The sequence below is a fragment of the Pantherophis guttatus genome, chromosome 8, assembly GCF_059756535.1.
Source record: "Pantherophis guttatus breed Tessera chromosome 8, ASM5975653v1, whole genome shotgun sequence".
NCBI classification, from domain to species: domain Eukaryota; kingdom Metazoa; phylum Chordata; class Lepidosauria; order Squamata; family Colubridae; genus Pantherophis; species Pantherophis guttatus.
This window is the reverse complement of record NC_142070.1, coordinates 73,183,983-73,304,637: the sequence shown is the minus strand read 5'-3', so window position 1 is coordinate 73,304,637 and position 120,655 is coordinate 73,183,983. Positions and strand designations below refer to the sequence as shown.

The following is a 120,655-nucleotide window of genomic DNA, read 5'->3' as shown; positions in this document are numbered from 1 at the left end:
AATCCCCATGCCCACCCCACTTCAGGGAAAGGATACTGCAAAATCCGTATTCCCACCCCACTTCAGGGAAAGGATACTGCAAAATCCACATTCCCACCCCACTCCAGGCAAAGGATACTGCAAAATCCCCATGCCCACCCCACTCCAGGGAAAGGATGCTGCAAAATCACCATTCCCTCCCCACTCCAGGGGAAGGATACTGCAAAATCCCCATGCCCACCCTACTTCAGGGAAAGGATACTGCAAAATCCCCATTCTCTCCCCACTCCAGGGAAAGGATACTGCAAAATCCCCATGCCCACCCCACTCCAGGGAAAGGATACTGCAAAATCCCCATGTCCACCCCACTCCAGGGAAAGGATACTGCAAAATCCCCATGCCCACCCCACTCCAGGGAAAGGATACTGCAAAATCCGTATTCCCACCCCACTCCAGGGAAAGGATACTGCAAAATCCCCATTCTCTCCCCACTCCAGGGAAAGGATGCTGCAAAATCCCCACCCTTTGAATGGTGTGGGAGTAGTAATGTATTTCCAGAGAAAAATTGCATCATTCAGGTGATCCTGAGAACCAGGGGTGGGTTCTAAAAATTTTCTGTGGGTCTGTGGGTGTGGCTTATTTTGTGGGCGTGGCTTGATGGTCATGTGACAATTATTTAGGATTTAGCAGAGGTACTGGTCTACCAGGCTTTTAACTGCTTGCAGAGCTGTACCAATCTACCCATTTATTTTTGCAGGCACTGGTCTACCCATTTATTTTTGCAGGCACTGGTCTACTCATTTGTTTTCTTTTAACACTGATCAGCTGTAGGACAGCCCTTTGAAGCCCCACAGCAAGAGTTTAAACAGTTTTTTTCCCTCTAGCCATCAGCTGGGACTCAGGAGGCAGCAATAGATTGGGGGTGGGGCCAAATAAAAGGTAAGAATAACGCGGGGGCGGGGGGGCGGGGGGAGAACCGGTTCGGTGACGTCATATTGTCATCGCTACCAGTTCAGCAGAACCGGGCCGAACCGGGAGGAACCCACCACTGCTGAGGACACAGATAAACCTCCAAGTGCTTCAAGGATCCTCTAAAAGGATGCAAATGACCAGCTATCTGCAAGGAATATAAATCCTTCCATTCCCCACCATCCTGTCAGAGCTGAAGAAGCTTCTTGGATGAGAAGCGAAACGTCTTCAAAAGAAAAAACGAAGAAAATCCAGTTGCCTCCTGAAAAAAGGACAACCAAAATCTTTCGGACAACCATGACCTGAATGACTGAGAATCTCTTACACTCTTTTATATAAATATTAACGTCAAAACATTTCCCTGGAATATAGATGGACGGCCCAGCGTTTGGGAATTTGGTGCCTCAGTCTATTAGGAGAACGTCCTCAACTCGTTAACATCCAAGCTGAAAAAAAGTATCTTCGAGTGACATCCTGTGCAGGCAGTCCTCGAATTATGGCCATTCATTTAGTGACCGTTCCAAGTTACGACAGCACTGAAAAAAGTGACTTACTGCCGTTTTTCCGAGTTGCAGCATCCTTCCCCGCTCCCCACCCCGCCCCCTGGTCATGATCAGAATTCAGACGCTTGGCAACTGATTCATATTTATGACGTTTGCAGGCTCCTGTGATCCCCTTTTTATGACCGCCTGAAAAAATCAAAGTCAACAGGGGAAAGCAGATTTGCTCAACAACCCTGTTGCTTAACTTAGCAGTGATTCCCTTAAGAGCTGTGGCAAACAAACAAAAAAAGTCGTAAAATGGAGCAAACTCAACAACTGTCTGGTTTAGCAAAACAGCAGTTTTGGGCTCCGTTGTGGTCGTACGTCGAGGATCGTCCCTGACGTAGGAAGTAGCGACTGTGCATTGCCTCTGTGCATACATGGAGGGATTCTCTCCTTTATTAATCACTCAGACTTAAATAGTGCTGTTTTCAAAACAGGATCTCCGCAACTCCTGGCAAGCTATGAATGAGAAGACCTGAGGCCAAATTACACATTCTGTGCAAATTCTATGGGCTCAGGAGGAAATAACTGGTTGTGCAACGAAGAAAGAGGCTAGCCGAGTGGCAGCACATTTAATCCTTCCTTTGTCTTCTCTTTCAACTCCGAAGACCAGTTCTTTCCCTAACGCAGAATATTAAAATTGTTCGTCTTTTGTTTCCTTTGAGCACTGAGTCCTAGCTGCAAGTATTTGCAGGCAGGTAAATTACAGGTAACGTCCACTTAACGTCCACAATTGAGTCCAACATTTATATTGCTAAGGGAGACGTTTGTTCAGTGAGTTTTGCTCTAGTTTACAATGGTCGTTAAGTGAGTCGCTGCAGTTGACAGGCTAGTAGCAACGGCCATTAAGTGAAGCTGGCCTCCCCGTTGACTTTCCTTGTCAGAAAGTGGCAAAAGAGGGACGCTGCAACCGTCATAAATATGAACCAGTTGCCAAGCATCTGAATTTTGATCCCATGAACATGGGGATGCTGGAACGGTCCTAAGTGTGAAAAAAACAGTCGTAAGCAGGGATGGGATTCAGCCGGTTCAGACCGGTTCGGGGGAACCAGATGTTAATTTTAATCTGGTTCGCTGAACCGGTTGTTCCAAGGACTGGCTGACCCCACCCACCACACCACACCCCTCCCAGGAGTCTCCACGCGGCCCGTTTTAGATGGCAGGTAAATGCAGGACGCGTGTGGAGGCTCTGGGAGGGGGAAAAACGGGCCTACCAGAAGTTCAGAAACAGGCCTGTTTCTGGCCTTGAGGGCCTCCGGAGCCCAGGGGAGGCTGTTTTCGCCCTCCTGGAGGCTCCAACAAAGCCTCTAGAGCTTGGGGTGGGCAAAAAACGGGCCTACCGGAAGTACCAGAAGTCCGGAAATGGGCCCATTTTTGGCCTCCGGAGGGGCTCCGGTGCCTGGGGGAGGCCATTTTCACCCTCCTGGAGGCTCCAAGAAAGCATCCAGAGCCTGGGGAGGGCGAAAAACGGGCCTACCGGAAGTACCAAAAGTCCGGAAATGGGCCCATTTTTGGCCTCTGGAGGGGCTCCGGTGCCTGGGGGAGGCCGTTTTTGCCCTCCTGGAGGCTCCAAGAAAGCCTCTGGAGCCTGGGGAAGGCGAAAAACGGGCCTACTGGAAGTACCAGAAGTCCGGAAACGGGCCCGTTTCTGGCCTCCGGAGGGGCTCCAGTGCCCAAGGGAGGCCGTTTTCACCCTCCTGGAGGCTTGAGGAAAGCCTCCATAGCCTGAGGAGGGTGAATACGCCTCCCCCCCGTGGTGCAGGAGGCTGAATAGGCCCTTTCCCCTTATATTATCTTGCACAAAGTGTTGTTGAATCTTTTCTTGAAAACCCGTATTGCTTCTCTTCTTTTTCTATTTTTTGTTTGCTTAATTTAATCGTCATTACAGAAATTAATAGTGGTGCCCCCACCCCACCCCAGTACCTAATTTCTCCTCATCTCCCCTTGACTGTGGACAGCTGTTACTTCATCACAGAAGAAACAAATCAAACTAGCAATTTTGATAAAGGTTTGCAATTGACTTTTAAAAAGAAGAAGGAGGAGTTGTCGAAAATAAGAAGGTGAAGATCTTGTGGGACTTTCGAATACAGACAGATCGTCATTTGGCACACAATACACCAGATATCACAGTTGTCGAAAACTGAAACATACAATTTATTGATATCGCGGTACCAGAGTCGAAGACAAAGAACTGGAAAAAAATAACGAAATATCGCGACCTGGCCATGATATTTTGTGATTTTTTCCAGTTCTTTTTCTTTGACTCTGTCATCTCCTTGGTACCACAATGTCAATAAATTGTACGTTTCGGTTTTCGACAACTGTGATATCTGGCGTGTTGTGTTCCAAGTGACGATCCGTCTGTATTCGAAAGTCCCACAAGATCTTCACCTTCTCATTTTCTATAACTTTTTCCACTTTTTGGATACAGGAAAGTCATATTTTTTACATAATGACCAGTGGATTAATTTAGCAACTCGGTCGTGTCTAGCTTTGTAATCAGTTTGTGCGATTTTGCTGCATTCACATATTAAATGTGAAACAGTTTCGACTTTGTTGTTGCAAAGTCGGCAGTTTGGATTGTCGGTGGATTTTTGTATATCATTATTATTATTGTTATTATTGTTATTGTTATTCAGACAATTTAAGAGCATCAAACATCCACATCTGCCTAGTCCAGATCCTTGAGAAGGACTTAATAAGTGTACAAAAAGGCAAAATCCAGTCTAAACCTCTGGCTGAATCATAAATTCAAACATAGGAACAAAAACAAGCTTTTGTTTTAAATATTTGTCATAACTCACCGAGGATTAGAAACCCAAAGCACATTTGTCTAAAGACAGGCACCTTTTTCACCTATTTCAGTTTAAATTCGCATTGTGAGGTAACAACAGGCTGTAGTATTTAGGTTGCAAATGGGATTCAGTCATGTGCATTCAAATCCTTTCTTAGGCATAAAAGCTAAGTAAATTTGGACATTCTCTGCCCGGGCAACCTAACTGGTGGAACTGTTATTTTAGGAGGAACATTGTGTACTCCCTTTTGTGTTATATAAAATAAAGGAGAGAAGGGAATAAATCCAATAAATAAACAACTTCAGTGGTTAAGTGGAAGATTGTACTGTAGTATCTTTTATACGAGTTGAGATGTTTGTAGATCATAAACAGATGCATAGATTCATGACATTCCGACTTGTTTTTCATGTTTTAAATGAATGTTATTAGTATTTGCGATACAGTATTTGCCTTTTTAAAAGGGCACAGAAAGAACAAATTTCGGCCTTGTTTGAGATTATGATTCCAACTCACAAAGCTGTAACAATCTTCGTGATTTAGAACTCAAAACAACTTTTTTTTTTGAAGTCCTCTCGATGCCTTTCATGGTTTAATAAGATCCACGTTGGGATAAAATTCTCTTACACCCATGCACAATTTTTCAGTCCCGATGGAAGTGCATTCCATTCCACGAGCACAAATGTTATAAAATTATCCTTGCCTCTTATGTTTGATACTGTCGGAGGAAATACCCTTCTGGGTTCAGTTCCAAGTGGGGGGAAAAGACACTGGATTCATGGAAGTTGCTTGGAAAGAAGGTTTATTGATGAACAGGATCACATGGCTTGAGATCCTGGGTGGAAAAGGAGAGATATGCTGAGAGTGCCTGGGTTTTATGCCCTCTGTTGGGCTTTGAATTTGAGCTTGTGCTCTGACTCCCATGGGGCCATGCAGGGGTAACTTTGTAGGTTGCCTGTGTCCCAGGCTTGGTTGAGCCTTGCTGGGTGATGTAATCTTCCCAGGTGCCATGTGGTAAAATGGGTAGAGGGTTAATCCTATCACGTCCTGAGAGCCATGTCTTAATCCCATCATCCTGGAGCTGAAGGTCTTTTGTGTTGTAGATAAAATGTCTTTTGTCTTTCTGGGGCTATTAACAAAGGTGGGGGCTGCTTTCCAAGAACATGTTTCTCCTTTTCTCATCCAGGAAGGTATAATACAGTGGTGGGTTGCTCCCGGTTCGCACTGGTTCGCAAGAACCGGTAGTAAAAAAATTTAGTAGTTTGGAGAACTGGTAATAACATTGGCTGGTCCCCAGCCCAGTCGTTGCTTGCTTACCCCGCCCACCTCATCAGAGGCTTTTTTTTTTTAACTTTTAAAAGCATTTTGTCTACAACCTCTTTGGCTGAAAAAATGCTTTTAAAAATTAAAAAAAAAGCCTCTGATGATCGCGCGGCTCAGCTGGGATCTTCAGAGGCTTCTAAAAGCATGTTTTCCTGCAACCTCTCCAGCTGAGGAGGTTGTAGGAAAAAAAATCCCTTTAAAATACAAATTTAATAAAAATCGCCTCTGGCAATCCCAGCAGATTTGCCTGATCGTCAGAAGCTTCTAAAAGCATGTTTTCCTGCAACCTCTCCAGCCGAGGAAGTTGTAGGGGGGAAAAATCCCTTTAAAAGCCTCTGGCAATCCCAGCAAATTTGCCTGATCGTCACAGGCTTCTAAAAGCATTTTTTTTTCTGCAACCTCTTAAGGTTGTAGAAATAATGCTTTTAAAAGTAAAAAAAAAAAAAAAAAAAGTTGGCCACACTCACCCAGTCACATTACTCCCACAAAATAAGCCACGCCCACAGAACCGGTAGTAAAAATATTTAGAACCCACCCCTGGTATAATACTCTTCCTTTTTAACATTTCCTAGAATATTTCATTTTTCTAGGAGAGGAGTGGGTGCTAACTTCCTACAATACCTTACCTCGTATTCTGGAGTAAGATTTAAGAATGCCTATCATAGAAAGGGGCAGTGGTGAAATCCAAATTATTTTACTACCGGTTCTGTGGGCGTGGCTTGGTGGGCGTGGTGTGGCTTGGTGGGCGTGGCTTGGTGGGCATGGCAGGGGAAGGATACTGCAAAATCTCCATTCCCACCCCACTCCAGGGGAAGGATACTGCAAAATCCCCATTCCCTCCCCACTCCTGGGGGAAGGATATTGCAAAATCTCCTTTCCATCTCACTCTGGGGTCAGCCAGAGGTGATATTTGCCGGTTCTCCAAACTACTTAAAATTTCCGCTACCGGTTCTCCTGAACCTGTCAGAACCTGCTGGATTTCACCCCTGAAAGGGGCTCTATGTTGTGCTCCTAAGGAACATCTTCTAAGCTTCTTGAATTACAAATGAAGATGTAATGGCCCTGAAGCTGAATGCTGACCTTAAAAGGGGGGGGGGAATCCCACTGTAGAAAGTAGAAAAGTAGAAAGTAGAAAATGGGGGGGGAGAGAGAATTATTTATTTTATTTATTTTATTTTATTCAATTTATATCCCGCCCTTCTCCAAGTGGAGTCAGGGCGGTGCACAGCCAGAACTAAAACACGTATCAATACAAAATTTAAAATTATTAAAAGAATTAAATAACTGTGGCCCAAAAATTTAAAACATTGAAACTAAAACCCCTTTGACAATTATAGTTTCCTGGGAAAGCCACTGCCAGACCTGTTTTTCCACCGGCTCACTTTCACTTCAAAATTCATAAACCAATGTTTTCATGTGTGCAGAAAGTTTAATCCTTCGGTATTTATGAACAAACAAGGAGATACGAAGCCTTGTACTGAACGAAAGCTTGTCAAGCGACTCATGAAAAATGACAGGTAAATGACAAATCCTGAATCCGAAACCACTGGAAGGATCGGACGCCTCCCAGCATCTTTCTAAATCTTTCCTCCGTTGTAATATAGAGTTATCTCATGCTTGTAGTCATTGAATGCATTACCAACATCAGGATCGGGGTGGGTTCTACTTACTTTTACTACCGGTTCGCAACAGGAGCGCACGCACATACATGCACAGATCGTCTATAACAGCGGTCAGCAACCTGCGGCTCTGGAGCCGCATGTGGCTCTTTCATCCCTCTGCTGCAGCTCCCTGTCGCTGGTTGGCGCCACAATTTGGAGAAGAGCTTCCGGTTAAGGGGAGGAAAGCATGGCGTCCCAGGAGACTCTATGGCAAGGGGCGGGTTTTCTGGTCGGCTCCACAATTGATAGGGCTTTTGGTTAGGACAGGTAGAGGAAAAAGGATGCCGCGCTAGGAGGAGACTCTATGGTGGGGGAACCGGACTTCTGGCCGGCTCCAGAATTGAACTGGGGGGGGCGTGGCTTCCCGTTAGGACCTTTGTGGCTCTTTGAGGGTTTAAGGTTCTCCCGTTTTAAAATTCTTTTAAATTGAAATTTTAATCTGTTTTAAATTATTGGGATTTTTAATTGTCTCGGGCTAAATTATTTAATCTGGTTTTAATTATGTTTCTAACTTTCGTATCTATGTATTTTATTTTGTGCCTGTTCACCGCCCTGAGTCCTTCGGGAGTAGGGCGGTATACAAATTTAATAAAAACAAAAACAAAAACAAACAAACAAGGTTGCCGACCCCTGGTCTATAATGACATCCGGGCTGGTGGGCGGAGCCTCCTGCTGGTTTTACTACCGGTTCGCAAGAACCGGACCGAACCGGGGGCAACCCACCACCGATCAGGATCAATTATCTTGCCTGTCACTCCTGTATACTAACAAAACATGTTCTTACTGGTCTGTGTCTCTGTATTTGGGAGGTGTTGAATGGCCAGTTCATGATACGTTCTACCCTTACTTACTTGGATGTTGACACTTTCCTCTTGACATTCTCTCTCTAGGATCTACCCGGCAATCAAGGTGTTGCAAAGTTTGACTCTACTGGGTGGTTTCTACGATGATGCAATTCCATACATTACATACTTTCCTTCACTTGTGCAAACAACTTCCAAAAATAGAAACCAGAAGCTAAAAACTCTTGTTCTTCCCTCACATCCATTTGGTAGAAGACCTCGTGTTCTCTCCCATTACTGTATTGGCCATCACATAATTCAGCTAGTTTCGTTTTAAGCTAGCTGAACGATTGGACGATCTCCAGCCCTGGTGTTGTTCAGGATTTATTAGGTCATGTGAAGCCATGCGTGGCAAATTATGTGAAGCCAGGCATGGCTCTTGGGACTCTACTACAGCCAAGCCTGCTTTGATTTTGCAACTGCTTCTTTGCCTAGCGATAAAATCGACTGATAGGTGGGAAGCGGGGGAGAAGTACGGTGTCCTCACTCAAGGAAGTGAAACCCATAGGCAATCGACAGCAATATCATTGCTTCCCTGAAACCACAGTCCTGATTTTATTTATTTATTTTATTTATTTTATTTATTTGTCGAGTATATGTGTGTGTGTGTGTGTGTGTGTGTGTGTGTGTATACACACACACACACACACACACACACAAAGATCTTGAGCTACATAGGAAAAAACCCTGACAAGAAAAGTATTATGCATTTGAACCTATGAATTAAAAAGAACAAAATAAAAATAAATATTTGACCTTTACAGGGAGGAGTCATAAAATATGGGTGTGGCTGGCTGAAGAAGTCTCATAAAACAGAAATAGTACTATCCCAGTCTCCCATAAGTCTCAGAACAGACAACACAAAATGTCTGATAAAGCCTGAAAGTGGTGATTTGAGATATCACCCCACTATGGCTACACAAAGATCTTGAGCTACATAGGAAAAAACCCTGACAAGAAAAGTATTATACATTTCAACCTATGAATTAAAAAGAACAATATATATATTTATGTATTGAATACATAAAATGAATACAATTTTTTAAAAAATAATAATAATTATTATTATTTATTGAATTTGTATACCGCCCTACTCCCGAAGGACTCAGGGCGGTGAACCGCCAAATAAAATACATATAATACAAATGTTAAAAAAACCATTAAAATACAATTAAATAATTGGCCCAGAAAACGAAATTTAAAACACCCCAAATTCATAAGACAAATTTAAAATTTTAAAAATTTTAAAAAACAGTTTAAAAGAGAGGTTAGGCCAGGCCGGCCTGCTGGAAAAGAAATGTTTTGATGGCACAGCGGAAAGCGCGCAGGTCCGGGATCCTCCGTATCTCTGGGGGGAGCTCGTTCCAGATGGCGGATGCCCCCACAGAGAAGGCTCTCCCCCTGGGGGCCGCCAGTCAACACTGTTTGGCTGACGGCACCCTGAGGAGCCCCTCTCTATGGGAGTGTACTGGTCGGTGAGAGGCTACTGGTGGCAGAAGGCGGTCTCGTAGATACCCCAGTCCTAAGCCATGGAGCGCTCTAAAGGTGGTAACCAAAACCTTGAAGCGCACCCGGAAGACCACCGGGAGCCAGTGCAGCTCGCACAGGAGAGGTGGACTGGCTCCCAGGAGTGGGAGCTTCACGTCGCTCCCATAACCATCCGCGCGGCCGCACTCTGGACCAGCTGGAGCCTCCGGGTGCTCCTCAAGGGGAGCCCCATGTAGAGATCATTGCAGTAGTCCAGGCAGGAAGTGACGAGGGCATGAGTGACCGTATTTAACGAGTCCTGATCCAGAAAGGGACGCAACTGGTGAAACAGGCGATATCAAATAATAATATGATGTTTAATAAATGTATTATCATGGTTATATTGTCCAAACCAAGTTCAGTTTAAAAATTGGTTACTCAAAATGGAAGAGAAAAATCAACTTTCAACCTCATCTAAATGCATGCATCCTTCTCTAATCTATATTTTTTTTTTAAAGTTTTTTATTTTTTTTAAACAAACAAACATTTAATATATCAGTCATTCCTTCCGTGTGACATCTCGGTGTTGTCTCCAATCGTTTTTCTTTTTGCTATTTCTTCTGTCTTCATTCTCATCAAATCAATTACAATTCATCAACTCTCTTATTCTGTCTGTCTGAAACTTAACCCGTCAAAGCAAAGAATCCTTAACATGCCTCAAGCCCTGAAAAGCTCATATATAATCAGATATCTACCCATATCTGTCCTATATGATATATCATGTTATACCTACTTATCATATGTATATGTGCATGTGTGATGGTATCATGTATCTTAGGATAGACTCAAGATTACATGAAGGCTAATGCCTCCTACTAAGGCAGCATTTAGCTTCCAGCTGCCTGCAATTACTGCGAGTTCAATTCTCACCAGGCTCAAGGTCGACTCAGCCTTCCATCCTTTCTAAGGTGGGTAAAATGAGGACCCGGTTTGTGGGGGCAATAAGCTGACTTTGTATAAAATATACAAAAGTATGAAGGCTATTGCTTAACGCATTGTAAACCGCCCTGAGTCTCCGGAGAAGGGCGGCATATAAAAATAAATTTTAAAAAGTGTTAATACATTATAATGCCTTGGTAAGACCACACCTGGAATATTGCATCCAGTTTTAGTTGCCACAATATAAAAAAGATGTTGAGGCTCTGGAAAGAAGAGCAACAAAGATGATTAGAGGATTGGAGGCTAAAACATATAAAGAACAGTTGCTGGAACTGGGTACGTCTAGTCTGATGAAAAGAAGGATTAGGGGAAACATGATAGTGTTTCAGTATCTCAGGGGCTGCCACAAAGAAGAGGGAGTGAAGCTATTCTCCAAAGCACCTGGGGGCAGGACAAGAAGCAATGGATGGAAACTCATCAAGGAGAGAAGCAATTTAGAACTAAGGAGAAATTTCCTGACAGTGAGAACCATTAACCAGTGGAACAACTTGCCTCCAGAAGTTGTGAATGCTCCAACACAATTTCTAAGAAGAGACTGGACTGCCATTTGTCAGAAATGGTGTAGGGTCTCCTGCTTGGGTAGGGAGTTGGACTGGATGGCCTCCAAGGTTCCTTCCAACTCTGTTAATCTGTAATCCTTTTCTCTTCCTTTAGGTTTATGTATTTAGAGGAAAAATGCAGATCAATTTTGGGAAGGAAAGGTGTTCTTCATAAATACTTGGGAGCCTATGAACCTCCTCCGGCCCTCTAACACTCTGTATTCTGTTATGCAGACTTGACTTCCTCCAAATGAAAAGTTGGCAACGTGAATACAAAACACTGGTTGAGGTTTTGGACACTCTGCCGCTCCTTTTTGTTTTAGTCTTTTTGCAGGCAAAAATTAGGAAGAGCTGTGCCAGTAAAGTTACAGTATTCTTACAATGACGTTATCAGTGGAATCGCTAGAGAACTTTGGAATTTTTCCCCCTTTTTTGGCATTAACGTTCTCCATCACAAGCCTTTTTTTTTTTTTAAATGCTGCGATACTGAAAGGTTTGTTTCATCAACAATACATTTTAATTATTTTATTTGGCCTAATTCCTGAGTTTGCTTTAGTCAGTATCTTCCTTTTTAAAAATAAATATATATACATGTCTGTATCTATCTATCTGCCTGCCTGCCTCTATCTATCTATCTATCTATCTATCTATCTATCTATCTATCTATCTATCTATCTATCTATCTATCTATCTATCTCTATCTATCTATCTATCTATCTATCTATCTATCTATCTATCTATCTATCTATCTATCTATCTATCTATCTATCTATCTAATCTATCTACCAAGTTTCCAGAAAAATAAGACCCAGCTGGAAAATTAGCCCTGGCATGATTTTTCAGGATGCTTGTAATGTATGCCGTACCCTAGAAATAAGCCCCCCATTAAGATCTCCTTAGTTTGAGGTTGGATCTCTCTTTTAAGATCTTCCACCCATTACTTCTTATCTTAGCCTCTGGGGCTTTGGGCAATAAGTCAACCTTGAAGTATCTCTCAAGTACCAGAAGACAGCTATCGTGTCATCTGTAGTTCTTAAATGAGAATATATGTGAGGGTAAATGCTTAAGAGTACAAAAGTTGTTCAACCTTGAAGAGCACAATGTATAAACTGGAACCGACCAAGCTACCTCAGCTTAGAAACAATGTACGTAAAGCAAGATATGCAGATGATACCACTCTAATGGCAGAAAGCGAAGAGGAACTTTTTTTTTTTAAATTTGATTTATATGCCGCTCTTCTCCGGAGACTCAGGGCGGCTTACAATGCGTTAAGCAATAGCCTTCATACTTTTGTATATTTATACAAAATCAGCTTATTGCCTCCACAAACTGGGTCCTCATTTTATCTACCTTAGAAAGGATGGAAGGCTGAGTCAACCTTGAGCCTGGTGAGATTCGAACCTACAGTAATTGCAGACAGCTGGTGTTAATCACAATGCTTTTAGTCTGCTGAGCCACCAGGCAACTAAAGAGCCTCTTGATGCGGGTGAAGGAGGAGAGTGCAAAAGTTAGCTTGAAACTCAACATTAAGAAAACTAAGATCATGGCTCCCGGCCCTCTCAATTCCTGGCAAATAGATGGGGAAGAAATGAGGTAGTGCAGATTTTATCTTCCTGGGCTCCAAGATCACCGCAGATAGGGACTGCAGCCAAGAAATTAAAAGACGCTTGTTCCTGGGGAGGAAAGCGATGGCAAATGTAGACAGGATACTCAAAAGCAGAGACATCACCCTCTCTGACAACAAAAGTGCGTATAGTCAAGGCTATGGTTTTCCCAGTTGCAATGTATGGCTGGGAAAGTTGGACCATAAGAAAGACTGAGCGGCCAAAGAATTGAGGCCTTTGAACTCTGGTGCTGGAGAAGACTCCTGTGAGTCCCTTGGACTGCAAGGCGATCAAACCGGTCAGTCCTAGAGGAGATCAACCCTGACTGCTCTTTAGAAGGCCAGAATCTGACGATGAATCTCAAATACTTTGGCCACCTAATGAGAAGGAAGGACTCACTGGAGAAGAGCCTAATGCTGGGAGCAGTTGAGGGCAAAAGAAGAAGGGGACAACAGAGAATGAGGTGGCTGGATGGAGTCACTGAAGCAGTCGGCGTGAGCTTAAATGGACTCCGGGAAATGGTAGAGGACAGGAAGGCCTGGAGGAACATTGTCCATGGGGTCGCGATGGGTTGGACACGACTTCGCAACTAACAACAACAACAACACGTAAAGCAATAAGCTAATTAGATAAACAAAAATGCAAAAAAAACCCCCCACTGTTGTTCATTACTTTCTCCCAAATGACAATAGAACTTCCAATCTTCTTCTTCTTGTGCCATATCCATCATCGGACATCGGGAATCATGTTGGCAATCCTATTTTCATCAATAGCCGCATGAAAAAGTGCTGCTGAGTTTTCTCCATCACACGTCCGAAATATTCAAACTTTTGCTTTTTTATGGTTCCCTTGATTTTCCCAGGCGGCTTATCCCCCTCCTCATTTCTGATTTTGTCAACCCAGCTTATATGTAACAGCCGTCTGTAAATCCACATTTCAAATGCTTCTAGTCTCTTCAAGTGACTTTCTGTCAGAACTTCCAATAAAGGGGGGAAATGCATTGTCTGGTTACAATTGTTTAGATAACCAATAAACCGTACTTTTCTGAGAATAAGACACACTCCCCACACACACACACACACACAAAAGTGGGTGAAAATTGTGTTGCGTCTGATACACCGAATGTTGCCGAAGCCCCAGTGATTCACTTAACAATCAGGTTACTGACTCATCAACTGCAGTGATTCACTTAACAACTGCGGGAAGAAAAGCCGTAAAATGGGGCAAAGCTCAATTAACAAACGTCTCACTTTAACCACAGAAATTTTGGCCTCAATTGTGGTCGCAAGTCGAGGATTCCTGGATTGGACACATGCATGAAGCTTCATTACTGCTAAGCACAGAGTCTTGAAGGCATTTTTACGGATGGCTATCCAATGAGTATATAACAGAGGAATGTCTCCCGAATGTTTGAGATGGTCACATTGAGGCTAGGAAAACACTTGAAAGGATGAAAGGATAGTAGGAATAACAAAAAACAAAGTTCAATCGATGAAGAACACAGGAGAGACCCAGCCCTTTAAAAATATCAACAAACTGTGATTTAAGGTCTATCCTAAACATTAGCTCTCAATTCGAGCTCCTGAACAAGGCAAAAACCAATTATATGCAAGAGGAAGTCAGCATGAGGCCTTTGTCGGCAGATACCAACCTATGGGATGGGCAAAATAAACAAAGAACCACCTCAGAATGTAGTGAAAATAACAAGATAGTTAAAATAAAACAAGGTAGTAAGAATTCTTAAGGAGTCCTGAAGGCCCACCTAACAATCGGGACTGAGCACGGTATCTTCCTAGCAAAACAACCGATGATAGGAAAGTCCTTCAAGGGTCAACGGGCATCAAATGCAAAACCCACAAACATTTGTGGAAAGTGAGTAACAAGAAAAGGAATCTACATTCGAATGGATATCAGAAGGCCCTCCACCTTTTTCCCTCAAAAGGCCATCTTGGCTGCATTTGTCCATCAAGATCTCGTGGATCTTTTAAGAGTAAGGGGGAAGAAGGAACATCTGTGTGACATTTCTGTGGAGAAATGTTTCATGTTAAGCCATTTTCTACTTGATAACAGGTAAACAGACTTGCAGTCTACTAGTTGGGTTCAAAACTCTCAATAAAACCCTGTTTAATCAACCTGCTTTTTTTCGCAGAATGAAGTCAGTTGTATGGTTTGTTCTTTGAGTTTATCTGAATCCGAATCATGAAATTTGTAGTCACCCAGCTGTTTACTCTTTGGTATCTCCAACTGAAAGTAGTGCAAGTATCCAACTTAAAAGTTCTTTTTATCGCGTTTAGCTTAAATTTGGAACGCAAGACAGATCTTCATTATATTTAGGAAACCGAGGATGCAAAATTTGTTCTAAAGTTTCCCACAATTGCTTATAACAGAATAACAGAGTTGGAAAGATCCTTTGAGGTCATCTAGTCCAACCCCCTGCTCAAGCAGGAGACCCTAGACCAGTGGTGAAATGTAAAATTTGTTACTACCGGTTCTGTGGGCGTGGCTTGGTGGGGGTGGTGGTAACATGACTGAGTGGGCGTGGCCAACTTTTTTTTTAAAAAAAAAACTTTTAAAACCATTTTTTCTATAACCTCTTCGGCCGAAGAGGTTGTAGAAAAAATGGTTTTAAAAGCTTCTGACGATCCCAGCTGAGCCGCGCGATCATCAGAGGCTTTTTTTTTTACTTTTAAAAGCATTTTTTCAGCCGAAGAGGTTGTAGAAAAAATGCTTTTAAAAACCTCTGACGATCCCAGCTGAGCCACGCTATCATCAGAGGCTTTTTTTTTTTACTTTTAAAAGCATTTTTTCCGCTGAAGAGGTTGTAGAAAAAATGCTTTTAAAAATTAAAAAAAAAGCCTCTGATGAGTGCGCAGCTCAGCTGGGCATGGGTGGGGGGGCAGGGATTTTTGCTACCGGTTCTCCGAACCACCTGCCCCCATTGCTACCAGATCGGGCGATCCGGTCCGAACCGGGAGCATTTCACCCCTGCCCTACACCATTTTTGACAGATGGCAGTCCATTCTCTTCTTGAAAGCTTCCAGTGGTGAAGCTCCCACCACTTCCGAAGGCAACGTCAATTCCATTGGTTGATTGTTCTCACTGTCAGAAAAGTTTTCCTTATTTCCAGGTTGAATCTCTCCTTGATCAGTTTCCATCCATTATTCCTTGTCTGGCCTTTGGATGCTTTGGAAAACAGGTTGAAACCCCCCCCCTCCTCTCTGTGACAGCAATTCACTTTTCTGCTCAACATCTCACCCAAGATACAGGCCAATAAGGCGAAGGCAAGCACCATCCACACGTTCCACATTATTCCCGCGTTGCAGCTCTCGCTGCGGCCCGCAATGAAAGGAGAGGCGTGAAGAAGTGCCCCGCAGATTCCTCGTTTTGCTCTCCTGCTTGTCCGTGACAGTCCGTAATCAGCTAGCTATTGCTTTCATACATTTATAAATCATGAAATTTGTAGTCATCCAAGTACAATTGCTGTGCATTGAAATGTATCTGTGCATTTCAGAAAAACACAGGAACAAGGAACATGAATGGATGGATGCATAAAATATACAGTTAGAAACAGACAAGGTAACTTGGGCTAGGATTGTTAGATGTTCCCCTTTCAGAAAGTATATGATAGCTTGGAATGTATGTTTTGCTTTTATTTTTTGTTATTGTTTTGTTTTGTTATTATTTTTGGTTATTGCAAGTTGGGCAGCCATATAAATTGAATAAACAAATGTAAATATCTTTTTTTTTAAAAAAGAAAATGACCCTCTCCCCCTCCGGAGGACCTCTGGAGGCCAGAAACGGCCTGTTTTCCGACTTCCAGTCCTAGAAAGGCTCTGGAAGTTGGCAAATGGGCCATTTCCGGCCTCCGGTGGCCTCCTGTGGGGGGAAAGGCCGTTTTCACCCTCCCCAAGCTCCTAGAAAGGCTCTGGAGCCTGGAGAGAGAGAAAAATGGGCCTTCCCCACCACCACCCTGAAGCCCTCCGGAGGCAGGAAACAGCCCATTTCCCTACTTCCGGTGGGCTCAGAAGGCCCGAAAATGAGCTGGCGGAGCTGAGCTCGCATGCCCACCGATATGGCTATGTGTGCCATCTTATATATCATGAGAATACACATGAATGTTTAAAGTAACACGTAGTGGCAAAAAAAAAATGTACAAAACTTCAGAAAAATCCGAATGGGGTGACTATTTGAGAATCTTCCTAAGCTTGCAAGATTCTCTTAAGTTCAGCGAAATTTTATTTTAAGGAGAAGTTCTACCTATCTACCATATTCTATTGTTTTTCACGGGCATTTGCCTTCCCGCCTTGAATGTTGTTTGAGGGTGTCCTCTACTTTGGTTTTGGCTGCACGGAGTAATTCAGAAGAAAAAAGAGGTGATTCACGAGACAGGAAGCTTTTTGAGTGGGTGTTCCATTGTCTCCCATCTGGTAAGGGAGAACATTACCAGTAAGGGGGGACCGGGGTGAGCTCCATTCCATGCCAAGCACGCACTACAGAATTTCAGACTACATGAATAATTTGGCAAAATACGACACACCAGTTGCAAGGGAAAAACTTCAAACAAAACTGCTGGAATCATAGCCAAGTGATTAGGAGGATTGTTTCTCAAATTCTTTTCCTAGGAACAACAGCCCCCAGTGGACAAATTAATTCAATGGACAATGGCAAGCATCCAGAAATGAGCACGGCAAGTTCACACAGCCAGCAGGACATCTTCGGACTTAACAGTCCTTTCTTTCACGCAGAATCTGTCTCTTCCTTTTCTCATCCACGTAGAACAGGGGTGTCAAACTCGATTTCATTGACTGAGGGCCACCTCAGGGTTGTGTTTGACCTCAGGGAGCCGGGGTAGGCGTGCCAGGGTGGGCATGGCCAGCTTGACATCATTTGTGTCGGGGGCACCTGTGGTGGCCCAAGCCCTCTGCCAGCGGAAACAGGCTCCTGAGCTTTGTTTCCGGCTGCAATGGCCTCCTGCAACCTCTGCCAGCGAAAATGGAGCTGGGGGAGGCTGTATGGAGCCCTCCCAAGCTCCATTTTCGCTGGCAGAAGCACAACAGGCCAGTCCTTTGCTGTTTCCAGGCCGGCCCTGGGGGCCAGATCTAAGCACCCTATGGGTCAGATCCGGCCCCCGGACCTTTTGTTTGACACCCCTGATGTAGAATGTCACATTAAAAGTAAAGGTTCCCCTCGCACATATGTGTTAGTCGTTCCTGATTCTAGGGGGTGGTGCTAATCTCCATGTCAAAGCCTGTGCTCTCTGAAGACGTCTCCGTGGTCAGGTGACCATTACGCGGCACTAGAGATTCGAACCACTGAACTGCCGACCTTTCGATTGAAAAATTCAGCATCTTAACCACTGAGCCACCAGGTCCCCAATTCACATTACTTTGAAAAAATTGTTTGCAGTCTCCCATTTCTTTGTGGGTTCACCATCTTCCATTTTCTACCCTCTCTACAACGTCTGTTCCAATAACTTCCTGAGTTACCATCTTTCCAATATGTTGGGACTTTTTCCTCCTTTCGATTATGACTTTAAGATACAGCTTATGACTACAAAATTCTTCTATTGCTAGAGTCCTTTTTACAATATATATATATATATCACTGTACTTGGTCTCCTCTGCATAGATATTAAACATACCACAATCATCACTTTCATAGATCTGGTCCCTCTAGTGCAGGGATCTCCATACTCGGCAAGTTTAAGACTGTCTCCCAAATCCACAACCACTGCTGTGGCCCGCTGGTGGCCAACGGAGCTGGTGGCAGACTCAGACAGTGAGGAGGTTGGGGAGGAACATGGGCCAGTCCTGGAGTCTGGGGAAGGCTCTGATGTCGGAGGCAGAGATGGGGCCAGGGCCATTCGACAGTTATCAGCTGCCTTCAGAGTTGGGTATCAGTGGGGCAGAACAGCTGGAACCTGTTCCCAATGTGCGCATGCGCAGAGCTGCCAGGAGAAGGGAACAGCTAAGAAACAAGGGCCGACTCGGGAGTAAAGGCACAGGTGGACAGTGAATGGCCCCTCCATTAAGGAATAAAAAGGAGTGATGGGGAGGGGAGTTTGCAGGAGACAATTCATTCAATTAATGAGGGTGAAGATCTGTTCCTGACTTCTTGCCAATTGCTGCTCCAGTGTGGCATTTGGAAGTTATCAGCCTGGCCACTGTTGTGATCTGCCAGCAGTCTGCGGACTTGGCAGCGGAGTCGGACAGTGAGGGAGAGGGCTGGAGAGGACAATGGACCAGTCCTGGAGTCAGGGGAAGGCCCAGATGAGGGCTCTGCGTTGGAGGCAGAGATGGAGCCAGGGCCATCTGGGAGCGATGCGCGGACTCCGGAGCATCCAGAGGTGGATAGCAGAGAGGCAGAGGAACAGGAGGAGCCTGTTCCTAGTGCACGCATGTGCAGAGCTGCCAGAAGGCAAGAGCAGCTGAAGCAAAAAGGACGACTCGGGAGTAAGGCCAGAAGATGATTGGCCCCTCCCATAAGGCTTAAGAGAGCAGCAACGAGCCGTTGGGTTCTTTGTAGAAAAGCAACGTTGATTCCAGGGCTTCTTGTCAGCGTCTCTTGAACTTTGTGAGGTTTTTGCCAAGAAAAGCCTTTGGCAGGTTGCCAAAGGCATCAAAGGTTGGTGATAAGGCCGAAGAATTTTGTTTTAGACTAAGCTGAGAATGAATTAATTCTCAGCTGTTTTAATAAAATAAGTTTGTTCAGGACTGAACTGTGTTTGGTAATCACTACGTGGGCCTCGGTCACAACAGTCACTCGCCAAGCCTGATAACGGTCTGTAGTTGTGAAATCTCATGAAAGACGGTTTGCTGGGACTTTGCTGGAGAGGAATTTCCCTTTAATCTAAACAAAAGATGTTTTATCGGGACAAGGAATCTGCTTCTTGATCTTGGGAGGCCTAGGTGAGAACAACCACCCCAGATCTTGTTTGAGAATTGGGAAAGGCTAGAGATTATCTCTGTATATCCTGGTAGTTATAGATCACCAATGAAGAATGAAATGATGCGGCTGTCTTAAATGACAGATTGGGTGGTGGGGGGGAAGCAAATGTCAATTATTTTATTTGTTTTGTCAAAGGCTTCTAACTAGAGCAGCCTATTGTGGCCCATCAGCAGCCTGTGCAGATTGTAGCTGATTCTGACAATGAGGAGGCTGGTGTGGTGCTGCGCCAGCAGCCTGTGCAGCTGGCACTCAAGTCGGACAATGAGGAGGCTGGAGAAGATGTGGTGCCAGAGGCAGGGATTCAGCCAGGGCCTTCAGAATCTCCAGAAGCTTCCAAAAGTGAAGAGGACGAAGAGGAGGAGCCTCTTCTCGATGCATGGGCACGCAGAGCTGCCAAAAGGTAGGAGTGGCTCCTCAGGAGGAGGTCTCCTCAAGAGTAAGGCTTGGGGCTAATTGGCCACTCCCTTAGCCTATTTAAGGAGGACCACCAACTGAAGTAAATTGTAGGGAACAACTTTAGTTCACTCTCCTTCGCATCTAGATTCTCTGCAAATTGCTTCTGGGCTTTCTGCCAACCATAGTAAGATTGTGATTACTTTATCTTTGGTTTCTTGTAGGCTGTTAAGAAAGTTTATTAACAGCCTTTGTTTGGAAAAGACTGAGTTATTTTAGTAAATTTAAGTTTTGTACAGGCTTTGTGTGTGCTGTGTTCTTTGGGGTCCGTAGCTGGGGCAGAACACAGCCCATGATAATTAATATGGGAAAGTATGAGGAAACGGTTCAGGTAGAGGACTTCTCTTGACTCCCTGATATCTTTGTTTGAATGTACTCTTTCTGAATGAAGAGTTTAATTTATAAACTTTATAAAAAGGTAGGTATTTTGTTTCTCAACCATAAGATTGTTCATGAAAGGATTATAGGTACAGGAAATCATTTAAGTGTAAGAGAAAAAAGGGAAGAAGCTGGGGCTGGCGTTTAAAAGAGGAATCAGCCTAGAATCCCTACGTCGCCACAAGTGAACTGAATCCAACCTTCCTTAAATTCCATTGACCCTTCTCTAACCCCTAGCACAGTGACGGCAAACCTTTTTGGCACCGAGTGCCCAAACTGGAACGCCATTCGTGCATGCGCACACCGGAAACCCAAAAACCAGCTGCCCGGTGCACATGCACATGCCAGCCAGCTGGTCTTCGGGTTTCCAGCGCTCCGGCGTACTAGCTGGCCAGCGGGCATGCGCGCACTGAAAACCAAAAGAGCAGCTGGCGACAGCGCACATGCCCACAGGGAGGTTTCTGCGTGCCACCTCTGGCAGGCGTGCCATAGGTTCGCTATCACGGCCCTAGTGTATGCATACCCTTACTAGAGAAGATTCCTGTGGGTAGGCACGAGTAGAAATAAATCAGTTTAATTGGAGCTTCGCGTGTGGACCTGATCTTTCCCACCTAACCTTAACAGATTTATAACCAACAGATTCATGACGAAGGTTTGCATTTTTATTTTGGATTAACAGGAAGAATTAAACTCTGGTGTGAATTGCAAAGGAAACTCCTTTAAAGAAACCATCTTCAATACAATAAATAAATACTGTAAAACATGTTAAATTCTCCAGTTTGATCTTTTAGAGATAAGGTACTTTCACAAAACAGCTACTCATAAGGCCAGAGTCCCCACTATCTTCCATGTCCTGGAGAAACAAATAAATGAACAAACAAATAAATAATAATTTGGATTTGAAACTGTTTTTTAAAAAAGCTTTTCTGATATCAGATCTCCAAGAACGTATTGTAACACAACAGGATCAGCTACACATTTCCTGCAAGTCTAAAAACAGTGTCTTTTAAGGGTCCTATCGAAGAGTTGTAATCAAATCCGATTTAATCTCAATAGTGTTTAACTTAAAAATTAAAAAAAAACATGATTCGAATGTTATGTATGACACAAATGAGAGAGAGAGAGAGCGGAAGGCGATTTTCCTCCCATTTTAATTCTCCTCCTTTTAAAGCTCTCCGAACTGCTTTCATCTGATGAACCGAAAGACACACACAAAACTGGCTGAAAGTAACGTGCAAATCCATTAACCATCTTTACCGTGAGCAATGTCTAGATATCCAATCTTGGCTGACAGCTGTATGTGGTTAAATCAGAATAATCTAGCGATCGATTCGGCTGTTAGGGAGGCTTACAGGAATCCCCGGAGAAAAGGGGGAAAAAAACCGACTCATTGCCGGTGAAAGATTATCTACCCAAAGAGCGGTGTACACGGCTCCCATCGCTCAGGAATATGAGCTTGAACACGGCCAATTGATACGCAGGATCTTGGACCAAGACGCTCGCGGAAACCGGCCGAGGCAGCACATTCAGCTTTTCCAAGACCTGCTGGGGTCTTGAGAGAAGGGGGGAAGGGGGGGGTTTGTTGCTGCAGGCAACTGTTTTGGCTCCTGCTTAAGACAGGCTTCAACAGATCCTGGAGAAAGCAGGTGCCCGGACACACGTCTTCTTTCCTGGCAGAGTTGGGAGAAAGCGTGAGACAAGGACCAAATTGCATTCAGTCAACCGCGTTTAGGGAACGGAGGAGATGTCATGAGGCATTTCAGCCCCCCCCCCAAGACTTTTTGGGTGCTAATTTCATTTCCTCAAAAATAAAACAGGTTTTGCTGACTTTTTAAGCTTGACGGCTCCTGGATTGGAGGTGAAAGGCGAAAGGGATGCAGTACGCTCCCTCCCACATGCTGGGGTAGACCAGGTGCCTCGATCGAAAAACACTTTATATATATCTATTACAAACTACTCTAAAAATACGAGTTCGAGGTATATATATATATATATATATATATATATATATATATATATATATATATATATATATTAATTATATATACACCTCTTGATGCTTGATCTTAACTGTGTCTCATGTGCACGCATGCGCACGCCTTTATCACATCGTTTGCAGTTTTCTACCCGTGTTTCCCTGAAAATAAGGCCGTCTTATATGTTGGTTTTTGCCACAAAAAAAAAGGCACCAGGTCTTATTTTCGGGGAGGGGGTGTCTCCCACTGACTCACCTCACTTGCGTGCGTCACCCCCCCCCCCCCGGTCTCCTTTTCGCTGTCAGAGGCCTTCAGGAACTTCTTCTGCAGTCGGCAAGGCTTTCCCGAAGGCCTCTGCAGCCGATATCAGAGCTCCGGATTGATCCGGAGCTCTGTTATCGGCTGCAGAGGCCTTCGGGACAGCCTTGCCAGCTGCAGAAGAAATGGCAAGTGTTGGGGTGCACGAGGCCTAGCTGCAACTGTCCGAAGGTCAGTAGTTGGGCAGCTCCATCACCCCCATCCTCACCCTAGCTTTAATTTGCACCCTGGAATGGGCGGGGACTTAATTAGGGCTTATTTTGGGGGGGTAGGGCTTATATTGGGTGCACATGTAAAAATCAAGCTAGGACTTATTTTCAGGGCAGGTCGTATTTTCAGGGAAACATGGTATAACTCTATGAGCCTCCAGTTGACTAAAACAAACAGCTCAGTTCACCAGAAATAATCCAGAGGGTATCCAATGGAAGCATTGCTATCATTTTGCAGTCATTCAATTTGGAAAAAATTAAATGTTGGAAATACTTTTCTTCAAGTATTGCAGACAAAGTATAAGGTGAAATATTCTTTGACTGGATCATCATCGTCATCATCTTTTAACGACCCCATTATCCCTTGCGGGATGGAGTCTGGGCAACTGAATGGAGCTGGGTGTTGATTGGCCGGATGCCCTTCTTGTCACCAATGCGGAGTTTTGTTCAGCAGATATAAGACTCATTGTGCCCAGAGAGAGAAATATCTGCCTCTACCTAGGATCGAACTCACAGCCTCCTGATTGTGAGGCAAGAGCTCCACCTCTAGGCCACCGCACCACTCCATTCTTTGACTAGATGACAGATTATAATTTACTGGGGGGAAAAAATTCCTTTCCGCCTTTATGGCACAAAGGCAGCACTGAGATCTAGAGTTAATAGATTTTCCCCTTTCGTCCTGCACTTAATACTGCATGCATTAAAGAAAAAGATTCCCTTTTTTGATTTGCACTATATCCGGGTATCGCAGCTTGGCTAAAATACAACAGCAAGCAGCAGTGAAAAGGTGATACGCAACAGCGTTTGGGGAGGTTACCAGGCAAGAGCAGCATATTCAATTCTTTGCAAAACCGTTAACTGTTAAATTGTTAATTGGGCGAAAGGGTTATTATCAGCATCTGTTGAAAGTCTGGTAGCCATGCAGCCCTGGGACTTTGGAAGGTTACGAAGAGCCAGTGGCGAAGAGGAAGATCTGAAGAAGAGGCATCACTTTCAGAGTTGAAAGATCAGCAAGGACAGCCTGGAAAGAAAAGGGGGAAATTATATTATTTCCTGAAAAAAGGGAAGATCGGCGAGTTAACGTCTTCATTCATCAATGCACACGGTCCTTTTATGCTTTGACTTTTGACTGAAAAGCGTCCGTGGAGATTCTCAGCCATCCAGGTCATGGTTGCCTCAAAGATGCCCCTCAAAAGGCAACTGGACTTTGCTTTTCCTTGAAGATGTTTCGCTTCTCATCCAAGACGCTTCTTCAGTTCTGACTGAATGATGGGAGGACGGAAGGTTTTATATTCCTGGTTTTATAGTCTGGTCGTTAACACTCTTTCCGAGAGTCATTGAGGCCACTTGGAAGTTTATCTGTGCCTTCAGGGTCATCTGAGTACCGACACCCGTCGTTCTGCCCCAGCTAAGGACCCCAAAGAACACACAGCACACACAAAGTCCGTTCAAACCTTAGTTTACTAAATAAGCCAGTTTTTTACAACAACGGCTGTTAATTAACTGCATTAACAGCCGCCAAAAATTCAAAGAAGAATACTGAAAGCTTACTGTGGTTGGCAGAATGCTCAGAAGCAATTTGCAGGAAGCTGATAAGATAAGCAAGTCAAGACACGAAGGTCTGTGAACGAAGTTGTTCCCTGCAAATTGCTTCAGTCGGCGTTCCTCCTTAAATAGGCTAAGGGAGTGGCCAATTAGCCCCAAGCCTTACTCTCGAGGAGACCTCCTCCTGAGGAGCCACTCCTGCCTTTTGGCAACTCTGCGCGCCCGTGCATCGAGAAGAGGCTCCTCCTCTTCTTTCTCTTCACTTAAGGGAGCTTCTGAAGGCCCTGGCTAGAATCCCTGCCTCTGGCACATCTTCTCCAGCCTCCTCATTGTCCGACTCGAGTGCCAGCTACACAGGCTGTTGGCACATCACCACACCAGCCTCCTCGCTGTCTGAATCAGCTACTAGCTGCAGAGGCTGCTGACGGGCCACAACACCCGTTTCACTATTCAGGTGGCCCTGAGGGTACAGATAAACCTCCAAGTGACCTCAATGACTCTCAGAGGACCAGATGACTGCAAGGAATATAAATCCTTCCATCCTCCACCATTCAGTCAGAACTGAAGAAGCTTCTTGGATGAGAAGCAAAACGTCTTCAAGTCCAATTGACTTGACTTCTGAAAAGCCTTTCAACTTTGATCGAGGTTAAACTTCCAAGTTCACTGAAAAAGAGGTTGAACACAGGCTGTGAGCAAGTAAACAGGGTTTTTTTGTTTTTGTTTTTTTAATTTTGGGATTTAGACCTCGTTCTAATATGCGTGGCCTCGCTGATGCTGAAGGGAGTCTAAAATTTCACTTTGTAATCTAAAAATAATTGTGTGTTAAGAATCCTTATCCGGCTTGGATTAAATTACAAGTTTTATAAGTCTGTGGTTTTAACTGGGCTTCAACTCATGCCCTTTCGTTTTCAAAATAGCATTTTTATTACTTTTTGTTTAAAAAAAAATCTTACTTGAAAATAACACTTTATCCCGTGGCTTGACGCTACCAATTTAAGAGAATGCTTTGTTTGTTTTGTTTTTTATTAAATTTATATACCGCCCTACTCCCGAAGGACTCAGGGCGGTGCACAGGCACAAAATAAAATACATAGATACAAAAGTTAGAAACATAATTAAAACCAGATTAAATAATTTAGCCCGAGACAATTAAAAATCCCAATAATTTAAAACAGATTAAAATTTCGATTTAAAAGAATTTTAAAACAGGGGAGAAAATTAGGCCAGGCCGGCTTGCTGGAATAGGAGGGTCTTAAGAGCACGGTGGAAAGTGCACAGATCCGGGATCCTCCGTATCTCTGGGGGGAGCTCGTTCCAGATAGTGGGTGCCCCCACAGAGAAGGCCCTCCCCCTGGGGGCCGCCAGTTGATATTGTTTGGCTGACAGCACCCAGAGGAGCCCCTCTCTATGAGAGCGTACCGGCCGGTGGGAGGCTGTTTATGGTAGTATGCTGCATGAAGAATGCTGCATGAAGTATTACTGGTTCCGACAGGAAGGCTGTGCATAGAGTGGTGAGGACAGCAAAAAAAGATTATTGGAAGTTCACTTCCTTCTACCCAGGACATGGCGTATAAGTGATTCTTGACCAGGGTCTGCAGGAGTGTCTAGGACGGTGATGGCAAAACTTTTTGGCACTGAGTGCCCAAACCGGAATGCGCGTGCACATGCGTGCGCCAGAAACCTAAAGACCAGCTGGCCGGCGCATACATGCCTGTTTTTTGGGCATTTTTTGGGCCCTTTTCAGGGACATTTTCAGTCCAGTTTTGGCCCCAAAACAGCCAAAAAACAGGCTGGAAAAAGATGTGTTTTTTGGCCAGTTTTCGGGCTGTTTTCTGGCGCTCCAGCACCTAAGAAGATCAGCCAGAAATCAGAACAGCAGCTGGCGACAGCGTGTGTGCCCACAGAGAGGGCTCTGTGTGCCACCTCTGGCACGTGTGCCATAGGTTCGCCATCATGGGTCTAGGACAGTGATGGCTAACCTTTTTGTCATCGTGTGCCAGGGGGGCGGGGGAGGTTCGTGCCCGTGCGTGGCCACACCCATAATTCTATGCGCCCTGCCTATGCGTGCCTGACCCCTCCTCCTCCCCGCTCCTGGCCCGGTAGGCCTGTTTTTCTCTCTCACCTGGATCCAGATCCTCTCTATGCATCTGGGGAGGGCGAAAACAGCCTTCCCCACCTCCTCGGAGGCCCTCCAAAGGCCCGAAATGTCCAAACTTCCGGTTGGACAGGAAGTGATGTTTTTTGCTGTCCCCAGCCTCCTGAGATTCCTAGAGAGTCTTTCTTTTGGAGGGGCCACGCACGACCCCCTCCGAGCTCTGTTTTCACTGACAGAGGGTTGCAGGAGGCCGTCATGGCTAAAAACAGGGCGCAGGGGGCCGCACACGGCTCCCCTAAGCTCCATTTTTGCTAGCAGAGGCACCACGGGCCGGTCCTTTGCTGTTTCCAGGATGGCCCCGCAGGCCAGATCTAAGCACCCCGAGGGCCAGATCCAGCCTGTGGGCCTTGAGTTGACACCCCTGCACTATACCCACTCTAACATTTCTGTTCTCTTCTATCGTTATTTGGATTGTTTTCAATGAATTTATTTTGGTTTACAGTATTCTTACGTAAACAGTTATGAATTCTTTCAGGGTTAATGTTCCAATGCAAAACTAATTTCCTAGTGCCAGGTTTAAAGAGATAAATGCTATTTTATTATTTCATTCATTTGGTTTCTATCGTGGTTTTTTTTTCCCCTACCAAGAGGCTACTCAAAGTAAATAATGGAAAAATAATAGAACAGCTGTTGAAACTAATTGCTGCTTACTGCATTGTTCCCAGCTGTTTTCGTTATGCTTTGGTTATGGATTTCTCAAACTGACCAGTCCCTGTTACAAACGGGTAATTTTTTGGAGTTCCGTTTACTCAAGCAGAGTTTCTGAATAGTTATGTAAAAAGATGAAAGCGAATGCTGGAGGGAAAGGGGAAAGAAAATCCACGTTAAGGATGGATGTGGAAGAAATATAAAATAAATGTAACTTATAATAAAGTCACAATTCCAAGCATAACTTAGCTGGGAAGAAAACTCCACTGAATCCTCGAATGCTTTATATGGAAAGCGATAGGCATTTTCAGAAACAAGACAGAACAAAATATTACTGAAAACAAAAACAGCTGCCGTAAGCTTATTTGTGGCCCTCTCTTTTAGCCACGTTTGACTATTCTTTGCAGGGTTCTGCAGATGTTACTAAAGGAGACTGCAATCAGATGAAAAATCCGAGCAGAAACACGCACACGCATTGAAGGTTTACAACCCAAATCATTATTATTTTTTTTCTTTCCAACAGTCGAAAAGAGTTTTTATGAATTGCAATCTGCATTTTCACAACATCTCCTGAACTTCTTCCAGGGTTAATTAAAAAAAAAAAAAAATTCAGCAGAGAACCTGACACCGCCAAGCTATGTGCCCGAGATGCTCAAATTACTCCGGCTGGCAAGACGTCAAACATTATTTCCATATTTCTACAACTGAAACTGATCCTTACTTCAGCTGCGGCTAGTGATGTCACCTCCATCAGATTCCCCGCTCGGAAAGCAAACACAGCAGCTGCCAGGACTGGGGGTAAGAAGGGAGAAGAAAAAAGAAAGAAAGAAAAAAAAAGAATGTGCAGCATTTAGACTGGCGGCCATACTAATTAGTTGTTAACGATACTTTTGGTCTAGTTATTCTTGAGCTCCGTTCAATAGTCTTCTGGCTTGGGAAGGGATTGCCGATTTGTGAGAGCCGAACCAAAGCGATGGGAAGGTATCGAAAGAGAGTTTCAACATCCACCAGGTACGTATAACCTGAGTTTTCTCTAAAGCACATTACAGCATTTGGCTGACAAGTTCTACCCACGCCTTTGCCTATTTGTTTATTGGGTAAGTACCTCTCCCGTGGATTGCCTTGATGCCTGTTATCCCATTACTCCTATTTTGAGGGAAAAGAGAACGGGGGTGGGGTGTGAAGTGGGGGGGGGAGATAGCAGCTGCAGTCCCACTCTTCCATATAAAAAAGAACTTGCAAGGATAGATTAGCTCGCAATTCATGTTAGGTATGATTTACCCGAAGTAACATCCAAAGGGCTGAGAAGCGAGCGCTTAGCCTTCCTACTGAAGAATAGGAGAACGAAAAATAATTATGAATAAGTTCCCGAATGGATTGGGTGCTAACCGGTATCTCTCTCTAAACTAATACTAAAACAAATAAAATGGCAAAAGCAATAACACTCATCTCAATTGTTTATGCAGAATATTTATTTATCTATCTATTTATCTATCTGTCTATACACACACCAGTGGTGGATTTCGAAATTTTTTACTACCGGTTTTGTGGGTGTGGCTTGGTGGGCGTGACAGGGGAAGGATACTGCAAAATTTCCATTCCCACCCAACTCCAGGGGAAGGATACTACAAAATCCCCATTCCCTCCCCACTCCTGGAGGAAGGATACTGCAAAATCTCCATTCCCTCCCCATTCCTGGGAGAAGGATATTGCAAAATCTCCATTCCCTCTCCACTCCTGGAGGAAGGATACTGCAAAATCTCCATTCCCTCTCCACTCCTGGAAGAAGGATACTGCAAAATCTCCATTCCCTCCCCACTCCTGGGAGAAGGATATTGCAAAATCTCCACTCTCTCTCCACTCCTGTGGGAAGGACATTGCAAAATCTCCATTCCCACCCCACTCCTGTGGGAAGGATACTGCAAAATCCCCTCCCCACTCCTGGGGGAAGGATATTTCATGGACTGGTGGGTGTGGCAGGGGAAGGATACTGTAAAATCTCCATTTCCTCCCCACTCCAGGGGAAGGTTACTGCAAAATCCCCATTTCCTCCCAATCAGCTGGAACTTGGGAAGCAGAGAATAGATGGGGACAGGGCCAGTCGGAGGTGGTATTTGCCGGTTCTCCGAACTACTCAAAATTTCCGTTACCGGTTCTTCAGAAGTGGTCAGAACCTGCTGAAACCCACCTCTGACACACACATACACACACGCCAAATTGGCAAAAATGAACCACTGACTGTGGGGAGGGAGGGAGGGAGGGAGGGAGGAAGGAAGGAAGGAAGGAAGGAAGGAAGGAAGGGAGGGAGGGAGGGAGGGAGGGAGGGAGGGAGGGAGAGGAAGGAAGGAAGGAAGGAAGGAAAAAGGTGGAGGCAAGGAGGGAGGGAGGAAGGAAGGGAGAGGGAGGGAGGGAGGCAGAAAGGCAGGAAGGAAGGAAGAGGGAGGATGGGTGGGAGGGAGGGAGAGAGGAAGGAAGGAAGGATGGAAGGAAAGGGTGGGAAGGAGGAAGGAAGGAAGGAAAGAAGGAAAAAGGGAGGGAGGGAGGGAGGGAGGGAGGGAGGGAGGAAGGAAGGAAGGAAGGAAGGAAGGAAGGAAGGAAGGAAGGAAGGAAGGAAGGAAGGAAGGAAAGAAAGACAAATCAATGGTTCATTAATGCTGTGCACTAACTTTATCTTTTGGCAAAAGCAGCTGAGATAGTAGAAGTACGTTAATCAACAAACGGCTCATTTTGACTCTACCGAAATTACAGAGTTCCTGCAAACCAAGCCATCATGGTTTTAATTGCAGAAAGTCTGCTTAATCACAATGATAGACTCCCGGATTCAACTAAGCAGCAATTTCCAGATTTCGGCAGGGGCTGAAGAAAATCCGCCCGCTCAATTAAGCAATTTCTCGCGTGAGCAAGCTCTTTGCCATTTTTTGTTCCTGATGGAAATGGCCAGGGCAAAATGTCTCAAAAACTTCTTTTTCTTTCTATTTGATTTCACTCCCCCCCACCCCGCATCCCCTCCCAAAACCCCCCCAGAGTTTTGCCACTGCCTACCAAGGGGACCAATATGGATTTTTTTTTTCCCCCAGGAAGCACACTTTTTATTCATTCTGTACCCAACGCAGGCCTCGAGAAACTTTTTTGTTTTGTTTTGTTTAGAAAAATTTGGAATTTCCTTCTATGGACTGTTAAGTAAGAACTCCCATCCCCTAAACACATTACCAGCCAGGATTTCCAGAGTGTTGTATCCCAAAATTCTGTCCCACAAAAACAGCAGCTGATCGGTAGCCAAGTATCCAGAGAAGGCTCGGACCATCCATTTAAATGATATTCTTAGCCTGCAAAAGAGTGAAAAACACACCGTTTTATTTTATTTTATATTTTTTTTTACTCTTCTTAGACCCACTGCTTCCGTAGCTTTGCTCTTCGGCTTGCGTGCTTTTATATAGATTTCTCCACCCTACGTTGAAACTTTTAATTCTCTCCCAGTTGTTATAAAAAGCTGTTTCTTCCAACGCTAGAGTTAACTTGATGTATTTGAGTCCCAGCTGGCTAATTCAAGATGTACTTCCTCCCAGCTTTTTAAAACTGACTGGATTATCTCAGTGGTGAAAATCCAAATTTTTTTTTACTACCGGTTCTGTGGGCGTGGCTTGGTGGGCGTGGTGTGGCTTGGTGGGCGTGGCAGGGGAAGGATACTGCAAAATCCCCTCCCCACTCCTGGGGGAAGGATATTTCAAAATCTCCATTCCCTCCCCACTCCTGGGGGAAGGACATTGCAAAATCTCCATTCCCCCCCACTCCTGGGGGAAGGATGTTGCAAAATCCCCATTCCCACCCCACTCCAGGAGAAGGATACTGCAGGGGTAAAATTTCCATTCCCACCTCACTCCTGTGGGAAGGATACTGCAAAATCCCCTCCCCACTCCTGGGGGAAGGATATTTCAAAATCCCCACTCCTGGAGAAGGATACTGCAAAATCCCCATTCCCTCCCCACTCCTGGAGGAAGGATACTGCAAAATCTCCATTCCCTCCCCACTCCTGGGGGGAAGGATATTTCAAAATCTCCATTCCCACCCCACTCCTGGAGAAGGATACTGCAAAATCCCCATTCCCTCCCCACTCCTGGAGGAAGGATACTGCAAAATCTCCATTCCCTCCCCACTCCTGGGGGAAGGATATTGCAAAATCTCCATTCCCACCCCACTCCTGGGGGAAGGATGTTGCAAAATCCCCATTCCCACCCCACTCCAGGGGAAGGATACTGCAAAATCCCCATTCCCTCCCCACTCCTGGGGGAAGGATATTTCAAAATCTCCATTCGTACCCCACTCCTGGGGGAAGGATACTGCAAAATCTCCATTCCCACCCCACTCCTGGGGGAAGGGTGTTGCAAAATCCCCATTCCCACCCCACTCCAGGGGAAAGATACTGCAAAATCTCCATTCCCACCCCACTCCAGGGGAAGGATACTGCAAAATCTCCATTCCCACCCCACTCTGGGGCCAGCCAGAGGTGGCATTTGCCAATTCTCTGAACTACTCAAAATTTCCGCTGCCGGTTCTCCAGAACCTGTCAGAACCTGCTGGATTTCACCCCTGGATTATCTCATGCCAAACTAAAGTATTCTAAACAAAAAAAAAAAAAATCAACCTCAGTTCTAAAGGTAGAACATGTGATACAGGTAGAGAAATAAGAGTAAACGTATCTGTAGGTATTTGGAATGTCACAGAACAAAGAATCAGAGGATTTTCTAGTTCAACCCCCAGATCAAGCAGGAAACCCTCTATCAGGGGTGTCAAACTTGATTTCATTGAAGGCCGCATCAGGGTTGTGTTTGACCTTGGGGGGGGGAGTGGCTGGGGGAGCGTGGGGGAGCGTTGACTCGGCCTTCCATCCTTTCTAAGGTAGGTGAAATGAGGACCCAGTTTGTGCGGGCAATAAGATGACTTTGTATAAAAACATACAAAAGAATGAAGGCTATTGCTTAACGCATTGTAAGCCGCCCTGAGTCTCCGGACAAGGGCGGCATATAAATCAAAATTTAAAAAAAAAAAAAAATTTAGCAGTTTTCTGCAAAATAATTTTTGTATTATTTTCCGTAACATTTTGGAATATAATGTTACAGAGATGACATATTAAGATATCAATAAATGGTCTTGTTTCCAAAATATCTCGGTCTCTGTTAATAGTAATGAATTTCCCAGCATGCCCCTTCCTTCCTTCCTTCCTTCCTTCCTTCCTTCCTTCCTTTCCTTCCTTCCTTCCCTTCCTTCTTTTTCCTTCCCTCTTCATTCTCCTTTCTTCTTCCTTCCCTTCTTCCCTTATTTTTCTTCTCTTCCTTGTTCTCTTTCCAACTTTCCTTCTTTTCGTCTTTCGTCGTTCCTTTTCTCCTTTCCTGTCCCTTCTTGGATGCTCAAATGCAAAGGGGGAAACATTTCTCCTTTTGTTTCGCTTTTAGTTTGTTTTGCTAGCCCACTGCCAGTGAAAACAGAACTCGGGGGGGTGCGAATAGAGGCTCCGGGCCCCGATTTCAGCCACGACGGCCTCCTGCAGCCCTCTGTCAACTAAAATAGAACTTGGAGGGGATGCACGTGGCCCTCCCGAGCTCCGTTTTTGCTGGCAGAGTGTTGTGGCTCCGTTACCTGAGCCTGTGTCATCGGCAGGAGAGGACTCCAAGAGTGAAGAAGAGGAGTTGGCAAGGCCTCCCTCTCCAGGACCCTCCTCTTTGGCAATGCCTTCGGTGTCCGCCGAAGGGCAAGAGATAGGGCCGGGGCCAAGCATGTCCACGCAGCCACAGGTGGACAGTGATGAGGGTAATGAGTCTTGGCTGGATCCTCGGCAGCGTCGCAGAGATAAGCGCGCGCAACAGAAGAAAAGGTGTGCCAGAGATTAGGCTGAGTCACTGGACCACACCCCACAGGGTATAAAAGGGAGCGTGGTGGCCAGTCAAACCTTGTGACGAACAAAGCTGAAAACTTCCACGCCATTCTGCATTGCCGGACTTTTGCTATAGATTTTGCTGGATTATATTTGGACTTAAGTTACTCTGTAATTATTGAACATTTTACTTTGATGTACCAGAAGCGGAGAGAAGTTATCTCTTCCCTTCATGAGTAATAAACTCTTGGCAGGCAGCCACTAGGTTGCTGCCAAGTTCCGTTATCATAAGGAAAAGGATTTTGTCGGCTGGTTTGGTTTTTAACTCTTGGACGTCTGTTGGTGTGTGTGCGTGTGGGACGGGGACAGAACACAGAGGCACCACAGGCTGGCCCTTTGCTGTTTCCAGGCTGCCCCCACAGGCCAGATATAAGCACCCTTTGGGCAGGATCTGGCCCCTGGGCCTTGAGTTCGCCACCCCTGCCCTATAACATTCCACACAAATGGTTGCCCAATTTCGTCTTAAAAACCTTCAGTGTTGGAGCCCTCACAACTTCTGCAGCTAACTCGTTCCACTGATTAATTGTTCTCTCTGTCAAGAAATTTCTCCTTAGTTCTAAGTTGGATCTCTCTTTAATGATCTTCCACCCATTGCTTCTTGTATTTAGGTAAGCTTTATTTTATACCTTTGGACAGATGCCTTAAAGCAAAAATCTTCAGCTTTTTCAGAGATAAGTCCTACCTGGCATTCAAAGATGCATTTTAAGGGACTTTTTTTTTAGCAATATACCGTATTTTTCAGAGTATAAAACACACCTTTTCCCCCCCTAAAAGGGAGTGAAAATTTGGGTGCGGCTTATACACCAAATTAGCCCCTCCCACCCACTGGCCCCCACCCTTTGGCCTCTGCCTCCCAGCAATTTATCTCCTTACAGCAAGCAGCAACAGCCCATTTCAGCTTCAGCACAGCCTAATTAGCACAAGTTGATTGTCCCTGACTTTCAGCTGTTTCAGGTTGCAGGGATTGCCTATTGCTGCGGGGGCCTCTGCTGTTTGCTGCAAGGAGGTAAATTGCTGGGAGCAGATTTTTTTTTTTTCTTGTGCTAATCAAGCTATGCTGAAAACCAAAATGAAAGTAAAGCAGGCAGGGCCGGATTTAGATGAAAAGAGGCCCTAGGCTATTCCACTTATGAGGCCCTTTCACCTATAGTGAAAGTGTAATTTTAATTTTGCTAACAATTTGAATGTAGGCCCCTCTTGATCTTGAGGCCCCCCTCTTGATTTTGAGGCCCTAGGCTGAAGCCTAGTTAGCCTATAGGAAAATCCGGCCCTGAAAGCAGGCTGTTTGCTGCAAGGAGGCAAAATTGCTGGGAGGCAGAGCCAGATTGTTTTTTCTTGTTTTCCTCACCAAAAAAGGTAGGTGCGTTTTATAATCCGGTGCGTTTTATACTCCGAAAAATACGGTATCCCATATAGTACTTTTTTCTTGCAATTTATCCTTAGACAGGGGGTTTGGTCCGTCAGCTTAAAGGTGTTAAAGACGCAAAAGCTGCATTGTTTTTGAACAGGATTGTTGTGCTAACGCATCACCTTCAGAAGTTTAGACATTTTGTCTTGAATGGGTCCAGTATCGGGACCAGTAAAATCATCGCTTGGAAAAAGAGGGTATTCTTGACAGAGACTACAATCAAAGGTTATGATTTTCAAGTTCCAGAAAGGTGCAAAATGTAAACTTTTGGGGTGTTTAGCTAAATGTTTTAAAACGGAAATGATACCATTGCGTGGCATGGCGTGGAGAAAATCGGCCAATGTGTCTTACAGAACTAGAATTCAGGTCTTCTCCTGAATTTTTAAAGATGAAAAGAAGGAAAACAAGTTGAGCCAAGTCTATGTGCCTCAAATTAATATATTTACATTTCACTTTAAAGGGCAATACTTACGGCTGCGCTCCAATTTCTCGAAGATGATAGAACAGCTGCGGGAGATGGCTTTGAAGGAGATTCTCGAACAGCAGACATAGTGATACAATCCCCTTTTAAATAAGGAAGGATAAAAAGAAAAAAAAAAAAACCAGACATCTTCAAAGTACATCTCTTACGCTGGTTTTAAAACACTAGAAATATGCAATATACATAAGAGCTTGTTACATTTTTAAAGCATCGATAAGCAAAGACTGTATTCGCATGTTGTAAGAAATCATTTGCAAGCCTGCGCAATAGCAGTTTTGCTGGAGTGCTTAAAATTGTTCTGGCAGGACTTGCTTTGGGTACAGCTACAGTAGAACTCAACAAAAGAGCCTTGGTGGCGCAGCAGACTAAAGTGCTGTTAAGTAGCACCAGCTGCCTGCAATTCATGCAAGTTCAAATCTCACCAGGCTCAAGGTTGACTCAGCCTTCCATCCGTCTGAGGTAGGTAAAATGAGGACCCGGTTTGTGGGGGGCAATAAGCTGACTTTGTATAAAAAAAGAACACCGCTTAGGGGGTGGCCGAAAGCCCTACTAAGCAGGTATATACAAAAGTATGAAGGCTATTGCTTAACGCATTGTAAGCCGCCCTGAGTCTCGGAAGAAGGGCGGCATATAAATCGAACCAATAAATAAATAAATAAATAAATAAATAAATAAATAAACAAACAACTTTCGTTCAGTGACTGTCTGAAGTTACCAGAGCACTGAAAAAAGGTGACTTCTGACCCATTTTTCACACTTAACGACCAATGCAGCATCCCAAAATTCGGGAGCTGGATTTTTCTTAACAGCCACAGGATTCATTTAACAACAGCAATGATCTCACTTAACAGTGGTGGCAATAAAAGGTTGTAAAATAGGGGGGAATGTCAGGGTTCCAAGTAATACCCCCAACGAAAGAAAACTCCAAGGCTTGAGGTTCCTCAAAGTTCCACTTTATTAGAGATGTCATATTGGCACATCTGGGAAAACCCAAATCTGAAAGCTTTTCCCCACCCAAAGGAAAGTCCAAGTCCCTGCCCAGCACCCACATGTCCATCACATGCATCATCCCAAATGGAGATGCCTCCCAGTTCCAGCCCTTCAGGTGCAGGGCAAGAGGTCCTTGACTCTCTGAGAAAGGAATGTTATTATGACTACATATCACCCTTGCTCCATACAACCCCCCCTCCCACTTTCCCACAGCACTAAATGTGGCAGGCCTGAAGATCCAATGAAAAAGATGGCTTCCAGGCCTGACAGGAAAACTCACTTAACAACCATCTCACTTAATGGAAATTTAAATTTCGGGCTTAACTGTAGTCGTTAAGTCGAGGATTACCCATACTGCTTTATGTTAGACGGCAAAACTAAAACTCCAGGCTACCTTGGATTTTTTTTTTCCTGCATTCCTTCCCAAGCCACTTGATAGGCAAGAGGCAAGGGCAGCTAGAAGAAGAAAGCACTCCAAAGGAGAATTAAAATGAAGATTCTCCATGAGGAAACTTTGGGTGGGTTAACAGCTTCAGTTGGCCTATGGATGGACCACGGATGGCCAAGGACATTTCCATCAAGCGAGTTCTATTTTTATTTTTATTTTAATTATGGGGTGTTTGTTATTCAGGGCATTGCAGTTATGCATTGCAAGCCAACTTACCGAAGAGTGAGAAGAAATGGAGTGAAGTCTGAAGAAGTAACGCACATATATTTCACGAAATATCTGATACAGCTTGGAGGGCTCATTGTACAGAAAGCAAAGAGGAGCAACTGAAGACGTGAAAAACAAACAAACCACGAGTTAGCAAAGGAAAAAATAATAACCTCTACTGTATAATAATTTTAAAAATTCAGGAAGATGAATTTCAATCGCAATAGCACGTAGACTTATATACAGCTTCACAGTGCTTTTATAGCCCTCTCTACGCGGTTTACAATACAGAGTCAGCCTATTGCCCCCAACAATTTGGGTCCTCATTTTACCGACCTCGGAAGGATGAAAAGCAGAGTCAACCTTGAGCCAGTGAGATTCGAACTGCCAAATTGCTGGCAGTCAGCAGAAATACTGCTGACTGCAGTACTGCATTCTAACCACTGCGCCACCGCGGCTGAGATATGCTGAAATAAACTATAGTTGTGGAATAATAGTCTCTTTTCCCTTAATATTCATTCAGATACTGGTTACCAACACTTGGAAGAATTAAGCAGCACCACATATAAGCCACTGTGTATTACCGGTTACCAATGTCAAAAGAATTGCCGGAAAGCCATAATTTGGGTGAACGGAGAATACCACATCGGTTGTGTTGATCATACTACTTTCAGAAACAGCTGTGTTGTTTTTGTGTGCCGGCAACTACTAAAAAATTGGCAGGTGCATAAACGCTGCTAAGAATAGCACCTCTATGCAAAATTCAGTCTTTTTTTTTTTCTCTTCCTTTTTTTTTTTTCTCAAGCTCAGAAAAAGTCACCCATCTGAGAATATCTTGTTTAGAATCCGATGATTCTTTCATATATAAGGCTACTCCTCTTTTTTTATTTTTGCTGTGCTGATGTAAAATACAGTTTCTCAATTTTGGGGCATCCTAAAAGTTTAGCGTTGTTTCTTTATGTGTGTTTCTTGCAGACAAATTATTTCTGGACATCATCTGAACATGCCTCATTGTAGAAAGAACATGGAATTGTCCATAAAACTAACATTAATGAGTTGGTTAAGTAGGTAAGCATGCAGTGGTGAAATCTAAAATTTGTTACTACCAGTTCTGTGGGCGTGGCTTGGTGGGGGGGGGTAATGTGACTGGGTGGGCATGGCCAATTTTTTTTAAAAAAAACTTTTAAAACCATTTTTTCTATAACCTCTTCGGTGAAAAGGTTATAAAAAAAATACTTTTAAAAGCCTCTGATGATCCCAGCTGAGTTGCCTGATCAGCAAAGGCTTTTTTTCTTTTAAACGCCTCTGACGATCCCAGCTGAGGTGCCTGATTGGCAGAGGCTTTTTTTCTTTTAAATGCCTCTGACGATCCAAGCTGAGTTGCAAGCCTCTGACGATCAGGCAACTTAGCTTGGATCGTCAGAGGCATTTAAAAGAAAAAAAGCCTCTGATGATCGCGCAGCTCAGCTGGGCATGGGGCGGGGGCAGGGACTTTTGCTACCGGTTCTCCGAACCACCCGCCTCCATCGCTACCGGATCGGGCGATCCGGTCTGAACCGGGAGTATTTCACCCCTGTAAGCATGTCAGTCAAACCAATGCCCGTCTGGCACAGTACGTGACAAAATTTGGCCATGCTTGGAGAAATAAGAGTCATGTGAATCCAAAAGTAAGGATTTTAAATAAAATTGACCGGAATGACCAGATAATGGCAATGATGGTGCAGTGATCAGAATGCAGTATTTCAGGCTAATTCTGCCAATTGCTGGCAGTTCGATTCTCACTGGCTCAAGGTTGACTCAGCCTTCCGTCCGAGGTTGTTAAAATGAGGACCAAGATTGTTGGGGGCGAGAGGCGGACTCTGTAAACCGCTTAGAGAGGACTGTGAAGCACTGTGAAGTGGTATATAAGTCCGAATGCTATTGCTAATTTTGCTAAACGTTACTAAACGTTACTCGTTAGCCCATAATGAACGTCAGCATAAAATGAACATGCTTAGCAACCATGTAATTCGCCTAACAACGGTGGCGATTTGCTGAACAATTGTGGCAGGAAAGGTCATAACGTCAGACACAACTCGTGTAACAACCGCCTTACTTAGAGGTGAAAACTCTGCTCCCAATTGAGGTCATAAGTTGAGGACTACCCGTTCCTGCTCTGATGCTTAAAAACCAGTGTGACAATGACAAAGGCTGAATTGCTAACCCTTTTCAAAACCTTTCAGTGCATGTGGCCCCGCTTTTGTCAATCACATTAGTGTGAGCCACACAACTTTCTTCAAGGTGTCAAAGGAGACGTGCTCCTACACTACTTAACAAGTATTTCCAATTAACCCCATAGGTGTGTGTCTACAGCCAACTCATTGGCAATCCTTGGAGGAGTACTGTGTGTGTAGGGAGGTCACATGTAGACAACAGGAATCCTCTTTAAAAGCAGCTTTCATGGGACACACTGCTTTAAATGGTTTAAAGAAGCTTGGAGATGCTTTGCTGAATGCTTCACATAGTACTAATGTGGGATCCAGTAAAGCAAAAACACTATTAAATATCTCTACATTTGCTTTAAATCAATTACAGTTAGGCCTCTGTTCAGTCTCCCTTCGTGGATAGTTACTCCTGTTAAGTACACACTCAACTCGGCTCGTAGAAGATTGTTCCTGAGCCTTAACAATTTTGGACTCATATTCTGAAATCATCAATGGCGACAGGAAAGGCATCCAGCCAGTAAAAACTCTGCTAGCTCCATTCAGTTGCCCAGACTCCACCCCGCAACGGATTACGGCAGGGGGTCTCCAAACTTGGCAATTTTAAGGCTTGTGGACTTCAACTCCCAGAATTTCCAAGCCAAGCGTGCTGGTTGGGGGAATTCTGGGCGTTGAAGTCCACAAATCTTAAAAGTTGCCAAGTTTGGAGACTCCTGGATTAAAGGGGTCGTTAAAAGAAGATGATGATTCCGAAACCATCAAGGTACTAAATAAGCATCAACTTTCTATGGAGTTGACCTACCTTAGTGACTTCCCATGCAACTGTCATGCAGAGTTTTTAATTTTAGCGATAGCAATGACAAGCTACTTACCATACATTGAAAAGCCATGGAAAGGAATGACACCTAAAGAGAGAAAAAAAAAATCAAACGTATTCCATTTACTGTCCAAAGAGTATGTCTTTTCAGAAATAGGAAATTTTTTAAAAAAATCTACGGAGGTTCTCAGTCATCCAGCTCATGGTTGTCCCAAAGGAACTTTTTTTCAAGAGGCAACTGGACTTTCTGGGTTGTTTTTTTTTTTTTTTTTTTTGAAGACGTTTCACTTCTCATCCAAGAAGCTTCAGAAGAGCTGAAGGAGCTTCTTGGATGAGAAGCGAAACGTCTTCAAAGAAAAACCAGAAAGTCCAGTTGGCTCTTGAAAAAAGCACTTTTGGGAAACTTGAGAGAGGGGGGAATTCCAAATTTTGCGCAAAACACCTCACCCGCAGCATTAAATTCTGCCGCGGTTAAGAGTTAGAATGACAGGCTCAGATGCCATCTGTGGCCCTTTGGCTACACGTGATGGAGATCACGTTGGGGCATTTATTGTGAATGATGTAGGTAGCAATGTATCCAGGGGTGAAATGCTCCCGGCTCGGACCGGATCGCCCAATCCGGTAGTGATGACGGCGGGTGGTTCGGAGAACCAGTAGCAAAAATCCCTGCCCACCCACCCCCATGCCCAGCTGAACCGTGCGATCATCAGAGGGTTCTTTTTTTTTACTTTTATAAACATTTTTTCTTCAGCCGAAAAAATGCTTTTAAAAGTTAAAAAAAAAAAGCCTCTGATGATCGCGTGGCATAGCTGGGATCGTCAGAGCCTTTTAAAAGCGTTTTTTCTACAACCTCTTCGGCCGCTCAGCCGAAGCTGAGTTGCCTGATCGTCAGAGGCTTTGGTAGAAAAAATGCTTTTAAAAGGCTCTGACGATCCCCGTTGAGTCGCCTGATCGTCAAAGCCTCTTTTTTCTTTTAAAAGCAAATAAATGAATGAATGAATGAATGAATGAATGAATGAATGAATGAATGAATGAATGAATAAGAAAGAAAATAAAAGCCTCTGACAATCCGGCAACTCAACTGGGATCGTCAGAGCCTTTTAAAAGCATTTTTTACAACCTCTTCGGCCGATCGTCCGAAGCTGGGTTGCCTGATCGTCAGAACCTTCGGTAGAAAAAAACGCTTTTAAAAGGCTCTGACGATCCCAGCTGAGTTGCCTGATCATCAAGAGGCTTTTTTTTTCTTTTAAAAGCAAAAAAAAAAAAAATTATTATTATTTTTGTTAAAAAGAAAACAAAAGCCTCTGACGATCAGGCAACTCAACTGGGATCGTCAGAGCCTTTTAAAAGCATTTTTTTTTTACAACCTCTTCAGCCGAAGAGGTTGTACAAAAAATGCTTTTAAAAGTAAAAAGAAAAAGAAAGAAAAAAAGCTGGCCATACCCACCCACTCACATTACCACCACCCCCCACCAAGCCACGCCCACAGAACCGGTAGTAACAAATTTTACATTTCACCACTGAGTGTATCGCTGGCAACTATTTTCCCTGGATGGATTAGAGGGGATTCACTGTGCGCAGCCTAAAGAACGGAACCCATTCAAGAACCTGTTGCATTCGATCCTTGTTCTTGCATGGCTAATTAAAGCAGCCACAAAACACAAAGTATTTATGACAAAATACTTCGTCAACAGGCTGAAGGGGGGCATCATGTGCTGCACTAGAGGAAGGTCTATTTCTAGTCAACCTTTAGGAGGCCGTAGTGTAGCGAGATCTTTCTTTCTTGAGACAACCGCCCCCCCCCACCCGCCATCATAACCAGTGTCAAGTTTGCTATTTCTCAGCAAATTACTTCAACGTGCAGTCATCCTAGGCACCAGGAATTTTTGGATGAAAGGGATTATCTGGATCTATTTCAGTTTGGCTTGAAGCCTGGTTTAGAACAGCTTACATAATAATGATAATAAATGTTTGTTTGTTTTTTAAAAAAAGCAGTTGCTCCTTTGTGACAGAAGGAGGAGCAGGAGGAGGAGGAGGAGGAAGGAGAGGAAGGGGAAGGGGGGAGGAAGAGAAAGGGGCAGGAGGAGGAAGAAGAAAAGGAAAAGGAAGAAGAAGAGGAGGAGGAGAAGAGGAGGAGGAAGGGAAGGGAAGGAAGGGGAAGGGGAAGGAGGAAGAGGAAGAGGGGGAAGGGGAAGGGGGAGGAGGAAGAGAAGGGGAGGAGGAAGAGGGGGAAGTGGGAGGAGGACGAGGAGGAAGAAGAAGAGGAGGAGGAGGTAGGGGGAGGAGGAGGAAGAAGAGGAAGAAGAGGAGGAAGAGGAGGAGGAAAGGAGAAGAAGAGGAGAAGGAGGAGAAGGGGAAGAGGAAGAAGAGGAGGAAGAGGTGAAGGAGAGGAGGAGGAGGAGGAGGAAGAGGGGGAAGGGGAAGGGGGGAGGAGGAGGAGGAAGAGGGGGAAGAGGAAGAAGAAGAGGAGGAGGAGGAAGGGGGAAGGAGGAGGAGGAAGAAGAAGAGGAAGAGGAGGAGAAGAGGAGGAGGAGGTGAAGGAGGAGGAAGAGGAAGAAGGAGAAGGAAAAGGAGGAGGAGGAAGGAGAAGGAGAAGGAGAAGGAGGAGAAGGAGAAGGAGAAGAAGACGAAGGAGGAGAAGGAGAAGGAGAAGGAGAAGGAGAAGGAGAAGGAGAAGGAGAAGGAGAAGGAGAAGGAGAAAAATCAAATAAATGCAGCACCGGTTCTTTAATCTTCTGAGCCTGCTTCTGTATGGCCAAAAAAAACCCCTTGGAATGCTTCAAAGCATAAAAAAAAGTTCTGCCAATTTTTTGAACAGTTGTTCTTTCTTTTCACCCGAAGGACGAAACGCCATTCAAAAGAATCCACTCTTAAAAATGGGTGTAGTTCCCCCTGTTCCCACTAGAGGGGGGACTGGTATAACGTCTTTACCGTTTGGCGGATAAAACACAGCATACTGTTCCATTCCAAGCTTCCCTACACACACACACGCACAAAAACAGAAATAACACACGGAGAATCAGATAAGCAGCAAGAGAATGCAAGGTTTTCCATATGAAAAACGTAGACACTGCCACAATAACCAGAGGGACAAACTGGAGTGAAATTCAGAGGACAAGAAAATAATAACAAACATAACAAGCTGTAAATCACAGGTGGTCCTTAATTTACAACCACAATTGAGCCCAAAATTTATATTTGTTAAGTCAGGAATTTGTTAAGTGAGATTTGCCCCATTTTTACGACCTTAGCCGCCCCGTTTGTTAAGTAAATCGCTGCAGTTGTTGAATTAGCTACACGGTTTCCCCGTTGACTTTGCTTGGCAAAAGGTGATCACATGACCCCCCCCCGGGATACTGCAACCGTCATAAATGTGAATCATCTGTCAAGCATCCAAGTGTATGCTGCAAGGGTCATACGTGTGAAAAATGATCGTAAGTCGCTTTTTAAAATGTCGTTGTAACATCTGACAGTCACTAAACGAACCGTTGTAAGTGGAGAACTACCTGTAAAACTATCCTTAAAGTAATGATCCAGAATGAGGACCAGTAATGGATTAACTTTCTTCCAGCTATTATGCAACATGTATTCTACTTTAATAGCAAGCATTACAACAGTTTAAAAGCTTATTTCAAACAATGATTTTTCCAGAAGAATATTGGGATGTATTAAATTTAATTATCCTGCATACGGGTAAATTTTAAAGAGCCACATCTATTGCAAAGTTCATCAAAAGCGCATTTTTTGGTCTTATTTTTCTACTCTGTTTCGAAAGAAAGGTGCATTTGTACATTCTCTGAAATTTTAAAATGATAGAAACGGTACTAAATGTTAGGTAAAGGTAAATATGTGCTAGTCGTTCCCGACTCTAGAATTATAGAAATCCAGAATTTTAGAAGAAAAATATGGAAACAATGCAAGCCATTTGACTCAAGGAATTTACACAATATAGGGGAACTTGGTGGTTTTGCCAACATCTGAATTTTGATCACACGATCATGAGAATACTACAAAGGTCATAAGTGTGGATATTTTCGTAAGTGCGAAAAGTGGTCATAAGTCACTTTTTTCAGTGCCATTATAACGTTGAATGGTCACTAAAGGAACTGTTGTAAGTTGAGGACTAACTGTACACTGTAATTGTTTTAGATATCAACTGAAAGGTATTTCATCTGGATTAATGGCATTTAAACAAGGAACAGCTTCTTCTTATGATACTTTTCAGGTAAAGGGAAAGGAAAAGGTTCCCCTTGCACATATGTGCTAGTCGTTCCTGACTCTAGGGGGCGGTGCTCATCTCCGTTTCAAAGCCGAAGAGCCAGTGCTGTACAAAGACATCTCTGTGGTCATGTGGCCGGCATGACTAAATGCCAAAAAAGCACGGAACGCTGTTACCTTCCCACCAAAGGTGGTCCCTATTTTTCTACTTGCATTTTTTTTACGTGCTTTCGAACTGCTAGGTTGGCAGAAGCTGGGACAAGTAACGGGAGCTCACCCTGTTACGCAGCACTAGGGATTTGAACCGCTGAACTGCCGACCTTTCGATCGACAAGCTCAGCGTCTTAGCCACCGAGCCACCGCGTCCCTCTAAATGTTACAGATAGGTAAAAAGGCCCGTTTCATGGAAGAGCAACTGAAAGCAGGAAAATGAGAAATGCACAAATAAGCTACTGCAGAAAATGGGGCTGGGATATATAGGTAGTCCTCGACCTACAACAGTTCGTTTAGTGACCGTTCAAAGTTACAACAGCACTGAAAAAACGACCTGGGACCGTTTTTCAGACTTAAAACTGTAAGAACAACACCCCCCCCCTCCTGGTGGTCTTGTGATCAAAATTTGGAGGCTTGGTAACTGGCTCATATGGCTGCGGGGTCGTGTGATCACTTTCTGTGACCTCCTGCCAAGCAAAGTCAATGGGGGTTCACTTAACAACCGTGCTACCCATTTAACAACTGCAGTGAGGTCACTTAACAAGTATGGCAAGAAAGGCCATCAAATGGGACAAAACTCACTTAGCAAGAGAAATTTTGGGGTCGGTTGTACTCGTGAGTTCGAGAACTGCCTGCCTGCAGAACATTTTTTCCTCAACAGCAATAATTCAGTAAGGCACTGATTTTCCTCAGTTTTCATTAAAAAAAAAAAAAAGGAATACAAGTAAATCGGGCTTACTCCCAGAACCCCTGTCAATCTTTTTACTTTGATTGTTGTTTCAGAAGCTGAATTACACAAATCAGGCCTGTCAAACTCAAGGTCCGTTGGCAGATCTGGCCCTGGGCCCACCCTGGAAACAGTGAAGGACTAACCCGCGGTGCCTCTGCCAGTGAAAACGGAGCTCGCGCAGGCCGCATGCGACCCTCTTGAGCTCCGTTGTCACTGGCAGAGGGTTGCAGGAGGCCGTCCCAGCTGAAAACGGAGCTCGTGAGGGCTACGCGTGCCCCCTGAGCTCTGTTTTCACTGGCAGAGGGTTGCAGGAGGCCGTCCCAGGTGAAAACGGAGCTTGTGAGGGCCGCGTGAGCCCTTGAGCTCTGTTTTCACTGGCAGAGGGTTGCAGGAGGCCATCCCAGGTTAAAACGGAGGTCGCGAGGGCTGCGCGTGTCCCTCCTGAGCTCCGTTTTCTCTGGCAGAGGGTTGCAGGAGGCCGTCCCAGCTGAAAACGGAGCTCGTGAGGGCTACGCGTGCCCCCTGAGCTCTGTTTTCACTGGCAGAGGGTTGCAGGAGGCCGTCCCAGGTGAAAACGGAGCTTGCGAGGGCCGCGTGAGCCCCCTGAGCTCTGTTTTCACTGGCAGAGGGTTGCAGGAGGCCATCCCAGGTTAAAACGGAGGTCGCGAGGGCTGCGCGTGTCCCTCCTGAGCTCCGTTTTCTCTGGCAGAGGGTTGCAGGAGGCCGTCCCAACAGAAAACAGAGCTCGCGAGGGCCGTGCGTGCCCCCTAAAGCTCCGTTTTCACTTGCAGAGGGTTGCAGGAGGCCATCACCGAAAACAGAGCTTGGGAGCTTCTTTTCGCTGGCAGAGTGCTCAGGCCACCACAGGCAGCCCCCAACACGAGTGATGTCATGCTGGCCACACACACCCTGCCCCCCCCCCGAGGTCAAACTCAACCCTGATGCAGCCCTCAATGAAATCGAGTTTGACACCCCTGACAGAAGGCCAAAAAAAGGCCGAAACATTTTCCTTCTATAGTGGGACTTACATACTCCACCCTGCCAAAGATATTCATGAGATGCAAAGAAAGTGGTAATTCAATGCATTTGTCGTCATGGACCACAGACGTCAAGGTTTGAATGTTTCCCAATCCTTGTTCGGTTAGTTAGTTAGTTAGTTAGTTAGTTAGTATTTATTTATTTATTTATTTATTTATTTATTTATTTACTTACTTACTTACTTACTTACTTACTTACTTACTTACTTACTTACTTACTTACTTATTTATTTATTTATTTATTTATTTATTTATTTATTTATTTATTTATTTATTTATATATATGCTGCCCTTCTCCGGAAACTCAGGGCGGCTTACAATGCATTAAGCAATAGCCTTCATACTTTTGTATATTTTATACAAAGTCAGCTTATTGCCCCCACAAACCGGGTCCTCATTTTACCCACCTTAGAAAGGATGGAAGGCTGAGTCGACCTTGAGCCTGGTGAGAATTGAACTTGCAGTAATTGCAGGCAGCTGGATGTTAAATGCTGCCTTAGTAGGAGGCATTAGCCTCCTACGCCACTCAGGTTAAGACCATCAAGTAACATTTATAAAATATTCTGTCTCTTCAACGTCTTTCTTGGCTTGAGCATTTCAAATAAACGTTTCTTTACCTCGAATGAACGACCTGGGTGGGGTAGCACTATTGTACGCAAAGTGTTCCAACACTGAAGTGTCTCGGGAGAAACAAAGCAACACCTGTGGAAAACACAAACACACTTATCAGAAAGTTATCTGTGAAGGATAAGCTCATTTTTAACTGAATTATCGAAAAAAGACATTTCCTGCAAAGGTGAGAGTTTTACTACATGTTAAGGACAAGCAAAATGCTTAGATTAACCCCCTCCAACTGAATGATGGCTCTCGTGTTCCTGGAAAAGCAACAGGTATGCTTCGTCCTATTTGAACTTTTTTTTTTAATCAGTTTATTTATACATTTTCATTTTACACACAAAAGTGCTTGGTGAACAGCGCATTGTCTGGGTCAAGTTGCTTATATAGCAGGGGTGAAATGCTCCCGGTTCGGACTGGATCACCCGATCCGGTAGCGATGGAGGTGGTGGTTCGGAGAACCGGTAGCAAAAATCCCTCCGCCCCCCCCACCATGCCCAGCTGAACCGCACGATCATCAGAGGCTTTTTTTAAAAGCATTTTTTCTACCACCTCTTCCGATGAAAAAATGCTTTTAAAAGTTAAAAAAAAAAAAAGCCTCTGATGATCGCGCGGCTCAGCTGGGATCGTCAGAGGCTTTTCAAAGCATTTTTCTCTGCAACCTCTTGGCCGAAGAGGTGGTAAAAAAAATGCTTTGAAAAGTCTCTGACGATCCCAGCTGAGTTGCCTGATTGTCAGAGAGGCTTTTCAAAGTATTTTTTAAAAAGCCTCTCTGACGATCCCAGCTGAGTTGCCTGATCGGCAGAGGCTTTTCAAAGCATTAGAAAAAATGCTTTGAAAAGTTAAAAAAAAAAAAAGTTGGCCACGCCCACCCCATCAAGCCACGCCCACAGAACCGGTAGTAACAAATTTTACATTTCACCCCGTTATATAGTAATACTTTTCTAACTCCTAATGTCCACCTCTGTCATCCAAACCATTTGTAAAACAAATCCCATTTTTGAAAGTACTCTGTATCTTCCCTTTCTTTTATCTTTAACGTCCATCTGTCCGTTTCTGCACAATCTAATTTTTTTTTAAATTACATCTTCTTCTATAGGTGTATTCTCGTTTTTCCAGAACTGTGCAAATACAATTCTTGCTGCTGTCAAAACATGTAGTATTAAATAAGACATCCCCTGATAATAAGCCCAATTGGGCTTTTGAGCGCATGCGCTAAAAATAAGCCTCCCCCAAAAATAAGCCCTCCCCGAAAATATTTAAATGCAGAGCTGGAAATCAGGTAAGATGGCAAGAGGAGCCCCATCTTGCTCCACGCGCCCCAAAATAATAAGACCTCCCCGAAAATAAGACCAAGCGCTTATTTCGGGGTTCATAAAAATATAAGACAGGGTCTTATTTTGGGGGAAACATGGCATGTTCCCTTGATGAATATGAGTAAAGATGAAGACACTCAGGAAAGGAAGGAGCCAACAGAAAAAATGGAGGAAAAGACTGAGCCGAAGAACCAGAAAATAAAAGAAGATGGAGATAACAATGAAAATAATAGTGACTGATAAATTAAATCAGGGGGAAAATATATTAAGAGAGTTGAAAAGAGAATTAGAGATACAGGAAGATGCTCTTGAAAGGGAGATAGGGACCTGGGTAGAAAGTGTGGAAATTAGGCAGTGGAAAAGGGTAGAGGTGGGAGAAATACCTAGATTGAATAGCCAAGAAGTAGATACAGACAGAGATAAAGATCCAAGAGAGGAATATGGGAGGCAAGTCAAAAAAAAGCATAGCAACTAAAGTATTGAAGCGGGCAAGAGATGATGGATAGATGATCTCTTTTTTTTGTTGTTGTTCTGATTTTGCTTTTCTTTTTCTCTTCTCTTTTAGGTAGGTGACATGACTAGAAGTTAGGTAGGATAGAAAGAAAACGTCTCTTAATAAAGGGTGACATGATTAAAAGCGAGAATATGAAATAGAAATAAGAGAAAGGGGGAATATTAGTGTATACACTTTTATATAATAAAATAAAAGCAATAACAAGAGAAAACATGGAATAATTGAATAATGACAGACTTGCAACTTAATATAAATGTGTATTATTATTAGAAATATATAAGTTGGTTAGATGTAATAACTATGATTAATTTTACCAGTTTTATTTGTATTAGAATGTATGACACCCAGATGTCACACTGTTCACTCATTGATACATATATATATAAAATAAAATAAAAAACTTGGAAAAAAATATATGTTCCCTTTATTGTACTTCTCTGGTACTACGCCTAACAAAAATATTTCTGGTTTATAATCTATATGCTGCTTCAACATTTTTTCCAACCATGTTCCGACCATTTTTGTCCAGTAATTCTTCCTATTTGGACCTTTTAAGGAGTATTGTAAAAATAACCTCGTTTTCTAGTTTTTTTAAGGCAGTGGTAGAGAAAACTGGATCACCAACAAAGAGTTATCTCCCAATTTTTCTACGTATAAACTCAGAACCCTATACACACACGACTGCTCCTTTTATTCTGCCACAGGATAAAAAAAAAAACCATACAAGTCTATAGCAAATTCATTTCCACGAGTGATAACTCTAATGTGGGACATGCTGCAGCTTATCTTTTTATTTTAAATAGAATTTTTCCAACGCCATGACAATGTTTCCCAGTGTAGGGCCTGTGCGGAGAGAACCTTTCCGTTTAATATTTAATATAAACAAAATCCTCTGAAAATTGTATTTGTCAAAGAAAAGCAGAAAGGTCTTGAAAATCCGGTCTGGGCTTCTGATAGAAGACAGAATAATTTTCTGCCCGAGATATGGACTCACCTTCTTGAATAACTTACTACTTCGCTGGTTAACATTTTTTCAGAGGGCAAAGTCCCTTTATCTTAAATACACACTTTCAGCACTACTTATCAGACCCCGTGCTCCTATCCAAACTCTTAAAATATACCACAGCCAGCAAAGTAGTAATAAACAGGAAAAATTAAAAGCTAGTTTATAAGGACCCACGTCAGTAGAAAGAGGAGAGAAAATTATGGATTCAGACAAGTGTTCAGCCATACAGATTCTTCCCTATCTTCCTTCCTTCCCTCCTCCCTCCCTCTTCTTTCCTTTTCTCCTTCCCTATCTTCCTTTCTTTTCCTTCCTTTCTTCCCCTTCTTGCTTCCTTTCTTATCTTCCTTCCTTCCACCCTCTTCTTCCCTTTTCTCCTTCCCTATTTTTCCATCCTTGCTTCCCCCTCTTGCTTCCTTTCCTCCCTATCTTCCTCCCTCCCTCCCTCCCTCGTCCTTCCTTTTCTCCTTCCCTATCTTCTTTTCCTTCCTTCCCCTTCTTGCTTCCTTTCCTATCTTCCTCCCTTTTCTCCTTCCCTACTTTTCCTTCCTTCCTTCCCTCTTCCTTCTTTTCCTATCTTCCTTCCTTCTTTCGTCCCTCCCTCTTCCTTCCTTTTTTCCTTCCCTCTTCCTTTCTTTTCCTTTCTTCTTTCCTTTCCTTCTCCTTCTTGCTTCCTTTCCTATCTTCCTTCCTTCCACCCTCTTCCTCCCTTTTCTCCTTCCCTACTTTTCCTTCCTTCCTTCCCCCTCTTGCTTCCTTTACTCCCTATCTTCCTTCCTCCCTCCCTCGTCCTTCCTTTTCTCCTTCCCTATCTTCCTTTCTTTTCCTTCCTTCCCCTTCTTGCTTCCTTTCCTATCTTCCTTCCTTCCACCCTCTTCCTCCCTTTTCTCCTTCCCTACTTTTCCTTCCTTCCTTCCCCCTCTTCCTTCCTTTCCTCCCTATCTTCCTTTCTTCTTTCCTCCCTCCCTCTTCCTTCCTTTTCTCCTTCCCTATCTTCCTTTCTTATCCTTCCTTCTTTTCTTCCCCTTCTTGCTTCCTTCCCCTCTTCCTCCCTTTTTTCCTTTCCTTCCTTCCTTCCTTCCTTCCTTCCTTCCTTCCTTCCTTCCCGTGTCAAGTGCAATTTAACAACTGCAGTGATTCACTTAACAAACGTGGCAAGAAAAGTCGTAAAACGGGACAAAACTCACTTAACAAATTTCTCACTCAGCAACACAAATTCTGGGCTCAATTTTGGTTGTAAGTCGAGGACTGCCTGGATTAGCCTTAGTTTGGCAGAGATTCTATCCACTAAGTGTAAGCAAATAAAAGACTGGAGTCCACTGCCTTTCAGTGTGTCTTTGGCCTTGAGCCTGACATATGCAGACACGGAGCAGACTCCATGAAATTATACGCAAATGGAAACGTTCTGTCCTCTTCGTGCTTATCCAACAGTTATTGATATATCCAAATTAGTCATTATAAAGAGTCCCAAAGAAATGAACATCTGACGGGATATCCTTATCACTCGGAAGCAGAATTTGGCAATTAAGTAGGCAACCTGAGGATTTGCGTCTGCTCTAAGTGACTCTGTTCGACCAGACAAATTCTTTTCAGAAATGGTTGAAATAGCTTTTGTCGGAGATTTGAAAACAAAAAAAACCAGAACACAGGAAACAATGTTCCGCCTTCAAATCTGCCTGAACTGCACGGTTATTAACTCTGTGATAATGAGAACTGTATTAAATCCAACCTCCAAGACTCCCGATGGTAGAAAATTAAAGCGAATTCACACAAAGGGAGCCTGGATGATTTCTAGTCCAGCACCCTTGCTCGGGTCGGAGATCCTGTACCATTCAAGTTGACTGTCCGATCTCTTCTTAAAAACTACCAGTGATGGGGCAACCATAATTTCTGGAGGCAAACCGGTCCACTGTTTTACACCATTGCTCTCTGTGTCAGGAAATTTCTCCTAGGTTGCTTCTCTCCTTGACTGGTTTCCATCCATTGCTTCTTGTTCTGCCTTCAGGTGCTTTGGAAAATAATCATCTATACCAATATCTGAGGCAGCCCCTCAGATATTGGACCGCTGCTATCCTCTCACCCCTAGTCATTTTTTTAAAATTGAGAATAGAACAAAATAGAGTAGAGTAGAGTAGAGTAGAGTATTGGAAAGAATAGAATAGAATAGAATAGAATAGAATAGAATAGAGTAGAGTAGAGTAGAGTAGAGTAGAGTAGAGTAGAGTAGAGTAGAGTAGAGTAGAGTATTGGAAAGAATAGAATAGAATAGAGTAGAGTAGAGTAGAGTAGAGTAGAGTAGAGTAGAGTAGAGTAGAGTAGAGTAGAGTAGAGTAGAGTATTGGAAAGAATAGAATAGAATAGAATAGAATAGAATAGAATAGAATAGAATAGAATAGAATAGAGTAGAGTAGAGTAGAGTAGAGTAGAGTAGAGTAGAGTAGAGTAGAGTAGAGTAGAGTATTGGAAAGAATAGAATAGAATAGAATAGAATAGAATAGAGTAGAGTAGAGTAGAGTAGAGTAGAGTAGAGTAGAGTAGAATAGAATAGAATAGAGTAGAGTAGAGTAGAGTAGAGTAGAGTAGAGTAGAGTAGAGTAGAGTAGAGTATTGGAAAGAATAGAATAGAATAGAATAGAATAGAATAGAATAGAGTAGAGTAGAGTAGAGTAGAGTAGAGTAGAGTAGAGTAGAGTAGAGTAGAGTAGAGTAGAGTAGAGTATTGGAAAGAATAGAATAGAGTAGAGTAGAGTAGAGTAGAGTAGAATAGAATAGAATAGAATAGAATAGAATAGAATAGAATAGAATAGAATAGAATAGAATAACAGAGTTGGAAGGGACCTTGGAGGTCTTCTAGTCCAACCCCCTGCTTAGGCAGGAAACCCTACACCACTTCAGACAAATGGTTATCCAACAGCTTCTTAAAAACTTCCAGTGTTGGAGCATTCACAACTTCTGCAGGCAAGTTGTTCCATTGATTAATTGTTCCAACTGTCAGGAAATTTCTCCTTAGTTCTAGGTTGCTTCTCTCCTTGATGAGTTTCCACCTATTGCTTCTTGTCCTGCCTTCAGGTGCTTTGGAGAATAGCTTGACTCCCTCTTCTTTGTGGCAGCCTCTGAGATATTGGAAGACCCCTAGTCCTCCTTTTCATTAGTTCCTGCAACCGTTCTTTATATGTTTTAGCCTCTGGTCCCCTAATCATCTTTGTTGCTCTCCTCTGCACTCTTTCTAGAGTCCCAACGTCTTTTTTTCCATTGGGTTTCCTATCCGCTGGTTCTCTTAAGATGATTTGAAAGGTGCATTTGGTGTCAATTTCAACTATCCGTTCCCTTGCAAAGATTACCCAGCTGTCTAGCTATGAACATCAAGGTCTGTTTCACCTGAAAGGCCACCTACAAACATAAAATGCTGGCTAGAAACGATGCAGAAGAGAACACTGACTTCAACTCTGTAGCATGCCTAGCTTGGCATATGTACAGTATGCGATCCTGGTGTTTTACAGCTTGGGTAATGCAGCTTTCTTCTATTTCAATAAATAGATGTTTTAGTTTATTGCTCTTAAGGCTGTAGTTTTACCGTGCTTCCCCAAAAATAAGACCGGGTCTTATATTAATTTTTGTTCTAAAAGACGCATTAGGGCTTATTTTCTGGTTAGGACTTATTTTGGGAGAAATACGGTACTAAATGCATCCATCTGGCTGACAATCTTAATTTGGGTTTATTTTGGGGGTAGGGCTTATATTACGAGCATCCTGAAAAATCATGCTAGGGCTTATTTTCTGGTTATGTCTTATTTTGGGGGAAATACGGTACTAACTGCACCAATCTGGCTGACAATCTTAACTGGGGCTTATTTTGGGGGGTAGGGCTTATATTATCTAATTTTAGGTTCTATTTAATTGGGCCAAACTATGTTATAATAATAATTTTAATTAGCAATTTTATGATATTTGTGTATCTATATTTTTCTTGACTGTACACTGCCTTGAGTCCTACGGGAGAAAGGCGGTATAGAAATATAATAATAAATAAATAAATAAAATTACGAGCATCCTGAAAAATCATGCTAGGACTTATTTTCCGGTTGGGTCTTATTTTCGGGAAAAACAGGGTAGTTAGATGGCATCTTCAATATCACAAGCTTTTATTTTGCAAGCTTTCTTCATCGCAAGGCAATCGGACAAATATCTTAATGATGATTTAGAGAGCATTAGTTTTTTGCCTGTACTTTATTCTCAGAATATACAGAATTCTAAGCTAAGGAGTGCTTGTTTGATGCAACTACGAAGGGAAAAAAAGGACACTTCCAACAGCTTTGACTAATTGAGTTGAACTTATCGTGAAAATGAGGTTCTAACCCCATGACATTTATACTGACATTATAATCAAATGTATGTTAGCAAATTTGCAAATGTAATAAACCTTCATTAAGAGAGATTTAAAAGAAGCGACACAGACAATTACAAACACAGACACAGCTTCATTTTTAATAGAAACAAAGGTCATATATTGTGGATGCATAAATTATGGGTGCCTTTCCAAGGGTCATAGTAAATTCTATTATATATATATATACTATAGCTTACTTCTTTTATATATGCCAAAGACCGGGCACAACAAATATCGTTGGTTCCTTTTATCTTTAAATCATCTTTGAATGTTTAAAACTTGTATTCTTGATGCCCTTTCCAGAAGAACTCCTAAAAGGATCCAAATTTCTCATGAATGCCACATTTTCTCCAAAACCTCTGGCCAGTGGTGGGCTGCTGGGGGTTTGCAGAGGTTCGGGAGAACCTCTAGCTAAGATTCTGTGCAGTTCGGAGAACCTCCAAATCCCACTCCTGGTTGGCCCCGCCCCACCCCTCCCAGGAGTCCCCATGCGGCCCGTTTTGGATACAGGTAAATGCAGGGCGCGTGCAGAGGCTTGGGGAGGGTGAAAAATGGGCTTACCGGAAGTCCTGGAAGGCCAGAAATGGGCCCGTTTCTGGCCTCCAGAGCCTGGGGAGGCCATTTTCACCCTCCCAGAGGCTCGACAAAAGCCTCAGGAGCCAGGGGAGGGCAAAAACTCCCCCCCCCCAGCCGTGGTGCAGGGGGCCGACTAGACCACGCCCACCATGGTCATGCCCACTCAGCAACAGGGCAGAAAACCCCTTGCTAAAATTTTTGAAGCCCACCCCTGCCCATGGCCACTGCCCATTAATCTCCATTGCAAACAAAAGCAATGCTTAGAACAACTGTAGCTATAATGCTTCACATTTATTTAATTTAAGAAAATTTGTAGGGTGCGCCAGCTCACTCTCAGTGACTCAGGGCAGCTTATAAGGGGGGGGGGGGAGAACCCAATATAAAAACAATTTGAAAATATATACCAATAGATAAAAATATATAGAGATAGATAGATAGATAGATAGATAGATAGATAGATAGATAGATAGATAGATAGATAGATAGATACTGTGTTTCCCCGAAAATAAGACCCGTCTTATATTTTTTTGAACCCCGAAATAAGCACTTGCCCTTATTTTCGGGGAGGTCTTATTATTTTGGAGCGTGTGGAGCAAAACGGGGATCCTCTTGCTGTCTGATTTCCAGCTCTGTTTCCCTAACCCTAACCAGAGGAAATGGTGGGGACCGGTTGTGCATGTGGTTTAATATTTTTGGGGAGGGCTTATTTTCAGGGAGGGCTTATTTTAGCACTCAAAAGCCCAATTGGGCTTATTATCTGGGAGGTCTTATTTTAGGGGAAACAGGGTAACCCCCTGTTATTGTCCTCTTTGGCGACAATAATCAAGCGAGCCATTTGATGGGCACCATCCCACTGTGGGGTCCCCAGGCCCCTTGGCAAACCAGGTCTTCAGGGAGCAAGTAGGGGCCAATCTTATGTCTGCAGTGATGATGATCTACAGCAAAGGTCCCCAACCCCCGTCCCACTACTGGGCCTTGGCCCGTTCGGAACAGGGCTGTTGGAAGTGGTATGTGAATGTGTGCGCCCCACAAAATATAAATGGAATTTACTCTTGTGTAGATACACACAGCAACGCACTGTAGCTCTACTTAAGAGCAGCTGTTGCATTACAAGTTTTATTTGATCTACAAAGTAAACAGAATAAACTCTACCCTGGCCCAAATGTCCTTCTTCCAATGACGAATGATTTGCCATTTGCTCCACGTAAATACTTACCTGATATAAATAATCCTCAAACACAAAGTAGTAGTCATCATTGCTGGCTGTCAATTTCACATCCTGAAATAAATAAATAAATAAATCAGTAACAGACAACTTTCTGAAGCTGAGCCACATCTTTTCCACGTGGGCACCTCTCACACCGTACACGATATAACAAGACGCAGCACTATCGTCATCTAATGGCGTTAACAACAGTTCTGGCGCTACTCCTATATCAAGCTCAGTCTTTCGTCAACTTCTAATTTTCAAATGCAATGAAAAGTTCCCTTAGAATCGTTGATCTATAATGAAAGAAACAGAATGACAGAGTTGGAAAGGACCTTGGAGGTCTTTTAGTCCAACCCCCTGCTCAAACAGGAAGCCCTACATCATTTCAGACAAACGGTTGTCCAATCTCGTCTTAAATACCTCCAGTAATGGAGCACCCACAACTTCTGAAGGCAAAAGCGGTTCCACTGATTAGTTGTTTTCGCTGTCAGAATTTTCTCCTTATTTCTAGCTTGGTTCTCTCTTTGATTATTTTCCACCCTTGGCTTCTTATCTTGCCTTTAGGTGCTTTGGAAAATAGCTTGATCCCCTCTTCTTTGTGGCAGCCCCTGAGATATTGGAACACTACTAGCAAAACACTGTGAGATCCAAAAATGGGCATTTCTCAAATCTCCATTTATTCCGGCGGTTTATTATTTAACTCCCATGTGACTCCTCTCCTGCGCGAGCTGCATTGGCTTCTGGTGGACTTCCGGGTGTGCTTCAAGGTGTTGGTGATCACCTTTAAAGCGCTCCATGGCTTAGGGCCAGGGTACTTACGGGACCGCCTTCTGCCACCAATAGCCTACCACCGGCCAGTTTGCTCCCACAGAGAGGGCCTCCTCAGGGTGCCGTCGGCTAGACAATGCCGGCTGGCGACCCCCAGGAGGAGAGCCTTCTCTGTGGTGGCACCTACCCTTTGGAACAATCTACCCCAAGATACGAGTGATCTCCGACCTCCGGACTTTTCGTCGGGCCCTAAAAACTCATCTCTTTCAGTTAGCCGGTCTCTCTTGATTTTATGATTTTATGGTTGGTTTTAAATTTTGATATGGATTTTAAATTGATAAATTTTAAACTATGGGCCAAATTTAATTATTTTAAATCTATTTTTAATCGTACTTTATGTATAAATGTTTTTATTTTGGCTGTCCACCGCCCTGAGTCCGAAAGGAGAAGGGCGGTATAGAAATTCGAATAATAAATAAATAAATAAATAAACTAGTTAGCAGTCCAAACTAAGAGGGTTTTTCCCCCCATTTATTCAAGAAATGAAATGGCTTCCGATCACGTTTTTGAATCCCCGCGATTGTGTTTGGCCAGACTGAGATATGCCACATTCCAAAGGATTCTAACTGCAAAAATGGGAATTCCGATAGCAAGAGTCACGCTGATTTTGATTCCTGTTAGTACTTCTACATAAACACCACATTCAAAAGATATATTATGGCGATCATAGCAGAACCATAGAGATTTTCGCTCCTTACTAGCCAGAAATTCAAGGCCCTTGGATTTGTTTGCTATCTGCTATCTTGCAAGCAGAACACAATTAATAAGGTTAGCCATTATAAAAGACATTAAGCACAGTCAAAACAAACATTCCTTTTCACTACATAAAGCCTAGAGGCTGAGTAACGCATTAATTACTGACCACAGAAATGTGCAATTCAAAAATTACTCACTTTATAAATCAGACTGTCCACCAAAAGATTGTACTGGATCACGTTAGACTTCAGTTGTTCATAGTACAAGATATCCTAAAATGAAATAATAATAATAATAATAACAACAACAACAACAACAACAACAACAACAACAACAACAGTTCCTAGGTCCTTGGTTAGGACTCGAGCTGCTGAGCTATTAACCAGCCTCAAAGGCTGTGAATCTCACTAAAGATTAACCAATAATAATAATAATAATAATAATAATAATAATAATAATAATGCTATCATGAAAGCGAAGATACAAAAATTCACTGACAATCCAAACTGGCGACTTTGCAACGACAAAGTCGAAACTGTTTCACACTTAATATGCGAGTGCAGCAAAATCGCACAAACTGATTACAAAGCTAGACACGACCAAGTTGCTAAATTAGTCCACTGGTCATTATGTAAAAAATATCCAAAAAGTCATGGGAGCACAAAGTGGAAAAAGTTGTCGAAAATGAGACAGTGAAGATATTGTGGGACTTTCGAATACAGACTGATCGTCATTTGGAACACAACACGCCAGATATCACAGTTGTCGAAAACCAAAACGTACAATTTATTGACATCGCGGTACCAGGAAATGCCAGAGTCGAAGAAAAAGAACTGGAAAAAAATCATGAAATATCGCGACCTGGCCATCGAAACTACACAATTATGGATGAAACATGTAACAGTGATACTCATTGTCATCAGGGCACTTGGTACCATGTCCAAGAATTTTATAAGATACATCAACAAATTGCAGCTTCCTGCAATAACACCAGAGGAACTGCAAAAAACTGCGCTACTCGGAACATTGTATATCTTAAGAAGGTACTTGGTTGATACCTAGGATGCTGGCAGCAACCCATATCAACCATTTGCACCAGTCAATGGTATTTGTGATGCATTTTTGAATGTTCAGTTGACTGAGTTTCATATTTAATGAATAAAAGATAATAGTAATATATAATTGTAATTACATTTGAATTAATGCAATCAAGGCCAGAATTTCGGGGGGGGGACATCAAATGTTTTTAAGTGTAGATTGTGCAAAGTGGCAGAAGAAACAGTAAATTATATACTCCACTCAAGCAAAAAAAAAAAAAAACCTGCACAAACTGAGTACACACAATAACGCAGTTGCGAAAAAGTTTCATTGGAGCATCTGTAAAACTTAGCATGTGCTGGGAATGAAAAACTGGTGGAAACACAGAATCGAAAAAGTAATTGAAAACAAGCAGCTTAAAGTATTGCGGGTTATCCGAGCATAGATTGGTAAAGTCTTGGTTCACAATAAATAAGATTTAACTATGGTTGAAAAGGGGGCAAAAAGTATGGATAATTGATGCTGCAATACCAGAGGTAGTACAGGACAAAAAAAAATTGACAAAGATGAGAAACTATCAAGATCTGAAAACTGAAATAGAAGGATGATGGTATAAAGCAGCCATAGTAGTGCCATACCAAAAAATCTTGGATGGCATTTAGAAAAATCTGCGCATGGACAAAATTTCTACCTGTTAATTACAAAACACTACACCAGTGATGGCTAACCTTTTTGCCATCGCGTGCCAGGAGGGGGGGTGGGGGAGGTTTGCGCGTGCACATGCCCACACCCATAATTCTATGTGACCCGCCCTGTGCATGGGCGTGCGACCTCCCCCTCCCCCTCCCCCTCCTGGCACGTGATGGCCCGGTAGGCCCGTTTTTCTTTCTCACCTGGCTCCAGATCCCCTCTATGCATTTGGGGAGGGCGAAAACAGCCTTCCCCACTGCCTCAGAGCCCCTCCGGAGGCCTGAAACGGCCTGTTTCCCAACTTCCGGTTTGACAGGAAGTGACTTTTTTGCTGTCCCCAGCCTCCAGAGCCTGTCTAGGAGGGACAGCAAAAAACATTTTCGCCCTCCCCAAATGCAGAGGGGATCTGAAGCCAGATGAGAAAGAAAAATGGGCCTCCCCCCCCTCCCGGCCCTCCGGAGGCAGGAAACAGCCTGTTTCTCTAATTCTGGTGGGCCCAGAAGGCCCGAAAATCAGCTGGCCGGCGCGCGCATGCGTGCTGGAGCTGAGCTGACATGCCCACTGATAATGGCTATGTGTGCCACCTGTGGCACATGTGCCATAGGTTCACCATCACAGCACTACACTATTTGGATCCATGCATATACTACGCTTATACATCACAACATCAAGAATTTGATGCGTATGAAGACCTGTACCAGCTAAAGAACTGCCACCTCTGATTTTAAACAACTGTGAATAGATAATACTAAAATCAACAAATGTGACTGGAAACCACAGTTTAAAAATCTGCTAGTTTTACTTCGTTGTGAAACTGCCTGAATAAAAAGGGTTTATATTTACCTTTGCTGTGAATGAATTTAATTGAGTGCCTGTTTGATATGGTATATATTAGGGTTTTCGGCTATAATAATGGTCTCTGTTTTTAAATATTATTGTTCTAAAGTTCTTATATAACCAGCTCTGATTATAGTGGAAAGGCAGAACTGAATTTCTTACGTAAATAAATGAGTTCCAAAAATAAAAAATGGAACTAGGAAAAAATTCATTCAGGATATCCGAATATAATCTCAGAAACTTTGTTAGATATTCATCATCAAAACAAATGAAACATATTTTATATCCAAACAAGGAATAATAAATATTTTAAGACAAGGAAATATAAGATTCATTTCCATAGGTATTTATGTTCTATTATTCAAACAGAAACTTTTATCAAAAGTGGACTTGAAAAATAATTAAGGGACATTTATAAGGTATAATTTCATTTTAAAAAAACCAAATACAAACAAGGAGAAAAAAATATAGTAGAAGTTATAAATGTTTTAAAAATTATATATATTATAGTGATTATAGTGATTAAATGCAACAGAAGAGGGGTGGGAAAGAACTTTTTAAAAAAATCCATGGGCATTAATTAATTCAAATTTTTGTCTCGAACATGTAACACATATTACTTCAGCTCATGTTCACAGCCCTTAGGCAGAATAGACCAAATCCATTTCTTCGTATCAGGAAAATAATGAATAATGAAATTCTTCCTAGGTTTACAAATTGAATTTCTTTGCCTTCTGAAAATACTGCATCAGGATTCAACAATTTCAGAAGATAAGTTAATTATTTGCTTGGCTGTGTTACATCCCAGACATTCTTAGGTTAGACATGATATTGAGGACAGTTTCCTTGTGGCGTCTGGCTCATTGAGGATAGAAAACAGGTGGCTGACTTAACATCAGAGAATAGGTAGAAAGAAAGCAATTCCACTAGCCCATCTGGACCAATTGACAGTTTAGAATAGAATACAATAACAGATTTGGAAGGGACCCTGGAGGTCTTCTAGTCCAACCCCCTGCTCAGGCAGAAAACCCTATACCAACGATAGGTAACCTTTTTGCCGTCGCATGCCAAAAGCGGGGGGAGCGGGGTGGTGGGTCACGCTCGCTTGCGCCCACCCCCATAATTCAATGCGCCTCACGCATGTGCATGCAACCCCCCCGCGCGACCCCCGCTTTTGGCACACGATGGCACGGCGGGCCCAATAGGCCCGTTTTTCGCCCTCCCCAGGCTCCAGAGGCTTTCTTGGAGCCTGGAGAAGGCGAAAATGGCCTTCCCCACCTCCCCAGAGGCTCTCTGGAGGCCGGAAACAACCCGTTTCCCAACTTCCGTTGGGACCAGAAGGTCCGTTTTTCACTCTCCCCAGGCTCCAGCCTGGGGAGAGTCTTTGACTTATAACAGTTTGTTTAGCGACCGTTTAAAGTTACAGTGGCTCTGAAAAAAGTGATTTACGACCACTTTTCACACTTATGACCGTTGCAGCCTCCCCATGGTCATGTGACCAAAACTCGGCCGCTTGGCAACTGATTCCTATTTATGACGGTTGCAGTGCCCTGGGGTCATGTGATCCCCTTTTACAACTGCTTGACAAGCAAAGTCAATGGGGAAACCGGATTCACTTAACAACCATGTTGCTAACTTAACAACTGCAGTGGTTCACTTAACAACCAGTGGCAAGAAAGGTCATAAAATGGGGACGAAACTCACTTCATCACTCTTGCACTTAGCAACAGAAAATTCGGGCTGAATTATGGTCATCATAAGTCGAGGATTACCTGTACAGGACTACACATATGCCGGCTCTCCTGACATTCCAGTACAGTAGTCCTCAACGTACGACCACAATTGAGCCCAGAATTTAAATCGCTAAAAGAACAAATTTCTCATTTTAGCGACTTAAATTCTGGGCTCAACTATGGTCGTAAATTGAGGACTACTGCACTGGAATGTCAGGAGAGCTGGCATATTTTTGCACATGGTCATGGCAGGAATTCAGCATAAATAGAGAAAGCAAGAAAGATAAGAGCTGTGCAATTCTCCTTTTAAGACAGCAGAAGAAAATATATAGCTACATAGCAGACGCATTTAATATCATGTTTATTATCCTTGCGATTTTTCTCATAAACACAATTTGCTCTATTTTAAGGTTTTAACTGTGCGGTTAGGGAATGCATGTTATTTATCAGATGGCAGAATATGTAGTACATTCAACTAGGCAAGGATAAAGTCATTGTTACTTTTATGATAAAGGTAAAATGAACCAGATGTATTCAGAACATGTAAATAAAATCCTGTTGGTAAGTAAATTATAATCCAGGTAGTCCTTGATTTACGATGGTTCATTTACTGACCGTTCAAAGTTACGACCCTGGCAAAAGTGACGTACGACCGTTTTTCACATTTATGACCGGTGCAGCCTCTCCATGGTCACGTGACCAAAATTCAGCCATTTGACTCATATTTATGACTGTTGCAACATCCTGGGGGGGGTCATGTGGTCACTTTTTGTGACCTTCTCCCAAGCAAAGTCAATGGGGGAGCCAGATTCACTTAACAGCCGTGGTACTAACTTAACAACTGCAGATTCACTTAACAGCCATGGTACTAACTTAACAACTGCAGTGATTCGCTTAATAACGGTGGCCAGAAAGGTCGTAAAATGGGGCAAAACTCACTTAACAACTGTCTCCCTTAGCAAGAGAAATTTGGAGCTCAATTGTGGCCATATGTCAAGGATCACCTGCATAGAACAATAACATAAGTATTTCACAGTGACAAGTCAAATCTCATTAGATTTCTAGAAACATTGTTTAAATTACTGATAGCCATGACAAAGTTATTTTTTTATACTGTGCTGGCTTTCAATCATTTAAAAGATTCCAGGAAATCGAATTATACCTTATCTTTTAAAATGAGTATTTCCTCTGCCTGAATTATATTTTGACCTGTAATTCCCCAACATATTGGTGGCATCGTTTATTTTACGTATTAAATCAATTCAGTCTATCTCTCTAAGAAAATCTGGCAGGAAACAAAATAAAAACAGACAACAATCGCATTAAAATAAAATTACTACTAACACTGTGTTGAAGCTCAACTAAACACAAAATCATTAGATCTCTCACTAACATCTCAATTGTGTTGGAACTTGAGGACTTTGAGGAGCATATGCACCAAAGACAAATTCCTTGTGTGTCCAATCACACTTGGCCATTAAAGAATTCTATTCTATTCCATTTTAGTTCTTGGTTTTAGTTTTTATTATCTTAATTGTTTGTAATTTTATTATTCTTGTGAACTGCTCCAAGTTGTGTTCTAAAGATGAACTACATAAAACTTTTTTTCATTAAATAAACCGTTATGCCTGGGAGACAAGCCTGGGAGAATTAAAAAAAAAAACTATATAAAAAATATTACAGGCCCTTTATTTTAAAAAAAATGCCCCCTGAATAACTATGCATATTAATCCGTTAAGAATCGCAGTGATTTTTCATAAAGACGGAGTCAAAATCCACTTAACCTATAAAAACTCTTAAAAGGTAATAGCTAAATTCATTCTGTAATTGTTTTAAATTCTGGAATCGTTTAAGAGAAAACAGCGATACAATTACAAAAATTAGCCATTTTCCCCAGTAATTCTGAAGAAATTGAAGAAGGAAAGATTGTCTAATGATAACAGGCTTTAAACTTTACTCCTTTACATTAACACTTCCACTTATCTTATTTCTAAAGTTAGCAATTCTTTCCCTGGCTGGAACCACGAGGTCAATTTAATTCCCTTTTTTAATGAAGGAGAGAATTGCAGAAGAGTATTAGTAGCAGTAGTTGCAATGTATGGCTGTGAAAGTTGGACTATAAGGAAGGCTGAGCGCCAAAGAATGGAGGCCTTTGAACTCTGGTGCTGGAGAAGACTCCCGCGAGTCCCTTGGACTGCAAGGCCATCAAACCGATCAGTCCTAGAGGAGATCAACCCTGACTGCTCTTTAGGAGGCCAGATCCTGAAGATGAAACTCAAATACTTTGGCCACCTAATGAGAAGGAAGGAAGGACTCACTGGAGAAGAGCCTAATGCTGGGAACGATGGAGGGCAAAAGAAGAAGGGGACGGCAGAGAACGAGATGGCTGGATGGAGTCACTGAAGCAGTAGGCATAAGCTTAAATGGACTCCAGGGGATGGTAGAGAATAGGAAGGCCTGGAGGAACGTTGTCCATGGGGGTCGCAATGGATCAGACACGACTTCGCAACTAACACCACCACATTAGTAGTAGCCCTGAAATTTAGAGAGTCAGGGTAGAGAGCTTGAGATATATTCCCTTCTTAAAAGCAATCCTCTAACCTGCTGACCATTTTTACTTGAGAAGCTTAAAAAGAAAACCCGCATAAGAAGGAATAAGAAATGGAAGGCTAGGGCAATTCCAAAGTTTTCTCCTTTTTCTGGGGACCATCTCCAAAAGGAACTTAGAATGTGTTTGTATTTACTCTCCGTATTTGCATATCAAATACTCTGGGGGTTCAATTCAAAAGGGAAAGCTGTGATGGTTACATTAATAGTCTATTTATTCCGATGTTTTTTCCAGGAATGAGCATTCGGATTCACCCTTGGGACAAAGCAGGCTTGTCTGCTTTGGCCCAGATTTGATCAGGGTTTAAGGAGCCAAGCTTAGACACCCAGACACAGTATCCAGATCTCCTTGTCTCTGATCACACACACACACACACACACACACACACACACACACACGTGTGTTACCTGCTTCTTCAGTTCTCGATGAAGAAAAAACATCTCTAGGACAACCATGATCTGGATGACTGAGAATCTCCATAGACATTGGTTTCTTATGGTTTATCAATTGTTGTTTGTAACATATGATTTATGATTGCAACTATGATTTATGACATATGACCTATTACTTGCTGTTGATATGTACACTGTGAGCTTATGCCAGAGACAATTTCCTTGTGTGTTCAAACACACTTGGCTAATAAAGAATTCTATTCTATTCTACTCAACTCAACTCAACTCAACTCAACTCAACTCTACTCTACTCTACTCCCTTTCAATTCCATTCCATTCCATTCCAATAATACAAATAAAAGAAGTTCAAAACTTTTTTTAAAAGTATATTAAGACTAACAATAGGTTGGATTTACACTTTCAATTTACACTCATATAATCTCTTTAGTGTAGTACCTTTCACTGTTCCAGGCAATCCCGACTCTTTAAAGTAGATTTCTAAGGATTGTAGCCATTTCTAGAACACGGTCCTCTTCTGCTGCAGGATCAACATCCTGTCCCAGAATAAAATTCACCCATTTGTGGCAAAGTAACGAGGGATCCAACTGATAATTTGCACTACAATCAAAAATCAATCTGCGAAGGCGAAACAATTTCCGGATTACTCCTTCTGTTCTGCTACTTATGCACTTTATTTTCAAAGTCAAGTTGCAATGACTTCTTGAAGTTTCTGAAAAATAAATCCTATCCGCTCCCAGAAATTGATTTAAACTAGTTCCTTAATTAAGAGAAATGCTAGAGGCCTTTGAGCAGAATGGTACGACAGTAAAACGACTGCCAGGAAATTAATGTTCCTAATTATTCTACAGCTTTTAAAAGCTGCTACTAAATACAGTGCTGAAGTGGATAAACACAAACATAGTTGAATAATACCAATGTTTCCTATTTCATAACAATACTATGCGTGTTTCCTATTTCGTAACACAGATTGCTTTTTTTTTTAAATTTGATTTATATGCCGCCCTTCTCCGGAGACTCAGGGCGGCTTACAATGCATTAAGCTTTTCCTATTGACCAGGCTTTCCAAGGTAAAGGTAAAGGTTCCCCTCGCACATATGTGCTAGTCGTTCCCGACTCTAGGGGGCGGTGCTCATCTCCGTTTCAAACCCGAAAAACCAGCGCTGTCCGAAGACGTCTCCGTGGTCATGTGGCCAGCATGACTAAACGCCAAAGGCGCACGGAACGCTGTTACCTTCCCACCAAAGGTGGTCCCTATTTTTCTACTTGCATTTTTTTACGTGCTTTCGAACTGCTAGGTTGGCAAGAAGCTGGGACAAATAACGGGAGCTCACCCCGTTAGGCGGCGCTAGGGATTCGAACCGCTGAACTGCCGACCTTTCGATTGACAAGCTCAGTGTCTTAGCCACTGCATCCCTCTTCTTTTCAGGTACCTCTCAGTAAATTGTGATTATTAGAAATTAACTGGACTCTCTAAAAAGAGGAAGGACTAGGGATTCGAACCACTGAACTGCCTACCTTCTGATCGACAAGCTCAGCGTCTTCGCCGCTGAGCCACCCCGTCCCTTTATGTTTAAGACTTCGCATACTGCAAATCATAAGAGTTAAGCACGTGTGGACAGGTACTATAATTAAATATTCCGTGGATCCATATCATTTACAGATATGTTTGCACAACTGATTTATAGGCTGTAAAGGCACTGCAGTCATAAATCTGTAGATTAGCTTGTTTGAGTTCTCCCATTACTTTACAAGCAGTGTCAGAATAACTGTAGGATTAAATAACGAGGAAAAATAGACTAGCACTACCAAGACAGTCAGAGAGTCTAGAAGAATTATGGCTTTCCTAATGTCCACCCTGACTTTATAACAATATAATGCGGGTGTTCGCATTTTGCAGTGGGAAATCATCATCTTCTTTTAATGACCCGATAATCCCTAGCAGGGTGGAGTCTGGGCAACTGAATGGAGCCGAAGATTTACTGGCCGGATGCCCTTCCTGAAGCCAATGAGGAGTTTTATTCAGCAGATACATTCTCATTGTGCCCAGAGAGAGAAATATCTGGCTCTACCTAGGATTGAACTCACAGCCCTCCTGATTGTGAGGCGAGAGCTCCACCTCTAGGCCATCGCACCACTCAATCATTCGTTTAGTGACGGTTCAAAATCACAATAGCACTGAAAAAAGTAATTTATGACAGTTTTTCACATTTATGACCATTGCCGCATCTCCAGGGTCACATGATCAAAATTTGAACGCTTGGCAACTGGCATGTATTTATGACAGTTGCAGTGTCTGAGAAGCAAAGTCAAGGGGGAAACCAGATTCCCGCATTATTAACTTAACAGCTGCAGTGATTCACTTAACAACTGTGGCGAGAAAGGTCATCAAATGAGGTAAACCTCACTGAACAACTGTCCTGCTTAGCAATGGAAATTTTGGGCTGAATTGTGGTCGTAAATCGAGGACTACCTGTATCGAAGAGTGTATGATACATTAAAAAAATACGCTTGTGAATTATCGATTGGGACCCACCAAGGCATATTATTAGCAAAAGAGATGAAATTATGCGGGGAAGGAGATTATTTATTTAGTTATTAAACTGCCATGCTGCCCATCTCCCCTGTAAGGCAACTCACAGATTACAAAGAAGACAAATAGATAATTACAATGATGGCAATTAAAAAATTTAAAACTAGAGAAAGAGAAACAGAAGTAAGAGATGAACGGCAGACGCATGAGGTCTTTTACTCCCGCTAACCACCTCCGAGTGGTGGGCATTCAAACCCCCCCCCTCGTGGCCCCAAGCCAACTGGTAAAAAAACAAGTTTTGGTTACAACTTTTTGATAAACTTATTCAACTCTTCTTTTTGACAGGATTAAACTGGATGCCTTTCAAGGGAGGAGCCACCTTAACCCATACTATACTTATGAGAAAAATGCTTTTTTCCCCCATGTTTTATTTGTTTTATTTATATAACATTAAATTTTCATCAAAGTGTGTATTCTGGGTATAATTATGCTTAAATCATATTTATACATCTTTGTTTTGATAGGTCATCACCATCATATTAATAGTATAACAACATAATAATATAATAACCTTAATATTTAATATTTAACATCCTCATCTTTAAAATTTCTCCTCTATATCATTTTCTCCATTTATATCTCCTTTCTAACATCTGTTTCTGTTATTTAGCCATTGATAGAATATGTCCCTTATCAAAAAATATTCAGTTTCTTCTTTATCCCTAACAGCAAGTGTTAATCTATCCATTTCTGCACAATCCAATATTTTTTTAATTACAATCCCCTCACACGGGATCTCATCACTTTTCCATTGTTGCGCAAATACAATTCTAGTTGCAGTTAATATAGGCAGGATCAAATATGAAGTCTTTTTATCATATTTTTCTGGTAGAATGCCCAACAAAAATATCTCTGGCTTCAGGTCTATATGTTGTTTTATCATTTTTTTCCAGCCATGTATGTATTTTCGTCCAATGTTTTCTTGCTTTGGGGCATGTCCACCACATAGGGTAATATGTGCCAGATGCTTGATTACACTTCCAAGATTTTTCCGATCGGTCATTAAACATTTTTGCCAATCTTGCCAGTGCAAAATGCCATCTATAAAACATTTTATACATATTTTGCTTTTCTCTAGGCCATTCAGTTCATCCTGCAATGGGAAGAAGGGTTGGTGATGTTTTCCTAGGCATTCCCGCAAAAAGAGAAGCACTCAATGGGAGGAAGAAAATCAGACAGTTCTGAGAATTGGGAATATACTGCAACTTCAGCAGAATTTATTGATAAAAGGAGAGCCCACTGATTAAAAAAAATGTTGTGCTAGAAAGCAGGGGTGAAATGCTCCCGGTTCGGACCGGATTGTCCGATCAGGTAGCGATGGCGGCAGGTAGTTTGGAGAACCGGTAGCAAAAATCCCTGTCCCCCCCCCATGCCCAGCTGAGCCGCATGATCATCAGAGGCTTTTTTTTTTTACTTTTAAAAGCATTTTTTTCGGCCAAAAAAATGCTTTTAAAAGTTTTTTAAAAAGCCTCTGATGATCGTGCGGCTCAGCTGGGATCATCAGAGGCTTCTAAAAGCACTTTTTTCTGCAACCTCTTAAGGTTGTAGAAAAAATGCTTTTAAAAGGGGGGGGGGAAAAGTTGGCCACGCCCACCCAGTCACATTACCCCCCACCAAGTCACGCCCACAGAACCGGTAGTAACAAATTTTACATTTCACCTTTGCTAGAAAGTCAGAAGTTTGAACAAAAGTGTTAAATGAAGGTAGATGCCCCCGTAGGATCTTGCAAAGGAAGACTCCTAGAATGCTCAATGCTAGAACCAAAACGTACACTTAGCTGACATATGAATAGCAAACAGACATCTGTCTTTCCAATCTACTTTTCAGGCTTACCTCTGGTTGGGTTGAAATATTCAGAATCAGTGCCCACAGCTCTGCTCTTAATGAATTTGGGGAGCCTTGTCGCACGTACTGTTGGGCAGCTGCGCTGTCCTGCTCCATAAGAACTACGAGAAATGTATATAAAATATAATTAGGCAAAATACCTAAAGCTTCACAGTATTAAAGCAAACCTAAGAGGTAGCTTAAAGCGAACCTAAGAGGAACGACCTCCGATCGTTCAGCTTGGAGGCTAAAGACGCAGCATGGCCTTCTCCAATTCGAAGAGACACTTGTTCAGCAGACTGAGGCAAAAAGGCAGTCCAGGAACCAGCGAAATCTGGGAGCTGGGTAGGGGACAGAATGTATCTGTCCTCAGTGTGGAAGGGATGGCCACTCTCGAATCGGCCATTTTAGTCACCCTAGATGCTGTTTTAAGACCTCTTTCCAGAGCACGATACCATAATTTTTTGAGACTGAAGGATACCAATGCAAAAGAGGTAGCTAATATCAATTACAGGACCGTAATTGGACCTTAATTGAGACACAAATTTTTGTCGCTAAGCAAAAGAGTTACTAAGTAAAAATTGCCCCATTTTATTACCTTTCTTGCCACCATTCTTAAGTGAATCACTACTGTTGTTAAATTAGTAGATTAGTAAGGTTGTTAAGAGAAAGAACTCCCCACCTCTCGTCTCCCAATTGGTGTATAACTGCAGCGTAAACCTAAACTTGCTTATTTAGAAGTCTTTAGATTAGATTAGATTAGATTAGATTAGATTAGATTAGATTAGATTAGATTAGATTAGATTAGATTTATTGCACTTCTATACCGCCCTTCTCCCAAAGGACCCAGATAACCGGCTTATCTATAGGGCAGTGTGATTACAACTCCTTATATAATTTAAAATAGAAACAATAGCAATTTTATGTTTTTTAAAAAAAACCAAACAGTATATTAAAAATGATTACTGTATCCAACTTACCTTTTTGACCGAGGCGTACGTGCTCATTTTCATAAAGCTCTAAAATGTTAATAAGAATAAAACAAAACTATTAGTTCTAGGAGAATACTTGAGTTTATATATCAGGATTACTTATTTGAAAGTAATGTTTCAGGCATGTACAAAGATTCAAACGAACACGCATAATCACGTGCGTGCAAATATTTCTCAGAGATTTTTGGGTTTTTTTTATAGAAAATAGCAGTCCTATATTAATTGTGTTTTTTAAAAAAATCTCTAGTCAATTTATACACTGAAATGTGAAAGAAAAAGGTGTAATTTCTGTTTAATAGAATAAAAATGTGCCATTTTACAGTAATAATTAAGAAGCCCCTATAGGCCAAAAGTTATGATATTTTAATTTTGTTGATTATGTTAACAAAGTTGGTCTGAAAAGCAACCTTTCTAATTGTATTGTCAGCAAGGAGCCCTTCCTATAAAATGCACAAAACAGGGAACACTGTAAACCTATACATTGTCAGTCAAAAGCCTAATTCTCAATAATTGGAATTCTTTCCAAATAAGTGTTGCCTTAAATCAGTCATCCTTACTTGGCATTAAATCCAATTAAATAGGATTTACCTCTGAATAAAGCGTTGCAGGCTTACTCATAAGATAAACATTAGGCAATAAAAGGATATTATCAGACATTAGTTAACTATAACATAAGCTCTCATTAAAATCCGCCTTTAATCAGTTGAAAGATAAGTGAGATGATACATCAACTCACTTGGTACATCAACACGAGTCCAAAATATCTGAACGATTAAAGCCAACGATTAAACACAATAACTGTGTTTGTTTCTAAAACAACACAAGAGTTATTTCTTCTTGCTATTATCAAGTATCCTACTATTTTCCACAGTATTTTTTTAAACAATAATTAAGAGACATTTCAGTAGAGTGCTATCTCTTGCACAAGAACCCAACTCGCCAAGTAAAACCATATTCAATCTTTTATGTTTATGCAGCATGCCTTTATTCGCATGTTACCCAAGCTCTTAATGCACTATAGTTTCATATTTATTATTTTATATTTATCATTTTATTGGGTTGTTGTCCAGAGTCACTTTCTGTGAGATGGGCAGGCATATAAATTTGATAAGATAGACCCATTAGTTATGATAAGAAAACAGGAAAATAATACTATAGTGCAGTGTTGGTGAACCTTTTTGGCACCGAGTGGCAAAATGAGAATGTGTGCGCGTGTGTGAGGGAGCACCGGAAACCGGAACAGCGGCTCCCCGGCGTGTTTCCGGCACTCTCACACGTGCGCTCCAGGCAGCTGCTCTTCCGGTTTCCGACATTATCACGCACATGAAGACCAGCTGGAAGAGCAACAGGCAATGGCTGGCATGCCCAGAGAGATGGCTCTGTGTACCACTACCGGCGTGCCATAGGTTCGCCATCACTGCTATAATGAATCAATTGTTGTGAAGATCATCAAGGACTGTGTTATGCGTTAAGAGTTTCTAGGCATCTGTCAAAACATGGACAAGAAGTCCATGGGGATTCTCAATCATCCAGATCATGGTTCTCCCAAAGGTGCTTTTTCAAAAGGCAACTGGCTTGAAGAGCCTTGGTGGAGCAGCGGACTAAAGCGCTGTTAAATAGCACTTAGCTGCCTGCAATTACTGCAAGTTCAAATCTCACCAGGCTCAAGGTTGACTCAGCCTTCCATCCTTTGGAGGTAGGTGAAATGAGGACTTGGATTGTGGGGGCAATAAGCTGACTTTGTATAAAAAAGAACACCACTTGGGGGGGGGGGCAAAAGCCCTACTAAGCAGGTATATACAAAAGTATGAAGGCTATTGCTTAACGCATTGTAAGCCGCCCCGAGTCTCCAGAGAAGGGCGGCATATAAATTGAACCAATAACATAAATAAAATAAACTGGACTTTCTGATTTTTTTTTTCTTTGAAAATGTTTCGCTTCTCATTCAAGAATCTCCTTCAAACTGAAAAGTTGAGAAGCCAAATGTCTTCAAAGAAAAACCAGGAAGTCCAGTTGCTTCTCAAAAAAGCACCATTTGGGACGTGAAAGGTTTTTAAAGAAAAAAGAAAAAGAAAGACCTGTTGCCTTTTGAAAAGCATTTTTGGGACAAGAACCGAACCGAATTCGGGAATGATGGCCAGGTAACCAGAGCCTAGTAGTAGTTCCAGATTTACTGGAAATACCACCACCACGAAAAAGAGGAAAGTATACTATGTTTGAAAACTATTCTATTACGGCCTGCTATTATAAATTAGGACCAACAAAGCATGGTATAAATAAATATATACTGTATAACGTTTGAAGAAAGGAATTTAAACAATGTTTAAAATGTGCTAATTTCTAGCAAAAAAGAACCTAGCAAAATTCACTTATTTATGCCTGGTTACTCATCCCCATTATAAATAACGACCAAAAAAAAAAAGAAATCCTAACTGGATCTGTTCTTTTTATAAATATACCTTACAAGAATCCATTTCAGAAGCAAAAACTGTATTTACTGGAAATGAAACAACCCACCTGAAGGCACATGTGCAGAATCATCAATATCCATCTGACCAGTGTTCAGGTCTAATTCGCTAAAATAATCCTTCTTGAGGGGGGGGAAAAAAATAAAGACTTTTTCCAAGAGGACAAGATGTGCCATATGTTGAAATCGACATTAAATATCAATATATTGCTTTAATTGGCAAGCTGTAAACACGAAGCTTAGGGCTCATGGGACCCACACTATGTAATAGTAAATTCCGTCCCTCAGAAGACCAAAATCCCAGCATTTTAGTTAAAAACTCAATATAGATGGTCCTTGACTTACAACAGTTCATTTAGTGACCATTCAGAGTTACAATAGCACTAAAAAAAAATGACACATGATCGTTTTTCACACTTACGACCGTTGCATCGTCACAGTCACGTGATCAAAATTCAGACGCTTGGGCAACTAAATATTCCATATTTATGACGGAATATCCTGGGGTCACGGGATCCCCTTTTGTGACCTTCTAACGAGCAAAGTCAAGGGGAAGCCAGATTCACTTAACAACCAGGTTACTAACTTAACAACTGCAGTGATTCACTTAAGAACAAGAGTGGCAAGGAAGGTCGTAAAATGGGGCAAAGGTCACTTAACAAATGTCTCACTTAGCCACAGAAATTTTGGGCTTAATTGTGGTCGTAAGTCGAGGGCCACCTGTACAGGAAGCTGATGCTGGGCTGCAATATAGCAGTGTTGGCGAACCTTTTCGGCACCGAATGCCGAAATGGGAGCGCGTGCAACAGGAAGAGCGTGAAACAGGAAGAACGTGAAACAGGAAGAGCGTGAAACAGGAAGAGCGTGAAACAGGAAGAGCGTGAAACAGGAAGAACGTGAAACAGAAAGAGCAGCTGCCCAGTGCGTATGTGCGCACCGGGAAAATGATCTTCCAGTTTCCGGCATGCGCATGCACACCGGCTACCTGGTCTTCTGGTTTCTGGCGAGCATGCATGCGCGAAGACTAGGTGGCCAGTGCGCATACGCCCATTGGAAATCAGAGAGTAGCCATGCAGTGCGCATGCATGTGCCGGAAAGATGATGTTCCGGTTTCCGGTGCGCACATGTGCACTGGCCACCTGGTCTTCCAGTTTCTGGCGTGCATGTACCCCGAAACAGCAGCTGGCCAGTGTGCATGCATGTGCTGGAAACTGGAAGATTATCTTCCCGGCTTGCGCATGTGTACCGGATGGCTGCTCTTTCCTGTGCTCCTGAGCGCGTGAAGACCACCGGAACCCAGAAGAGCAATGGGCGATGGCTCACGTGCCCGGAGAGATGGCTCTGCGTCAGGAGTGGGTTCTAATTTTTTTTACTACCGGTTCTGTGGGCGTGGCTTATTTTGTGGGTGTGGCTTGGAGGTCATGTGACTAGGTGGGCGTGGCTAGCTGGTCAGAGTCATTTCTGGAAGGTCCTCGCTCTTACGACCAGTCCTCGCACTTACGACCCGACTCATTTGTTTGCTTTTAACACTGATCAGCTGTAGGACGGCCCTTTGAAGCCCCGCGGCAAGAGTTTAAACAGTTTTTTTCCCTCTAGTCATCAGCTGGGACTCAGGAGGCAGCAATAGATCGGGGGTGGGACCAAATAAAAGGTAAGAATAACGTGGGAGGGCGGGGGGTGGGAGGGTGGGGGGGGGAGAACCGGTTCGGTGACGTCATATCGTCACCGCTACCGGCTCGGCCGAACCGGACCGAACCGGGAGGAACCCACCACTGCTCTGCATGCCACTTCCGGCATGCATGCCGTAAATTCGCCATCACAGCAATATAGCAACAGCCAGCATATCCCTTAGTTACAGTTATAGGCTAGAATTTTCTTTAATGTCACTTGCGAAAAATAATCCTTTACAGCTAGGGATTTAAAATTCATGTATCAAGAATATTGAGCAATTCTCATACGCAGTATTTGAATCAGAATTACTATTCTTTATTGGCCAAGTGTGATTAGACACACAAGGAATTTGTCTCCGGTGCATAAGCTCTCATGAGTACATGCAACAATAGTGATAGATCATTTATCATAGTCGTTGTAAAAAAATACATTCATCGTAAAACATTAGCTAAAACACTTAGTGATAGTCATCGATGCTAAATAAGCAATCAACATAAATCACACTAGGATACTAAGTAAATAACATAAATCGTATGATACAAGCTGTAACAAAGTTATAGTCATGAGAAGATAAGGAGATAGTGAACAGGGAAGATGAGAATAATGATGGCAATACTGCCTATCTAGATAGTTGGACAATGTTGTGGGAATGAGTTGCTTAGCAGAGTGATGGCACGGGGGGGAAAAAAACTTTATAATTTTGATTCAAAGATAACCTTTGCCTCGTATGCAGGATATAAACCATGACTTTTTTTACATGAATCCAGGGGTGTCAAACTCGATTTCATTGAGGGCTCCATCAGGGTTGTGTTTGACCTCGGGGGAGCCGGGGGGTGGGGGGCATGGCCAGGATGGGTGTGGCCTGCCTGACGTCACTCGTATCGGGGGCGCCTGTGGCCTGAGGGTTCTGCCAGCAAAAACGGGCTCCTGCAACCCTCTGCCAGCAAAAAAAGGACACACACATACACACATAGTTCCATTTTCACTGGCAGAGGGCTGCAAAAGGCTGTCGCCGTCCTCCCGAGCTCAGTTTTTGCTGGCTGAGGCACCACGGACCAGATCTTTGCTATTTCCAGGGTGGCCCCCACGGGCCAGATCTAAGCACCCCGCAGGCTGGATCTGGCCCGCGGGCCTTGTGTTTGACACCCCTGAATTAATCCATTCATCCCAGCCCTGCCCCCCATTTTTTCATCCTCTGCAACAGGAGGCAAAAAATATTTCTTCCTGAAGAGTATAATTACCTCACCTCACCCTTTGTATCGTATTCGTTTTCTAATAGTCTAAAGGTTTTCTGCATCTTGGACACCGCTAATTAGAATAGAATAGAATAGAATAGAATAGAATAGAATAGAATAGAATAGAATAGAATAGAATAGAATAGAATAGAATAGAATAGAATAGAATAGAATAGAATAGAATAGGATTTTTGATTGGCCAAGTGTGATTGGACACACAAGGAATTTGTCTTGGTGCATACGCTCTCAGTGTACATAAAATAAAATTTCATCAAGAATCATAAGATACAACACTTAATGATAGTCATAGGGTACAAATAAGCAATCAGGAACCATTTTTTAAAAATACATATAAAACAAGTTATTTTTTATACCTATCGATTCAGGAGTTAAATCCACCGAGTTCAATGCACAGGCCTATAGTGTTAAATTAAATGGTTATTCTCTATTTTTAAAGAAGCTATAATGGATGCTTACCAGTTCAGGTATATCTTTCACATTGAGTGGGACCTGAATTAGTCCCAAGTGATTTCTAAAATTAGACACCTCGCTGGTGTCGTAATTTGGATTGCGCAGGTTCATCAGCACCTTTAACAAGAAGACCAGAAGTGACTATGCATGTCCAAGAACTAAAGTCAAACGGAAGGCCAGAATCATTTAACAACCGTGTTACTAATTTAATAAATGCAGCGTTTCACTTAACAATCGTGGCAAGAAAGGTCGTAAAATGGGGCAAAACTCACTTAACTGTCTTGCTTAGCAACAGAAATTTGGGGCTCAAATGCGGTCATTAAGTCGAGGATTATCTATAGATGATCCCCTCTCATTAAAGCTCATTTGTGAATCGAATGACTCAAAAGTTCCTTTTTCAGGAACGACAAGATTTGAGTGGATAAAAAAAATGCATATCCAAAACTAAAACCCGATTCTTTTTTTTTTTTTTTTTTTTTTTTTGCAAAAACTTACCTCAAGAAAATCTTTAGGTGCATAAACTGGCCTGAAGAGACTCAGATCTGAAATATAAAGTTATTCAACCCTAAATATTTTGAGGCTGTTTGGACTATACATTTCAGTAATAATAATTATCAAATTTTATCATTTCAGCCTCATTCTAAACATCTGTTCAAAACAACACCCAGGATTATTTCCGGAGTAGTAAATCTCATGCACAGTAATTGAAAGCCTTGGTAGTACAGTGGTCTAAGGCACCCTGTTATTAAGCTGGTTATTAAGACCAGCTGCCTGCAATTACTGCAGGTTCGAATCTCGCCAAGGCTCAAGGTTGACTCAGCCTTCCATCCTTTCTAAGAGGCCTGCTCTGCCCCATTTTTGGCTGAACGGCCTCCTACAAGCCCATTTTCGGCGGAGTGCTGCTGGAGGCCAGGGAGGCCGAAAACGAGGCGCGGGGAGGCCTCGCAGGGCCTCCGTGTGGCTTGTTTTTGCTGGCAGAGTGCTGCTGGAGGCCGGGAGGCTGAAAACAGATCGCACGGGGCCTCTGCACAGCCTGTTTTTGGCCAGCAGAAGCCCCACCGGCCAGTCCTTTGATATTTCCAGGCCAGCCCCATGAGCCAGATTTAAGCACCCTGCGGGCCAGATCTCGTTCGCGGGCCTTGAGTTTGATACCCCTATCCTACAGTTATATATCTTGTTTCCCCTAAACTAAGCCCTCCCCCGAAAATAAACCCTCCCTGAAAATATTTAAACGCATACGCAGCCGGTCCCCGCCATTTCCTCTGGTTTCCTCCATGCACTCCAAAATAATAAGACCTCCCCGAAAGTAAGGCCAAGTGCTTATTTTGAACCGAATGCCGAAATGGGAGCGCGCACGCATATACCGGAAACCGGAAGAGCAGCCGCCCAGTGCGCATACATGCGTTGGGATGATGATCTTCCAGTTTCCCGCATGTGCACCAGCCACTGGTCTTCCGGTTTCTGGTGCGCATGCGCCCCCAAAGAGCAGCTGGGGTTCAAAAGAATTTATGACAGGGTCTTATTTTCGGGGAAACACAGTAGTTCTTAGGGTTATTATAATTTTATGGCTGTTCCGAATCACAGAGAGTTGTTTTAAGATGGGTGGCCAGACCAATCTTTTAAATAAATAAATAAATAAACCCAGTGAAATGTTTTATGTGCATCAGTGAAGACTAGGGTGGATAAAAATCAATGATTTTTTTAAAAAATCAAAAAAATCAGATTTTTTTTATTTAAATCGGATTTTTTTGATTTAAATCGGATTTTTTTGATTTTTATCAAATTTATTTTAATAAAAACCTTTTGGGGTAAAAATCTATCGTAAGATAGTTTTCTATTTAAGATACATAAATAATTTAGTTCTGCAACACTGGGACTATCGGTGAGTCAACAGTGGGTCAAAGGAGTAGCAGAGATGACAGTTGCTCTTTAAAAATTATGATTTAAATCGAGTTGATTTAAATCAAGCCTTTTTACTAGTGATTTAAATCATGATTTAAATTGTGATTTAAATCAACTCGATTTAAATCCAATCCACCCTGGTGAAGACCAGCACCAAAACCCTCCTCCCTAAATACATCCCCAGGGATTTGAGACACAATCTAAGTTCTGTCAATTCAGCCACAAAACACTTTAGAAAGTCAAGTATCCAATCACCTAATTTGTTAACTCTGTATAGATGGGTTGTAACCTCATTTTTTTCCGGTTTTGTTTTTGTTGCCTGCGGTACCATAATGAGCAGTTTGTATTTTAAGGGACAGCCGATTCGTAAGGAAAATTGATAAGGGAATTTCCTCCGACAGCATCTTAACAGGAGATAGACAAGAAAAGCACAACTTAGGTTTCTGAAAAGCTTTTGCTACCTCCAACCCTTTGGGTAGGGATGTGTTTCCTGTCTCTCTTTTGCATAGTCTCTTCTTAAAGAAAGTTTGTGCATGTGCACCAGAGGTGGGTTTCAGCAGGTTCTGACCAGTTCTGGAGAACCGGTAGCGGAAATTTTGAGTAGTTCGGAGAACCGGTAAATACCACCTCTGACTGGCCCCACCCCCATCTATTCTCTGCCTCCTGAGTCCCAGCTGATCAGGAGGATTTAATTTAATTTAATTTAATTTAATTTAATTTAATTTAATTTAATTTAATTTAATTTAATTTAATTTAATTTAATTTAATTTAATTTAATTTAATTTAATTTAATTTAATTTAATTTAATTATTTAATTTAATTTAATTTAATTTAATTTAATTTAATTTAATTTAATAATTTAATTTAATTTAATTTAATTTAATTTAATTTAATTTAATTTAATTTATATGCCGCCCGTCTCCGAAGACTCAGGGCGGCTCACAATACATTTTAAAAAATCAATATAAAAAAACATTGAAAAATTAAAAACATTAAAAACATTAAAAACTCATTCACACCATTCATGGCCAGATCTCGCCAGGAAATGGGGATTTTGCAGTATCCTTCCCACGGAGTAGGGTAGGAATGGAGATTTTACAGTATCCTTCCCCTGGAGTGGGGTAGGAATGGAGATTTTACAGTATCCTTCCCACGGAGTAGGGTAGGAATGGAGATTTTACAGTATCCTTCCCCTGGAGTGGGGTAGGAATGGAGATTTTACAGTATCCTTCCACTGCCACGCCCACCAAGCCATGGGACGCCCACCAAGCCACACCCACAGAACCGGTAGTAAAAATTTTTGAAACCCATCACTGCCTCCAACCCTTTTCTTGGTAGGAATTACCAAATAGCAAAACCATCGGAGTTTTCTGCCGGATTCCTCTTCTCGTATTTATTTGCCAGTTCACGAACAGCTGCTGGCCCTTTCAAAGAAAGTCACTTGGCAACCAAAGGGTTCATTAAAGCTCAGACTCTTCACGGAGATTCATGCAAAGTTCTAATAATGATTGGGATACGAAGCCAACAGAATACTTTCTACTTTGAATCTGGATAATTTGGATTAACAGGTGTATTGTGTGAACCAAATATGGCAAAGGAAGGGAATCTTGACATATTACAGAATATGCTCATGTCAGGTGGCATTTCCATCAGAGGTGGCATTCAGCAGGTTCTGACCAGTTCTGGAGAACCGGTAGCGGAAATTTTGAGTCGTTCAGAGAACCGGCAAATACCACCTCTGACTGACCCCGCCCCCCTCTATTCCCTGCCTCCCAAGTCCCAGCTGATTGGGAGGGAATGGGGATTTTGCAGTATCCTTCCTTGCCATGCCCACCAAGCCATGCCCACCAAGCCATGCCATGCCCACCAAGCCACACCCACAGAACCGCTAGTAAAAAAATTTGAAACCCAGCATTGGTGTGCACATACGGAGTATGATTTTAATTTTCATAACGAAGGCAATACCTGGTTCATCCGTCCCCATTTCATTCCATTTATTCAACAGTTCTTTTTGCTCACTCAGCGGTCTCTGCAGGGCATAAAGAAACAGGATGCAATCAACTCTAATATTGACAGGCACCTAAATATACATGAGATTATGGATAAACTTTACGTTTACAGGAAAAGCAGCTAATGAAAGTACCTTCTGTGATAACGGAATACCAAGTTCTATACACATGCTGTTTAGGCTCTTCAAAATACGTTTTTCCCAGTTTGCCTGGAGAAGAAAACATCAATCAACAGAATCAGTTTACCATCCTCCTAATTATAATTTTTCAATGGGAAGGTATTGTCTCATTTTCTCTTTCCATTTAAGTTTTAAATACCGATATATATTATATATATATATATGTATATACATACATTTCCACCTATCTATATCTATATCTATATATATCTGTTGGAAAAAGCTGTTTTATATATTACATATATATATTTGTTGGAAAATAACAAATCCTGCTCAACAGAGTTTTGATTGGGAAAATGACCAGGCACACACACACACACATATCAGGATAGAGAGATAGATGATAGATAGATAAATAGATAGATAGATAGATAGATAGATAGATAGATAGATAGATAGATAGATAGATAGATAGATAGACAGACAGATAGACAGATAGATACCCTGTTTCCCCGAAAATAAGACATCCCCTGATAATAAGCCCAATTGGGCTTTTGAGCGCATGCGCTAAAATAAGCCTCCCCCCGAAAATAAGCCCTCCCCGGAAATATTTAAACATAGAGCTGGAAATCAGGTAAGATGGCAAGAGGAGCCCCATTTTGCTCCATGCACCCCAAAATAATAAGACCTTCCCGAAAATAAGGCCAAGTGCTTATTTCGGGGTTCATAAAAATATAAGACAGGAAAAAATATAAAAAGAAAGCAAGAATGGAAGATTAACCTTTCCTTTTGGCTTTGCAGTTGTTCTACTCATGGTTAAAAATGATTATGTTTTAGGTGTTATAACTACTGAGGGGGGAAAAGTATGAAGTTAAATATTGATTTTTAAATACGATGCATTAATGGTTGAATGTAAGATTAATCCTTTTTGGTTTTCTAGTTTATGTATTAATGGTTAATTATGTTGATGATTATCTTTTAAAATTTTAAAAGTTGGAGGGAGGAATAATGAAGGGGGAAAATTTAGAAACTTAAAAAATGTAGAAATTTAACTACTGAATATCTAAGGTTTATTTTTTGTTATGAGATTTCAAAATATCTGAACTTTGAGAAAAGTAGGAGGGGGAAAAATGTTTTTGCAAATGAATTGAATACCTTATTGATATATTAAGAGAATTTTTAAGGTTTGAATGCTTAATATTTGTTAATGGTTTTAAAACTCTTAGAATTATTGGATTATACGCTACTTTGAGTCTATAAAAAGGGAGGTTGATGAAATTGTAAAAGGGGAGTTAAGGGGTTTTGGGAGTTATTAAATCTTGCAGTTAGCTAGTTTATTTTAGCAAATGTTTGGTGAAACCTATGCCCTGTTTTTGTTCTGGGAAGTCGGGGGTGGGGGGTGGTGAGGAGGGGTTGAAGATTGAGTTTACCAAGGATTGATTTTTTTTTTCTTGATGATAGTTTGAATGATTGTTTACATTGTATATTTGTTTGATCAGAAAATAAAAACTTTTTTATTAAAAAAAATATATAAGACAGGGTCTTATTTTTGGGGAAACACGGTAGATAGATAGATAGATAGATAGATAGATAGATAGATAGATAGATAGATAGATAGATAGATAGATAGATAGATAGATAGATAGATAGATAGATAGATAGATAGACAAACAGACAGACAGACAGACAGACAGACAGACAGACAGACAGACAGATGATAGAGATAGACAGACTGATGTCTGTCTGTCTGTCTATCTATCTATCCATCTACTATCTATCATAGATAAAGAAATAGATTAGAGATAAAGAAATAGAGAAATGAATAGAGAGAGATGTGATAGATAGATAGATAGATAGATAGATAGATAGATAGATAGATAGATAGATCTATGTATCATCTATTATCTATCTTATCTATCTATCTATCTAGGTAGGTAGGTAGGTAGGTAGGTAGATAAGAAAGAAAGAAAGAAAGAAAGAAAGAAAGAAAGAAAGAAAGAAAGAAAGAAAGAAAGAAAGAAAGAAAGAGAGATCTATGTATCATCTATTATCTATCTTATCTAGATAGGTAGGTAGGTAGGTAGGTAGGATAGATAGATAGATAGATAGATAGATAGATAGATAGATAGATAGATAGATGATAGAGATAGACAGACAGATATGTCTGTCTGTCTATCTATCTATCTATCCATCCATCTACTATCTATCATAAATAGAGAAATAGGCAGATTAAAGATAAAGAAATAGAGAAATGAAGAAAGAGAGATGTGATAGATAGATAGATAGATAGATAGATAGATAGATAGATAGACAGACTGATAGAATAGGATAGATAGATAGATACTGTAGATAAATCTATGTATCATCTATTATCTATCATAGATAGATAGATAGATAGATAGATAGATAGATAGATAGATAGATAGATAGATAGATAGATAGAGATAGATAGATAGATAGATAGATAGATAGATAGATAGATAGATAGATAGATAGATAATCAATAGCTACATGTTTCTTCTCTGAAAGAAAACAGTTAGAAGATAGATAGGATAGAATAGAATTCTTTATTGGCCAAGTGTGATTGGACACACAAGGAATTTGTCTTCGGTGCATCAGCTCTCAGTGTACATACAAGCCACAATAATAAATCATGATTATAATCATCATAAAAATACATTTATCCTAAGTCATAAGATACAACACTTAGTGAGAGTCATAGGATACTAACTAAGCAATCAACATAAATCATACTAGGAAACTAAATAAAACAATATAAATCGTAAATAATGGAATAGTTTCCATTACTGTATTTGGGGGTGGGTGGGGGAAACAGCCCTATCTGTTTATCTTCCATTTGAGAATTACTTTTCCTGCAATTCCTCAGTTTTTAAAAAGAACAGTCTAGAGAACAATGTTACACCTATGTAATATATAACAATCTGACATGATTGTTTCAATGTATCATATGAAGCTCGGTAATAAAAATGGGGGAATGTAATGTAACTGTCACACATCAATTCATCAATTCATCTGAGGACAATTTATTACTCACCCCAGGTAACACTTTTTTACTTTTACTTTACTTTTGTTTGATTTATATACCGTCCTACTCCTGAAGGACTCAGGGCGGTGAACAGCCAACAATAAAATACATACATACAAAATTTAAAAAGCAGAAATAAAATCGAATTAAATAGTTTGGCCCAGACAGATTAAAACCCCAATCAATTTAAAACAAATTTAAACTTTGAGTATTAAAAATATTAAAAATATTAAAATTGTTTAAAAAGAGGGAGAAAGTTAGGCCAGGCCCGCCTGGTGAAATAAAAAGGTCTTTAGAGCGCAGCGGAAGGTGCGCAGATCCGGGATCCTCCGTATCTCCGGGGGGAGCTCGTTCCAGATAGTAGGGGCCCCCACAGAGAAGGCTCTCTTCCTGGGGACCGCCAGTCGACATTGTTTGGCCGACGGCACCCGGAGGAGCCCCTCTCTATGAGAGCGTACCGGCCGGTGGGAGGCTATTGGTGGTAGTAGGCGGTCCTGCAAGTACTGCGCACTGTGCATCTACATTTATGGATCACTGATTTATTTTTCTGCATCCAGCAAACTCGGGCAAAACCCCTTCCTTATACTTTTGGGGGGGGGAATTCAAATATGGCGTTTACAGAACTGCAATTAACCCAACTATTTAGAGAACAAAGTGATATATTTTATATGTTTAGTGCTTTAATATAATATAATATAGTATGGGTATGATACTATACCCATACAGGGGTGAAATCCAGCAGGTTCTGACAGGTTCTGGAGAACCGGTAGTGGAAATTTTGAGTAGTTCGGAAAACCAGCAAATACCACCTCTGGCTGGCCCCAGAGTGGGGTGGGAATGGAGATTTTGCAATATCCTTCCCCCAGGAGTGGGGTGGGAATGGAGATTTTGCAGTATCCTTCCCCTGGAGTGGGATGGGAATGGAGATTTTGCAGTATCCGTCCCCCAGGAGTAGGGAGGGAATGGAGATTTTACAGTATCCTTCCCTTGGAGTGGGGTGGGAATGGAGATTTTGCAGTATCCTTCCCCTGGAATGGTGTGGGAATGGAGATTTTGCAGTATCTTTCCCTGGAGTGGGGAAGGAATGGGGATTTGCAGTATCCTTTCCCTGGAGTGGGAAGGGAATGGGGATTTTGCAGTATCCTTCCCCTGGAGTGGGGTGGAAATGGAGATTTTGCAGATGCTTCCCCTGCCACACCCACCAAGCCACACCACGCCCACCAAGCGTACACAGAACAGGTAGTAAAAAAAATTGAATTTCACCACTGGTGGAGACTAATTTTTCATGTGTTCGCTGAATACGCTGACGCAGTGTTTGTTTGTTTGTTTCATTTTAACTGTCTACAAAAGAACAGAAACGTCTTAAGCTTCTTTTATTGCCAATCGTCTTCAAATATTTATGCTCAGACATACTGAATGGCCGATATTATCACATCTACTCTAGTAAGAGCTTAAGTGGAAAGTTTCAACTTGTCCAAATTGTCCTGTCTACGTAATGATATTAATTGATTAGCATTTTATGCACATCTTTTTCAAACTCCTGTAAACCGCTTTTCAACACTACCTTAATAATACATTCTTCACTCTCAGATGTGACTTATCACCATCGCCTTTTAACGACCCCATAATCCCTTGCGGGATGGAGTCTGGGCAACTGAATGGAGCGCTAGCAGAGTGTTTTAATGGCCAGATGCCTTTCCTGTCGCCAATGCGGAGTTTTGTTCAGCAGATATATTCTCAGTGTGCCCAGAGAGAGAAATATCTGCCTCTACCTAGGATTGAACTCACAGCCTCCTGATTGTGAGGCAAGAGCTTCACCTCTAGGCCACCGCACCACTCCCAGATGTGATTGTATGCTGCCATGATAAAAATATAAGGGGTAAATTTCTGTATAATGCCGTAGTATCTGACTGCTGACACTCAACTGAGCCTTTAATTCATTCAACTGAGCATTTAATTTAATGTAAGCCTTGGTTGGGTTAATTAGTAACACGAAAAAGGTTAAAGTCACAAGAATTCCAGCATTGATTTATTTCACAGATGTATATGGCTGCCCATCCCAAACAGATGACTCTGGGCAACTAACATTATTTTCAAATGGGATTCCTATATACAGGTAGTCCTCGACTTACAACAGTTCATTTAGTGACTGCTCAAAGTTACAAGGGCACTGCAAAAAGTGACTTACGACCGTTTTTTCACGCTTATGACCGCTGCAGCATCCCCATGGTCACGTGATCAAAATGCAGGCACTTGGCTATCGATTCATATTTACGACGGTTGCAGTGCCCCAGGGTCATGTAATCACTATTGGACAAGCCAAGCCAACGGGGAAGCCCATTTCACTTAACAACCACGTGACTAACTAAACCACTACGGTGATTCACTTAACAACCATGCCAAGAAAGGTCGTAAAATGGGGCAAAATTCACTTGACAAATGTCTCATTTAACAACATAAATTTTGGGCTCAATTGTGGTCGTAAGTATAGGCAAGAAAGCACAGGTAGTATGCCACTTTTTTCAGTGTTATTGTAACTTTGAATGGTCACTAAATGAATTGTTTTAAGTCAAGGACTACCTGTAGTTCTTTTAAAAGGGGGAGGGGGGCTTGCTTATTTTGTGAAAGGTGCACAGTCTGCCTTTGTTGATTGTTTGGGAATGGCTACTACATATCTGATGGGTCTGAAAACCAGATTTTATATATAGCATGGCTGCTTGAGATTGGTGACACTCAATTCAGCACAAATGCTTTTATTATTTTATTTTATTTTATTTATTATTTTATTTTATTTTATTTTATTTTATTATTTATTTTATTTTATTTTATTTCATTTCATTATTTCATTTCATTTCATTTCATTATTTTATTATTTTATTTTATTTTATTTTATTTTATTATTTTATTTTATTTTATTTTATTTTATTTTTATTTTTATTTTATTTTATTTCATTATTTCATTTCATTTCATTTCATCATTTCATTTCATTTCATTTTATTTTATTTTATTTATTCATTCTGTTTGTCGCTTATCTGCTCAGAAGCGACTCTGGCCAGCATACAGCTTTAAAAGCAATAAAACCATTAAAAAATAAGCATTTCTAAAAACGATGCAAATAGAGTTAAAATCCAGGTGACATTGCAATTAACAGATGTGGGGAGAGGGAGGTAGCAGGATGTAGGATTTTCTCTTAAAATTCACCTTTTCATTGTTCCTATCACCCATCTCCTCCCACTTATGACTGTATGACTGTAACCTTGTTGCTGGCATCCTTACGATTTATAACGACTGTTTCCTAATATGATTCGATTGCTTATTTGTACCCTATGACTATCATTAAGTGTTGTGTCTTATGATTCTTGATGAACGTATCTTTTCTTTTATGTACACTGAGAGCATATGCACCAAAGACAAATTCCTTGTGTGTCCAATCACACTTGACCAATAAAGAATTCTATTCTAGTCAATTCTATCAACCACATCCAGTGTGATACTCCCCCATTGAGGACCCAAGCCAACTGGCAGAGTCAGGTCAAATACTTAGCATATATCCATATTTGAGCATGTGCAGTAAAATTTAATCACACCAAACCTGAGCTTTTCTCATGTAAGCCAAAGGTTCCTTGATGTGTTCAGGAGGCACTGATGGAGAACAAGGTAAAGGAAACCTAAAAGGAAAAAAAAATAGGTATGATTTTAGTGCCAGTACTATTTAAACCCACTTTTCTAAATAAATCTTTAGAAATCATAATTTTCTTAGAGATACTAAATTTTCAGGCATAATATACAGCACTAGCACTTATATACCGCTTTACAGTGCTTTATAAGCAGTTTACAATCAGCCTATTGCCGCCAACAATTTGGTTCTTCATCTTACCGACCTCAGAAGGATGAAAGGCTGAGTCAACCTTGAGCCGGTTAAGAATCGAACTGCTGGCAGTCGGCAGAATTAGCCTGCAATACTCATTCTAGCCACTGCGCCACCACGGTTCTCAATACATGGGGTTATAGTCAATCTATGGCCTTGTGAAATATTGCTAGAGGCACTTATGTTTCACCTGGTGGCAATAAGGCAGGGTAAAATTGAAGAGTAATATTGAGGACTGATAATCGCTTCGAAGACTTAACATCGGATAATTCATTCTTTGTTCCCTGCTAACTTCCCACAAGCAAGGCCAAAGGGGAAGGCTGCAAGAAGTCAGAAATCACAGCCATATTAAGTCCTCGCTTAATGACCCAAATGAACCTGTTAGGAGGTACTAATAGGTTCAACCCAGAATGAGTTGCATTAGAAACAAATGCCATACAGGTAGTCCTTGATATACGACCAGTTGGTTAATGATCATTCAAAGTTACAATGGCACTGACAAAAGTAACTTATGGTCAGTTTTCACACTTATGACCATTGCAGCATCCCCATGGTCACATGATCAAGATTTGGACTCTTGGCAACTGGCATGCACTTATGACAGTTGCACTGTCCTGGGTCATGTGATTGCCATCTGTAACCTTCCCAGCTGGCTTCCGACAAACAAAATCAATGGGGAAGCCATTGATTCATTTAACAACTGCATGATTCATTTAGCAACTGCAGTGATTTGCTTAATAACCGTGGCATAAAAGGTCATAAAGTGGGGCACAGCTCACTTAAACAATGGGAATTTGGGGCTCAACTGTGGTTGTTAAGTCGAGGACTACATGTACACATTAAGTCAGGGTTTCCCGAGCTGTGAAATAGTATTTCTCACTTGGAGAATGATCTGTCCCCGTCCACACACACACACAAACACAGCCAGCCGAGGGTTAAGAAAGTTCTTGGCACGCACACAGGTCGTTATCTCAAACTTGGCAACAATATAAGCACTGTCTGCCAAGAGCTTTTACTGTAACAGATAACATAAAATTACATACGCATTGCAAATAGTCCAGCAAAACAAAATCCCTTTCGGCAGCTTCAGACGTTGTTCAAGTGACTAGCCAAAGTTCGTTTTTGTTCGTCACGGAGTTTTACCAGCCACCACCCTCTCTTATATAGTCTCTGGGGTGTGGTCCAGTGACTCAGTTCTAATCCCTAGCACGCCTCCTTAACTGCTGCAACCATTTATCACGCCTTCGTTGGCGTGCATCCAGGAACGACGGCTCTCCTTCCTCGCTCTCATCAGAGACACCTGGCTCCTGGCTAATCTCCTCTCCCTCAGCCGGCACCTGAGACAGTGCCAGAGGGGAGGGGCCTGGAGAGGGAGGCCTGGCTGACTCGTCTTCCTCATGTTCGGAGCTTTCTTCCTCCGATGAGATAGGCTCAGAGGGCGGGGCCACAACAGAGAAGTGCAGACAGAATCCATGGGAGAAGTGGAGAACATTTTAGTTACACTTCGTTCCAATAAATCCATCTGTCCCACAGTTTTACTGAATTGTTTTTTATTGTTTTTTATGAATTGTTTTTTATTGTCTTCATTTTGGTGCTTGGGTTTGTAGGGAAGGTTGCAACAGTAAGATTACACTAAAGGAAATGTGATGGCCACATTGGACCTTTGAGTTAAGCAACACTGCATGCAAACATGAAGCAAAAGTTATACCAACACCGAGACAAAAACAAAACTCACATACTGATTTCTCTATAAACAGCATTGTGCAGCTTCTTTTCCCAACCTGGAAAAATAAGAGTTAAAAAAAAAAAAAGAACCTGAAGATTAGAAAAACTCATAATTGGGACGTTTAAAAACTTGAGAATAACGGGATGGGGTAGGAAAGAGAATTGTTTGGTATTAAAAGCACATGAAAGCACAGAACTTAATTCATCCATTCCTAATTGTGTTTAAAACAGGTGTGTCAAGGCCCGCGGAACGGATCCGGCCCGTGGGGTATTTAGATCTGCCCCACGGGGCTGCCATGGAAACAGTGAAGGACTGGCCCGCAGTGCCTTTGCTAGAAAAAACGTAGCTAGGGAGGGCCGCGTGCATTTTTGCTGGCAGAGGGTTGCCGAAGGTCTTTGTAGCCAAAAACGGAACTTGGGAGCCTGTTTTCGCTGGCAGAGCACTTGGGCCACCATAGCAGTAGAGTCCAAGCCAAAATTATTGTTGTTGTTCAGTTGCTAAGTTGCGTCCGACTTGCGCTGGCCCCATGGACCAAAGCACGCCAGGCTCCTTCGTCCTCTACTGTTTCCTGGAATTTGACCGAATCCGTGTGCATTGCGTGATGACAGTGATAAAAGCAAGGAAGAGATTTCAAAAAGGTTGCACAGAAGATTGGCGCAATAACAGCTTGGACCTCATGCTTGTCAGCGGAGAGTAAAGATACATCTTTATAAGCTGCTACAGTTAATGTATTTATTAGTCTGTTGAAAATTAACCTGAAGTAGATGGACCATATCTAATATCCAGCACTTAACTTACTCAAAGCAAAAATCTTAAAATGTAATGAATAAAAAAACACAAACCTGATGTCTTCAGAAATTCCTTAATATCTTCCTTTAGGGATTGTAGCTTAATCTCTGGATTGTGTAAACTGAGCTAACGAAGAAAGATAAACATGACAGAAGTGTCAGCGTTGTTTAAAAATCACAAGAGTCAATATTTAATTAGGAAAAGCCCAAAAATTTAAATTGAAAACCAAAACACTATTTTAAATTTTCTTGGGGTATATCAGGTGCACAAACTAACAAATTATGTTTTATGGATCACTCACTTTTGAAAGTTAGCTTGACAAATGCCAAATTGCTTGTCAGAAGGTCGTGAAAGCACATTGTCAGGTTTCGATGTCATCTCAAATAAATTGCACTCCCAAACAATTAATCTTTGCTGAAATATTCCATTTATTGAGTACGACAGATCTGGCCCCGACTTCGTCGTAGCCGATACTAACCCTCTGACCCCCAAACCCTTCCCTTTCCGTTCCCCAAGTCTCATCTTCTCATTGGCCATCTTCCAAGTCAGTCTCCCCAGCTTCTGACCTCACCCCACAGGAATGTTCCCCCCTCCCATCCCATCTCCTAGGGGATATTATCTACAGAGAAAATAAGTAGGTGAAAAGTCAAGCCTCGTCTTTTTATGGCAGCATCAGAATGCTGACACGCATCACATGACCCAGGGACACTGCAACCGTCATAAATATGAGTCAATTGCCAAGCGTCTGAATTTTGATCCCATGACCATGGGGAGACTGCAACAGTTGTAAGCGTGAAAAACAATCATAAGTCACTTTTTTCAGGGCCGCTGTAACTTTCAAACTGTCACTAAATGAATGGTTGTAAAACGAGGATTATCTGTACAAGGTGTGTGCGCATGTCAGTATTAACGGGCCAAAACAAGTATTCTGACTTTTATCAGAGGAGATTTGTGAAGGAAAAACAGAAGTGGACAAACAACATAGACATTACAAAAAAAAAATCTGGAGTTTCATCTTTCAGGGATGCAATTTCTCAACGTTAATTTCCTCGCTTCTAGAAGTTGGCTAAATTATGACCGAGTAAATTGTATGGATATTGTTACAAATCTACATTAGAAGTTATAAAACATTAACACATCAACTTTGATTTTCTGATGAAATTATGTATCTTATTTCAGATAACAATTCCGGAATAGAAGATAGAAGTGCATGGTGTACTTGGGGGAAATAAACAGCTTGTGGTTCAAATGAGGAAAAAAAAATCTAGTTTTTTAAAGAAAATCCTCAATTGTGATTATTCTCTATAATTTAATATACAAATTGTAGAAATACAATTTATGTCACAACACTAAGAAAATACTTCCTTGCCAGGTACTTCTTTTACATTTTTTTCTTTACACACACATAGACAGACAGACATAGATATGACAGACAGACAGACAGACAGACAGACACTATCTCTATATTTGTATGTATATAAATAAAGTTTGTATGTTTTTAGATCCTTGATGCTTTTTTAATGGTAAATAGTATTTCAATCCTTTTCATACCAAAAAATATACTGCAGCCTAAGTTCCTGTGTGTTTACTCAGAAAGTATTATTCCCATGCTAATTCTAGGATATATCTTATCATAATGCATCTTATAAAAATATGGACCTACACTAAGAAGCAGAGTTGGCTCAAACAAATCATGATTTGAACAAAACACTTTCTAAGGAAGTTGGTCTTTCCTGTGAAAAAGGAAAGACCCCTTACATCCATCTCTTCTAATTTTGATACCATCCTGAACCTTGCGTCTTATAGATAACCAGCTGGAAATAGTAAAGTAGAAGAAAAAGACAGAAGTATATTATCTTGAGAGTACCAACTATAGGTTTCCACAGGGTGGGCTGTTGGGGGTTCGCAAGGGTTCGGGAGAACCTCTAGTTAAGTTCTGTACAGTTTGGAGAACCCCAAATGCTACAACGGTTTAAATGTGAAAAATGGTCGTAAGTCACTTTTCTCAATGACATCGTAACTTGGAACAGTCACTAAATAAACTCTTGTAAGTTGAGGACTACCTGTACTGCAATGGATAAATTGGGAGGAAATGATATTATTGTTAACATTGACAAACTTATCACTGACAATCTTATGATTTCACAGAAAGCCTTGATCAAATGCTCTGGGCAGGAAGGCCACAAAAATAATGAATCATATCCTTCCTTCATGTAGGCTAGATAGTTAATTTTTAATGTTAATCACTGCAGGATCTAAACTGTTCCAAGTAAAGCTGCCTTTTGCAATTGACTGATGGTGATTATTGTAATGAATTTGGATGAAGAAAAGTAATTAAGAATGCATTGGGAGGAAATATTATTGCAATGAATTCAGAAGGAACAGATTATGAATACATTAGGAGGCAAAAGATATTTAGCAGTAGTATTTATTATTGCAATGAATTGAGAGGGAACATTATGAATGTTTTAGGATGAAAAAGATTATTATTATTCTCTTTTATTATTATTATTATTAACTTTTATTCATTAAACATGAAACTCAGTCAACTGAACATTAAAAAATGTATCACAAATATCATTGACTGGCTCTGATAGTTGATACGGGTTGCTGCCAGCATCCTAGGTATCAACCAAGTTGTTGTTGCTGTTGTTGCTGTTGTTGTTGTTGTTGTTATTATTTACTTTATTCATTAAACTTGGAACTCAATCAACAACATTCAAAAATGCATCACAAATACCACTGACTGGTGCTAATGGTTGATACGGGTTGCAGCCAGTGTCCTAGGTATCAACCAAGTATATTCTTTATTATCATTATCATTATTATTATTAACTTTTATTCACCAAACATGAAACTCAAGTCAATTGAACATTCAAAAATGCATCACAAACACCATTGACTGGTGCTAATGGTTGATATGGGTTGCTGCCAGCGTCCTAGGTATCAACCAAGTACCTTCTTAAGATGTACCATGTTCCAAGTAGCGCAGTTTTTTGCAGTTCCGCTGGTGTTATTGCAGGAAGCTGCAATTTGCTGATGTATTTTACAGAATTCTTCGACATGGTACCAAGTGCCCGATGACAATGGGTATCACTGTCACACGTTTCATCCATAATCGCATAGTTTTGATGGCCAGGTTGTGATATTTCATGATTTTTTCCAGTTCTTTTTCTTTGACTCTTTACTACTACTACTGCTATTACTATTATTATTACATACTTTGTTCATTAAACATGAAACTCAGTCAATTGCACATTCAAAAATGCATCACAAATACCATCGACTGGTGCTAATGGTTGATACGGGTTGCTGCCAGCGTCCTAGGTTATCAACCAAGTACCTTCTTAAGATGTACGATGTTCCAAGTAGCGCAGTTTTTTGCAGTTCCGCTGGTGTTATTGCAGGAACCTGCAATTTGCTGATGTATCTTATAAAATTCTTGGACATGGTACCAAGTGCCCCAATGACAATGGGTATCACTGTTACATGTTTCATCCGTAGCCGTGTAATAATAATAATAATAATAATAATAATAATAATAATAATAATAATAATAATAACAACAACAACAACAACAACAAACAACAACAACAACAGTATACACAGCAAACAAGATGACCATGCTAGATTTTGTATCCCAAATAGTGATTATTATTGGTTAATCTTTAGTGAGATTCACAGCGTTTGAGGCTGGTTAATAGCTCAGCAGCTCGAGTCCTAACCAAGGACCTAGGAACTGTTAAGGTACCGTCGGAGGATGTAAGCTGTTCTGAGTAAGGTGGTTTTTTGTAGAGTCAAAATGTTCAAGTCCGGTAAATTTAGAATTTCTAAATAGCGGGGTAGCCCTTTGGGTATTGCCCCAAGGGCTCCAATTACAATCGGGACAACACATGATTTCTTTTTCCACAGTCGCTCAACTTCAATTTGCAAGTCCCGGTACTTTGTGATTTTTTCTTGCTGCTTATCTTCAATCCGTGCATCACCAGGTATTGCAATGTCAATGAACCATATTTTTTTCTTTTCAACTATTGTTATGTCAGGTGTGTTGTGGACCAAGTGCCTGTCAGTCTGAATCCTAAAGTCCCACAAGATCTTGAGTTTCTCATTCTCTAAAACTTTCTCAACCTGATGTTCCCAGTGGTTTTTGCTGTACTCAAATCCAAACTTCTGGCACAATTTCCAGTGAATGATCTTAGCAACGTGGTCATGGCGTTGTAGGTAGTCAGTTTGTGAAATTTTGCTGCACCCACTGATCAGGTGGTCGACTGTCTCATCTTTCTCATTGCAGAGGCGGCATTTGCTGTTGGTGGTAACATGTTGAATTTTTGCCTTCATGCAGTTTGTGGCTAGGGCTTGTTCTTGAGCTGCCAAAATAAAGCTTTCTGTTTCTTTTTTCAGTACTCCTGATCTTAACCAGTTCCAAGCTAGTTTCTGATCAGCTTTGCCTTCAATACTTTTCAAGTATTGGCCATGCAGAGCTTTGCTTTTCCAATTTTCAGCTTGCTGCTCAATTACTTCTTTCTTATACTCTGCTTTTGTTTTAGTTGTCTTTAAAAGGCCTCCTTTATTTACTTCCTTAATCATTGGTTCTTCACTTTTCTGGATGTAATCATTCAAGCTGCGTTTTTCTTCTTCCACAGTCTGCTTTACTTGTTATTATTATTAACTTTAATTACTATTATTATTGGTTAATCTTTAGTTGAGATTCACAGCCTTTGAGGCTGGTTAATAGCTCAGCAGCTCGAGTCCTAACCAAGGACGTAGGAACTGTTAAGGTATCGTCGGAGGATGTAAGCTTTTACTATTTTTACTATTTTTACTATTTTTACTACTTTTACTATTATTATTATTATTATTATTATTATTATTATTGGAGATTCATGTTTAATGAATAAAAGATAATAATAATAATAATAATAATAATAATAATAATAATAATAATAATAATAATAATAATAATAATAATTGCAATGAATTAACAGGGAACAGATTATGAATGCTTTAAAACGAAAAAAAACGTACTTAGTGTTCTCATTATTACTGCAATGACTTGGGAGGGAATGACACTGCTGCCGTTATCATTATTTTTTGCAAGGCAGCGAGATTTTATAAAAGATGCTGCAATGGCATGCATGCACCGGCAGCAAATAAGGAAAAAATCTCCGTTCGTTATTCTGAAAGAGGGGAGCTGAGGAAGAGCGCAGAGCCGGGCAAGAAGCAAGGAAGGGAGGGAGGGAGGGAGGCGGGGCAGGGCAGGAAAAAGGCTGCGGCGGGGAGGAGGAGGAACCCAAAGCGCGGCTCAAGCCGCCTCACCCGAGCCTGTCGCTCCAGCTGGGCATGAAGTCCGGAGCCCTTCAGCTTCTCCACGATCTGGGCGATGGTCAGGGAGAGGCCGTCATCCGCGCCGGCTAGCATGGTGCCCTCGGACGAAAGAGGGCTCTTTGTTTTCGGCCGTTGCGGCACGGGGGACCGATTTCAGCGACGCTCCCGCCAGCCCAGCCCAGGCTCAAAACCTCAGCGAGTTGCCTCGGCCGTTGCCTGGCAACGGCGCGGGACGGGTGCAGCGGAGAGGAGTTCCCCAGGAAAAGCCGCCCGGGAAAGCCACGTTCCGCTCGCTTGCAGCGCTCTAACGAGCAAAGCGAAGCGAGGCTGGAATCCCCTTTGGAGAGAGAGAGAAAGAGGGGGAGAGAGAGAGAGAATGTGTTTTAAATCATTCCACGCAGACTCACAAACACGTTCTCGTCTCTCTTTAAAAAGAGTGCATATAAAATCAACCCCAAATAAAGGGCTTTGTAACTTGGCAAGATAGCCTTTTTGGAATATATTCAGAATAACAAAGTTTCTTTTTAGAATAGAAGATAATTCTTTATTGGCCAAGTGTGATTGGACACACAGGGAATTTGTCTTAGGTGTGCATGCTCTCAGTGTACATAAGGAGAATAAAATACATTCATCAAGAATAAGAAAGACACAACACTTAGTGACAGTCAAAGTTACTAATAAGCTATCAAATCGTTCTAGGAAACAAATAAAAACAATATAAATTGAAAGATACAAGTAACATGGTTATAGTAATAAGTGGTATTAATAATAATATTAATATAACAATATAATTTATATATATATAATAAATAATATAAAATAAATAAAAATAAATAAATATTAATTATAATTAACATTAATAACATAATAACATAAGTGGTATTGATAAATGGTATTATAAAATGGTTATAGTAATAAGTTGGGCAGGACCCTGGAGGTCTACTCCAACCCCTCTGCTTGAGCAGGAGTCCCTATACCATTCTGGGAAAATGGCTGTCCAATTTCTTTTTAAAACAATTTTACCTTCTTAAATTAAAAAAAAAAAGATTCAATGGAAGTGAAGGGAGGATTTTCTCTACACAAGTTTTCTAAAGAAAGGAAAATAACAAATTGGGACAAGCAAGCAAATCAGGCATTAATCCAAGAAAGAGAAATTGTATTCATTCGTCAGTTCCTTATAAGATTTATAAAATCTTTAAGAAGATTTTATTTTTAGAAGTAGTTACTTGCAGGAACTCAGATTGCAATTGCTTCATGAATATGATTTGGTATTGAGGGAAGTCACCCCTCCTAGAAGAATGAACATATTTTGAGAAATATTTAAAAAGGCAGAATATATTTCCCCTAAAAGAGAAATGGAAATCTTAAGGGAGACAGAAACTCCCTGCCCGCAGCAGATATTCAGCTCCCTGCCCCCAGCAGTTATTTGGTGCCCATTAAGAAAGACTGGGCCAGCCTATTTACAAGACAAAAGACCTCCAGCTCCAGGATGATGGGATTATCCTTCAGGGAAAAGCCATTCAGCCACAATAGGAACTGCACAACAAGCCTCTTCATTGCATCAGCCCAAGCTTCAACTAAGCTTGTCTCAGATAGCCTACAATATTAGTTATGACTCCTACGTAGTCCCATGGGAGTCTTGACAGCAACCAATAGAATACATGTTCTTGCCACAGGTATAGGAAGCTCAAGTTCAAAGTCTAGAGAGGGTATATATAACCCTCACTCTTCACTCCATGTGGTCAACTGCACCAGGACCATGTGCTCGATGGTTCTGCTCCATTAAACCATCTTTCCAATCAGCCTCCATGTTTCCAGTGCCTTTCTCCCCACTTGAAACTGAATAAGATGGATATTTCTCCCAACAGTGGTTTTACCTGTTCATAAAGATAGAAAGTGGTGCATATATCCTAACTATTAATTTGTTTTTTTAAAAAAAAAAATCAAAACAGGATAAATGAAAAAAAAATGTATACTCAAGAAAGACTAAGACTTGTAAAAAAAAACAGAAAATAAGATACAAGCAACTGTTCCTATTAAACTGAAAATACAGTTTTAACGAATCAAATACAGATTGCCAACAGTCATAAATAGCAAACAGTATGCCAGATCAATGCTGAAAGCCTTAGAAAAAAGTCAAGGAGGAGAACCCAAATTTCGAGTTTGGCACAACTCTATATACAACGTTATAATCCAAGAATGGTTTCCTAACTGCATTGCATTCACATTTTATGGAGGAAATTATTCTTGACATCAGGGCATACTTCCACAATTTCATTAGCGATTCTTCCCAAAAGGAAGAGCAAAGAGCAGAAAGTATATTGAGCACCAACACAGTGAACTTTGAAGGAATAGCAAGAATATTCTCACAGTTCAAAAATTATTAATACAGTTTGATTATGTGCTATCATCCACATAGAATAACCCTCCTAAATCTAAGACGTAGGCATAACTGAAAAGGTAATGCAATGCAAAATGAAATAAACACTGTATTTATTACACTAGAGGTAAGAATGACTCCTAATAATAGTTTCAGAAATAACTACTTTGTTTCGAACCTGAAAAACCTTAAGAGAAAACAAAGATCTTTTAGCTATGTGTGGAGGAAACAGTTGATAATGTTACAGTTTTCATGTTAGAGAAATAGCTGTTGCTACTTTGGTTTACCTTCAACATAAAAGTCAAGTAACTGGAAAAAATGCATTAGTCAGACACTTAAAATGGAGTATTTTAAAGGTTAATCTGTTTTCCTTAAAGAAGAAAATGAATTTCCGTGCATATTATCTCTGAACTCTAGGGTCCTGTGTTCTAAGGTGGAATTTCATGATTAAAGACGTTGAGACTCTAGAAAAAGTGCAGAGAAAAGCAACAAAGATGATTAGGGGACCGGAGGCTAAAACATATAAAGAAGAGTTTCAGGAATTAGCTACGGTATGTTTAGTTTGATGAAAAGAAGCACTAAGGGTGACATGATAGCAGTGTTCCGATATCTCAGGGGCTGCCACAAAGAAGAGGGAGTCAAGCTATTCTCCAAAGCACCTGAGAGCAGGACAAGAAGCAATGGGTGGAAACTAATCAAGGAGAGAAGCAACCTGGAACTAAGAAAGAATTTCCTGACAGTGAGAACAATTAATCAGTAGAACAACTTGCCTCCAGAAGTTGTGAATGCTCCAACATTGGAAGTTTTTAAGAAGAGATTGGATAACTATTTGTCTGAAATGGTATAGGGTTTCCTGCCTGAGCAGGGGGTTGGACTAGAAGACCTCCAAGGTCCCTTCCAACTCTGATATCCTATCCTGTCCTGTCCTGTCCTGTCCTGTCCAGTCCAGTCTAGTCTAGTCTACCCTACCCTACCCTGTCCTGTCCTGTCCTGTCCTGTCCTGTCCTAATTGTGGTCATAACTTGAGGACTACCTGTATTTTCACTCCATGTAGAAAAACAAGCTGCATAGCAAACTAATTTTCATTATAGCTGAGAGAACAAAACCTGGAGTTCTACATTGATCACTTGGACTGGAAATGTGAAGGAATGGTCCCTCTTAGTAGAATACGGTATATTTCTTCACATTGAATGAATACCAAGAGTATTCCTTGTTTTCAACAGTTATATGTCAACGGCTATATCATTCAGCTCTCCAAAAGTTTTCTTCTTAAATCAAGGTAGGCAACAGATGAAAATCGTTGGCAATAAGTGCCATTTATTTCAAAATGATTGCCTTTTTCTCTTGAACAATTCAGTATTATAAAGCCGTTTTCGAATCCTGCACTCTATCCAGAAAACCTCCAGAGATCAGGTTTAGTTTTTGTGTGTCAGACCAAATTCTATTAATTAATTTTATTTATTTATTTGGCTGGGAAACATCAGACAAGCCTCTAAGAGATTCAACAGCGGCTTGATTATTTTTTTATTTTTATATATTATTTATTTTATTGTTCTTTATTTGGCTGTAATCATTCAAATGTGGTTTATTCACAGAATTTTATATGAGTTTTCAACAAAGGAAACTGAACTATTTTCCTTGCAGCTGCTTTTCCGACATCAAGCTCTCACACCGAAGCATGTCTGAGTTAAAAATGATTTTTTAAACAAATGACTAACAGTCATTAAATCCCTCGTGAATTGTTTTCATAATTTTCATTAAAGTGAAATAGACCACAATTGTTCTTTGGTGTTCACTTCATACATTTTCTGAAGATGCATTTCCTTTTAATGTCCTAAACTGCCTCAAGTTCTAATATTATGAAATCAAAGTATTTCCATCTTGACATCATTTATATAACTTACCCACATGTCCTTTCCTTTGTTTTTTTGCTTTTCTAAAGAAATTAACTGTGATTTTGTTATAAGAATAGCCATATTACATTTCACATTGCCCTCTAAAGTTATAAAATCAATTTAAGACTTTTCCTTCACTTTTTAAATTGATTTCTCAGCCTTATTTATCACCGTGACTCATCGGTTGATGATGTCATCCAGTGTTAAATCTCAGCTACCACAGCATCGAAAAGAGGCAATAAAAAAAACTTTGAAATATCAATTCTTGACATGATCTTTCTGAATTAAACATTAGTCCTGTTGTCCTTTCTAACAACAATTATATTTTTCTTTAATGTATATGCCATCGAATTCTTAGCACATTTTTTAAAAATGATGTTTTCCTGAATAATGCCCATTATTTTATGCATTTTGCCATAAAACAATGATATCTCTATTATTCCATCTAAGTCAACACTTTTATTGTGACCAGCTTGAGACTGAACACAGTGTGGTTATTAAACTTTTGAATACTACTTACATATCTGCAACAGCCATTCTTTACTAAGGGTGTACACAAAGTTTGGTCTAAAACAGGGGTCAGCAACCTGCAGCTCTGGAGCTGCATGTGGCTCTTTCACCCCTCTGCTGCAGCTCCCTGTCACTCAAAATATGCATCACAACAGCCAATGTGCGACACCCGCCAGCACACAATTTATTGAGTTTTTCAACCCCAGGTAGACCAACCATGGATAAATCCAAGAAAAGAAAAGTTTCAGAAGAAAACAGAACGTTTAATTCAACTACATATGCTAGTTTTGTGGCCGCTCAAGAAATAGTCAGGCACCGGAAGGGTTTTGTGGCTCCCGGTGTTTTCTTTTCTGTGGGAAACAGGTCCAAATGGTTCCTTGAGTGTTTAAGGTTGCAGACCTCTGGTCTAAAAAGTCAAGATAGTAATCATCAAATGGATGGAGCTTCAATTGCACTACTGTAGCCGCTATTTTGATCAAACTCTAGAGTCATCCCTGCTCCCAATCTAGCACACTCAGTATAGGTTTGATTGCAACAAGGACAAGTGGAGAAAAGAGAAAATAGAGACAGAATATATGTGTTCATATTCATAAATTGAGTTTTAATTCCAAGGCCGTTTGTCATTTCCACATTTATTCAAACAGGATATTGAAATTCAGTCATTTTTTAAAAAAGTACTGAATATCTAAATCCCTCTTCAGATTTAAAAGACTTTCATTAGGAAACTTCCTTCCTTCCTTCCTTCCTTTCCTTCCTTTCTTCCTTCCTTCCTTCATTCTTTACTCTCTCCCTCCTTCCTTCCTTCCTCCCTCCCTCCTTCCTTCTTTACTCCCTCCCTCCCTCCTTCCCTCCTTCCTTCTTTACTCCCTCCCTCCTTTCTTCCTCTTTCCCTCCCTCCCTCCCTCCTTCCTTGCTCCCTCCCTCCCCATCTCCTCCCTTCCTCCCTCCCTCCCTCCCTCCCTCTCTTCCTTTCTTGACAGAGAGAAATACAACCTAGAAGTAAGGGGAGATTTTCTTACAATGAGATCAGTTAATCGATGGAATAAGTTGCCTCCTGGGATTGTGGGTGCTCCATCACTGGAGGTTTTCAAAAATAGATAGGACAACCATTTGACTGGGATAGTAAGAGAAGACATCTGAGATTCCTTCCAGCCCTATGATTCTATGATTATTTCAAACCACAGCCTTAGACTGAAATTCATTGTAAGGACCATGACATTGGATCTTCTTACATTATGAAGTCTTCTTTAAAATAACCAACTGCTAGCTCTCAAGCTGGTGAGACCTGCTTCCTAAGTCTACTAATACAATTTTCTGGGCCCAGAAGAGAAGATATATATATTGTGGCGAATTCTCTCTCCTTGCCACCTGTTCTTTTGAACAGAAGTATATTTCATTAAATGAACGAGTTTAGAGCAGTGGTGAAATCCAAATTTTTTTACTACCGGTTCTGTGGGCGTGGCTTGGTGGGTGTGGTGTGGCTTGGTGGGCATGGCTTGGTGGGCATGGCAGGGGAAGGATACTGCAAAATCTCCATTTCCTCCCCATTCCTGGGGGAAGGATATTGCAAAATCTCCATTCCCAGCCCACTCTGGGGCCAGCCAGAGATGGTATTTGCCGGTTCTCCGAACTACTCAAAATTTCCGCTACCGGTTCTTCGAACTACTCAAAATTTCCGCTACCGGTTCTCCAGAACCTGTCAGAACCTGCTGGATTTCACCCCTGGTTTAGAGCCAAACTGCATTGTCAGACTGAATTGAGTACCTGGCTTGAACGACTTCTGCAGTTCTCAGTTCACTTATTTTGAAAAACACCATGCGGAGTTGAAGTGAATCAGGGGTGGGTTCCACTTACCTTTACTACTGGTTCACACTGGGAGCGTGCGCGCACTTCTGCACATGCGCAGATCACCCATGATGACATCATGGCGGGTGAGTGGACCCTTCCACCGGTTTTACTACCGGTTCTATAGAACCGGACCGGACCGGGAACAACCCACCACTGAAGTGAATTACGCTGAACGCTGATCAAAACACAAAGAAATTATTTGCAACATAACTTTTTGTGTCACCTGGCTTCCCATCCCTTATTAAGGAGAGGAATAGTTTGCTTGTTGGTTGATCATGGATTGCACCAGATACATGGACGGCTGAGGACAGGATGATAGGTAGGATGTGATATCACAGTGGGTGGATGGAAATTGTGAGTGGTTAGGTGGCTTCCTTTTAGGGACTGATTTTACTCCACCTTTTTATTATTATTATTATTATTTTCATGCAAAGTCATGCCTCTATGATTGGATGGTTTGTCATTAAATTTGTAGGATGCATTTTCCCAAAATGTGGTTGCATGATCCCCAATTCAGTTGTTTTATCTTTTGATTCTGGTTAGGGTTTTGGGATGGCAGCATTGGACGTGAATTATACATTTCTTTTATACAAGAGCCTTGGTGGCGCAGCAGACTAAAGTGCTGTTAAGTAACACCAGCTGCCTGCAATTACTGCAAGTTCAAATCTCACCAGGCTCAAGGTTGACTCAGCCTTCCATCCTTCCGAGGTAGGTAAAATGAGGATCCGGTTTGTGGGAGCAATAAACTGACTTTGTATAAAAAAGAACACTGCTTAGGGGGGGCCGAAAGCCCTACTAAGCAGGTATATACAAAAGTATGAAGGCTATTGCTTAACGGATTGTAAGCCGCCCTGAGTCTCCGGAGAAGGGCGGCATATAAATCGAACCAATAAATAAATAAATAAATAAATTTTCTTTCTAACTACTTTGCACATAGAAAATAACTAATGCTTGTTATTATTCTTTATTTTTCCCCATGTGTGAGAAGCAAAAGGGAGAATAGTCCTGGTAGCATCAAGCCAATAATTATTTTATTTTTCTTCCATTGTTATTATTTTTATGAATAACTCAAGGTGGTAAACATAGCTAATACTCCTTCCTCCTCCTATTTTCTCCACAACAACAACCCTGTTAGGTGGATTGGGCTGAGAGAGTGTGATTGGTTCAAAGTTATCCAATTGGCATTCATGCCTAAGGTGGGACTAGGACTCAGAGTCTTCTGATAATTGGCCCAAAATCATCTAACTAGCTTTCATGTCTAAGGTAGGACTAGAACTCACAGTCTCCTGGTTTCTAGCCTAATGCCTTCACCACTAGACCAAACTAACTTTATTATTTTTATTGATCAAAGAATCCATGCTAAAGCTATTTTGGTACAAGATGGATGAGTATGCGTGGATTTAAGAAACATCTGATATTCCCCTCTTTGATTAGAGAAGCTGAAACGCTCTTCAAATACACCTGGAGGGACAAAGAACTATTAGTGATAAACGCAAGAGTTTGTCAGGTTTGGGAATTGTACCTCCCAGCTCCCTTCTTTCTTCTCTGCAAATGATGATGTTCCAACACCATTTTTGAAGAAATCATTTCTCTGCCTTCCTTCCTCCCAGCTTCAAGTGACTGAGCGGTATTCCTGCCACGGTCCAAAGATCAGAAGGTAAACGACAGAGTTAATTTTGGCAGAGCAGTAGCCAAAAGCAGGAACAGCTTCAGATCAGTTTAAATTTGAGGTACCCTGATCATCATTTTTATTTTTGGGTAGGGGGATTTTTACTTATGCAGAGCAGGAAAACAGTCCCTCATTCAGGCTTGGCCAACACATGGAGATTTACGAAGGAGACCTAAGCTAAGTGAGACTTTAGTCCATCTGAGTCAATGGTGGGTGGCTACCAGTTCACCCCAGATCAGGCGAACTGGTAGCAGGAGCGGGAGGCTCCACCCACCTGCCCAGACATGTCTGCGCATGCGCAAAAGTGTTGCGCGAGCGCACGTATGCTCACAAGTGACGGGATTTGAATCCCACTACTGATCTGAGTATACATGGGATGGTAGGTGAAATTTAACAATAAGCCTCACATAACACATAACTTGACGATCGTGACCGGGAGGATTTTTCATCAGGTTCACCTGATCCGCCAGTTGCGTCCCTTCCTAGATCGGGACTCTCTACACGCAGTCACTCATGCCCTCGTCACCTCTCGTCTGGACTATTGTAACGCTCTCTACATGGGGCTCCCCTTGAGGTGCACTCGGAGGCTCCAACTGGCACAGAGTGCGGCCGCCCGGGTGGTTATGGGAGCGACGTGGAGTTCCCATGTAACACCTCTCCTGCGCGAGCTGCACTGGCTCCCAGTGGTCTTCTGAGTGCGCTTCAAGGTTTTGGTTATCACCTTTAAAGCGCTCCATGGCTTAGGACTTGGTTATCTACAGGACCGCCTGCTACCACCAATAGCCTCCCACTGGCCAGTTCGCTCCCATAGAGACGGGCTCCTCCGGGTGCCGTCGGCCAAACAATGTTGACTGGCGGCCCCTAGGGGGAGAGCCTTCTCTGTGGGGTCACCTATGATCTGGAACAAGCTCCCCCCGGAGATACGGAGGATCCCGGATCTGCGCACGTTTTGTCGTGCTCTCAAAACATTTTTATTTCAGCAGGCTGGCCTGGCCTAAATCTTCTCCCCTTTTTAAATGTATGCCCTGCACTTACCTGCATCCAAAATGGGCTGCATGGGGGCTCCTGGGAGGGGTGGGGCAGGTAGGGTGTGGTGGGGCCAGACAGGAGTGGGATTTGGGGGTTCTCTGAACTGCACAGACTCTTAGTTAGAGGTCCTCCCGAACCCCTGTGAACCCCCAGCAGCCCACCCCTGTCTTTAATGCAACCCCCCAACCTTGGTTTTTCAATGAAGAAAAAAGAAAATAGATCCCTTTGGGAAATCAACACAGATCCCGTGTCACATTCCTTGTGGTCCTTACCAAAAGAACAGTAGATGTCAGGCTACGAACAAGCTGAGTGATGTCAAAATAGCCAAGGGGTCAGAACATTTCCTCTAGAAACACATTTCTCAAGAATTATATACCAACTGCACTCTAAAAGACTAGTTAGATTTTTTTTAAAAATTTGATTTATATGTCGCCCTTCTCCGGAGACTCAGGGCGGCTTACAATGCGTTAAGCAATAGCCTTCATACTTTTGTATATTTTATACAAAGTCAGCTTATTGCCCCCACAAACTGGGTCCTCAATTTACCTACCTTAGAAAGGATGGGAGGCTGAGTCAACCTTGAGCCTGGCGAGATTCGAACTTACTTTAATTGCAGACAGCTGGTGTTAAATTACAGTGCTTTGTCTGCAGAGCTATCCAGGCTCTATTGGATCTTTCTTTGTAAATCATGGGCAAGATGCAGAGAAGTTGTGTAAGAGCTACGGTGATTGGAAGCAGACATCTTAAATTTTGCCTTCAGTTGCTGTGGCTTTGTCTGATAATACAACATACTTATTTATTTTCCTTCGGTATTTCACATTATATCATTAATACCTGTTCGGTTACATCATATCAAGTTCACTATCCCTTTTTCAGCCTGGTTAAAAACAGGGGGGGAAATTAGAGAGGAGGCATGCAGTTTTTAATCTGATAAAATAACTTTAGTTTTTGCTCACTGCTCGTATTTCAGTTAAATGCTCGTATTTAACCAGAGGCAACTGGATTTTGTTTTTCGTTGAAGACGTTTCGCTTCTCATACGAGAAGCTTCTTCAGTTCTGAAGAAGCTCCTTGGATAAGAAGCGAAACATCTTCAAGGAAAAACAAAGGAAGTCCAGTTGCCGTTTGAAAAAAGCACGTCCCGTGTGCGGGGACTCTTTGTGCATGCGCAGAGGCTAAAAAACAGGTTACTTCCTGGTTAAAACCTGGTTAAAACCAGGAAGTAACGATGACCAGGCAGGTGGGCGGAGTCTCACGCTGCCGTCACTACCAGTTCTCTGAACCACCCCCCGCCATCGCTACCGGTTCAGGCGAACCGGTTCGAACCGGTAGCATTTCACCCCTGCCTTTCCTGCATTATCTTTTAAATTTTTTCGTGTTACCCAAGGCAGCTCCATCAAGCCCCTTTGGCATTATGCAAATCCATTTAAATATAATAAGCTAAATCAGCAAATCAAGCTGGTGCTGCAGTTTATATGCAGAAAGGTTAAGAAAAGAGTCCATTCTAGTTACTCGAAGAACTTAACAAATCAAAACTGATATAAAAATTTTTTTTTTATAGATGGATCTCAGATATTTATTTATTTATCTATTTATCTATTTATCTATCTATCTGTCTGTCTGTCTGTCTGTCTGTCTGTCTGTCTGTCTATTTATTTATTTATTTATTTATTTATTTATTTATTTATTTATTAAGCTTATATGCCGCCCTCTCTCCGGAAAGGACTCAGGGCGGCTCACAGCAATAAAAACAGATAAATCAATATTAAGTGTTAAAAACCATTAAAACTCCCCTTAAAAACCCCTTCAGTCCAATCTGGCCTGGCGAAATAACCATGTCTTAAGTTCACGGCGGAAAGAGCACAGGTCGGGGGCCACCCGGAGCTCCAGGAGGAGTTGATTCCATAAGGTAGGTGCGCTCACAGAGAAAGTTCCCTAGGAGTCGCCAGACGACACTGCCTGGCCGACGGCACACCAAGGAGGCCCTCCCTGTGGGAACGCACCCGGCGATGGGGAGCTGTCGCTGGCCGCAGATGGTCCATCAGGTACCCCAGGCCTAGGCCATGTAGGGCTTTATAGGTAATAACCAGCACCTTGAACCTCTTACCCGGAGGGCAACCGGTAGTCAATGCAGGTCACGCAGGAGGGGTGTAACATGAGAGTGTTGGGACACTCCCATCACTACCCGCGCGGCCGCATTCTACACCAGCTGAAGCCTCCGAGTGGTCTTCACGGGCAGCCCCATGTAGAGAGCATTGCAGTAGTCGATCCGGGAGGTCACAAGTGCATGAGTGACTGTGCGGAGGTCATCACGATCCAGATAGGGGCGCAATTGGCGCATCAGACAAATTTCATGTATCGGTACATGCTTCTGTATTGTCTGTGTGCTTGCTACTTAGATATTTATATTTGATACTTCAAATATAAATACCATTTTTGAACCAAATTAGCCTTATGAAGTTCAAGAAAGTTGGGTCAGTAGTAACTACATGCTCATATGAATGCTAGTCTATGACTAATGCAGATTTGATTGGATACAGTACTCACATCAACTTAATTTTTCCTAGAATTGGGAATTAAAAAGAGCCTGTAGGAGATGACCAGGCTGAAGGAGGGGTCAAACATGTCATCAGTCATGAGTCCCTGTGCGCCCACAAGAGATTTAAGTCCAGCCCAGAATTCTTTCTTAATTCCCACTCATTTCCTTAATCACTAGCTCAGATTCTTGGAGAGAACTTAAACTTGCAATGAATTTTTATACTCATTTGAGCTGCCTGAATCTCCTAAATTGCCCTGTACTTTACAGAACCTAGATTTAAGGATAAATGTTCAGTTGGTTATCCACAATTATCCTGTGTTTTGTTTTTGGTTTTTTTGCTTTTATTCCATTGTTTTAATTAGCAATATATAAGTTAATTAAGGAATGCTTACATTTCAAGATACTTAAATTAAAGCAGGAATTAGAAGACCAGGGATATAAGATGGATTGGTTTTCATATATGCAAATATTTTCTAGATATAGAGAAGATCTCAAACAAGAAGGTTTTTATAATGTCTTGACTAATTTAGATAAGATTTTAATGGGCTCTGATGATCATATAATTAAAAAGTTGTATGGATATTTGTTAGAAGTAAAACTGGAAGAAGAACAAGTTAAAGAAACAATGATAGCATGGGGGAAAAATTTTGGTTACGGTATTGATTTAGAGAAATGGCAAAAATTGTGGTGACATAATTATAAAATGACAATGTCTACAGCTTATAAGGAGAATTTGTATAAGATGTTTTACAGGTGGCATTTACCCCCGACGAGGATAGCCAGAATGTTCCAGAATAAATCGGAGAAGTGTTGGAAGTGTCATCAGACTCCAGGATCCTATTACCACATGTGGTGGACATGCGGAGATGCAAAAAGATATTGGACTAAGATACACACGTGGTTGAAAAAAATGATTAAGAGACATATTGATTTCAAACCAGAGATATTTTTATTAGGGATCTTACCAGAGACATATAATAAAGAATTGCAATATTTAATTGTGAACCTTTTAACAGCAGCTAGAATTGTATTTGCAAAAAATTGGAAAGGAGAAAGGACACCTACTGATGAAGAAATTATTAAGAAAAAGATGGACTGTGCTGAAATGGGTAAATTGACATTTGAAATAAGAGAGCAGGAAGATAAACAATATTATTTGATATGGGATTTATTTTATCAATGGATGGACAATAAAAAATGGAGATAAACATGAAATGTGTGGATGCTGAGATAAATTAAGTGAATTTCTTTTTTATATATATGAAAATAACCTCAAAATAGTGATATTTTGAAAAGGGGAGGGAGCACAAAAGGATACAAACCGATCGATATACTGTCTATAATTTTATGGAATGATGATGTTTTTATGTTTTATTCTTGTTTAAAAATAAAAAATTATTGAGAGAAAAAAAATCAGCTTCATAATACCAGCCTAATGTCCTGAATGGTGGGGTTTGTTTGTTTTTTGCTTTTATTCCATTGTTTTAATTAGCAATATATAAGCTAATTAAGGAATGCTTACATTTCAAGATACTGTAGATCTATAAGACCACACACAATGTCACAAAAGGAAGATTACTGAAGGAATCTGTTTAGAGTAGCAGACATTAAAGTCTTGGGAAACAGTTCCTTAACTTTTCTCACAGTCAAGTATGTCTGGTTACACAACTGGTTATGGATCAAAGACACGGCTATTGTTATTTTCATTGGTTTTATCCACAAAATAAACATATCCAACCATTTAAGAACAACTCTGAAACTAATAAAAAGAAACCCAAAATAAAGATGACCAACAACGGCTTTCAAAGGAAACCATAGGAACGTAAATTATCTCACGCTAGCTGAGATAACCCAAATGTAACAGCAAAATTCATTTTGCGTAGATCCATACATGAAAATATAGAATAGAATAACAGAGTTGGAAGGGACCTTGGAGGTCTTCTAGTCCAACCCCCTGCTTAGAAAACCCTACACCACTTCAGACAAATGGTTATCTAATCTCTTCTTAAAAACTTCCAGTGTTGGAGCATTCACAACTTCTGGTGGCCAGTTGTTCCACTGATTAATTGTTCTCACTGTCAGGAAATTTCTCCTTAGTTCTAAGTTGCTTCTCTCCTTGATTAGTTTCCACTCACTGCTTCTTGTCCTGCCCTCAGGTGCTTTGGAGAAAAATGTCATATATATGACATTTTTTTTAAAAAAAAAATTACTTTGCCAAATTGACATTAAATCCTTACATTTTGTCAACGTGGGTAAGATGAGTTTTTACTAAGTAAGGCCCATTTATTAATATACTGTACACCGATGGCTTCAAGTCTTCTATTAATTTCTCCAGTTTAGACATTAAACGATGTTACACAAATAAAGTGTCTCATAATTTTACGGTTCCGTTGACTTGAAGCCAGTATTTATGTTTTGAACATTTATCTTTTTTATTTAATGTTTTGTTTATGACCATTATAAACCACTTCAGTCCCATCTGTCTCTAAACATTAATACAAATGCAACAGCCTCAAGCCAGTGCAAAAGCAGAAACTGGAAACAGACTCTAAAGTCATAGTTCTAAATCAGGGGTGAAATCCAGCAGGTTCTGACAGGTTCTGGAGAACCGGTAGCGGAAATTTTGAATAGTTCGGAGAACCGGTAGTAAAAATTCTGACTGACCCCATCTATTTTCTGCCTCCCAAGTACCAGCTGATTGGGAGGAAATGGGGATTTTGCAACAATCTTCCCCTGGATTGGGGAGGGAATGGAGATTTTACAGTATCCTTCCCCTGGAGTGGGGTGGGAATGGAGATTTTACAGTATCCTTCCCCTGCCACGCTCACCAAGCCATGCCACGCCCACCAAGCCACACCCACAGAACCGATAGTAAAAAAATTTGAAACCCACCACTGGGGGTGTTGTCCACCACAAAATTTTCACCGTGAAACCAGTGTGAGAACTTCCCTTTCTTCTAGCACTAAGACCAATACATAATTCCATGGTTTGCTAAGTGCTAGACAACTGTGAAGAATTTTGTTTAAAAATCCTCAGCCCTTTTCAAGAGCAAGATGCCAAGTTTATGAGTAGACAAGTCACGATTTCAGAATTCTAATTGCCACTAATGGCTGTTTACAGCTGCAGGACCTTTCATTACTCAACTCTTTTTTTTTATGTTTCTTTCTTTACAGATAAATCAACTGTCATTCTGCCTATAGAATGCGTATGTTACCATTTGTTTTATGGCACCGTGACATCATAACCAGGTTTCTTTTTCCGATTTCCATAGTGTAGCTATGGAAGAACAATTGGGCTTCCACAAATGTCGGAGAAGTCAAACACCATAATCAAGACAAATATTTAGTCCTGTAACCAAGATTTTCCAGACACCCTCCCTGTTATAAATCTAACACTCAAGCTGACATTTCAGGGGGAATTAGAAGCAGCTGAAAGGTAAATTCAGAAATAGAAACACTTGAAGCACAAGATTGAACTAAACAGCGCTGGAGAAGTTACCTTCTTGGGAAGATTGCTAGGCAGAGAGCATTCTGGCACCATAATGTCATGATTAGCTTTTTCAATTTCTGCAGTGTAGACATGGAACTATGATTGGGCTTCCACAAATGTCTGAGGGGCCATAGTCTTTGTTTGACTATCGATGTGCAAATTTGGTCCTTGCACACTTTGGCTTTAAAACTCTTAATGGCTGGGGCCCAAAATGAGCTAAGAAACTAACTAATCTGTTCCGTTCAGTTTTAGGCTACTGGGTAGGGGTGAAATGCTCCCGGTTTGGACCGGATCGCTCGATCCGGTAGCGATGGCAGGGGGTGATTCGGTAGCAAAAATCCCTCTCCACCCCCATGTCCAGCTGAGCTACACAATGATTAGAGGCTTTTTATTTTATTTTTAAAAGCATTTTTTCTACAACCTCTTTGGCCAAAAAAAATGCTTTTATAGTAAAAAACAAAGCTTCTGCCGATCAGGCAAATCAGCTGGGATGTCAGAGGCTTAAAAAAAGAAAAAGAAAAGCCTCTGCTGATCAGGCAAGTCAGCTGGGATCATCAGAGGCTTTTAAAAAAAAGAAAAGCCTCTGCTGATCAGGCAAGTCAGCTGGGATCATCAGAGGCTTTAAAAAAAAAGAAAAGCCTCTGCTGATCAGGCAAGTCAGCTGGATCATCAGAGGCTTTAAAAAAAAGAAAAGCCTCTGCCGATCAGGCAAGTCAGCTGGGATGGTCAGAGGCTTAAAAATAAACCTCTGCTGATCAGGCAAGTCAGCTGGGATCATCAGAGGCTTTTTTAAAAAAGAAAAGCCTCTGCTGATCAGGCAAGTCAGCTGGGATCATCAGAGGCTTTTAAAAAAAAGAAAAGCCTCTGCTGATCAGGCAAGTCAGCTGGGATCATCAGAGGCTTTTTTAAAAAAGAAAAGCCTCTGCTGATCAGGCAAGTCAGCTGGGATCATCAGAGGCTTTTTTAAAAAAGAAAAGCCTCTGCTGATCAGGCAAGTCAGCTGGGATCATCAGAGGCTTTTAAAAACATTTTTTTACAACCTCTTCAGCCAAAACAAAACACAAAACAAGCCACGCCCACAGAACCAGTAGTAAAAAATTTTAGAACCCACCCCTGCTGTATGGAACAAACTTTTTGCATTCTGTCCTCTTCATGTCTAAGCCATAATTAGCGAGAAAAAAAGCTTTGCTGCTCCAAGAATCTTAAAAGTTTCCTTCCCAAATTGGAATCCTACTTCTTGTTTTACTGCCCGTTCAGGTTGTATCTTCTAAAAAGCGTTTAGCCTGGATGACATTTTCCTGCACCGAATGCATATCTTGGAAATGATTCTGGATCCATTTGTTCAGTCATCTTCTGTTTTGTTTATTTAACAATTTATTTTAAGATCCGTGTTCTGCCAAGGCCCCGCAAGCTGGTTTACCGTCCGAAAATATGGGAAGAACTGACTGTGGCACAAAATAGAGAAGCCCGTCAGACTGATCGAAAGGCTTCTGAGGAACTTTCTAATTTGGATTTCCGCTTTTTCCTCAGGTCAAGGAAGACTGCAGTGGGAGACGGAGGGAGGGAAAGAGAAGAAAGGAAGGGGAGAGGAGGGGAGGGGAGGGGAGGGGAAGGGAAGGGGAAGGAAGGAAGGAAGGAAGGAAGGAAGGAAGGAAGGAAGGAAGGAAGGAGGGGAGGGGAGGGGAGGAGAGGGGAGGGGAAGGGAAGGGAAGGGAAGGAAGGAAGGAAGGAAGGAAGGAAGGAAGGAAGGAAGGAAGGAAGGAAGGAAGGAAGGAAGGAAGGAAGGAAATGCAGTGATTGATTCAGGAAGACTGATTAGATCTCATTTCAGACAAATGGTTGTCTAATGTTTTCTTAAAAACCTCCAGTGATGCATCACCCACAACTTCTGGAGGCCAAGCCATTCACTGCTTGATTGTCCTCACCATTAGGAAATTTATCCTTAGTTCCAGGTTGCTTCTCTCCTTACAGATTACAGATTAATAAAGTTGGAAGGGACCTTGTAGGTCATCTAGTCCAACCCCCCCACCCCCCACCCAAGGAGACCCTACACCATTTTTGACAGATAGCAGTCCAATCTCTTCTTGAAAGCTTCCAGTGATGAAGCTCCCATGACTTCTTGATTAGTTTCCCTCCATTGCTTCTTGTGTGGCCTTCTGGTGGTTTGGAGAATAAATTGACCTCCTCTTCTTTGTGGCAGCCCCTCAAATATTGGAACAGGTGCTATCATGTCTCCCCTAATCCTTCTTTTCATTATTTATTTTTTATTTTTTTTTAATTTTTAATTTGATTTATATGCCGCCCTTCTCTGGAGACTCAGGGCGGCTTACAATGCGTTAAGCAATAGCCTTCATACTTTTGTATATTTATACAAAGTCAGCTTATTGCCCCCACAAACTGGGTCCTCATTTAACCTACCTTAGAAAGGATGGAAGGCTGAGTCAACCTTGAGCCTGGCGAGATTCGATCTTACTTTAATTGCAGACAGCTGGTGTTAAATTACAGACCTCTGTCTGTTGAGCTATCCAGGCTCCCTGGATTAAACTAGACATACCCAGTTCCTGCAACCGTTCTTCATATGTTTTAGCCTCCAGTCCCCTAATCATCTTCGTTGCTCTTCTCTGCATTCTTTCTAGAATCTCAACATCTCTTTTTCTATCTTGGTGACCACAACTGGATTCAGTATTCCAAGTTTGGTCTTACCAAGGCAGTTTTTGGCGGTACTAAAAACTTCACTTGATCTTGATTCTGTCCCTCTGTTAATGCAACCTAGGATTGTATTGCCATTCTTCATTGCTATTTGACTTTTTGCTTGGCGTTTTAATCTTCCAGTAGGCTCTCTACTGTATTTTGGTCATATTACTGGAAACTCTCTAGTAGGATTTTATCCGGATTCTCTAAAGTCAAGATATCGTTGATGCACAGGTGGAAAACAAAATCTTTGCACCTAATAGGAGCCATGGTGTCTCGCAGTGGTTAGAATGCAGTATTGCAGGCTGACTCTGCCCACTGCCAGGAGTTCAATCCTCACCAGGTTCAAGTTTGACTCAGCCTTCCATCCTTCCGAGTTGGGTAAAATGAGGACCCAGATTGTGGGGGGCAAGAGGCTGACTCTGTAAATCGCTTAGAGAGGGCTGTAAAGCACTGTGAGGCGGTATATAAGTCTAAATGCTATTACTAATGATAATAACCATTTTGTAAAGGATCTCCTGTGGGGGAAAATGTCAAATATCTCCTTGATTCCTAACTCCGTTATCCTTGAGCAATCACTTCTTTTTTTTTAAAATGTGATTTTCAAACATAAATTTTAAAAACTGTCTAAATATAAAGGAAATCTGACAAATGAGAAGGGATATGTGTATCCTTCCAGTCCCGTTTATTCTCTGCAGGATATAATGCTCTATAAACAAAGGACATTGTCCAGATTACTTTGTGCCATTCCCCTCCAAAATGCATTTTCTTAAGCATAATGTAGACAAAGCATTGCGGAGAAATCTGATAGCCTAATCTACAATATTCATCCTCAGTGAGACTGGAAACTTTTGTTCTTGACAGCTGGCGGATAAGCCTCCTTGATGAGGTTATGTGGAAATAATTTAGACTAATTTCATTTTTGTTTTATTCCTAATCATAGAAACATGCAAGCTTAGAACTAACAAGATGTCCGGAAAATGGAGAAAAATTGGGGAAAATAGCCAAATTTACAATAACAGGTTGGAAGGGACCTTGGAGGTCTTCTAGTCCAACCCACTGCTCGAGCAGGAGTTCCTATACCAGTGATGGCTAACCCTTTCTGGACTGAGTGCCCAAAGCGCATGTGCCCGAACCCCCAAAATGCAATGCGTGTACCGTCCCTGTGCATTCGCCCCACCCCCATGCATGTGCCACACCCCCATGCTTGCATGCGGCCCGTGCATGCGGCCCTGCATGCAGCCCACGCATGCGCACGCAGCCTTGCACATGGCCCCATGCATGTGCATGCCTCCTGCACATGCCCTGCCTCCTGTGCATGTGTGTGTGCCCCCCACACACACACGCATGCATGTGTGCCCCTGCATGTGCCTCACCCCCCGTGCATGCATGGCAGAGACCCAAAGACCAGCTGGCCAGAGGGAGGCGCACATGCATGCACAGCGGAGCTGAATTGGGGCGACGGCTCGCATGCCCACAAAGCATCTTAACCACTGAGCCATCAGGCCCCTTGTACTGTTCTGTCCCCTCCCACGAATAGCCTTGCAGACGCTCAAATAGCCTGGCAGTAACAAATGCAGGCTAGAGAGACTGAAGCTGGCCCTTTAATAAATAGTTCTCTTCCAAAGCATATATCAGTCTAATAGTTACCGGGCAATGTTCCAAAGGTCTTGGCAGACGGCCAGCAGGCTAATGCAGGAATGCAGACTCTTGTCAAAAAACTCCAAACTAACAGTTGTAACTCCACTGCATCCAAAATGCCAACAAATTGTTCATCACGCCTTTCCAGCCCAGTCACACCCCTTTTATACTTTGTAGGGTGTGGCCCTACGTCTCCTGACCTCACCTCTTAAGTGGCAATAGCTGTTCTCTATGACGTCTCCTACATCTCTCTCTTGCATCCAATAGGGGCTCCCCCTCATTGTTACCGGCCTCTGTTTCCTTCTCAATTTGGCTGGGGTCCATAGGCATGTCAGCAACTGTCAGTTCTTGCTGATTCACCAATGAAAACGGCCCCTCCAGCACATAGCTCGTGACAGCTTCCTCCTCCTCCATATCATCCTCCAAATCAGCATGCGAAGATAAATCAGCCTCCGGGGCCGGGGTCACAACATGTACTGAATAAAGTGGGAGGAAGAAACTGATTGATAACTAGTGAGTTCCAACCTCGATTAATGCACTGAGGGAAAAGTGAGGATAAGTAGCTTGTGAAGAAGCCAAAATGGGATAGAACTAACCAAGAGATGAGACCAATTTGCCAGATGTGATACTAGCCATCTAGTCCGATCAACTATGGAAGGCTTGCTGAAGAATCCTGCCCCTATTTGAGGTGCAGGGTATAGAAGCTGAGGGTCACCCTTTCTGGGAAAACAGATCCAGGGGTGGGATTCAGCTGGTTCAGACCGGTTTGGATAAACCGGATGTTAAAGTACCGGAAGTCTGGAAATGGGTCCATTTTGCCCTCCCGGAGGCTCGAGGAAAGCCTCCGGAGCCTGGGGAGGGCGAAAAACGGGCTTACCGGAAGTTCCGGAAGTCGGGAAACGGGCCCGTGGTGTAGGAAGCTGATTAGGCCACGCCCCCATGGCCACGCCCATCCAGCAACCGGGCAGAGAATCGGTTGCTAAAATTTTTCAATCCCACCCCTGAACAGATCCCACCCTTTGGATGTGTTGTTCCTGAGAGGTACAGCTTTCCTGTATTTCCAGCAAGCCAAGAAACCAATTTTAAATTCAATTAACCTCTGGTCAATAGCATGAGTATGAGTGACCACTGATTTAATTTAGAATTACAGCTGAGAATATTATCTTTCTTTCTCTCTCTCTCTCTTTTAACTTGTCCTCTATTTTCCATGTTGAAGGTACCAGACTCTGCCAAATATCTAAATCTGGTAATTAAAATAAAAAATGGAAAGCAAACCAATTGTGCCTACCTTCTCCAATAATGGGTAAAAATTACAGTCACCATCCAACCTGTTCAGTACTGGAAAAACAGTACTGCCGTTTTTAGAAACCGAATCTGCAGCAGAGTTGGCAAATCCCACTTTTTTTTTTCTCGGTTTATGATTTGTCGGTTTGTTTTTGCACTGCAAGAGAACTTTCTCACAAGAGTGCTAAATCCGTGTTTAAGAAACAGCTAATTTCGATACCGATGCAGAAAAGTTGTTACTAGTATTGAAAATTTGATACGAAAGAAGAGACAGATGATTATTATAGAATATGGAATAAATGGTATAAATGGCTCAAGACTAGAAATAAAGAACAATAATGATAAGGAGAGAAGATTAGATGTACAATATATATATATAAATAACAGATGTATGGAGAGGAATAAAAATGTATATAACAGGAATGTAGAAATGTATAATATTAAAGATATGATTAAAATATGTAGATCTCCATAGGGGGAAGGGAAGGGAAAAAAAGGAAAATGAGGGGAAGAAGAAGGAGTTTTAGACTAAGAGATAGGGGAAGAAGAATAAAGTAACAAATGAAAGACCACTATGAAACAATGCTTAAAAATGATAAGATATTTATATGTTGTATGTTGTGTAAATGTCAAATATGTGTTTTAATAAGATTATAATTTTTTTTTAAAAAAAGAAAATTTGATACATTTGTTTTTGTTTTGTTTATATTTTTTGTGTGTGTCTCTTGTTTTTTTGTGTATTGTGTTTCTTTTTGTACTGTGTATTTTAATCTTTGGAAATTTAATAAACATTTTTTTAAAAAAAAACACAGTTCCAAAAGAAACAGCTAATTTGAGAGCCCTGGACTGCTAAAGAAGCACTTTGGGAGCCAAAGTGGAGGAAGCTAGAAATCCCTACTTTTCTATAGCCAAGACAACATGTCCAGCAACTGAAAGGACAAAGATTTACCTCAGGATCCTTTAAGTGCCAATAAGATGAAATAGATTCTGTTTCCACACTAGCAATGAAACATGTTAGATTATGATCACAGCACAAAGGAAGGAGAAAAGAGAAAAAGGGTTTTTTTTAAAAAAAAACTTGAACAGGTAAAGACTTCTTTAAGCTACCTTAGCGCTTGGGTTGTGTTCTGCCCCAGCTACGGACCCCAAGGAATGCAGCTCACACAAACTCTATACAAAGCTTATTTTACTCAAATAACTTAGTTTTTATCATTCAAAGGCTGTTAATGAACTGTCTTAACAGCCTACCAGAATTCTAAGATAAAGTAATCAGTCTTACTAGAGTTGGCAGAAAGCCCAGAAGCAATTTTGCAGACGCGAAGGAGAGTGAACCAAAGTTGTTCTCTACAGCTTGTTGCAAGTGGCATTCCTTCTTAAATAGGCTAAGGGAGTGGCCAATTAGCCCCAAGCCTTATTCTCGAGGAGACCTCCTCCTGAGGAGCCACTCCTGCCTTTTGGCAGCTCTGCGCACCCGTGCATTGAGAAGGGGCTCCTCCTCTTCGTTCTCTTCATTCATGGAAGCTTCTGGAGGTTCTGGCTGAATCCCCACCTCTGGCACCACATCTTTTCCAGCCTCCTCATTGTCTGATTCGAGTGCCAGCTGCACAGGCTGCTGGCACATCACCACACCAGCCTCCTCACTGTTGGAATCAGCTACTAGCTGCACAGGCCGCTGATGGGCCACAACTCCTGTTTCACTATTCAGGTGGCCCTGAGGGTGCAGATAAACCTCCAAGTGACCTCAATGACTCTCAGAGGTTCTGAAGGTGGCACGCAGCGCCCTCTCTGTGGGCACATGAGCTGTCACCCCAGTTCACCTCTGCCGCGCATGCACACATGCCTCCCACTGGCCAGCTGGTCATTGAGACTCTGCCGCTCATGCGTGGGGGACAGGGCGTGTGCAGGTGCCCCCGTGCACACATGTGCAGGGGGGCACATGGGGGGCCATGCACACATGCATGGGGGCATGGTGCATGTGGGGGGCACGCGCATGTGTGGCATGTATGCAGGGGGCCACACATGCATGTGTGGAGGCTGGGGCATGTGGGCCATGCACGCATTGCAGGTGGGGTGGGGGTGGGTGGCATGCATGGGGGGCATTTGCGTATTGCATTTTGGGGGTTTGGACGTACACACCAGTGGTGGGTTGCCCCTGGTTCGGAGCAGTTCGCAAGACAGTTCGTAAAACCAGCGGGAAGCCCAGCCCATCACCCCGGATGTTGTCATCAGCAATCTGCGCAGGCGGAGAAGCAAGGCGCATGCACGCGCGAAGCGGGCGCGAGCGCACGATCTCGTTGTGAACCGGTGGTAAAGGTAAGTAGAACCCATTGCTGGTGCACACGCGCATTCACCCCCCCCCCCACATGTGCTTTGAGCACTTTGTCCGGAAAAGGTTAGCCACTGCTATAGCTGGTCGATGGACCTGAATGATGAGGTAAACCTATCACTTGGTTCTCCAAGAAGATTAAATCAACAATTTGCTGCTTGTTCCTATTGGGAGTCAGAAGGTAAGCAAAGTCAGATTTGCTTAAAAGGAAGTGAGACCACCAAGAAATTCCACAGCTATAAGAAAATGTCAGAAAGCAACAGCGCAAAATCAGATCTATACAATTTCCAATGATGTATCTATAAAATGGAATACGAATAATCCCAGATCTTCGCACTTTCCGACATGCCCTGAAGACCTTTCTGTTTCAACAAGCATCTAAACTCTATGCCAAGATCTTTGCAGATACACCAGGTTGACTCAATTTATTATTTACTGTTTATAAAGGAAAAAAAATATTATATGTATATGAAATCTTAATCTGTTCACCGCCCTGAGTCCTTCGGGAGAAGGGCGGTAGAGAAATTCAATAAATAAAATAAATAAATAAATAAATAAAATTACCGGGAATCAAGAGCAACTGGAACAGTGGTGGGTTCCTTCCGGATCGGCCCGGTTCCGCCGAGCCGGTAGCGGTGACTATATGACATCACCGAACTGGTTCTGCCCCGCCCCCCGCCCCCCACTCCTGCCCCCGCCTCCCCCCTGCATTATTCTTACCTTTTATTTGGCCCCACCCCCAATTGCTGCCTCCTGAGTCTCAGCTGATTGGTTAGAAGGAAAAAAACTGTTTAAACTCTTGCCACGGGGCTTCAAAGGGCCGCCCTACAGCTGATCAGTGTTAAAAGACAGTTTGGTGGTAGACCGGTGCCTCCAAAAACAAATGGGTAGTCCGGTACAGCTCTGCAAGCAGTTAAAAGCCTGGTAGACCAGTACCTCTGCTAAATCCTAAAGAATTGTCACATTACCATCAAGCCACGCCCACAAAATAAGCCACGCCCACAGAACCGGTAGTAAAAAAATTTAGAACCCACTGGAAGAAAAGATTTCCCTTTACCCATTAGTAAACGTGGAACAGATCTGCATTCGATGCAATCTCTTGTAAATTTAGACGGATGTAAAACAGAACAAGATAAAGGAGTCATTATTCATATATAACACATTCTCACTTATTTTACGCTTGGCTATTCTTGCCAAGCCAGTATGATTTGCTACGTCAACGTGGCAATGTTTCGTTGTATTATTCATAAAATTCAGTCCACTTTGATTACCTCAGGGATCTATTTGTATTTTATATTATCTGAAACAGAAATTGTTCAGTTATTTTGTTAACTTGCTAAACTCTGGCCTGAGACGATAATAAAGAACTATTACTACTACTAGAATATTTGATGATTCTAAGTGTTAGACAAGGACAACCAAATTCTAGGTCCTCCTCAGCCAGAGAAGTTTGTGAGAAGATTTTGGGCCAGTCACTCTTTCTGGGTCCACATTACCTCAAAGAATAGTCATGGGGGGAAATGTATGGAACAGTATCTAACCACTTCTTTGAATTCCTGAAGGAAAGGCTGGCTCTAAATCAGATCAATGGAGCTACCAGAATCCCATAGAAAGTTAGGATCATATCTTCAAGGATTCCCAAGAAGAACCCTCTTCAAGAAATGAACATAGTCAGTTTGTGAGTAAATAACACCTGGCTCAGTTTTTCATGTGCAAAGAACTTTCTACAGACGTCTACAAAAATTTAGTTTTCCCCTTGCCTAGATTTTCAGCCTGAATGAGAAGGTTTTATGGTCTGTATGAACTGTGAAGAACATCTCCAAGGAATAAACTAGAGATGGAGGAGGAGGAGGAGAGGAAGGAGGAGGAGGAGGAGAAGGAGAAGGAGAAGGAGAAGAAGAAGAAGAAGAAGAAGAAGAAGAAGAAGAAGAAGAAGAAGAAGAAGAAGAAGAAGAAGAAGAAGAAGAAGAAGAAGAAGAAGAAGAAGAAGAAGAAGAAGAAGAAGAAGAAGAAGAAGCTCCTTTGTGTGATTTCACTCTTGAAGTGCAGAAGAGAGGGTGCTCCCACCGACCAGACCAAGAAGATACAAGGAACATGAGAAGAAAATGACGGGAAGTTAAAAAGATTCAACATGCGTCTCATTTCCTTGCTTCAAATGAGAACCTCCCTCACCTTGCCAACTTCTACTTAGATCGCAGAGCCAATGATTTCAGTTGGATTAGTAGGATCCTTGCCTTAAAATTGCTCAAAGTTCATTCTCTATCAAAATCCAGAGCGTAATTGGGGGGCTCTTACAACTAATCCTTCAAAATTGTTATAATTTCTGGAACTGTTCTTCTTAACAGCTTTGTTTATGTATACCCTACAGAAGGTTTGGGATTTTTTCCCTGCAGTGGGCCTCAGTTCTGGGTGCTTTCTTTGAAAAGGCAGAGCTGGAGCTCATATTATACCCCTTTCCAGTGTCAGGAATTTCTCTCAGTGCTGTCATTTTAGAAGACTGACTGACCCTGTCTCTGCCCCCCTCCCCCACTGCAATTTACACAGAGAGCAATTTGCACAGACATTTACAAAAATTGCTTCTATGGTACTTCCGTGTCTATCACCCACTTCCTTCAGATAAAAGAGAGTTTAGGTAAAGGTAAAGGTTCCCCTCGCACATATGTGGTAGTCGTTCCTGACTCTAGGGGGTGGTGCTCATCTCCGTTTCAAAGCCGAAGAGCCAGCGCTGTCCGAAGACGTCTCCGTGGTCATGACTAAACGCCAAAGGCGCACAGAACGCTGTTACCTTCCCACCAAAGGGGGTCCCTATTTTTCTACTTGCATTTTTT

General features: G+C 41.9%; 1 protein-coding gene across 5 annotated transcripts; it reads right to left on the bottom strand.

Moving 5' to 3' along the window:
- Positions 1-21,139: 21,139 nt before the first annotated feature.
- TBC1D19 (TBC1 domain family member 19) lies at positions 21,140-94,744 on the bottom strand. 5 transcript variants are annotated; one of them, XM_034411305.2, is made up of 21 exons: positions 94,520-94,744; positions 89,257-89,329; positions 88,424-88,469; positions 86,413-86,488; positions 79,789-79,863; positions 79,611-79,674; positions 76,239-76,285; positions 75,750-75,860; positions 72,417-72,489; positions 69,888-69,926; positions 68,917-69,029; positions 57,372-57,446; positions 55,657-55,719; positions 46,647-46,731; positions 42,763-42,807; positions 39,887-39,919; positions 36,823-36,932; positions 35,160-35,251; positions 30,561-30,676; positions 28,072-28,142; positions 21,140-24,023 (listed from the first exon to the last, which is right to left on the bottom strand). In XM_034411305.2, the coding sequence occupies exons 1-21, from the start codon at positions 94,619-94,621 to the stop codon at positions 23,946-23,948; spliced, it is 1,587 nt and encodes a 528-aa protein (XP_034267196.2). In that variant the 5' UTR covers positions 94,622-94,744; the 3' UTR covers positions 21,140-23,945. The 5 variants fall into 5 exon arrangements, with proteins under 5 accessions (XP_034267196.2, XP_087731465.1, XP_034267197.2 ...); XM_087875339.1 differs by having other exon boundaries at positions 88,428-88,469; positions 94,520-94,715; XM_034411306.2 differs by having other exon boundaries at positions 89,257-89,324; positions 94,520-94,683.
- Between the last annotated feature and the right edge of the window lie 25,911 nt (positions 94,745-120,655).

Excerpts from the sequence above, each read along its gene's own strand:
- TBC1D19 (XM_034411305.2), bottom strand. The coding sequence starts at position 94,621 with ATGCTAGCCGGCGCGGATGACGGCCTCTCCCTGACCATCGCCCAGATC. Across the intron at positions 69,030-69,887 it reads CGTACGCCTCGGTCAAAAAG|TTCTTATGGAGCAGGACAGC; the intron begins GTAAGTTGGATA and ends CATTTCTCGTAG. Across the intron at positions 57,447-68,916 it reads ATATTTCAACCCAACCAGAG|GATATCTTGTACTATGAACA; the intron begins GTAAGCCTGAAA and ends ATTTCATTTTAG.